Genomic DNA, 144,179 nt, shown 5'->3' with positions numbered 1-144,179 from the left:
TATACTTTTTTTTATAGTTTGATACTTTTAACATTAAGTAAAAAAATCGCACTTTTTCTGAATAATATTCCGACTTTTAGCATCAAATTGGTTAAAAAAAAGTCGAATTTTCAAATTCTTTAGTTCACTGCTAAAGTAAAATTCATGTAATATATTGTATATCTTAGGTAAATTATTTTGATGACTGATGAATAAAATTGTAAAGAACGATGAGGAAAAACAATTATTTCTCACAATACTGAAAGAAAACACAAATAATTAAATTCGAAAAGGATAAAACTTCTTTGAAAAAAACGCGCTAAGAAGCAGCAGAAATTTCAGAAAAAAGTATCAATACAAGAAACGAATGAAATAAAAATAAAAATATGACCACCGAAGCCGACGTCTTCAGGGGGTACCGGCTCGGCAGCCTTTACAAACAAAACCATTTCTAATTGAGGGAGAAGCAAATGCTTAAAATATCTCCCTCAGTACCCCGATGGTTTTGTATAGAGGTCCAGGAAAAACAAGATACATTCAAAATAATTAACAAATTAAGAAAAGAAGCTCAATCAAAATCATCAGAAAAATAAAAACTCACTAAGTCGCAGGTCAAGCATCAACTTCAAAAGCAAGTAGAAGAAAAGAAAACACTAAAAACTGAAAAACCAACGCCCCCTATTATAATGCGCAGAAGAAGTTTAAAATGAAATGGAAAAGGTCAGGAGAAAGAAATACGTAGACAAATTAATAGAATGCTTAACTGGGGCTGCTCAGTTAAGACTAGAATTGCGCCCTGTTAAAAGAAAAAATTATATAAAAACTTGAAAACCATCAATCATTTTTTTAATTAAAACATTACAAATATTAAAAGGAAAATCATTTTTACTCAAATTATTTAAAAAAAATTATCCACAGCTTCCCGAAAACTTTCAACATTATTGCAAATTTTCTTGATCCTAACTAATTGTGAAAAAACAAGATTGTTGAAAGTTTTCGGGAAGCTGTGGATAATTTTTAATTAAAATTTATCCACGTTATTGTACATATTGTACAATTATTAATTTTTTAATTAAAAAAATGATTGATGGTTTCTAAGTTTTTATATAATTTTTTCTTTTAACAGGGCGCAATTCTAGTCTTAACTGAGCAGCCCCAGTTAAGCATTCTATTAATTTGTCTACGTATTTCTTTCTCCTGACCTTTTCCATTTCATTTTAAACTTCTTCTGCGCATTGTAATAGGGGGCGTTGGTTTTTCAGTTTTTAGTGTTTTCTTTTCTTCTACTTGCTTTTGAAGTTGATGCTTGTCCTGTGACTTAGTGAGTTTTTATTTTTCTGATGATTTTGATTGAGCTTCTTTTCTTAATTTGTTAATTATTTTGAATGTATCTTGTTTTTCCTGGACCTCTATACAAAACCATCGGGGTACTTAGGGAGATATTTTAAGCATTTGCTTCTCCCTCAATTAGAAATAGTTTTGTTTTTAAAGGCTACCGAGGCCGGTATCCCCTGAAGACGTCGACTTCGGTGGTCATATTTTTATTTTTATTTCATTCGTTTCTTGTATTATTTCTCACAAGACTGTTCTCAGTTTCTATAATTACTTGAAAATTTTTTTGAATCTAAACGATAAAAATAGGATTCAAACGAGAAAAAAAATGAAATAATAAGAAAAAAGTTGTGATCGTCTTATTACGATCACTGGTTACCCATTGATCAAATGCTTTTTCTTTTCTGGATTGACTCCGTTAAACATTTCAAATCATGGGTTGCAAAAACTGTCTCCATGGATGTTTGTCGTCGGATTGACTTTTCATATTCTGCGTGTTTCACAAAATACTGTTCCTTCTTCAGTATTCATATTTATATTGAAATCACCGTCAAGACAGTGATTATACGTTAATAATAAAAAGAATATAAAAATACTTTATATTATTATGATGTAAATACATTAAAAATGCCTGCTATTGAAAATAAAAATAAAAGCAGCAATAGCAAGGCATGTTTACTATTACTCTCGAACACAGTTGAAAAGCGTGAACGCCATCAAATCCAAAACAAGACCCATTTTGCCAATGGGTAATAAAAATTGCATTAAATGAATTGACTTAATCAATAAATCAATTGCCCTGTTTTTCAGATTGCAACTAAGATAGTGTGAGATCTAAACATCAGAATATATCTGAGGAGTTTATAAGAAACGGAGCAATTTTGTGACAGAATAATCCATTTTAACAAGTTAATTTACTTTTTTAACAATCGTATCATTTGATAAATATCATTAACATCAGAGCAACCATAGCGTTTATTTCAGCTGTTTACTTTCCCAGAATTTTTTCCTGCTTCTAATATTCTTTCAATTTTATCAGAATGAAATATTAACAAGGTATTTTAGTTTTATCTTAAAGCAGTCAAGTGAACATTTAGTAGTAGCTAGCGCTGAAACAAAAAATTTTTTTTAGATTGTTTTGCGATTGCTACCTTTCCAAATTTTTTCCGTTGGCAACTGTATTCCCATGTTACGAACCTGTTTTTATTACAGTCAAACCTCGCTATAGTGAACACGGTTTATAGTGAACGAAATGTTCGCTCTCGTGCATTGCTACACTTATTTTTTGTGGATAGAGTAAACCAAAAAAAGAGAGGAAGTTGGATATTAGGAACTTTTTTCTGTCTTCGACTGATTTTCTTCATTTTTTTGCAATAAATTTGAAATTTCTGCTTCAAAATAAATACATATACCGATTTTTAAATTACCATCTCTAGCATGAAATGTAGCAATAAACATTTTTTCTTGTTTGCATTTTTTCTTGTTGTATTGAATAGCATTGTTGAATGGGTTCAGCATTCAAAGAAGTCGCCATCTTCCAATATCTGGACAAATGCTTCAAGTCAAAGCCGATAAATTTGCTAAGCGATTGGGTGAGACTAATTTTATGTGCTCCAGTGGCTGATTTGACAGATTTAAAAAGAGGAATAACATAAATTCAGGAAAAATTATCGGAGAGTCGGCAAGTGTATCCATATCTGATGTTAATGATTGCAGGTGCAGGTTAGCGGGGTTTGATTGTATTATCATTTATGTGTGGTCATCATGACGAGAGGCGTCTTCTTGGAATAACCTCACATGAATGATGAAAGGTTTCAAACGTTCTTTGTTTTCAACTATTAAACAAAAAAAAAAAATTTTTTTTTATGTCACCGGATTTTAATGAAAAGAAAAGGCCATAATCGGATTCATTATCATATAGTGACAATAATGGGATTCAAATTAAAAGAAAAAACATTTGAAATAAATAAAATCTCCCTTTTTTTTTATTGGATTTTCTTAACAGTGATCGAAATTCATTTGCCGTTAGGATTCAATTCATTTGATGATTGAGCCTCCACATCTGGCAGCAGACTTTTCCAGCCGGGCATTCTCCGTCCCTTGGGAAACAGCATCGATTGACTGGTCGACAAATTCTAGGTGCAAGGCAGAGGGGAGCATACACTCCTGAAATTCATTAGAAAGTATTCTTAATTCAAGAGTAAAATAGGATTTAGTTTTTGCAACTACAGTCCCTGGCCATATCATTAGAAGCACTCTCAGATTCTATGTAAAATCTTAATTATCAGGTGATGCTCTATACAGCTTTATTGTTTTTATGTGACTGTTTCCACTTGTTTACGTTACTGTATCAATGAGTTAATGAGACGATATATCATATAAATTTGACGATAGGATACATTAGACTATATATATATATATATATATATATACAGTCGGACTTCTATTTAACGAAGTCGATAAATCCCGATAATAAGTTCGTTATATGGAAAATTCGTTTAATAGAAAATCACCTTTTGAGATACTTAAACGGCGCAAAACAGGTTTTAAATTCATAAACACTAGACATGATTAAAATGGTAATTAATACACCTTTATCTAGTAAACTAGTATCTATCATTTATTCTCTCAGAAATCTTAACCATAAAAGAAATCTGCATGAAAAGCAAGAATAGAGTAAAACATTATCCAGTGTTACACTATCATGCTACATACATTTTCAACTAAAAAAAGCTAAATGTATGTATAAAATGATAGCTGCATTTATTATAGTAGAAATTTAAAACATACATTACCGCACGCGTTCATAAGTTTAATTGCTACTGATAAAAATCGTTAATTTTATCGAGTTTTCCTTTGAAATGCAAACAAAAGGGTAAAGGGATTTCACTGCTTTCTCTAAAAGTTAAGTGGCTTCGAATAACAATTCAAGGTCATTTCCCTCATAAAATGCGTTAACTAGTTTGAAATGTTCTGAAATATTTTGGGAAATAGGGAAAGCGGACCTCAAAGAAAAGTTCGTTAAATAGAAAATTCACTTCGCTATTTGGAAGTTATTTCACGCATAAATTTTCAAAATGTTCTTGGTTCCTCGAAAAAATTCGCAAAATAGAGAAATTCGGAAAATGGAAGTTCGTTAAATAGAAGTCCGACTGTATATGGAATATTTATTATATCAGGTATTATATTTGTATATTATAATAATTAGACCAAATTAATAGACGCACTGTAGTTTTTTAATAATGACTTGCTTTGCACAAGTTTATAGGCAATGCTTTTATATTTAAACATACATGTAATGGGTTCTTATTCGGAAGCTTTTTTATATGCTTCCTATTTGTATTTATTTTTAACGTATTGCATGACAATGTTAACCGATTGATACAGGAGCGTAAACAAGTGCAAACCGGTTTCATCCGAGTAAAAACGATACGGCTGTATAGTATCACCTGCAAATTATAATTTTACATAGAATCTTATAGTGAGTCTAATAATATGGATAGGGACTGTAGGTTAGCAGATGTAAGAAATGTTTCAATTCGCTGAGCCCTACACTTTTAACTGAAAAAAGAACTCTAGTTTGTCTACGATAAGAAATCCGCCCTCCACAAAGTCTGAGACCGTCTGCTGCTATGGAAACAAGAATGGCGCATTTCAGGGAGGGTAGCTTCTCTTCACTCTAATACAATAGACCGGAGAAAAAGATTACCTTTCCCTAGCCAACCCGAGCTAAAACTTGTGCCTAACATTCACCCCACACCCCTACTTTAAATAGTTATACCTCGTTACCATAGTCACCGCTCCGGGTTCAGACGGATGGCTGGGAGAGTTCTTACTTTCGACAAACTATGTAGATCAGTGATTCTCAACCACTGTGCCGCGGCACTTTTGTGTGCCGCCAAATTCTTAAAATGTGCCGCCAAATATTAGAAATGATACAATAAAAATTATAATGCTTTCTTTTATTACGAGTAAAGTAATAAAAGTGTACATATATATTAATAATACATCAAAGAAAAGTGTACATATATATAATATTATAAACATAATATTATTTATACTTTTATAATTTTTAATATATATATTTTTATAATTTTTCCGCGCTACAACCGCGCGAACCTCTGACAATATTAAAATAAGCAAAAATAAGAAGGAAGTGTTTAAATTGTCTTTGACACACAATGTTAAAAAATATTAAAATAAGTAGGAAATTTAATGACTATTAAAATAATTACCAAAGGCTAAAACAAGCTAAATATTAACTTTCCAACGGAAATAAAAGCTAATCATTAAAGTAAACGGTGCAGTTAATAGTTATAAAGCAAATTAACAAGGGATAACTAACAAAAAAATAAGCTAACAATTAATAATTAGAAAAAAACTAATTAACAAGAAATCACAAAAAAATAATAAATAATGTAAAAAACTAACAGTTAATAATTATAAAAAGCAAGCTAACAATTAATAACTGGCAAAAAAAAATAACTGTTACTAACTAATAAAAAATTTGTCGAAAGAAATAATTAATCCCTTAATAAAAGTGCTTTTGTAGTACATATTATTTTATTTCACATTCAAAATTATTATCACAGTCTATTTAACACAGTGTATTATAGGTAAGTAAACAACTTTTAAACTATTTTTTTTTTTCATTGTGTGCCGTCAAATTTCGAAATCGTTAAAAGTGTGCCGCCACATAAAAAAGGTTGATAATCACTGATGTAGATGGTTGACTGAATGTAAACAATAACAGGCTTCTTAAAACCGGAATAAATTTAGAAAACTTCCGGTGTATCTCTCCGCTTATGTTATACTTACGAGGTGATGTGTGAACAGGCCTAATATTCTAGGAAGTTTTATTATTGTGATTTGGGTTTAAATTTACGCGTAATTTTACCATTCATAAGAGTTTGCTGTAATTTATTTATTCTAACAGGTAGTGGGTCTAAAAAACAAAATTAATATCGAACCATAAATAAAGTGTAAGGTTAGCCATGTTTTGAATGTTAACCCTTATATGGCCATATTTGTGTAAAATAGCATCGTTTGTTATATTTTGATGATACAACCTTAAGCTTGCGGAGTTTTCATTTATTGTTTGTTTCGTTGAAAGTTAGATTTAAAGAACGTGTTATATTGAAAACACTAGAAGTATTAATAATATTGGATGGTACGTTTTTTCAAGCTTTGGTGTAAAAATCAGTCGGAAATAGTAACCCGGAAATCTTAAGACGAATTTTAACCCCTAGCGCCATCTGTGCTTAGATTTACACAGTTAACCATCCATAAACATACCAACAACAAAAATAATAATACATTTTTAAACATAAAGACTGGACAATATGCTTTTGAAGACAAAACAGTATAGAGAGCTGTGATGGCTCAGGGTGTTGAAAGCGATGAACTAGATCATTTCGTTGAAAACGATAATAAAATAAACAGTGATCTAGTTTCGATATAGCCACTGTTTAGTTTCAGTTTGTGTTCTTTGGTATAATGTTCTTCTTTGTTTTGCTTTGTTATGTTTAAAATAATAAAACGCTGTTAAGTTTAATAACGCTGTTTTTCTCTCTAAAATAGAGTTGTGTAACAGTTCTAGTTTCGTGTTTTATCTCAGGGGATATAGCGTTTCTCCTTCCAATGAGGTAAACCGGGTTCAAATCCCAGCGATGGCTATCGATACGAATTCCTCATTCGGCTTGCACCGACCACAGTGCTGACGTAAAATATCCTCAGTGGTAGACAGATTATGGGTTAGAGTCTCCTTGCTGTCAGGCTAACCATGGGAGGATCTCGTGATCTTCCTCACCATGTGACGCAAATACGGGTTAGTTCCATCAAGAAATCCTCCACGAGGGCAAATTTCTCCCAATATCCAGGAATTTCCTTGTCTTCTGGATTGGGTTCAAAATGACAAGGCTACGGAGTTGAACTAAACCCCAAAAAATTGGGTCGGTTATTAAAGCGGTTATTAAATATAAAAACCAGTACCGTAATTTCAGTTTAAGTGCCCTCAACTTGAAGCAAAATTACAATTTTAAACTATGTATACAATCTTGTCGTAAAGAAATATCTTGGTTTTAAAAAGAACAAAGAGCTTTATTTAACAAAAATAATATATGTATCTGTTTTAAAAAATCTCAAATTTGGCGAAACTTTTCCACCAAGATGAAGATCATTAAAATTTAAAATAAATTATTAATATTCATTTTTCGCAAATTTTAATACGCTTAGTGGTCGGAAGTAACGCACTACAAAACACTGACTGTAGCAGCTATATTTTTTTGTAGTGTCATGTGCTACTTTTTTTTAAAAAAAAGTACTGTAGTAAATAGTGGGATGAAAAAAATAGTAGTTTGTAGCGATTCCCGACAATTACTTTTAAAGCTAGTTTAGAAAAGAAACGTTGTTCTAACGCCACTAATTTTTCGAAATGGATGGATACACATTTTCGCAGGACCGTCAATGGATGCAATGAAAATGAACCTGTGGCTGCAGCTGAGCGTTAACAGAAATTACGTTGAGCAATTGGCGAAACATCGGTGACAGAATTGGCATGAATATCATTAACAATTTGAAGACTTACTCTTCTCACGATGACATGCACCTACAGAGTATCCCCTCCCACGTAAACCTTTACTTTAATGATCTGGTCGATGTACTGGCCAAGGAGGGCTTTAATAATCCCATAGATAGCAGTGGCCTTCTAACATACAATGTCTACGTAAAAGTAAAGGCCGACAATAACAGGATTCGGAGGATTCCACCTAGTCATGATTGGTATCAACAGAATAGTCCTGGAGCTAAAAAGTGATAGGAAACTGCAGACAGCTATCACAAGACTAATCAGTGGTCATACCCACGGACTAACATTTGTTCAGTGTCAAAACACTTTCCCTGTATGCCTAAAATGTAATGTGCACCAGGCTACACCTGACCATTTGCTGTCCTGTAGAGATGCTCTCCTGATCATTTGCTGTCCAGAGATGAATTTTATCTTGGAGGGTCCGGCGATGGTATAATGATTTTCTGTCAATGAACGGTCTTCTGGTCTAGCCTTGTTCTGTGCCAAGTGGAATAAGTAACAACAACAACGTTTTTAAAATCACGTGTAACTAATATTTAAACTAGCCATTACGAAAAATAGATAATGACTTTGGTCGTACTTTCACATGCTAACTCGTGAAACGTTCATGTTATTTAAATGGAATCAAAAGTATTGTAAATGTACTTAATTTCTCAGAGGAAATAAAAGAGTATCAAACAAATAAAAGATTGCTGGTATTTGATTTCTTAAATTAAATACTCGCTGACGAAAAAGGCATAAAGAGTTGAAGGTTAAATGCACAAATTCGAAAGAAATATTTTGGAACTACAAACTGTCTCGTGTAAACATGATATTTCTTAATTCTTCCCTGAATGTAAACCAATTTTTTTTTTTAATTCAAAAACATTTTGAACACAGATGTAAATTAAGTTCTCCAGAAAAGTTCATCTCCTTAAAGTAGTTACTACATTTAAAAATAAGTAGTTGTAATTAACTACATTTGTAAAAAAGTCGTTGTAGTTTGCAGTAAACTACAAATATATTGTAGTTTTTCCGATTGCTGGTTCAGACAATAAGATCGTTGAATTAAATTTTTCAATCTTGAACAATTTGACAACCAACGATCATTGGATTTGGCGTCAATATCTGTATAAAAAAAATGCCTTTGTTGTTTATGTAACTAAATATCAGGCGCGAAAACAGGTTTAAATAAAAAAGAATTGAATGCCTTTCAAACTCTCAAAGCTTCTGAATTATGGAATTTATTAATCTGGTTGAGATATCCTTTGAATCAGCGTGAGAAAATACAAATAAAATACATGCCTAGATAACAATTTCAGACACTTAAAGTTGTACAAGTACACATCTGTACTTTTTATGTATACAGGGTATCTGCTCACCTGGAAAGTCATGAATTTTGGTATTGAACAAAATTTGTCATGATTTTAACTATTTTTTCAAAAAAAAATCATGAAAAGTCATGGATTTAGGTCGTCCAAAAATCTAATTTTTAAAATGAAAATCCCCCTGCCCCCCAATTTTATGGTGTTCCGAATGTCTGAATTTGTAGCAAAATCCCCACTCACAGTCATATTATATTAAAATATAAAATGTTTTTATCACGTTCTTTAAAAATTATGGTGTTCTTTCAAAAAATGAAAGAAAAAACATCATTTCTGGAGCGAATAATTATCTTTTTAACTTCTGTGATTTCAGAATTTTTGTTATTTATTTTTATTTTATCAATTTAAATTATATTCGAAGCAAACTACTCATTGTCGAATTTTCTTTTATTCCTAAATGAGAACAGAAAAACCAGGAGTATTTCTTTCCTTTCCGATAAATAAGAAAAGTATCTTTAGAATATAATTCTACACAATAAAAGAAAGAAAACAATTATTTGCTTTTGTATTTTTTCAGCTTTTTTATTGCTTCAACTCTTTCTTTACTCTGTTTTTTATTAAGTTTAAAATCAATAAATATGTAAGATGTACATATATGTACAATAAATATGTATGTATGTACAACAGTTTCGGTTACACCCATCATTTCAATGAATGTTATTATAATGCTTTTTTAAATTTTCTGTTGTGTTTTTGTCGGAGAAAATAGTAACTTCGTTAAGTCATGAGAAATTCTTGGTGGATTTGAAAATCTAAAATGTAGCACATATCCTGTATATAAAACTATTATAGCTTTTAATGCTCCTATTAAGTTTGTTTTGGTTTCATTGACTTCAGCGCAAAAACTTTTATCTCTCAGTCCGCAAAAAAGTGGACATAAGGATGAAAATTTAAATTTTGTGGTTGAAATTTGCATATATACGTAAAAGAGTATATAGTTTTTAATGAAAAAGAGGAAAACTATTCTCATTAACTTTCTTATTTATTTAGTGGCATTTTGCTTGTCTCTAAAAGACTTCGCCAAAAATCTTAACGCTTTATTGGCATATAATTTGACAACCATTCAGATTTTTTGCCTGTAGAAACGTTTTCACTAATCTTCGTTTCAAAAGATTTTAATTTTACGCGTAATTACTGTCACACCCACAACAAATATTATCTATACAAAAATTACTTTGACTTTGTATTCAAAAGCAGTTTATTATACTGTTTAATATTTTAATAATTATAGTTATTAACAGTGCTTAGCCGGGATAGCCTGGTCGGTAGGGCGCTGGGCCCATGTCCGAGAGTTCAAACCCCGCTGGCCGAAGTAAAATTATGACTGATGCACGTTAAATCTGTCGAGTCGCAAAGTCCTCCATGTTCCCATAACAAATAAATACCTCTGGGGATACTGAATTGGAGATGGATGAATGTAATGATCTGTGCATGAATGAATGGATGTATGACTGCGCCCGCCCTTTAAACGGGCGTGACGTATGATGTGGCAGAAGTCGATTTCTTGGCCATTCCAAATGACGTCACTGGAAAACAAAAACAATCGCACCCCTCTGCCTTAACAGAAGAGAGAGATTAACAGTGCTTTAGTCGGAGGAGGAGTAGGGAAAAGCCGTTCCCCGAAATATTTAGTTCGCTGTCGTAAAAATATTTGAAAGAAATGTAAAATATTTGAAAAAAATTTCAAGCCAATTTATTTTCCTTCCCCCCCCCTCTCTCTTATTCATTTATTACTATTTTTACGAAGTGAAACAAAAATATCTGATCAGTTCTGGGGGAAAACAATTCTACTTTGACAGAAACGCAGTTTGTACTAATCATATTCGAAAGCGCAAGTGAGCTTTCAAATCTGAATGATGCAAGATTTGGGCTTAAAATTTTTGACGCAGCTCCAAAGCAAAGTAATCAAAGTAAATATTTACCAGCAATTAATGAGAACAATTCCTTTGTATAAAGTTGCTTTCAGTTAATTTAATGTGGTTTGTAAATTTTTGTATATTAAATGACAATATTTCTTTATAACTCTGTTTTACTAATTTTATAATATGGTAGGCAAGGAAATCAATCTAAGTACAAATAATTATGTTCAAGTAATAAAAAAAGGGCTAAGGGAGTTTTTTCTAATTTTAATTAAGACACTTTTAAAGTACGAAACATAAGTTATTACTGACGTGAACTTCTCTTACCGTTAAACTCTAACAAAACAAATCTGTATCTTTTTTTGTGTATATCCATGTATATGTTACCGTTAAAGTATATAATGCACTTATTTCATAGAATACCTAGTTATTCCATGAAATAAATGATCGTGTCCGTTAAAGTGTGTAATATGTTGTTAATTTGACACTTTAACTAGTCATTCTATGAGATAACTAGGTATTCTATAAATTAACTAATGAGAGACAGTTAAAGTGTAAAATAAACAATTTATCTAAAATGAAATAACTAGGTATTCTATGAATAAACTAATGATAGACAATTAAAATGAAAAAGAAAGCAATTTATCTAATTTACGCAGCGTATAAATTGTATTTATGGAAACGTACCATAAAATCATTTGTTACAACAAGGATTACTAAAATGACACTTGGAATTACAAAGAACATTATTTCTAAAACAAAAACATTTTTTGTTGACACACTGGGTTTTACACGAACATTTTTGAAATCTCTGACCAGTACCTAAACTTTGAGCTGTATCAACCGACCGGAGCGATATTTCTACACCCGGTACTTCTTCGATTTTAATTAATTTTTGTTCGCAAACACTGAACTGGAATCGGGAATATAATTGTTTTGTGCTGCCGTTTCTTGTGCCCAATTGGAAAAATCCTTCTTCAGTTATTTTTATGATGATTAATAATAATTGATTTGTAATAATAATAGAGATAATAACTATAATAGATTTGGCAACACCTTTTCCTCCGTCAACTTCAGGCACTGGGATACGGACGGTAAACCCCACAGAGGCTTCAGAATGAGATTTATCCGACATTTATTTAATCTTTTTCGCTTGAATTTCTAAACATTTTTTTGACTTTTCTCTTTCTCTTTGAACATTAAGTTCATTAAAACACAATTAGCAGATTTTCTGCTCAACTTCATCTTCTGAAACAAAATCTTCCGAACATGATATATGGACAGGCTCCATACATTTGAAGCAAACTATATCTTCACTGCATTCTTTTAAACAGACAACACATAATTTCGTAATGGGATTATTTAATACTGTTTGTTCTACTACTTTATTATTTTAGATAGATTTTTATTCTTTATTTAGATAGATACTTTATTATTTTAGATATAGATTATTTTATACTTTAACAGGCTACAGATCGTTATTCTATGAAATAACTAGTTAAACCATGAAATACAAGAGAGTTTTGCACTTTAACGGACATGATCAGTTATTTCATGGAATAACTAGGTATTCTATAAAATAACGGATTTCATACTTTAACGGTAACATATGTATTTTCTTCCCTCCAGCTGTCAAGGCAATATGTTTAACTAATAAGTAGTTCACAAATATTGTGAACTTCACAATACTTTTTAAGTGCTAATGAAGTATTGTGTACTCAGCAGTAATATTTAATAGAAATTTGTATACTTTATTATATAATTATTTTATCAATAATCTTTATGATGAATACACCAAAGATAAAAATAATGCAAATTGGCAAAAAACCCTTTAAAAAAACAATGCCTACTTTTTTTTATGTTTAAAACTGGCCTAGTAATTTAAACTGGTCGTTTTTCGGCTTTATAAAAATCAGTCAATTATAACATACTTCCTATTAATAGATGAGAGTTTCCCAAGTGTATATTTTTTTTCCAGGAGGGCCGGGATAACCTGGTTGATAAGGCACTGGGCCCATGCCCAAGAAGTCGTGGGTTCGATCCCCACCGGCCTAAGACTCCCCGTGTAGTAAATAGTGATTGATGCACCTTAAATCTGTCGAGTCACAAAGTCCTCCATGTTCCCATAACAAATCAATACCTCTGTCGGTACTGATCCAGGAGTTTCTTTGTCTTCTGGATTGTGTTCAAAATGACAAGGCTACGGAGTTGAACATTAGTAGTCGTAAACCCAAAATTGGGTCGACTGTTCAACAACCGCTGTTAAAAAAAATATTATTTTCACTGGTTATTGGGGTGGTTGTGGGGGTGACATTTATAAAAAGTCATACCCGTAACATCGTTTTAAATTGTAACCTAAGCAAATTAAAAAGCAAATTTTTGTTAAAAAAATAATATACTGGAAAACATGCAGATGGCAACAATAAAACTATACCTTTTGATTTAGGTGTGCGAAACTCAATTAAAACAAAATTAGCTTTATTTGAAAGTGTGACATTGTATACAGTTTGTTAAGTTGTTGCTTCAATGGGAAGTATTTTTTTCAATTGATATATGATTTAAAAAATAAATTAAAAGGTAAGTATTTTATTGAAATTGAAACAAACAAAATCGTTTATTAGCAATTTTTTTAAATTTATATGATTTTGTAATTTGGTGAAAAATTTTTAAAATAAATATAATTATAAGGGGCATATTTTTTTCTCTTTTAACTCAATTTAAATAAAAAGAAGGAATAAGAAAACAAGAACTATTGACATTGTTATTCCAGAATCTTAAGTTATTATATAATTACTTATAGTTTAAACTAAAGCAAAATTTAAAATAACTAGCTGAAATTCAAGATAAAAAATTTCAATACTAAATATTAATAATTTTTAAATATATATTATTTGACTTTTCTTACTATATATTAAAATTTTATTATGGTGTCACAATTTTCCACTGTTGTACGTGCATTTTTATTGACCGGAAAATCGCGTGGTAGGATCCAGATTTTTCTCATTCATTTTCATACTGTTTTGGCAGTCATCAGCATAAAATTAATAAAAGTCATTAAGGTATTGTTTTTCTATGAGTATTTTTCGATCCCTAATTTAAAGTTATTTTCTTGTACTGCTATTATTACACTTCTAATTCAAGAGCTTATAACTAAGAGAATTGTTTATTTTATTATTTTTATTATAATGTCATTCTACGCTACATTTTAAGATGAAGTTATTTAAAAGGGTGGTCTAATCTTATTAACCGTTTTGCAATTATTATTTTTGTGCGAATAACATTAATGTACTGTTATAAATTACAGTTAAAGTGATCTGTTCAATAATTTAGAACATAATCAGATCCATGAATAAGGAGATGCAAGCAAAAATAGTTTGGTAAGCGAAAATATTAAATTCGGTTCTGAATTTGAAGCAACGTGACATCACTCATCATATTCTGCATTAATTGTTTTTATAATTATTTATGAACTTTAAGTTTGTTTTAACTACAACTTTAATTCTTACTTTTTAGAATTGCATTTTAATGTTGTTCTATTACTTGATCTTTGAGTATTCGCATCTTAAATATTTGATGCCGCATTTAAACTAAACTAGTCATGTATAAATTGTAAATAAATGTAAATTATAATTATTAAATGTTTTTATTCTTCAAACCATTCATTACGCTTCAAACTCATCAAATTTGTTTGAACAATATAATGTTATAGCAATATAAAAGTTATTTTACAAAAATGATTAATAATAAAAAATAATGACTAATAAGAAAAATCCGATTTCAATAACTTAAAAATTAAAAAAGTTTCAAGCAATTTTCTAAATAGTTTTCGTACTTCTTAAAAAAATCTCAAGATGATTGTAGTTACGGCTTGAAGGTAACCCAGCTTCGGTACAGCTTATCTGGGAAGTAAAGGTGCCTATGCACGATGCTCACCATATTGCCTCAATCATACTTTTTGTCTCGCAATTGAGTTGTTGTTGTTGTAGTTCATTTACGTCGCACTAGAGCTGCACAATGGGCTATTGGCGACGGTCTGGGAAACATCCCCTTGCAATTGAGGAGCTTTGATTCTATAAGACTTCCCTGAGCCGCAACTGGCTGTTGCGGGAATGCTTTACGTTGATATTTTTTATTTTAAAAACTCCTTTTGATGCAGTTCTCGTATATTATCTAACATTATTGAGCATAATTTATTCGATCATTTTTCAAGACTTAATCAAAATATGATAAATAATTTCTAAATCTCTTCAGTAAGTTTTAAATATTGTATTGTAACTAATAAAATTTAAGGTTTTTGAACCAATAATTCAACGGAAAATTTTTTTTATGAACAGACATAAAAAGTGATTTATAATGTTGTTATTTAGAGAAATCCTAAAAATTAAAAATGTGTGAAACGCAAACTGTCGTCAAACAAATTAATTAAATAAAACGCTGAAAATAGAATTTAAAAAAAAAAAAGATAATAGCGAAAAGATACTAGCGAAAGAAAAAAAAATAAAGATAATCAGAAAATCATATTATATTTAATATTATCTAAAAATATATCTTCAACTTGGAAAAAAAAACTCATCGAAATATTTTAATCGTCTGATATTTTTGTTTTATGTCTTCGTAAACTTCGTTGAAAAAAAAATGGCGATTGATAGTTCAATCTCCAGTATTTATATCCTGTGACCGGTGGCGATAATAACGCATTGGAAATATTGTGTCATTTTAGAAACACACATTTGAAAAAAATCCGATTTGTGATGTGTTGTTGTTTAAAGATAGTAAAATCGAATGGAATGTTAGAAAAGAAAGAAAAAAAGGAGACACCTACCGGTAGCGGCAAGAAGGACCAGAATAATATTCAATAAGATGATCTTCATTTCTATCTGAAATATAAAAGTTGTTCAATAACTTCCCAACAGGTTCTCATTCAATGACTACGTGATTCGAAAGTTCAATTTTTGGGATCATCCATAAAATACATGAAGAGGGTCTCCAGGAACAAGCAGCATTCTGAATTAAAATAAATATTTTAAAGACAGTCCCTCACTCATTACAGTGACCTTTTCATGATAACGATCTGGGGTTAAATTAACAGTCGCTACCGGGGCTACTAAATATCAAACGGTGATTAAAATACAGTCTAACTCCGCTATAGTGAACACGGTATATAGTGAACTCCCGGATATAGTGAACGAAATGTTCGCTCCCGTGCCTTGCTACATACGTATGATGTTATTTTTTATGGATATAGTGAACCGAAACAAGAAAGGATGTTGGATATTAGGAACTTCTTTGTCTTCGACTGATTTATTTTCTTCATTTTTTTGGTAATAATTTTGAAATTTCTACTTCAAAATAAATACATATACCGATTTTTAAAGCCATCTATAGCATGAAATGTAGCAATAGGCATTTTCTTGTTTGCTTCTTTATTGAATAGCATTATTGTATTCATTGAGCATTCAAAAAAATCGCCATCTTCCAGTATCTGGACAAATGCTTCAAGTCAAAGTTGATGAATTTGCTAAGCGATTTGGTGAGACTAATTTTTTGTGCTCTAGTGGCTGGTTATAGACAGGTTTAAAAAGAGGAATAACACAGGAAAAATTATCGGAGAGTCGGCAAGTGTATCCATATTTGATGTTAAGGATTGCTCATCAGTAGAGCCCGGATTTTGATGACCTAAAAAATCTCAATGAATGCCCTTAAAAAGTGCAAAAAATGCCCTTAAAATGCGAAAATTGCGCTAAAAATGCCTTATGACATGACTTAAATAGAAGTAAAAATATTGAACCAAAACAATGTTTTACTCTTCAAAATTATTATGAGTCGTTTCAAAAAATATAAAGCAATGCAATACTTGTTCTACGTTCATTAAAGTTCGATAAATATGTTTTATATCCAAAAATAACAAAAAAAGGAAAATATATTGACTTCAAAACATTTTCATTTTGTATAGAAACTTAAATGAATATAACAACTTCCATCTCATAATATTACTAAATATCAGAATTACAGTGGATTATTAAATTTTTTTTTAATATTTTGAAATGTAAACGAGCGTTTCTTGTCTGAAAGCAAATTTTTATACCAGGACAAGCTTCTTTCAACGTCTACTGATGTTATTGGTGCGTACTTGAAAAGGACGGTCACACTTACTGACAATTCTTCTTCAATTTGAAAAGATGTTGCTTCACCTGTTAATATCCTAGAAATTTTCTTCATTGTTTGGAAGCCAGTGTAATAATAAAAAATAATGAAAATTGGAAAAATTTAACAAAAAATTTAAAAAATGCTTTAAAATGCAAAATACGCCCAAAAATTTTAAAGAAAATGCCCTATAAATCTCAAAAAATGCTCTAAAGGACAAAGAATGTCCAAAAATGCAAAAAAATGCAAATGTCATCAGAATTCGGGCGTTACTCATCAGTTAAAGATTACTAATTTTTTTTTTGTACGCAAGACGAAGAGTAATAAAAGATAAAAGTTAACAAATTTTTGTTACTACGTATTATTTTGCAGTCATTTTTGTATTTCATTTTATTGACCATTTATTTAAATGATGTCATGTAATAAAAGGGGAGAGTTTGGAGCCATTTGTTAAAATTGTTTGCGGAACTGATATAGTGAAGTCTCGCTTATAGTGAACAGAAATTTCACTATAGCTGGGTTTGACTGTATTAGGTGCCAGTTGCCACCCAATCACCACTTTTTCACCCAAAACGCAACCTATGCACATTTTATTAATATATTTTTTTTTTTGTAAATATGAAATTGTTATGAATATTTTATAATGTTCTAAAAAATACTTTATTTTACGATTCTTTCTGAAATTTTTTTTTTCATTTTAGTAATGAACCTTATAATGCTTTACATTAATAATGTAAACAGTTTTTTTGATCGTTAAAATTTTTCACTTTTCAATTTTTAAAACTTTTTTGTAAGGTGGCCTCGTATTTTTTTTTTTTTTTTTAACAGTTAAACATGCTACAATAGGCCACTAGTCAGTAGCAAATATATTTCGCCAAATGCGAAAATATACACGAAGAAATTTTTGAAATTTCAAAAACTTACAGTAATTCTAAAATTATGCTTAAGTATTACAGCACTAAGTAGTACATCCTTTTACAGCTCTATTTATATTAGTTCGTTTTAAAATGTATTAAACGAAAAGAAATGCTTAAATTTTTCTAAAAGATTTTTAGAATGAGTATTTAAATATTTTTTGTTAAAGGGGTTTATATGAAACTGCGTAAAATATTTTATGTTAATATATATTCATTCAAATTTGAGTCTTACCTTACAAGGGAAAAAATAAATTATGTTAATGTTTCAGTTTCCTATTTACCATTTTATAATAGATATTTTTAGACTGGCTGTAAAGTAATTAAATAAATATTTTTTTAAAGGAATGTTTAAAAAGTAATCTACAAACCAGTTTCTCTTCACACTTAGGCTGGTACAGATTATTAACTAGCTGAACACCGTTCTTCGTAAGAGGGGAAAAGAAAATAATCAATAATCAGTATAATCAATAATCAAAAAACACTACAAAATCGTGCTCAAGAATAAAAGACATATAACGACTCAATTAGTAAAGCAAAAAAAAATATTTTTTTTCCTTCATCATGTTTTGTCTTTCCCAGTGGCTTTATGTTATGCGATGAAGCAAAACCAGTTTTAGAAGTTTATTTTATCAAAACGGAGATTTACTGTATTTAGTATCCTTGAGCATGATGCTGTTGCTCGAAGTTTACTCATGATAGTCAGAATTATGACCATCCTAGAGCTGTTGTTGACTCACTGTCAGATCATAACCAGTGTTTTACCATTCTCTCTTATTCTTTAAACAGGTGATTGAACCCACACTCATGTTGTTAGATTTTAAGTGTTCATGCTCACCGTATTTTTTGTAAAATAATGTACTTATTACATGTCAGTTAGTAGATGGCAACGAGTTGAGTTTTGTGGCTACCATGGCGATAGTTTGGATTTTTTTTTCCAATGCCCATTTTTTCCCACTGTGTTAACATCCGTCAATTCAGGCATTTACAGGGCGATTTTGTTGACTCTCTTTCAGGGGCACCATATGAGGTGGGCCAACGTCGCTCCCACAGTGAGGACAGATAGTACAGAGAAGGAAAGAACATCCATGCCTTGCCCGGGATTCGAACCCAGAACCTTTCTGATGCAAGGCAGTTCCCAGCCCCCTACACTGGCCGGTCGGCAGCTTGGAATGTAAATAGTTTTTGTTTTTCGAGAGAGTGTAAGGCTTTTTTTGGAATGGCGATGCTTTGATTATTTTGTTGAGATAATAAATCTTCCTTTTTATAGTAGTAGTAGATTCGTAATAGTAGAAATTTCTCAATTATTTGATTCGAAGCTCTTTGAGTTTTATTTTAGGTCATTTTTAATTTTGTATTTTTTGACATATGTTGTATTGAATGTAGCCGACTTTATCAGATGATGTCTTCCTTACACACTGTAAAAATGATAGACAGTTTCTGCATTTGTGTTTGGTTTGTTCAACAACTTCTTTATAAGCAAGAATGCTTCTTCATAAAGCTTAGATACTAGTTCATTCTCAAAAACATTAAAAATAGAACTTTCTTAAGCATTAACAAGATGCAGAAGTTCCTGTCTGTCAGCAGTATCTAGCTCTAACCGATCTCTTTAATTGTTAAATAATTTTAATTTGGATGTTAGGCTCCTTGATTCTCTAAGCTAACTTTTCTGCTAACGCACAGCAAGATTACTGATTTGTGGAATGCAACACTTTCTTTCAGCTTGTAGCTGACAAAGTTATTATTATTATTATTATTTTCAACGCAACAGGCTTTATGAGTGTTCTGTAAAGAGTGAAAAAGAGGAGGCTTCTTATTATATATGTTCAAGGTAATTTTCTTCAGCCAAATCATTAATTCTGAGTTAATATTAAACTTTATCATAATCACCCCATTCTGGTAAAAAAATATAGTAATTATGACGGTACACTTTTTGATAATAATATCAAATATTTACAGAAAATAATAATCAAAAGAAGAAAGAAATGCCATGGGCTGAGTTATAAGTCGTTTTGCTTATTTAACACCCATTTGAAGGCTCTTGAGAAAAAAAATATATACATAAAACTTGATAAATCATACTTTTTTGAATTTTTAGTCTGGACAAATTTTTTGAATATGGCGCTGGTTGCAATTATCCCGTGGTCATAATTACCCCACTTGACCCTAATCAATTGTTAAAGGTTAGCTTTCCTGTGAGTAAAACCAACCTCACGTTAAGTCAATTTGACAGATTTTCATTTTAAAAAAAGAACTTTTTTTAGAGAGTTTTAGAACTTAGATTAATAATTATTTCAAGTTCTTCACCATTTCATAAACTCAAACTGTGATGATAATAGTTCTAATTCGGCTTATGCGCACCGTATTTTTTATAAAATAATTTACTTATTTTTTGCCACTTGGTAGATGGCAACGAGTAGAGTTTTGTGGTTGCCACAGTGATAGTTTGAGAATGTAAATAGTTTTTGTGTGAAAGTATCTTTTTTTTGGAATGGTGATGCTGTGATTTTGTTGTTAATAAATCTTCCCTTTTTTTCAAAATATATTAGAGTTTTCTTAATTATTCAATTTAAGGTCTTTTGCGTTTTATTTGAGGTCGTTTTTAATTTGTATTTTTTGACAAAAAAAAATTTCCAAGCATATTTTTTTAAAGAAAAATATTGTTTGAAGAGTTTAAAATAAAAATATGAAAGATATGCGTCTAAAAAAAAGCAAGAATTGAAAAAACTTTTTTTATATCTTTTTCAGTACAATGATTAATTATTATATCGTTTGGTTTTAAGAAGAAGAAATTTAAAATGATTTTGTTTTTATCGTTTTCACTTGACAACTGTTCAAATCAGTTTCACATTATTGGTGGTATTGCGAAGTTGTGTTGGATAATACGGTTTATCTACATACTTTGAAGATACAAAGAAACTTAAAATCATTTGCGGACATTTCTTTTTCAAAATTTTGGAGTATTCTTCTTTGATAAGCAAATATTCTAATTTTCAGCATATTTATCTGACAAGAACTTTTATTACCCGACCTATTATAGGTCATTTGCACTTTTACCAGCAAAATATAGACTATTCCGAGAAAAAATATTTTACTGAGAGAGCATCTGAAGCATCAAGGTAATTTCCTACATCAAGGTAATTTTTTTTATTAAATAAAGAATAATACAAAAATTATTTTAAGTTTATCGGAACTTCTAATTCCAGTTATGTTAAAAATTGGTTTTACCAACGTTAGCGAAGAACTGGAATGTGTTGAAGTATATGGTATTCATAATTTTAGGGTATTCATAATCACTATTTTATTGGCCTCGTAATATTCACCCTTAAATAATCCACTATTTTTAAGTGAATATTGGTGTGTGTTATTACCCATACAGCACAATTTATCTAGTAGATGTCCAGAATTTGTCCACATGATCCATAAGACGTCGTGCATCAAATACCGACATCTACTAGACGTTTTCTTATAGCTTATTTATGGATAATCCACAATGGCTTCGGTACAGGCATTTTATAGATGACTATGATAGGTGTTATGTGGAATAAAAAACTTAGGACAACAACTTTAAAATAACGTCATTTGGAATGTTTCTCGTAGTTGAAAATTGGGCGAATTAAATTGAAATTAATATCTTGATGAATAAACACATTTAATGAATACTATTTAAATTTATTTGCAATTCAACATAATGCGTTATAGTTTAATTTGGCATCAAATATTTACGAAGCGTATAGCACAAAAACAAAATGAAATTAACAAAAAGGAAAGCAATTCTAAAATTAATAACGAAAGTTGATGTTAAAAATTGCGAAATTTTTTTTAGGTTCGCATAAACAATGTTTACTTTTCACGTAAGTGCAAACGACTCGCGTTAGCTTAATTTTTTGTTCCCATAGCAGCGATTGTTTTTGGTGTTCATAAAAGTTTCAATGTATTTTTCGAGTTTAATGTGATAAAAGAGTAATTTACTATTATAGCTCATTTGAGAAGCCTCATTTAAGATAATTTAAACAGTGATGACAAGTTAATTAAACTTAAGCTTGTTGAACAAACAGCAAACTTATTGATTGACAATGAAATGAAAATCAGAGACAATCTTAATGCTAGCGAAGTTGATGAAGCAACATGCGAGGCTGAATTTGATACAACAATACAATTGATAAAACAATACAATTGATATACGATTGATATAACAATACGTTGTTACTTTATCCTAAAACTCCCAGCTTAAATGGAGATATCAGAAACTGATTATGTTTTTGGGGTTAATTTCAAAGAGTTGATAAAGATTCAAATTTGGATAATCATGATAAATTTTCTTATCTATCACAGTAAAAGAAATAATTGCTGAGGAGTTGGTTAAAAGTTTTTCTCTATGTGGAGGTAGCTTTGAAAAAACTATAAGGTCAACTAAGAAGTAGATTCGGAAAAAAGGAGCAATTGAATCAAGTTTTTGTGAGAGATCTATAGTTTGTCTACGTAATGAACTGTCCTAGCCATTCGTCTGGAGTAGAGGCGGTGACTATGGTTACGAGGTTTAACTATTTCAAGTGGAAGTGTTGGGTAATTATTTAAGATTGGTTTAAGCTTTGGCCGGCAAGAGAATGGGAATCGGGGGGGGGGTGAAGAGAGGTTCTTTCTTTGAAATGTGCTATTTCTCGTTTCCATAGCAGCAGACGTCCTCAGACTTCACAGAGAGTTCTTTCTGTAGACAGAGTATACTTTCTCTTGTCCTTCAAAAAGAGATTATGACTATGATATGTTAGAGATTAAATCACATGCGTTTAGGAGACCTTAGGTGTAACTAGACCACCTGAATCAGAGAGGCCGTTTTTACTCGTCAGCCATTTCGGAGCAAAATATTTTCTCCAATGCGAGAGAGCTACAAGATTTAGCAACTTATCGCCACAAATGATGCTTAACCTCAACAATGAAGAAAAGCGTGTTTGCGTACATTGATATACATTGTTTCTCGGAAACTTTTTTTATACTTGTACAAATTTATTTCAAACTTTATTATTACTGTTAGTTAAAATAAAAATATTATTCATTGCTAGATAGAAACAGTTTATACACATTTTTGGTTCTTTAATAAAATAAAATAAAACCAAGAAAATGGAGATTAATCGGTAAATTTAAAGTTGCATGCTTATCTAAAATTGATCCTCGATTTGGACAGCTTATTCCTTTTAGTCTTTTTGGAGGAATAGTTAAGGGATTTGTAATGTCATCAGACCTTTATTTTTTGTTTATATCTTTCCTACTTGCATTAAATTGAGATTCTTAAAAATGAACGTGGAAGAAAATTCAAAATACTTTGCTGTATTTTCATACTTAAATGAAACCACATTAAAAGATTCAGAGTTCAAATTTTGTTTGACGAACTCGAGTTTGCTCCAACGCTCAATTCAGGAGGGAATTTTGAGTTCAAAATTACGAGGATAACGAATTTATCACAAAGAAGGTCAAACATTTATAGACCTTCTTTCGATGAATGAAATTCCCATTCAGTTATTGAAAAGTTTAAAAACTTTTACTAGTGTTAGTTAATATAAATTATAATTTGTCTACCACTTTTTTAAAAATGTAATTGTTTTAATATGTTTCGTATACAAAACATCAGAAGGTGTGGTCCAATGCTACAAATGCCAAAAATTTGGACACACTCAGCGCAGTTGTACAGCCACCGTTCCCGCCTGCATGAAATGCGCTAAAGACCACTACACGTACGAAGCCATCCACAGTGCCAGCGACCTGCATCAACTGTAATGGTGAGCAGCCAGCCTGTTTTACGGGCTGCGGTGCAAGACCCAGGAGGCTCCCTAAAGAAAGGAAACCTAAGAAGGCCACAGACTCTGCTTCCAGATTCCTCAGACTGTTCCAAGAGATGAAAGAACTACTCAAAGATGAGGAGCTAGTTAAGATGCTTCGTTCCCTCCTGCCAGAGTCCAAGAATTAGTGCCTACTAGTCATCTCCTCCCATGTCTTCCACAGCGTTAGGCTAGTTAAACTTTGCAACCTGCGACGTTAATTGTAGAAGAATCAGCAGTCGTAGAAGGATCACTAGTTCTATTCAACGACTCTTTTTCCTGCTCCGCTCGCTATTAAAAACAAAATTATCCTTCTGAAAATATCGCCTCATGGAATAAGCTGTAGTAAGCAGCTGTATGCTTTCTAACTGGAAGTAGAGAGAGTCAAGAGCTCTAGATTGTTGGTTACATTTAAATTTAAAATGCCATCCATTCAGCCTAGGAAGTGTGTTCCCTATCCTACTAGGTCTCGTCGAGGTAAAATCCTGTGGAGAGAGCAGATATCGACAATGTCCACTTTTATCTATGAAAAGGTAACCCCACATAGAAACGAGTTAACACATACTTGTGAACTGAAATTGTATTCTTGTAGTGGTAGATACACTATAGTACTCCCCCACCAGAATTTTATCTGTAATAGACTTCGATAAATGAATATCACTAGTTGATTCATTGCTGTTTTGCGAGAAACCGGGAGAGCTGTATTAAGATCACCGTACTTTTGAGTGCTGATAGCGAGAGCTGTATCAAGTTCACGGTCGCTCCTGTGCTGCCATTAGCAGTCGAGTGTAAACAGGCTGACGTTGCGTATGATCGAGACTGAGTAACAACAGAGTGAGGTGGATATTGTAACAGTCACAAGTACCGAGTCAACTGTTCAATGGGAACCATCCATAAAAAGTAGGCGTGTTCAAACTGAAGAGGGAGTTTCTGGCAAGGCAGGCGCGTTCGCATCACGACCGGGTCACCAATGTGGGAATGGTAGCTATCGACAATGTCAACTTTCATCTATGAAAAGGTACCGCACCATAGAATCGATTCGTTCGTTGTAGTGGAACTGGGCGTCTGAGGCCTTACGGCCCTTTGCACCATAGAATCGAGTTAACATGTCTTATATGTTAGTGAATTGAAATTGTATGTTAGTAGTGGTAGATACACTATGGATCCCAATATTTTTTTTTAACCGAATAGGTACCAAGAAGAAATTGCTGCTGTGATATAAGGAGATTTAAGTAAATGATGTTTTTTCTAAGCAAGATTTTTCGTGGTATTTTCTAAAATTAGTAAATAAAATGACACCAATAGAATAAACAGTCGTTTTCCTTAGTTTCTACTAACACTGTTTCATAGAGTGCTCTGACCTAATTGATGGTATAATGAAGTAACACCAAATGGTACGCACACTGATGGAAACGAAAAGAGCCTTGAAAAGACCTTCTCAAGGTCAAGTCACTGTCATATGGCGCCTCTTGCTCTCACCTTGGCTGATTAATTTTCCAAAAATAATTAATGAAACTCGATTCCCAAAGTGACCTTTTCTCGAGAAAAGAAAATTATTCATAACGACGTTTCTGTAGCAAGAGAGCAATTTGAAGGACGTCCTTCCTAAAATTATGCATTCAATTTTTTCTCACAAATATCTGACAGCTAACATAAGAAACTAGTTTTAATAATCCCAATTAAACCACAATGTTAAAACTTTTAAAGAGTCCGAATTGCGTTTCAGTTTTAAAGGGAGAATGATTGATTGCAACATTCTGAAAGACAAATTCCACGAAAAGAGATTTTTGTTTTGAATTTTCATCGAACAATTAAGAAATTGCGTCACCCTGATAGAAATAATAACCCTAATTATAATCAACCGTATACGAAATCGTATAGTGTTGAGTTTCCGCTTCAACGAAGAAAATTTTTACTAACTTCTTGAAAATTGTTTTATTGAAATTTTTTCAAAAAAGTATTTACTCGAAAATGTTTGAAATGAGTTCAAATTGTTCAAAAATTATATTTAGATAAGAAACGAAACGTATTTTATGCTAATCTGATAGACTCTTCGATTTTATTGCTGCATCTATGTTATGCAACGCTAATAAACATTTAAGTTTATTAGGGTTGTATTTAAGAAAGCATTTTACGAATCCATACGTTTGAATAAGAGGATGGTTCTTCATTAACCACAATTTCCCTTACCAATTATTCTGAAGAAAAAAAAATTCAAAAAATCAACATATTTTTTTTTATTTTATTAATAAATACAAATAACTAAAACAAAACATAATGTACAAGTTTTAAGTTGAAATTTGAATTTTTCCTTCATGTGTCAGAAACCTTTAATTTAAAATCAGTTTACTATCCCTAGTTATTTCTGACAAATGAAAAAAGTTAAATATTAGTCTTTGTAGGATAGTTCTTAAAGCAAGGGACTACACAAAGTGGTACTTTTCAAACGTCAGTGAGGCCATTTTGTTTTACTCTTATCTCTATGTAAATTCAGCTACCATCGTATATACAATAACTCAAAATACGTGTTCAAAGTAATGCTCCATCAAATATCAAAGTTAGGAGAAATGCTTAAGTTATTTGTGTGTTCAAACATTGGTTAACTCATTCTAAAAATAATCTCTGTATCAATATTAGCAGAATTACTGTTACGGAGAGGATCTAGAATAATTAATTTTCTAGTTCTTGCGCATTGTAGCACTACACTATTACATTTCTAGTTCATTTTTATGCATAATCACGGTTAACATATTGAGCACCCTGAATTAACGAGCGGATTGCATTAACCTTACAAAAACATATTCAATCATACATATCCGTAGCATACGGATAAATTGACGGACAGTAACGGAAACTCTCGAAATTATTAAAAATGCAATATAACTCACCGTCACCACCAAATTTGGCTTATTTTTTCGGTAATTGTCTTGAAAATTTGGCCAGCGAAAATAAAGCGATATGTTTTTCAGATTGCCGTCATACCTGAAGTGTGTTTCTATTTTTCATTTATTTATTATTATTTTTTTCTATTTAATGGCGGGCACTTGGGTCTAGTTCCCTTTGGTCTCAGAAGTGACCGAATCGCTATTCTCTTATCCTTACCTAGTGGGCACCTGTAGCTAAGCCATGGCGGTGGAGTAGCGTCGCTCGCGTCTTACAACCACAAACCTGTTTATAGGGCGGTTTACATTCACACAATTGTTTGTTGTTGTAGTTGTTGTTTCTAATGTCACTTGACATAACAACAAGCCTGCTTGGTGAAACCGTGCGTTTCTTGTTTTTCAGTGGCGCCATCTATGGCCAAGAATTCGACTTCTGCCACGCCATACGTCGCACCCGTTTATAGGGCGGACCCATTCATACATCCATTCATTCATCCACAGATCGTAATTTTGACCTGAATCAGAGAGCGATCGATCACCAATCCAGTACCCCCAGCTGTATTGTTTTGTTATGGGAACAAGGAGGACTTTTGCGACTCGACAGATTTAACGTGCATGAGTCACTTTACTACGTGGTGAGTCATCGGCGGGGTTCGAACCCACGAATTCTCGGACATGGGCCCAGCCGACCAGGCTATCCCAGGACTACAATCACACAGAAGATGGAACATAGAACACAGAAAGAGAGAGAGATAGAAAGTTGCATTCATGCCTACGGTGTGATTCGAACCCACAACTACTCGCCCCGTAGTCTAGTACCACTAGACCAGTGATCGGCACTTTCAAAAGGCGCATTTTAGGGTATTTTTTAACGCATTTTTAACGCATTCAACCAACACTGCAGTCAACTAAAGCCGATTACACTATTAATTTTTTATTTTCTGCGATTTTGTAGTTTCTCGCAAGAACTGATATTTCCTAATCGTTTAAATTTCCGACCGTTAACCTCTTTTATAAAACCAATTTAAAAAAATAAACGTTTTCAACATTTTTAGAGGCTATGGGTACGTTTATTGTTCTGCTTTACAGAATTTTGTTAATCCAATCTACGCACAAATACACTTATTAGTTAAAGTAGGTCCGATAATTAACGTGGAGTTGAGGAAAATGAAAAATGGTCGTTAAATCCGGTGGCTTGCTAAGTCCGAATTCAATGTTAGTACAAAAAATTTTGTCATGAAAATTAATTTCTTTGAATTCCTTTAATTCCTGATAATTTTTTATTTATTTCTTGAGAAGTGCAATTATATTTATCCAACCTTTATTGTTTTGCTAAGTAGAATTTTGTTAATCCGATCTACAAATATAAGTCGCACAAATACACTTATTAGTTAAGGTAGGTCCGATAATTAACGTGGAGTTCTGGAAAATGAAAAATGCTCGTTAAATCCGGTCGCATGTTCAGTTCCAATTCAAGGTTAGTACAAAAAATTTTGGCATAACAAAATGAAATTTTTTTTGTTGAGTTTCCTTAAGTGAAGAAATTTTTTTATATATTTATCTAACGTTGGTTGTTTTGCTTTGCAGAATTTTGTCCTTTAATTTTTGTCGTTCATCACAATGTAATGCATAAAAGGTTCGATAGCTTTAAAATACTGTTTATGATTTTGTACACACTGGAACACTACAACACTAGATATTGATATTTATCGATATTTTAAGTTTAATTAGTTAATGATTTAAGTCGGGGTTTGTAGCGAAATGTATAAACCGGAAATACCTACATTAAATGTAGTATGAGTTCCCGAAAAATTCAGAATTCCGGAAATTTATTACTTTTGTATTATTATTATTTTAAAATACAACGTAGCGGTTTATCACCATTGTTTTACATTTAAAAATACAGTTTCTTGCAACAATTCGGACTATCAGTGAATTCAGCATGGTACATCAATAAGATAGAATGTAAAATTGTAATGAATTAAAAAAAATATTAATATCTAATTATTTAAAAATAAATTTTAATTATTTTAAAATACAGTGCAGTGGTTTATCACCATTGCTTTACATTTAAAAATACAGCTTTTCTGCTAAAATTCTGACTATCAGTGAATTCAGCATGGCACATCATTACGATAAAATGCAAAATTGCAGTGTTTTAAAATAAAAATAAATTATTAACATCTTAAAACAAGTTATAATTTTTCAACTTAATTGCATTCACAGGAGGGTTGCAAATGCACCCACTTAATTCCCTTTTGTGGGTATCAGCGAAAGGCTCGGATTATTTTAAATAAATGAAGCAGCGAGTGGGGGGGGATTAAGGGATTAAGGGGGGTTAAGGGGGGGATTTTAATGGGCCATTTATTTAGTGGGGGGGGGGCGCATTAAGTGGAACGATTGCCAGAGAGAGATTTATGAAGTATCGCTGTAATTGGGTGAAAGGCGCCAACTCTGCAATTATTGTGAACTCCAGTGTTAAACACACTTTTATATCGGAGGGCATCATGATGGGTGGGGAACAATAGAAAATATGTATCGAATTAATTCATCATCAAACGGTTTACAAGGGATGTGGCAGAAGTTTAGCAAAAAGAAAATAGCCAATCATATACAGTTTTAAAATGAAAATGCAAAATCACAAAAACTTGTAGAGTGTTATAAAGTATTAATTTTTTGAATTATATTATATATATATATATATATATATATATATATATATATATATATATATATATATATATATATATATATATATATATATATATATATATATATATATATATATATATATATATATTTGTCAAACACGTTTTTTTGTATTACACGTAAATAATTTTCTGATGTTTCTGAACGCTCCAAAGCCGCTTGTAGCACATACTTACATTTTAGTTTATGCGTTTTTCCATTAAGAGCGTCAGTTACATTATTTTCACATTGTAATTCCTTTTAAGCAAATAAATAATTAGTTTAAATGTCAACCACGTTTATTTCTTTATTACAATAAACGTTGTGTTTTGTTTCCATTTTTCTATTCTCTCATTGTAGACATACTACTTAAGTCTGGCCCACCCTTATAAAAACATCTGTACACGCTTATGAATATAAAGTACTTCGATACTACAATCAAACCCCGTTATAGTGAATATGGTTTATAGTGAACTCCCGAATAGAGTGAACGAAATGTTCGCTCCTGTGCCTTACTATACACCAGGGATGGGCAAACTTTTTTTGGTCGAGGGCCAAAAATTGAGAAAAAAAAAGTTTGGTGGACCAAGTGAAAACTACTAAAATAAAAATTCCAACTTCTAAAATAAAATAAAGTCCATTCATCATGGAACGCATGGCACTCTGAATCAACTTCGAGTTTTTTAGTTGCCATTTTGGATTGAAAAATTTCACAAATAACTCAAAATAGCTGTAGCCATTTTATACATTTAATAATTTCACCATTATTTGCAATGACGTTATAATGTGTGCTATCTTTCCATATACAGTAAATAATGTTAGAACTCGAGCAGGCAGAAAAATCCGCTCATTGGAGCTTAAAATGCGCAGTCTGCCACATTTGAAGTACAATTCACCTGTATTAGATTCCATATGTCTGCTCCTCGAGAAACACAAACACTCGTTTGAGCCAATCTACGGCTATTTTATAAAGAACTTCTACTTTCAACATTTTACCAGTTGAAGCTGTCTGTGGTAACTATTTCCATCAATTTATGTTTTGTAGAGCAAAAATAAAGAAAGTAAAAAGGCCATCAGTACTTTGATAAAAAAGAAGGAACAAAAATAGCTTTAAAACAAAGTAGACAAGTAAATGGATGTATAATGTATATTGCTTATATTCGCCACGGATCGGCTTGTTAAAATTCTATCCGCGGGACGGATAAAATCTTCGGGCGGGCCACAGTTGGCCCGCGGGCCGTAGTTTGCCCATCCCTGCTATACACACATAATGTTAATTTGTTTTTTGTGGATATAGCGAACCAAAAGAAGAGAGGAAATAGGTTATTATGAACTTTTTTCTGTCTTCGACTCATTTTTTCCCCCTTCATCTTTGGGTAATTTTGAAATTTCTACATATACCGATTTTTAAAAAACCATGTATGTGGAATGTGGCCACGAGTATTTTTTCTTGTTTGCGTCTTCTGTTTCAGTTTTCCATCCCTAAATAAAGGCTATCCCTAAATTTATTTTCTATTACTGCATATTGTTTTTTTATTCATTTTTGTATTTCTTTGAATAGGCCATTTATTTAAATAAAGTGAAATAAAAAGGAGCCGTTAGAAAAAAATTATTTAAAATTGTTTGCTGTACTGATATAGGAAACAATCCGGTCATAGTAAACCGAAATTTCGGTCCCTTCAAGGTTGACTGTATAATTATATGGATATTTTTTTTAAAGAATTCATCAGATATACAAAGCAGTTATCGTGGCGTATAATATATTTTGGGAATTTTAAAATGAAATTCGAAATAAACAAACAATTTTTTTTTTTTGCTGAATTTTTTATTTTATTTTATATTATGATAATTTCAAAACAAAAATAAAAGTTACGTATTTGGTGACTATACATTATATTTCCCTTCAGTGTCTTTTTTAATAGGAGAAAGGCTGAGAGATGATTTAAAAGTAAATATTAATGCAAGTAAATATTAATCCATTAGTTAATTGTAAAACATATAAGTAGATATATTTAATCAATGTTACAAACAATAAAAGTTATGTAAGGGTGGGGAAAAGATTGTTGTTATTTTAATGTCACAACATTCATCAGATAAAATAATTGCAATTTTAAAAACGAAATACATGATACTACTGGCCGGGATAGCCTCGTTGGTAGGGCACTGGGCCCATGTCCAAGTGGTCGTGGATTCGATCCTTGCCGGCCGAAGACTCCCCGTGTAGTAAATGGTGACTGATGCATGTTAAATCTGTCGAGTCGCAAGGTCCTCCATGTTCCCATAACAAATCAAAACCTCTGGGGGTACTGGATTGGAGATGGATCGCTCTCTGATTCAGGTCAAAATTACGATCTGTGGATGAATGAATGAATGTATGAATGGGTCCGCCCTATAAACGAGTGTGACGTATGGGTGTGGCAGAAGTCGAATTCTTGGCCATAGATAGCGCCACTGGAAAACAAGAACAATCGCACCCCCTCTGCCTTAATGGCATACGTCAACATCAACGGCATGATACTACTATGCGAGCAAGAATTTATTTCTTACAGAAACAAAAAGGAGAAGAAAAAAACTCTGGATAAAGTTCTGGAAAGAGCCGGTAAAACAAAGGCCAGAAACATAATGCTACCTCTCACAGCTTAATCTCTCCCCAGTTGTTGCTGCTTTCACTTCATACACATTGTAGTGCGTCTACCACTACAAAATTTCAGTTTCAATTCATTAGTATATAAGACCTCTATGGTGGGGTACCTTTTCATGGATGAAGGTTGACATGGTCCACTCCCAATACACATCAACATTCCTCAATCAGCATATAACGCGATTCATTCAAAAAGTAGACTGACACGTCCAGACGTGGTGTTTGAATTGCAATCAGGCTTGTCCTGTGAAGTACCACTATTTGCCGAACTATAGTTTAGAATATACTATTGAAAGCTCCTTCCTTCGTTCATCTCTAGAACATTCAGTTGATCACTATTCGGCAGAACAATGGAAATCGACACGTCACATTTGTTTCAGCAAAGATTTTGGGTAGTCCCCAGTCTTTATCACGGTGGCACGCAAACCGTTTTCAAAAATGTTTTCACTTTTGACCGGATGCTAATACCTTTTCGGGTGCAAAGATAAATCTCTATGTCTCTGCAAAAGAATTGCAATAATTTTCTGCCACCCTCCAGAACTCTTTGTATACTGTTATTGCTGCTTTCTGGGATCAGTTACTTCATATTCAAAGTAGGTCATATTTAATGTACTGTGTAATTCAACCTTTGACTCATACAAATCTAGTACGATATTAGGATTCACTACAGTCGCTGGCCATATTATTAGAAGCACTCTATGCAAAATTATAATTATCAGGTGATACTCTATACAGCTTTATTGTGTTTATGTCACTGTTTTACACTTGTTTACGTTAGTGTATCAATGGGTAAACATTGTAATGCAATACGTTAAAAATAAACACAAAGAGGGAGTATATGAAAAATCTCCTCTATAAAAGCCCATTACGTGTATGTTTCAATATAAGAGTATTGCCTATAAACAAGTGCAAATCACATCATTATTAAAAAAATTACAGTGCGTCTAATGATTTGATATAATTATTATAATATACTATAATATAATGCTATCGTCTAATGTATCCTGTCGTCAAATTTATATTATTTATCGTCTCATTTGACCCATTGATACACGAAAACGTAAACAAGTGCGAACAGCAGCGTAAAAACAGCAAAGCTGTAGAGCAGTGATTCTCAACCTTTTTTTTGCGGCGGCACACTTTTAACGATTACGAAATTTGACGGCACACAATGAAAAAAATTAGTTTAAAAGTTGTTTACTTACCTATAATAACACTGTGTTAAATAGTTTGTGACAATAATTTTGAATGTAAAATAAAATAATATGTACTACAAAAGCACGTTTATTAATGAATTAATTATTTCTTTCAACTAATTTTTTATTAGTTAGCGACAGTTTTTTATTTCTTTTGCTAGTTATTAATTGTTATCTTGTTTTCTATTGTTATTAACTGTTAGTTTTTTACATTAATTATTATTTTTTTCTGTGATTTCTTGTTAATTAGTTTAATTGCTAATTATAAATTGTTAGCTTATTTTTTGTCAGTTATCCTTTGTTAATATGTTTTTAGAATTATAAATTGCATAGCTTACTTTAATGATTAGCTTTTATTTCCGTTTGAAAGTTAATACTCAGCTTGCTTGCTCTTGTTAATTAATAATTTTAATAGTCATTAAGTTTTCTACTTATTTCAAAATTTTTTGTCAAAGACAATTTAAACTCTTCCTTCTTATTTTGAGATTGTCAGAGTTATTTTAAGATTGTCTTATTTTAAGACAGTCGACGACAAAGATGTTCACGTAGTTAAGGGGTGGAAAAATTCTAAAAATATATATATATAATAGTATTATATATACACTTTTCGTAAATTTAAACTTTACTCGCAATAAAAAAAAGCATTATAATTTTTAATGTATCATTTCTAATATTTGGCGGCACATTTTAAGAATTTGGCGGCACACAAAAGTGCCGCGGCACAGTGGTTGAGAATCACTGCTGTAGAGTATCACCTGATAATTAAGACAGTAATTATGTAAATTCGTAGAATCTTATAGTGCGTCTAATAATCCGGCCAGTGACTGTAAATAACCATATGCTCCACAATTTGCTTCTAACGTTGGCCCTACTCGAGTTATGAAATAATGTTCTAGAAAGAGGTGTCTGAAAAATAAAGTATCGTTCGTTCTTCAGAGTACATGATTAATATGTTGCATTTGATAGAAGAATTGGAAAGGAAGAAGAACGATATCAGTGTGTTTGTGTAGTGAGTGAAAGTGAATCTATTAATAATAAAATAAAATAAAGTGTGAAATTGAAGGAGGTCAACGACTTCCGAATGATGGAAGAGGATTCTTTCTTGTATAAAAGTAAAGAAGAATGATTCCATCTTTCCATTCAAGCTTCTCCAGTTGGTGAGTACCTCGTCTTTCTTTAATCGAGAACTTTATCTAATTAGGCTCTTTCTTTTTTTTTTTTTTGAACCTCGGGGAGGTCGTGCACTTTAAAATGCACACGCGTGTACACCGTCAGCACGGAAAAATAAATAATAATAAAAAATAAATGTTTTCCTTTTCATTAGTTATAGTTAATATGATTTATTTTTCACGGAACAACAAACAAACATTTCTCCGCAGAAATGTTTGTTTACAAAACGAGCGTGAAGTAATAAATATTTTTCTCGTGAGGAGTGTTTGTTCGATCGTTTTCTATCATTCATTCTGCGCTGAAATGATCGGGGAAAAAAACTGTGATTAGACAAAGTACTACGTAAAAAAAAGGTAATTTTTTTCAACGTTTTTTTCATTTTCAGCTTTTATTTCTCTTTGCGTTTCAGTCATTTTAATTAAAACTCGTGCGTATTTCGCAGATTATTTTCATTTTTATTTTTACTTGTCAATGTATCTCATGATATCTTTATTCGATGTAACACATGATGCTTTATGTAAATAATCCACTTATTATTTTTTATCCTCATCTATGTTCTCTTATTAACCCTATTTGCACTCATGATCTAAATAAAATAAATTATGTTTTTAATTCTAATTTCTATCGTTATATAATGAATCCCATGATAGAGAACCTCATTAACGCTATATACTTTCCAGCTAAACCTCCTCGACATCTTCAAAATGGACCTCATTTATCGAAATATAAATTCTCATATGACGTACATTTTTTTTCAATAATCGTCTCTTGTCCTTCTTTTCTGCTTAATTTAATAGGATCAAATTTTAAAACAATTTCCTCTACTTCAAAATTTCAAATTAGTACTACTGATCTACTCTAAGGCTATAATACAACGATATAATATAATATAGAACAACGCTATAATATAATATAGAACAAGGCTAAATATAATCATAGAGGACGCTGTACTTAGAGAGAAACCCTTCATGAAAATTCTTATTCACCACCATAACCAGAGTCTGACTAAGGCAGGGGCGTACGGGGCAGTCGGCCCGGACCCAACATCAGAGGGGGCTCCCAAATCGAATAGAAAGTTTAGTTTAGGTATCCTTCTTTAATGAACTTTTTTTTAAACAAAATATCAGTAAAGTGTAAAAACCGTCAGTTTTATTTTAGCTTCTTCATTAATCTATCTTAACACAAAAAGTCTATATTTCTTAAATCCATGGCTTTCTGCTGAGGAATTCAGCTAAATTTTCGCAATGACGATGGACACATTTGGCCAATGAAAAATCTGTATTTTTGTATATCGCAAAATGCAATCTGTTTACAAAAATACGGTCTTCTGATTGGCTTAATTGAGCTACCGTCATTGTGAAAATTTAGCTGAATTCCGCCCTTATACCAACAGGGATGTGAATTTTTTGCCGTAGATGACAAAGAAAACTGCCTTTGCATGATGGACATAAAATTATCAGAAAATCAATGAAATGGACAGAGCGATATTTCGTCTGACGATTGAAGGTGGGAGAGGGGCACTTTATAGCTATTATAGGTTCTAGTTAATTTTCTTGTTATATATGTATATAAATATCGCATCTCTATATTTTCTTGTTACGTACAAATACCTCCATAAAGTTCGGTTCTTCATTACTGAAGTAGTGAAGCAGGAGGGGGGCCCCAAAAAAAGTTTTTGCCCTGGCCCCAATTAGGCTAAGTCGAGCCCCTGACCATAACCAATTTGAAAAGTTTGGACGAAGGGAGTATAAAGGTATTTAGATTAAGCCACGAAGTTTCAGAATAAATGGAAATGCAAACTAATTATGGAGAAATTCTCCTATAAATTGTTTGCATCCTGATATCGTGAAAATATTTTTTCTACTTTTGAAATTTCATGGCTTACTCTAGGTATGTGACTGAATTCATTTTTATCTCTAAACTTTAAATTTTAGTACTCTACTAGAGATGAAAAACAGAATTTTGCAATGATAAGATTCTCTCGCGGTATAACTTAACTACGCTAGAGGAAGAAAAAAAATTCATCTTTTATAATGAACTAATAACCATTTTTTTAATAAAAATAACGGCAGGCACTGAATTTTCGTTCTTCGCTTTATGAGATGCCGGAAGTGTTGCTCATTTATCGTTACCCGGGGAGCAAAGTCACGGAGGCGAGCACCCACGCCACACTGCCACAGATACCCCCGTTCATAGAATGGGTTATAGTCACACATCAGTTAACAACACACAGAGAAACATCAATGCCCTGAGCGGAGGGCCGGAATAGCTTGGTTGGTAGGGCACTGGGCTCATGTCCAAGAGTTCGTGGGTTCGATCCCCGCAGGCCGAAGACAGTAGTAAATGGTGACTGATGCACGTTAAACCTGTCGGTGTCGCAAAGTCCCCCATGTTCCCATAACACACCTCTGGGGGGTACTGATCCGGGAGTTCTCTTGTCTTCTAGATTGGTTTAAAATGACAAGGCTACGGAGTTGAACATTTGTAGTCGTGAACCCAAAATTGGGTCGGCTGTACCGCGATGGATATAAAATAAATAATGCCCTGAGCGGGATTCGAACCTATAGCCATAGCCTTCGCTGTCAGGCACGCTAACCGCTAGGCCACCTGGCCCGCAACGATCCTTTTCTGTGAAAGAACATGCTTATAAATATGGTTGGGATGATTTTGGTACCTTGAACTGATTGCGAATTCCGTGCAAATTTCCTGCTGCCCTAACAAGGGAGTGAAATTGTACCATTTCGACGGAAAATCAAATTTAAGAAGAATTAATTTGTATTTTTTTTTAACAAGGAGCAAATTTCTTTAATATCATGATTCGCCTCGTTCCGAATCCTGCTCTCAGTAATTCTAACCAAATTAATTACGTAGAGTGAAAATATGAAAAATGATAACACCGGTCTTAAGCAATAACCTAAACCCTGTATAACTTGATGACTTCAAAAAATACAGAGTTTGAAAGCCTTTGTTTGCATAAAACTGGGTAGCAGTAAAGGTTAGCGAAGGGTCAAGAAGATTGGCCAATACTGGAAAACAATTTTCTCTTTAGCTTTGTGAGTCCTTTCTTTTTATCATTTCGTCCCACAGTTGACTAATTGTTGAGACACGGTTTCCAGCAAAACACCGACGTCAAGCATCACTGGCTACGGTCAGTGTGGGTGACCACTTGGATTAGTCTGCGTAGGGATCGAGGGTGTGCGGCATGGGTCCTCGTTAAACTGTTTTACCGTAAAGTGCTCGACTTCGCGTGCTAATTGTCGAGCTACCGAAGTGGAGGTGACATCCCCTCTGTAGTGGGTCAAAATGGTGATGGCATGTCTTCGGATTATCCTCAGGGATGTTTTTTCATCACCAATAGCCCATTGTGCAACTCTCGTGCGACGCAAATGAACTACAACAACAACATTTTATCATTTCTCATCGAGTTTGTTTGTAATGCCCAATTTATAAATTCGGTTATTTATAAACACAAAAGTTCAAATTCATTTTTCAATACTTTGAATATAATACCAGCAATTAGTCTTAGAAATCAACTTAATTTTAGATAATATGCTAAATCAATTTCTTTTTATGAACCAATCCCAAAAATACTTTACAATGTATAACGATTGGTATAGACTGTTAAGAGTACCCTATTTTTATTACAAATGAGCTTTGATTAAATTTTTCGCCCTAATTATAGTTCGATTTTTTACTATCAGTTTTACAAAAATAATTTATTTCAATAAAACAATACCTAACAAAAATAAATAACATTTCATAGAATGAGACATTTACTTTGTTAAAGATTAATAAATGGAATAAATTTTACTGAAATACGATTACTTTAGTAGAATGAGATAAGCTTTATGAAAATACTACGTAACTATTCAATTAAAGATTAAAGTGTTATTAAGAGGTATAAATTTAACCGAAATACGATTTCTTTATTAAAATGTGATTGGAATAAGCTTTATGAAACGATTACGATACTTTAACGATTACTCAATTAAAGTGTGATTGGAATAAATTTTTATAAAAAATCCGCAATTTTTACGATTATTTTAGTGAAATGTGATAGGAAAAAAATTTATTAAAAATCGGCTGTACCGAAAGTCGAAAGAGTGATATTAATAAATGTTATTAAACGGAAACTTTTATTTTTAATTAATTAAAATATTATTGAAATAAGCGTGATTAAAGCACGACTTTTACAACTATTTTATTAAAATGTGATTGGAGTAAGCTATATTAAAATACGCATTAATAATATTTTGAATAGCTATGTCTCCGAAAAAATTAGTCAATTGGTATTTATTTTAGAATTTTGATGTTTAAAACTGCAAAGTTCAAGAAGATGTAAAAATATTCTTATTTTATCAGTAAAAAAATTTCAGCTAATTATTAAATGAGTGGAAAATATTAAAATAAAGGAAACAGACAATAATAAGGAAAAAAAAACTAAATTGTGCGTATATGAATTTTATAAGTATACGCGAAATTGCTTTTTGTTCAAGCAATTACTAATCTTACAGAAAGCTAGAAAGGAAATACAAAAGGTTAAAATGAAATTTAATAAAACTTTAAAATTTATTTTCCCTAGAAATTTTTTTACACTCTTAAAAAACAAAAAAGTAGTATTTTTAAATTTTCATTTCTCAAAAACTATTTGACTGAGTCTGTTCTAGTTTTAGATTTTTTTTAAAAACAAATTACACATTTTTTTAAATTAATATAAACATTTGTAAACCTAACAATTCAACAAAAAAATTTTTTTTTCAAGATTATTATTAAACTACCTGATTACTCTCTCTTTTAAAACAGGGTAAAAGGAAAGTAAAGAATCAATAAATCAGTGCTGATAAACGATACGAAATAATGCATGAATCTGTAAGACATAAACCAATACGATCAATTAAAATAAAAAAATTCTATTTGCTTTTATTTATTAATACAGTCAAACGGCGTTATAAGTGAGAGAAACGAAGACAAACTCTTTATTTCATTCTTAAAGATTAAATGATTACAACAATGAATGATTATGAAAGATTTTTTTTTTAATGAAACATCTGTTATTGTATTGAATAAACAAAGTTCATCATTGTATGCAAAAAGTTTTTGACTCACTTAACACTAGAAAGACTGAAATTTAGTGTATACTTATATTGCCCAAAAGCAGTCAAAATGATTGGATTGTAAAATAATGTGTAGAGAAATTTGTTTAAAAATAATTTTGAATATTTTTTATACTATTATTTACAGTTCTATAACAAGTTATCAGTAAATATTTACAATAAAAAAACTATATGTTGTACAAAATTCTAAGAAATTGTGTCATTATATACATCATTGTTTTTCTAATTGAAATTAAAAAGCAGTCAAAATGACTTCCTTAGGCAATCTAGTGTTAAATAATGTCAAAGATAAAGCGAAACGTCCAAACGTTCGACCGCCCTCTTGACCAACCAATTGAATAAAAAATTTCTTAATAAAATTCTTTTTTAAAAAATCTTTTCCGGAAACGTAGCGGCCCTGTATGCATTTAAAGATGTTTGAAATTGAATGTTGTTGGTAGGGAAATCAGTGGCCAAATCTATAAATAAAATAAGAGCATGGATGAAAATATTTCCGATATAGAAGAGAGCAGCGGCGGCGGCAGAGATTCTGGTTGTTGCTATGCGACGGCCTAACTTTAATGTGCTAGTAGAATGAAGGAAGGCAGTTAATCATTGAGGTGACAGTAGGGCGCCAACGTAAGCATAAAACGATCTTCCAAATGAGGGGTTTGCACGCACTTTTTGATTAATGTGCCTCGATTGGAATCTTCGGCGCCTACTGCACTCTCAAAAAATTAAACTCTTCACCTTTCTCCCAACTCTGAAACATTTTTGACTCACCTCAATATCCATATATATATATATATATATATATATATATATATATACAGTCAAACCCGGTTATAGTGAACTCCTGGATATAGTGAACCAAAATAAGACAGGAAATTCGATATAAGGAAATTTTTTTCTTGTTTGCTTCTTCTATCTCAGTTTCCCATCCCTAAATTTTTTGTACGCAAGTCGATGAATAATAAAAAATAAAAGTTAACACATTTTTTGTGACTACACATTGTTTTTTTTAAATCATTTTTATATGTTTTTTTTATATGGGTCATTTATTTAGATAATGTGTCTAAAGAGGGAGCAGTTTGGAAAAATGAGTTGAAATTGTTTGCGGAACGGATATAGCGAACTCCTGGTTATAGTGAACCAAAATTTGTAGGTTCACTATAGCAGGGTTTCACTGTATATATATATATATATATATATATATATATATATATATATATATATATATATATATATATATATATATATATATATATATATATATATATATATATATATATATATATATATATATATATATATATATATGTATTAAATTATTAAATAATACTCCGCTGATTTATTCTGAACATTGGATTGCAAAAATGTGAAGAAAAAAATGAAATAAAATGAGCGAAAAGAATGCAGAGCGATGTAGACTTCTTTTGAAGTAAAATAGAGTCACTGGCCCAATTATTAGACGCCCTATAAGATTCCATGTAAAATCATTATCAGGTGATACTATACAGCTGTACTGTTTTTACTCGGATGAAACCGGTTTGCACTTGTTTACGTTCGTGTATCAATTGGTTAACATTTTAATGCAATACGTTAAAAATAAATACAAATAGGAAGTATATAAAAAATATCCTGAATAAAAACCCATTACATGTATGTTTAAATATAAAAGTATTGCATATAAACTCGTGCAAAACATGTCATTATTAAAAAACTACCATGTGTCTAATAATTGGATCTAATTATTATAATGTAGTAATATAATACCTGATATAACAAATATTCTATATTTATATAATATATCGTCTAATTTATCCTATCGTCGAATTTAACCACTTGATGCACGAACGTGAGCAAGTGCAAACCGGTTTCAGTCACGTAAAAACAATGAAGCTGTATAGTATCTCCTGATAATTAAGATTTTGCATAGATTCTTATAGTGCGTCTGATGCCTGGCACTGTAATGCATCGGCCTGGTGCTTTTAATTTACCCCTATCATCAGAAGAAAAAAGAAAAATAATAATAATTGTAAGCAATACATGGTTTTAAAACCTTCTTAAATTCAAATTTAAGATAGTAACATTTATGGTCTCTTCTAACAAAATATAAATATATTAAAATACTGATATTTCTACTTCATCGATTACTTGTACTATGATGCTAAACACTGATTTTGCTGGAAATGTATGTACAATTATACTTTGCTAGTGTATTTCCTCACATTTATGTAATGAAACATAATAGACGTCATGAAACAATAAGACTCAAGTAATAAGATATTTATTTGCCATAAAACTTTCCAAAAGGTTAATTGAATATAACCTTCTTCTGACCTTTCTTATCATTTTTCATCGCAATTAAAAATTCTAACCAACGTTAGTGAAACGAGTTTATTTTTACACAGACAATCGCTTTGTAAAAACATACGAGAGTAAAAATGTTATCCAATATATTGGGTCTCGGGACGTTATTAGTTCAATGATAATAGGAAATCAGACTTTTCTTAAATTTCAATTGCTCTTAATGGTTCTAAGAAATAAGCATTAAAATAGTGGGAAAAAAAAGTTTTTATTGTTAGCTTGTCTTGGAACTTTTAGACAGATGAATTTGTTCTTAAAAGTTTATCAGATTGGAACTAATATATTGAAAAAATCAGATTGGAAAAAATGTTATCCAATATATTGGGTCTCGGGACGTTATTAGTTCAATGATAATAGGAAATCAGACTTTTCTTAAATTTCAATTGCTCTTAATGGTTCTAAGAAATAAGCATTAAAATAGTGGGAAAAAAAAGTTTTTATTGTTAGCTTGTCTTGGAACTTTTAGACAGATGAATTTGTTCTTAAAAATTTATCAGATTGGAACTAATATATTGAAAAAATCAGATTGGAAAAAATGTTATCCAATATATTGGGTCTCGGGACGTTATTAGTTCAATGATAATAGGAAATCAGACCTTTCTTAAATTTCAATTGCTCTTAATGGTTCTAAGAAATAAGCATTAAAATAGTGGGAAAAAAAAAGTTTTTATTGTTAGCTTGTGTTGGAACTTTTAGACAGATGAATTTGTTCTTAAAAATTTATCAGATTGGAACTAATATATTGAAAAAATCAGATTGGAAAAAATGTTATCCAATATATTGGGTCTCGGGACGTTATTAGTTCAGTGATAATAGGAAATCAGACCTTTCTTAAATTTCAATTGCTCTTAATGGTTCTAAGAAATAAGCATTAAAATAGTGGGGAAAAAAAGTTTTTATTGTTAGCTTGTCTTGGAACTTTTAGACAGATGAATTTGTTCTTAAAAATTTATCAGATTGGAACTAATATGCTATTTTAAAATAATTCTTATCTATCTGCAATAGCTGTGAAATGTGCGTTGACAGTAGGTTTCTTTGAATTCTTAATGTGTTTTAAGTTATTCTATTTAAACAAATTCTATACAAACAAATAAAAAAATTTCCGTTTACCTTTCTCGCAATTGATTTAGATTTTCCAAAAAAAAATGGGATCTTTTCTAGTTTTCATACATAAATTCATGCCAAAATAGGAAAATAGAGCAGGATTTAAACTTTCTTTTACTCTCCAAAATATCCGAACCTCGCTGAACTCACCAAAAGACAATCATGCTTTGATAAATAATGCACTTTTTTTTTGTTGCTGTAAAAGCGCTTGAATAAGCATCATAAATAATACTCTTTTTTCTTCTTCCTCTTCTTTTGTCATCTTTAAAGAGGGAAGAAATATTATATATCAGTGCAATAGAGGACCTTTAAGATATTTTCTGATAATATTGAAATCTTGCTCAATCCTAAAATAAGTTTAATTTAATTCAATTATATTTTTTTACTATTTGTTTAAAATGTATGATAATTTTAAATGTTTAAAAAAGTCAGTGATGTGATAAGAGCTATTTGCCCGGTATTCTCTACACTGATGTGTTTTTAAGATCAAAGGCAATTAATTCTTCACATTATAATGGGACAGTACTGTGAATTTTTAGGTAATACAACCTATGTCTGGCATATATACACTACATTGTTCATATTTTTTTTAAGATTAAGGATAATTTTAAGGTTATGGGTTTAGGCATTCTCTAAAGATCTAAGGCACTAAGATCTAAGCCACTTCTCCACGTTATAACGTGTATTGTAAATTTTGGATAGCTTTAATCGACTAGAATTGGTAATCTCCAACTTAACCACTAAACATAGAGTAAGATTGGCTAAGATTCTATATTATTATAAAATAAAGAGATCTGTCGTTGTTGCTGGCACAGTCTAAATCAGCGGTTACCAACTGGCGGCCCCCGGGCCGCATCCGGCCCGCGAACTAAAGTATATTAGTTGTCATTTATTGGGGACAATTTTCGTAAAAAATCTAAATGGGTTTAAAATACTTTTCTTTCGTTAAAAAAACCTAATTTTTTCGCTTCTGTGAAATTCAACATACCAACGGTGCAAAAAAATTTCTTTCTCAGATTTTGGATCCAAGAAAATATTTATTCGAGAAAATATTTATTATTATTTGTAATTCAATACCTTTGTTTTGTACAACTAGATAAAAATCTGACAGTAATATTTAATGTTCCTTCAAACATTAAAGAGTTCTATATAAAATTTTGATAAAGTTGCGGCCCGCCATTTGACTGGTGTTTTTAATTGCGGCCCCCGCCCTCATGTAAGTTGGAAACCCCTGGTCTAAATTAAAAATGGGGACAGCTTTGTCAGTTAATTTGCATTTGATCAGAAGTGTATAGTATCAGACAGAGTGCAGACAACTTGCTACACTTTTCTGGATCAGAAATTATCAGTAGGTCGACGCGAATCTCTTAATTGTGTGAAATAGTTTTACTTTCAGAGGATGGTCAATTAGTTTATGATCGATTATATCAAGTCGAAGTACTTGAATGTATGATTGAGAAAAAAATAACTGTCGAAGATAAATAATAATTATAAAAAGGTAAGACAAACAAGAAAAGCATACTAATGATTAATTTTTTTTTGTTCTTTTTTATTTCGTTTTCTTACCTTTTTTTCTTTCTAGCAGCGCTTGAAACATAGCAGGCTATTTCTTATCTTTTTGTTTTGCGATTTGTTTCAAATGAAGAAATGTTGTCCAAATATTCAGTGTTTTTGAGTTACGAAATAATTTTTAAAAGTGTAATAATGTTAAAAAATTAGATTCAGTTTTGCGTTTGCAAATGAGTCTAAACTCTTCAATTGTTTAAATATTTGAGACCTTTTGATTCAACAGTTGACCCTTAAAACTAAAAACTTTAATGTTTTTTTTTGTTTTTTTTTTTTGGAAAATTTTTCATTATAAAACACAACTTTTGATTTGTATTGAATTTTGAATATTGGATTTTGAATTTGGGAACAAAATGTTTTTTTTCATTGTACCTTTTTAATTATTCTGAATAACTAATTTAGAAATCAAAATTAAAATTTACTATATCTCTGAATAAACAGGCACGTTTTCTATGTGCAGTCAAACCCCGCTATAGTGAACTCCCATATATAGTGAACGAAATGTTCGCTACCGTGCCTCGCTACACACGTATAATGTTATTTTTTGTGGATATAGTGGATCAAAACAAGAGAGGAAGTTGGATATTATGAACTTTTTTCTGTCTTCGACTGATTTATTTTCTTTATTTTTTTGTAATATTTTTGAAATTTCTTCTTCAAAATAAATACATATATCATGATTTTTAAAACCATTTACAGCATGGAATGTAGCAATAAGCATTTTTCTTGTTTTCTTCATTATTGAATAGCATTATTGAATGGGTTCAGCATTCAAAGAAGCCGCAATCTTTCAGTATCTGGACAAATGCTTCCAGCGAAAGCCTATGAATTAGCTAAGCGATTGTGTGAGATTACTTTTATGTGCTCGAATGGATGGTTAAATAGGTTTAAAAACCGGAATAACATAAATTCGGGAAAAATTATTTGAGAGTCTGGAGGTGTTTCCATATCTGATGTTGAGGATTGCGCATCAACTAAATATTACTAATATTTTTTTGTACGCAAGGCGTAAAAAGTAAAAGTTGACTCATTTTTGTATTTCCTTTTATTGGTCATTTATTTAAATAATGTCATATAATATAAGGAGGGGGGGGGGAGTTTGGATCCATTAGTTAAAATTGTTTGCGGAATGGATGTAGTGAAATCTCTGTTATAGTGAACCGAAATTTCGGTCCCTTGAATGTTCACTATAGCGGGGTTTGACTGTATTGGCCTTTTGTGAATGTCGGAATCGTTCGTAGTTTGGAAAAGCAATCGACATTTATGTAATTTATATTTGTTGCTTTTTTTATTTTATCTCCGAAATCAATTTCATAAAAAAATCTTTTCCTACTCCAAGATATCTTCTAAGACGATTAAATTATGTTGATTTAAAATATGCTAACTAATGGTTTCTAACACCCTCCATTTTTTTAAGATATATTTCTTCATCCATTCACTCGAGCCACTAGGACTGCGCGTTAAATCGATACATTGCGGAAATCGATGCAATCATCGCTGATCCGATGCTTGGATTGTAACAATTTTATATTTTATAACCGTTGTTGAACAGCCGACCCAATTTTTGGGTTTACGACTACCAATGTTCAACTCCGTAACCTTGTCATTTTGAACCAATCCAGAAGACAAGGAAACTCCTGAATCAGTAACCCCAGAGGTATTGATTTCTTATGGGAACATAGAGGACTTTGCGACTTGACAGATTTAACGTGTATCAGTCACCATTTACTACACGGGGAGTCTTTGGCCTGTCTGGGAACGAACCCACGAACTCTTGGACATGGTCCCAGTGCCCTACCAACCATGCTATCCCGGCTCCTTGTTTGGATAGGCAGTTTTGTGACGTTTCGGAAATTGTGATTTACTGAGATGTGTACGATATTTCCCGATGAATCGTTGGCATCGATGTTTACACGGGCGATGTTTAGCTTTGTTCCCAATAGTACATCGATGTCTGTAAGCTCGCGTGACGAGCGTCATCTTTCCCCCGTCTTTTTAACATCGTGACTCATCGTTTTGCAGACATGATTGTTCCGAATTTAATTGAGAATCGAAGTGTTGTTGAATCACTTATTAATGGAAGGGTTTTCTTTTCAGTGTGTGTGTGCAAATACTGTTAATTTTTTTTTTACTATCAATCCTGCCGTTTTCACGTGTTTTAACCGCTATTTTGCAGACACGGATCCGTCTTTAAAAATAAAAAATGCAACGATTATTATTTTTTCAAAAATTCAACTTACTAATTCTAAAACATTAATATACCGAAACATCACGATGCATCACAATATCGCGGTGTTTAGCGGGGCGATAGATTGCGATGCCAAAATTTTAACATTGCCAAATCCTAAGAGCTACTTACTGTTACATTGAAATCTCATGAACTTATCATTAGCTAACAAAACAGTCAGAATAAGTCAATTCACGTCTAAACTGTATAGAAGTGTCACCGTGAATGACAGAAATCTGGAGAATGTCGACTTTCACCGGTGAATGTCAACAATCACACTGTCGCTTCGGAGAATGTCCGAAATATTTGTTATATCCTATTCGATATTAATTTAATTTATTTATTGATATTACTATATTTATTCGATAGGTTAATATCTGCTGAAGATAGTTTCGGAGAAACATCCATATTTGGAGTACAGGTTAAATGCATACTGGACATTTGATCTTAACAAAAACATTGATGTAGGGCATATCGGGCAACTGCATAACGGGCAGTGGCGCTTAACTAGATCTAGTGTATATTTCGGATATTTACCAAATGTGCCTGTCAAATAGTAAACGGAAAAAGAGCATACAAAAAAAAAAAAAAACACCGATGAGAATCTGAAAAAAAATCTCTGGAAGAAAAGAAAAAGTACTGAAAAGAACCCGAAAAAAAGCGTTTGAGAAAAGCACTTGAAAAAAACAAACACCACTTTAACAATTATCTGAATTTAAGTCTAATTTAATTTTGATCGGCGGGTGTATTAAACCCGAATTTAAAGTAATTCAATATTTATTCTGAAAAAGAATTTTTCGGATCAAGTGCAAGGATTAATAGATAGTTCAAGGAAAGGAACATTTTTCATGCTATTTAACAAAATTTTTAGGACTCTTAAGCAGCTTCAGAGTTTTTTCTGAATTTCAATAATTGCACTCATTGTGTTGCGATCATGCTTTCAACGTTTTTTTCTTATTTCAAAAAAAAAAGAAAAAATCATTAAAATGAAACATTTCACAATTTCTGTCAATTTTCTTGACTTGTCACAAAATTTAATCTCCCGAGAAACTATTGTTAATTGATACATTATATGTAATAAGATTATTGAGTTTATTATGTAATTGTGAATGACGAAAGAAAACATCATTAAACTTTTCCTTACAACATGTGGACCACATGTGACGGTACAACATGGTATACCGTAAGCAAAGGGTTAAGTATATTATATACTTGTGCATGACGGTACGTATAGTTGTCATGAATACATTGAATACATATTCTATGGATCGTTTAAGGATCTTGGTAGACACGAATATCAATCGAATCTCAGATAGGTCTTTCTTAGCACTAAACATACCAACACTTAATGTATACCTATTTCCACCAAAACAGGTCAAATGATCGGACTTCATGTTTATTGATTGAATGAAGGAAATATGGATGTTAGGAAGGATATAAACTAAAAAAAAAAACTTTCTTATATTTAAACATAATTGTATATTGGCCATTTTTATGTATTACAAACACAAAGAATAAGAATTTTTATTTCATCGCTCAAAGCATTTTTTACATATACATTACATACATGTTTCCATTGTACGTTTTCCTCAAACATATTTCTTCTAATTATTGCTATTTCTATAATTCTTATCATTATTCCTATAATTATAAGAATATGTAAGAATTATAATTATTCTTATAATTAATTTTATTTCTTCTAAGACTTTGTGCTGTCTTGATAGTTTCGACATTTTTCTGGGTAAAAACTAACAGTTAGTTAGAAATGAAGTTCAAATGAAGTTCACGTTCAAATGTAAATTGAGCAGCAGAAATTTGCCATCGAACCAAATGCTTTTATGCACCTTGTTGTTGTCATCACTGTCGTCTCGTTTATACGAATCCATAAAAATCTAATCGATTGTACATCACGCCATGTTTTATTTGTCATACAAACATCACGAGTGTGGTGTGCCAACTTCATACTATAGAAATTAAAGGGCAGTAGTGGTCTATGAGCTTGTATCTTGAGGATGCGTTGGCCATTGTTATGCTGTAAAATATTTACATATGGATCATAATTGAGCGTTTTCATGAAAAGATAGAAGAATTAACTTTAATTGATTATGTCACATTTAGGCCGGTTGATAGTGGTTTAAATTTTTGAATCACCGTCACCAGAAAACATGACTTTTTTTAATGCTCCTGGGTTCCGGCCCTTTAACGCCTTTAGGGACACTGAGTTCGTGAAGTTTTAAGTTTGGACTTTTTAGAGTTCTGTTTTTTAAAGCTTTTATTATTGTGTTTATGGTTACTTTTTAGAGTTCTTTTTATGAAAGTTTTTATTATTGTGTTTATGGTTACTTTTTAGAGCTCTGCTTTTTAAAGTTTTTATTATTGTGTTCAAGGTTACTTTTTAGAGCTCTGCTTTTTAAAGGTTACTTTTTAGAGTTCTGCTTTTTAAAGTTATGATTACTTTTTAGAGAGTTCTGTTTTTTATAGCTTTTATTATTGTGTTTATGGTTACCTTTTAGAGTTCTGTTTTTTATAGCTTTTATTATTGTGTTTATGATTACTTTTTCGAGTTCTGTTTTTTAAAGTTTTTATTGTTATGTTTATGGCTACTTTTCAGAGTTTTTTTTTAAATTTTTGTTATTGTGTTTATGGGGTTATGTGTCCTTTGTTTTCTCACCGCTCGGCACTTGTGTTTTAAGTTAGATTTAACTGAGATTTTCATCTATAATTAAATTTGTTTTCCTTTTGTATATTTTCATTATTCATTTTCATACATTTGTTTATAGAATAGTTTTGCATTATCTCAGTGTTTCGGCTGCCGCATATATTGAGAGAGAGGTCAATCACACCTGTCATCAAATCTTGATTCGATCATGTGATGAAAATATCGATTACAAAGTAACAACTAATAATCCTTCATTTACACGAAAACATCTTAAGAGTGATATCAGAATACGTGAGAAATATTTGGAAATAAATATATAAATTATTTTTCCACCTTCTTTTTCTTTTATTTTCTTCCCTTTTTATTGCAAGCTTCCTCCAGATATGATAAGCCTTGCTTTTTTTAGGAAAGAAAATCTATACTTAAAAATATGAATTTCTTCCTTTTCGCAATGAGTCAATTAAATGTACAATGAAGGTAGTAGACGCCTACCTAATGTTGTGCGCCTCATCATCTGACTTTCAAAAAAATTAATAATTTTTTTTAAAAATAATTTAAAATGGATACCCAAAGGAGAAGATACGTTAAGGGTTTTTACTTTCCTTACAAGCTTTAAAAATAATAACGATCATTTTTTAATAGCATCATTTGAAAACACATTTTTTTCCAGATTATTCTGTCCAAAATTCAAGTCTATTCGATGAAAATTGAAGAAGCTATCCGTCATTAGAATTATTTATTTATGATAGTGTGAGTATAACATCGAACTTCAAATGTCATTATCTCGAAAACATGTTTTTAAAGTCGGTGATTAAGATTTTCCCAGCTTTCATACATCATGTTTTTTTTTATGTTCAGCTAGATTTTTTTTTGTACCTAATCGTAAAGCTTCCTTTTTTCGATTTAAATTCAATTTTTAATACAATCAAAGGTCAACAAAATTCACATAAATATTACAAGGTTACCAGTTTGTAAATAATTTTTTTCCTCTCTCAAATCAAAGCGAATAACTACCAGTTTATTATTATTATTATTTTAAAAATCTCGTTAGTTGTTTATGATATTGTAAATAATTCCATAAAAAAACTGTATTTAATTTTCTTTCTCACGAAACAAAATTTCTAATATTTTTTCTTAACTTTGCAGATGAAAACAACGCCTTCAGAGCAACTGGTTGAAGCATATACAGCAGAAAGAAATACAAGATAGCACTACTAATGTTCAACTCCGTAGCCTTGTCATTTTGAACCCTATCCGGAAGACAAGGAAACTCCTGGATCAGTACTCACCAGAGGTATTGATTTGCTATGGGAACAAGGAGGACTTTGCGACTCCGTCAGATCTCACGTGCAATAGTCACCATTTGCTACACGGGGAGTCTTTGGCCGGCGGGGATCAAACCCACGAAATGTTGGACATGGACCCAGTGCCCTACCAATCAGTCCACCCCGGCCTCTTGAACACCCACTTAGTCAAGCCACGTCTGTGTCGTGGTTGCCATCAAAAAGTCGTAAACTCGCTTCGCGGGTCGAGTGGCCACCTGCGGTGACCAAACTGCGTCTGTGCTAGCCTCGGTGTGTGAATGGAGCAGTTGATGGAAGAGAAATGGGACGAAATATTGCGATAGAGAGCATCATTGTCCACATACATCATGTTCATGTTTTCAACCGCCGAAAATAACGGACACAGGATAAACCGCGAGACACCATAACAACCAGGTGTCCGGACACTTTTAGCCAGATAGTGTGAATGTCTTTAAGAGTAATTTCCTGTATTTCACTGAGGAGTGTTAATAACCAGTAAAATGGCAATAATAAAAAAAAACGATTGTGAGAGATGACGGATTCTGTAATGTGTAGAAGGCATATTGTGAAATCATGGTAAGTATAAATATTGATATTTTATTCTCTTAAAATTAAAATACCATAGTGGAATTTATAACCACTTCCTGTAAGGGGATAACATTAATGTACAGTTCACATAAAAAAAGTCCCCCTGAATAACTTTTCTTTTAATGATGAGATCTTCACGTTCTAGAACTCAATGTTAATGGTTCGAAGGGATGGCCTCAAATATGCTAATTAATTAGTGCAGACGATATTGTAAATTAGGAGATTCTCGAGACAAAATCGTCTTTTCTGAGAATAAACATAGTTTTTTGCTGTTGATATTTTTGTCCTCCTCAATACAGAGAGTAGCCATCCATCTGGGAAATATTATCCCAATAGCTAGATCGAATAAATGAATTTTACAATGATGTGCAAATACTTTTCGATTCTCTTCAAAAGTTTTCGAGATAGGGCGAAATATGCAAAACGTGAAATTGACATTAAATGGACCGAACTTTGAACCGCTCTCCGAACCAAACTATTGGGATCCTATTTCAGACATTGTTGGACAGAAAGTCGTCAGAAAAGGGTATGTTCATTTGGAGAGAGCAGTATTTGTGTATAATTTCGTAATTTAATTAGCATATTTGTGATTAACCCTCAAACAATTAAGATTGAGTCCCAGAACGCGAAGATCCGATCGTTAGATCAAAAGTTACTCAGTTTAATTCTGTTTTTCCCCGCACTGATAGATTCTATTTTTATTTGCTTCTAAGTGTATTTTTAAATAATTAATTTAAAAAAAAAATTTTTTTTGATTTTTAAAACTTTTTATTATTATATTTTGTTAATTTGTGCTAATATTTACTTCTTTAAGTAAACGTTAGAAAATTGTTCTTACGGGAAGTTTCATTTCCAATGGAAGTTCTTGTAGGAAGTTGCATTTTAATTTTCCAACTTAAAGTTGTGATTGAAAAATGATACAAAATCTAATTCAAATCCAAATGTCACCAAAATATGTTTCTAATTAAAAAAAGTAGCATGAATAAAATTAGTCTAGGCTTCTAATTTATTCGTTTGGGGCCGTTCAAAAAGTACGTACATCCCGAAGGGGGGGGGAGGGGATTTGCTATTATGTACGGTTTTGTACGATGGGGAGGGGGGGAGGTATTATACAAAGTACGTACTTTATAAACATACACCAAATTTAAATTTGACTTTTTCCTACACCCTCCTTAAGTAAATATTTAATTTTATTTAAAACATAATTATTTTAATTTTTATGAAAAAGGGGGGTAGACTAATAAAATGTACGTACTCTAAGGGGGGGGGGAGTAAGACCTTATGTACGGTAATGTACGAAGAGGGGGGAGGGGTTTAAAATTTCTCCATTTTTATGTACGTACTTTTTGAACGGCCCCTTTAATATTTAACAGTGTGTGTAGTGTATCTATTACTATGCAAATACAATTACAATTCACTAGTATATAAGACATGTTAACTCGATTCTATGAAGGGTGCCTTTTCATAGATGAAAGTTGACATTGTTAATTACTCCTCGCCCTACATTGGTGACCCAGACGTGATGTGAACACTCCAGCCATGGCAGAAACGCCCACTACGATTTGAACACTCCTTCTTTGATAGATGGTTCCCATTGAACAGTTGACTTGTTGCTTGTGACTACGGCATTATCCACCTCCTCGTGCTGTTGCTATTCAGTCTCTATCACAAACAACGTACTCATTCGACTACTAAGGGCAACACAGGAGCAATCACGACTGTGAACTTATTACAGCTCTCCCGGCTTCTCACAAAACAGCAATGAATCAACTAGTGGTATCCGTGCATCAAATTCTATCACAGATAAAACTCTGGTGGGGGAGTACTGTAGTGTATTTACCACTACAAAAATACAATTCCCTGGTATATAAAACATATTAACTCGATTCGATGATGGGGTACCTTTTCATAGATGAAGGTTGACTTTATCGATAACTACGAGCCCCACAGTGTGATTCCTTGGTATGAGATTCAATTCCCTTAAAATCTTAAAAAACAACAATTTTACAATGTGCCGCTTTTTAATATTTTTATGCATTTAGTGCTATCTAGTTTTTTTTTAAGTTCAGTAATTGTTTTTAAAAAGTCTAGTGATAATCAAATAAAATAGTTTCGATCACAATCTATTGAAATTTGACGAAAATTGGTACGTTATATTTAAAATTAATCAGTAATGAAAAAAGGGATATTTCGTAAGAAATCGAACTTTTTTATTTAAAAATTATAAGAATAATAATCGTAGGTATATCAACACATTTTACCTAAAAATTTATACTTAGAACAAATCTGAATAAAAGTTTCCAAGCAATCTAAAAGTTGTTTGATGCTACGGAACAAAAAAATAATTTAAAATGATACTAAAAGTTTTCGACAGTTACAAAAAAAGTATACGGTATATTAAAAGAAAATTAATAAATAAGCAACTTTTATAGAAAATAATTGCAATTTATAAAAAAATTATATTGTGCATAAATTGAACTAAATAACTAATAACCACATTTATAAACTACATTAATACTTATCGATTTCAACATAAAAATCGTTGTTTATTACTTCATTCAATTAATTATTAACTATTCAAAGTTATTAATTTTTTTATTAAATTAAAAAAAGTTTTTTGGTGTTGCTTTTTAAAGTAGTAAATTTAAAACAAAATTCTGAAATTTTATAAAATTATTAAGGGGCATGAGGTTGGCTGACGTCATTGATCGAAAATGACGTCACTACATCATTGTGGAGTAGGGAGATGGTATGTATTGGCTTGGTATTGACGCCATTTTGGAAAATTGTTGAAAATTTTGCAATTTGATTTTCTTTTCTTCTATTTAGTAAATTTTTAACCTATTTTATTACAGTGTCAAAATATATAACTACATTAATTTTCAAATGTGTTTATTAGCCTTAATATTCGAAAAAGAAAATGAATTTCGGTAAAAGAAATAGCTGTTCAATTGAAAACAATAGAGCAACTTATTGAATTTTAACAAGACACTGATAGCAACAACAAAAAATAGTAGCAGCACTACCAGCAGAGTTGAGTTTTTGTAAAACCCGATAGGTAATTAATAAAAATACTGGGACTATGAACAGTATTTTGTTTTGTTTCTGTCACAAACGTTTATAATGTATAATGCATGTGACTAAATTAAACTGTGCAAAATAAAAATGCTACATACAATTCGCAATATTTTGTGCTAGTTTTTAGTAAAGTGATAGAAATGAAAACTTAATACTGATATTATGTAAATATTTACAAGAATGAAATGAGTCAAAGCCCACATGAAAATGGAATCTGTAGCCTAATTTAAGTTTCATTAGGACTCACACGTAATGATCTGTATTTTATTTTCTAACAGTCGTTGAACAGCTGATCCAATTTTTTTTGTTTTACGACTACTAATGTTCAATTCCATAACTTTGTAATTTTGAACTCAAACCAGAAGACAAGTGAACTAGGGGATCAAGTAGTGGGAGAAATTTGCCTTCATGGAGGACTTTCTGATGGAACTAACCCGCATTTGCGTTACATGAAGAGGAAAACCACACGAAAAACTCCTACGGTTGGGCTAACGGCAAGAAGACTCTAACCTAATATCTGTCCACGACTGAGGATATTTTACGTCAGCGCTGCGGTCGGTGCAAGTTGAATGCGGAATTCGTATCGACCAGCTATCGCTGGGATTCGAACCAGGTTCACATCATTGGAAAGCGAACGCTCCATCCCCTGAACCGTTATTTCGTCGTTGAACAGCTGACCCAATTTTTGGGTTTACGCCTACTGATGTTCAACTCCGTAGCCTTGTCAGTTTGAACCAAACCAGAAGGCAAGGAAATTCCTGGATCAATACCCCCAGAGGTATTGATTTGTTATTGGAACATGAAAGATTTAACAGGCATCAGTCACCATTTACTACACTGGGAGTCTTCGGCAAGCGGGGATCGAACCACGAACTCTTGGACATGGGCACAGCGCCCTACCAACCAGGTTATCCCGGCCCCACACGTAATAATTTCATTTTCGGTCAATAGCATGAGCCGGCCGCTTTGAAATTTAATCGCTCGTCATGCAACCACCATACTGATCCGCCATGTCTAAATTTTTGGAATGTCATTACGTGTCACAACTATAAACATTTATTTGGGCTTTTATGTGTCATTGTTTGTCTTAGTTGTCACAAAATATCTTGTTCAAAATCCCGACATTGAAAAGTACATTTTTTGTCAATTAAAAGACAAATTATTTTATTTAAATTTGTCATTTTATTGATCAACATTTTTTATATTTATTTATTTAAACTTATTCATATCTCTCTTTACAATCAATATATAATGACTTTAAATAAAACCATAGAATATTCATTTAGAAAGTTCTTTCAAATGGTTTAATGGAGCTCATACGATAGTTAATTATTGAATGCAATAATTTAAGTTATGAAATTGAACTCAAAAATGAATATTTATTTTTTTCAGTAAACACATTTTTTTGACCTTAAAAATATTGTGATAAATGGAATATAATTTTTATATTCATTGACTCAAGAATAAATCTTAAACAAAATATTAACTTTGAATTGAACCACTAAGAATAGAAACTTAAGTAATCCAAATAAGAATAAAAAACTTGCAAACCAAATGAGAAAATAACTGATTTCTGTTATTAACTAGGGTACCTAAAATCAAAGTATTTGTACACTCTGTACGAGAATATACATGATCTTCCAATTACAATGACCTAAATAACTGAAAACAATTACAATTACTTTCGAGATAGTAACGAAGCACTTTCTGTACATTGATAATTGTAAACTGTATCTAAGCCAAACATTATTTTTATTATATATTCTGATATTAATCAACATAAAAAAAAAGAGCTAACATTCGAATGTCTCGGTGAAAGATAATTTCATGACATAAATTCACTTTTTCCTTTCGATTTTTATTTTCTAAACATAACTGTAGGTAACTATTTAATTGAATTTTACTTGGTTACAAGAATAGAAGAGTTTTAAATGTTTGAGTTGTGAGAAAATAATGATTATTCATTTACAATGTCCACAATTTTGCTTTTACTTAAAGTCTGTGTTGATTGTGTGTGTGGCTGGTAAAGTACGTTGCACTTATAGAACCTAAGATACAACATGTGTGCATAATTTTGGTGTTTGACAACATATGTGTTTGACCTGATGCAACAAAGAGATCAAGATAAGAGATAAAGATAAGGAAATTGCAATCTTTAAAATACAGGATATGTTACATTTTACAAGATACAAATACCTCCTGTTTTTTGTACTTTGGGCAATAAATGGTTATTAAAAAAATGTTATTTTAAAATTGTTTGTTTTTAAAAAAAAATATAGTATAGTTTGTCTGAGGTAAGAACTCTCCCCGCTACAAAGTCTGAGGCCGCCTGTTACTATGGAAACAAGAATAGCTTATTTCAGGGAGGGTAGCTTCTCCATAGTTGTGGGGATATTAGTTATGGACAATGTCAACTTTCGTCTATAAAAAGATACCCCATCATAGAATCGAGTTGATATGTCTTATATATACTAGTGAATTGGAATTGTATTTTTGTAGTGGTAGATACGCAACAGTACACTCCCACCAGAATTTTATCTGTGATAGAATTCTATGAACGGGATAACACTAGTTGATTCATTACTGTTTTGGGAGGAACTGGGAGAGCTGTATTAATATCACCGTACTTTTGAGTGCTGATCGTGAGAGCTGTATTCAAAGTTCATGGTCAAAGGTCACCCTTGTGTAGCCATTAGCTGTCGAGTGTATACAGACCGATGATGTGTGTGATCGAGACTGTGTAGCAACGGCGCGAGGAGGTGGAAAATGTCGCAGTCCCAAGTAGCATATTAACTGTTCATTGTGAACCATCCATCGAAGTAGGCGCGTTCAAATCGAAGTGGGAGTTTCTGTCAAGGTTGACGTGTTCACATCACGTTCGAGGGTCACCAATGTGGGGATAGTAGTTATAGACAATGTCAACCTTTATCTATGAAAAGGTACCCCAACATAGAATCGAGTTAACATGTCATATATATTAGTGAATTGGAATTGTATTTTTGTAGTGGTAGATACACTACAGAGGGTAGCTTCTCTTTACTCTAGGGCTAACACAATAGACCGGAGAAAAAGATTATCGAACCAGACTCAAAACTTTTCCAAAAAAGTGATCCCGCATCTCTATTTGAAATAATTATATCTCGTTACCATAGTTACAGCCATGGGTTCAGAGGAATGACTAGGGGAGTTCTTACTTTAGACAAACTTCACAGAGGAAAACATTTGTGCATCTATGTGTTGTGTCCTTAGACTTCAAATTTGGCAAAAATTTTCGAAGTGAAAGATTAAGAAGGGAAGGGTATCCTGAAGTACAACAGGTTTCAACATAGATGCCAAAACTGTGAACTTGCCGGGATTTTGGCCGTATCGGCATACTGGCTTGTGGGGATTTTGGATGCCGGAATCGTTTGAAGAAACCTAAATTTTGTGTGTGTTTACCTCCTGACTGATTCTAATAGCTCTAGGATACCCCTGTAAGATTTTCTAAATGCATAATATATTTTTAAATAGCTTTTGCCACCAGAGGTCCTCGCAGTCTTTATTTCCACTTTCCGCTTTCTCTGATTTTTGTTTGTAGCTCAAATTATTACCTAATTTGTATATTTAAAGCCCCACACAAATTTTCGTTGCTCACGAAATTATTACCTAATTTGTATTTGTCAAGTATCAATTCTCTTTCGTCCCCAGTTTGAAAATAAGAAGTCCCGCAGTAGACTGTTAAGACACGGTTCCCAGCAGATCACCGAAGTTAAGCATCGCTGGCTACGGTCGGTGTGAGTAGGATCAGCCTGCGTAGGGACCGAGGGTGTGCGGTATGGGTCCTCGTTAAGCTGTTCTACCGTAAAGTGCTCGACTTCGCTTGCAGGTCGTCGGGCTACCGAAGCGGGGGTGCCATCACCTCTACAGAGGATCAAAATTGTGATGGCATGTCTCCGGATCATCTTCAGGGATGTTTCCAAGACCGTCGCAAATAGCCCATTGTGTAGCTCTAGGGCGACGTAAATGAACAACAACAACAAAATAAGAAACATGTTTGAATATTACTATTTTTATGAGTGAGAATAAGCAATTTTACCTAGTGCAATGACAGTGAAGATAGTTAAAGGATTCACCTGTTTTGGAAGACAAAAAATCAACTTTCCTTTCTTCACAGTTTAAAAAAAAAAAAAAAATAGGTGTCTAAGGGCGAGACGTTTTTACGCTACACTTTCGCATACGTGTTTATGTTCAAGGCGACGCCGTTATGTAACACTCTCTGTTCTTTCGATGAAAATATGGACGTGCTACATGAAAGGATTCTCTAATAATTCTGTACTTTCTCACCCATAGAGTGGTACGAATGGAATATCACACTATTCAGTCCAAAATTGTAACGAGCGCTACACGCGTGACTGAATGCAGTTCTTTAAAAGCACTTATTGTTTACTTTTTAAAAGTGAGTGCATCTTAGTTAAGGATATTCTTTTGATGAATTGAGTAACAATTCGCTACAATTTGTCACAATTGAGTAACTTTAATTCAAAAGCTACAATCAATTGAGTGAGTTTTTTTTTATCGAATGAAAAAAAATTTTAATAAATTTTAAATTTTTAAGTTTTACAAACTTTTTAAGAGTCCAGACTAAAATTGGAATAATTTTTGAAATATTATGAGAAAAATTTATCACAAATGGTAGTAAGTGACTCAAATTTTTCGCTTTCCGTTTTATTGATATTTTGTGTCATTTTGATAGCTTGCTTATAGAAAAAAAACTGAATCTAATAGTCATAAATAACTGTTATAGTTACATAACATATTATTTGCTAAACCTTGTTGTGACTAATAGAGATTGTACAAAACAGCCTTCAGAAGAGAGAACGGCGAAAACGATTGATTTAATTTGGTTTCGCTTGCATTTGGTTCCGTCATACTCAGAGTTTATTAAAGATAATTAATGACTAAAAAACTCGTCATTATGTTGTTATATCAAACCCATTGTTATATCAAACCCATAGTTGTTATTTCAAAGGCATCACTGGCTGCGGTCAGTAAGCGAGTGGGTGACCACTTTGATCAGCCTGCGTAGGGAGTGACGGTGCGAGGTATCAGTCATCGTTAAACTGTTCTACCGTAAAGTGCTCGAATCCGCTGGCCGGCCGTCTGGCTACCAAAGCAGGGGGGCCATCATCCTCTCTGCAGAGGATCAAAATTGCGAAGGCATGTCTTCGGATCATCCTTAGGGATCGTCGCCAATAGCCCATTGTGTCTTAACAGCCTACCCAGATCGTCGCCAATAGCCCATTGCGCAGCTCTAGCGTAAATAAAGTACCAACACACGTCATTGCAAAACGGCATTTAAAAAATGGTGTTGACATTCACTGAAACACACAAAAAAGAGACAGATATTCTTATTTAATTTACAAAACATCTTGTAAAATTTATCCACTAAAGTGGATCGCGTTAAACGTCAATATCGAGCAAATTTGCATCCTATTTAATATGATACAAAACTTAATCATATTTTCATCCCGCAAATTAAAATTCATATTAAATTGATACGTGATTCAATTAATACCATATTTAGGTTATTTAGGTTTTTATTATTACGGACCCTATTAATGCATGCAACCTTAACGTCGTACATAAATTATATGCAATAATAAGGTTGTAAACACCAGAGTTGAGGCTTTTGACGTCTTAATTTGGATTTAGAGGTTTGTCTTAACCCAGCAATCAAATACTGTTTTAAGCTGCCTAACAGCGCCTAAAAGTGTCGAAAAGTGTAGTGCATGGCCGAAAATCTTTATTTGAAAAATAAATAAAAAAAAACTTTACTTCTACTACACTTTTAAAACACTAAACTATTCACTTGTAACACATAAAAAGCAAGATACTTACTGCACCTTTAGTAATATTTAATTTTAAATATTCGTTCAATATTAGTTCAATTTTAAAATTTTATCAATAAAATATGAAATTGATTAGCAAATAAATACATTGCATAAACTGAAGTAATGTTAAAAATAAAACTTTGCACTTTCATAATAGTTTTCAATAATTAAAACCAAAGCAGTTTTGTTGTTTAATGATGTTAAATAATGTTTCTTAAACAAGATTGCCAGTTAAATACAAGCGTTATAATTTTACCGCTCCGTGTATATTGCAAATCAGTGTATATTGCAAATCAGTGTATATTGCAAATATTTATTATACCGAGTAAACTCGGGAGTGTCAGTACGTTTTGTTTTATCACGTTTTTACTCGGCCGGAAGAAGAAAAAAAATCTGCTGTGATTGGTGTTACAAGTTTTGCTGTTGCATTGTGGGACTGCTTTGTACAATTGTAATATACGATGGTTGCTGAATTTACATTTAAAAAAAAATGACGTGTCACTTCACTGTCGTTTAGAAAGTATTACTTTGTGTTGTTCCTTGTTTAAAAAATATACAATGACTAATATTTGAGTTTTTTCATTTTCCCGAGAAAACTCGAGATAGTAAACTGATTGTAAATTAATAATCTTGCACATAAAAAAAATTAAAATTTCAACTTAAAACTTGTGTATTATGTTTTGTTTTAGTTCATTGCATTTATTAGTGAAATAAAAAAATATGTTAAGTTTTTGCAATTTTTTTTCAAAAAAATTATTAAGGGAAGTGGTTAATAACCTTAAAGATTTTCTTTTCAACATTGTTCTCGTAAAAATACTATGTCCAGTTTCGGACACTTTGAAGCAGCAGGATTGAGACCAACTATTTTTAATTGAATTCTCTCTTAATAAGTGAATTTAAAAAAATGAACTCACTTTTCATATTAATTTAATTAATGCATTATCAATTTTGCATTGCAGTTAATTGCTAATCTCAGAATCTTTTTATGTTGCTTGAAAGAAACTTCTAAAAAATCTATCAAAGTCGATAGGTAGTTGACAAAAGGGTTTAGGCAGCTTGATAAACAAATGATTTTACCCTTATGATCAACATTCTGCAAGCACTGGCTACAACATATTGTGGTTTATATTAAAATTATTGCGGATGCATTAATTTTTTTCCACTTGCAATAATTTGGGTCTGATTTTTGAATTTGTCTCTTTTACAATAAGTTCAGTGGGGGCCGGGATAGTCTGGTTGGTGGGGTACTGGGCCCATGTCCAAGAGCTCGTGGGTTCGATCCCCGACCTCCAAAGACTCCCCGTGTAGTAAATGGTGACTGATGCACGTTAAATCTGTCGAGTCGCAAGGTCCTCCAAGCTGCCTTAAAAAAATCAATACCTCTGGTCAAGGAGTCTCCTTGTCTTCTGGATTGGTTCAAAATGACAAGGCTGCAGAGTTGAACATTAGTAGTCGTAAACCCAAAATTGGTTCGGTTGTTCAACGATGGATATAAAAAAAAAATAAGTTCAATGGGAGTCGCGATGGCTCAGGGGAAAGAGCGAATGCCTTCCAATGAGATGAACCGGGTTTGAATCCCGGCGATGGCTGGTGGTTAGAGTCCTTTTACCGTCAAGCTGACCTTGGAAGGTTCTCGTAGTCTTCCTCTCCATGTAACGCAAATTTTGGTTAGTTCCATCAAAAAGTCCTCCGCGAAGGCCAATTTCTTCCACTACTTGATCCAGGAGTTCCCTTGTCTTCTGGATTGGGTTCAAAATGACAAGACTACGCAGTTGAACATTAGTAGTCATAAACCCAAAAATTGGGTCGGTTGTTCAATGACGGTTATGAAATTTAAAAAAAAAAGTTATGTGGATTAAAGAAATTTAAGAATATTTTTCTTTCTCAATTATTTTAAGGGTAACTTTTGTTTAATCTGGTTTTGAATTTGTTTCTTTTACAGAGCTTTTAGTCTGATCTTAGTTTGAGTTGTTTCGTGTTTATTAGTCTTAGACACAAAATTTTGTTCTTTCCAAAAATTCATTGCAATTTTTTTTTATTTGCGAAATAGATAACAAAATATTGTAAATACTTTAATAAAAATTTGTATTGTTGTTGTTTTATTTACGTCGCACTAGAGCTGCACAATGGGCTATTGGCGACGGTCTGGGAAACATCCCTGAGGATAATTCGAAGACATGCCATCACAATTTTGATCCCCTGCGGAGGGGATGGCACCCCCGCTTCGGTAGCCCGACGACCTGCACGCGAAGTCGAGCACTTTACGGTAGAACAATTTAACGAGGACCAATACCGCACACACTCTGTCCCTACGCAGGCTGATCCAAGTGGTCACCCACCCGCACACTGACCGCAGACAGTGATGCTGGACTTCGGTGATCTGCTGGGAACCATGTCTTAGCGATCAGTCCACTGCGGGACCTCTATGGGTAAGAAAGTACAGAATTATTAGAGAATTCTTTCATTACAATCTATAAATGTTCTTAGCCTATTAATTATTAAAAATTAAAGGACAAAGTAATTAACTAAATAAATAGTTCTTTTCCCCGAAAAATGTATCTTGAAAGTTAGTTGCATATGTATAGATTGAAATGTATATAAAACTAACTTTTTACAAGCTGCATAATTTCAGTATTTTAAAATACAAAGTTAGCCTAAAATATTGTAGCATTTGGGTACTTCAAGAAGAAGAACATCACAATACGCGAAGCAAAAAGCTAAGTTTTCCCACATAAGTTAGAATGTTAATGAATGTGAAGTTGATTAAATATAGCGTCCTATCTAACATCGAATTTGTTGAAATATAATTATTTCTAGTCTACGTCTTTTTCTTTATTTAGATTTATTATTTGTTTATGTATTTTATTGTAACCGTGATATATTTTCGTTTTGTGTACCCGGCAACTTAGATGCATAATCAGTTTGTTTATGTTCTACAATTCTACAGGGCAGCATGCCTGTCTTTGTGTTAAGTAAGAAATATATCATGAAAGAATTGAAATCTTTGCGAAAAAAATCTTTGTGCAAGAATGTAGAACGTGTCACTTAAGAGAATTGATACTTGACAGGCTTGGCTTACTCGAAATTGAATCGAGAGAACAAGTTGCAAGCGTAAACAAATGTCACGTTTCAGGAACCAATCAGGATCGATATACCCACACTACGTCACTTGCACGAATCCCATTAAGAAAAGCAATTCCCATGGGTTTGCGAACTTAGGGGTCGGGATCCATAGGGTCATTAGTTTAGATATTTCGGCGCATTTCCTTTGCAATCCAAAAGTTGTTTAGAAATGACACATATTTAAAGGATCATACACTGTTAAAAATTTCAAGAAAAAAAATGGTTAAATAACAATTTATTTAATTACTTTTTAATCATATTCAAGCATACGTACATAAGATGGTATTCAAACTGTTACTTGTGAGAAAAACCGTTTATTCACTGCTTTCACCTAATAGGGTTAAACAATCAGAATTTTATCGCTTCATTCCAGATGCATACAGATTACTGTCAATTTCATGAACGGGGGTTCGAGTCCCATTATTGACACCACTCTTCCATTTCCTACAACCCACGAAGAATTTTCAGCACTCCCTAATTTGTGACTCTAGGAATACGATACTCTCAGTAACATCAGAAAGCTGCTAAACAATATCCAGTTAAGTTCCTTTTTTACGGTTTTGAAACCATGCTTTTCGTAAATGGTTAAATGAACCTTTTAGGCGTTATAATTATACCACTTGTAAACGGTCAACAAAACGTAAAAGTAAAAAATGTTCCTTACCGTAAACTTTATGGATAGGCTGTCAGTTAATTTACCATAATTTTAGAAAAAAATTCTAACAGTGTAACCAGAATTAGGGTTTCTTAAAGTAGCTGTGAAGAGCACACTGTCTCTACATGTCAAAAACTGTCTAAAAGTGCAAAAGAATCTGATCAATGAGCATTAAAGAGCCTAAAATTCTGAAAATAGTCGACTCACTCGAAACTCCAAATGTAGGCTCATTGCATATAAAAAAATCAATTATAATTTTACTAATAATTAATCTAAAATATTAACTAGAATGAGATTTGACATTCATTTCAGTAGTTGTAGAATTGTTGTAATATTTAGAACAAAAACAATTATTTCTTTTTCAAGCAGTGTTAATTTTCTTCTCTATATTTTTTTGCTTGTTATAGTTTTTATTCTTTCCTTAACAGTTTCAGTTTTTCACATAAAACTACAGAGCAAGGTTCCATTTTGGGCAGTTTAATAATTATTTTTTGCTGAAAGTATATAATTCAAAAACATGCACCCACAATTCATAGATAATTATTATCATCCATATTATTAAGAAATAGGCTGTCAATTTTATGTAGTTTATTACTAATTCTTCAATACTTCATTATTTTTTTAAATAGGCCGAAGAATTTTTTGCAAGATAATAAAAATATTATTTTACCATTGTTTCCAAAACCTTTGTCTTTCTTATTAGGTTCTACCATCAATAAAACTAATGCATTTCTAAATTTTAATTTCAGCAAACTCGTTGTGTATTTGTACCTGGTCTGGGGTATCAAACCATCTGTCGTTTAAATATTATTTCAATCTATTAAAAAGAATTATGATTTTAAGATGAAAAAAAAGGTTTGTACCCATATCAAAGAGTTTAGAAACTAAAACAACTGAATAAACGACTTTCAGATGAATAAAAAAGGTTTGTACCCATATCAAAGAGTTTAGAAACTAAAACAACTGAATAAACGACTTTCAGATGAATAAAAAAGGTTTGTACCCATATCAAAGAGTTTAGAAACTAAAACAACTGAATAAACGACTTTCAGATGAATAAAAAAAGGTTTGTACCCATATCAAAGAGTTTAGAAACTAAAACAACTGAATAAACGACTTTCAGATGAATAAAAAAGGTTTGTACCCATATCAAAGAGTTTAGAAACTAAAACAACTGAATAAACGACTTTCAGATGAATAAAAAAGGTTTGTACCCATATCAAAGAGTTTAGAAACTAAAACAACTGAATAAACGACTTTCAGATGAATAAAAAAGGTTTGTACCCATATCAAAGAGTTTAGAAACTAAAACAACTGAATAAACGACTTTCAGATGAATAAAAAAGGTTTGTACCCATATCAAAGAGTTTAGAAACTAAAACAACTGAATAAACGACTTTCAGATGAATAAAAAAGGTTTGTACCCATATCAAAGAGTTTAGAAACTAAAACAACTGAATAAACGACTTTCAGATGAATAAAAAAGGTTTGTACCCATATCAAAGAGTTTAGAAACTAAAACAACTGAATAAACGACTTTCAGATGAATAAAAAAGGTTTGTACCCATATCAAAGAGTTTAGAAACTAAAACAACTGAATAAACGACTTTCAGATGAATAAAAAAGGTTTGTACCCATATCAAAGAGTTTAGAAAACTAAAAGAACTGAATAAACGGCTTTCGGACGATAATTATAATTCCTTTTTGCTTTTTCATTTGAATTTTAAGAAAGCGTCTTTAAAATAGTATAAATGATCACTGCTTTTAAAGATATCTAGCATTGCTAGAAATTCTATTATTCTTTGTAAGAGCTACTTTATTCATTCTCCTAAATATTTAAAATTGAATTTCAAAAAAATAGAGAAAGAATATTATTTTTTAAACTACACTACCCTATCATAATGAAAGAAACGCTTTAAGTTTTTTGACTTTTTTCTAAATTTCTCTAGCAATACTCAAAGGATTATTTTATAACTTTATAGATGTTTAGTTTATGCTATTTTTCAGCAAAGGTTTAAAGCTTTCAGAGGTTTGGGAGACCGACACTAAATTACTAAAGAAAACAAATCTTTTTGAACACCCTATGCTAGAAAATCAAGCAATAAGTTTGTAACTTGTATCGATTACTTTAGTTGTTATTTTTAATAACCGCATAAATTTTAATGTCACCATAGTGTCACTTTTACTGCAAAATATAATTATTAGGAGCTTAAGGTGATTCTACCACTTGCTTATTACGAGAGCACTCATTTGAAATAAATGGCTTTGAAAGAAATTTGAAATAAAAGAACATTTTAATAACTTCTGATCAAATGGTCATATTTTAATTCTACTCTAACTCTTAAGGGTTTGAGAGCCTACTATTAAATAGGCTATTTAAATAGCGAGGGCAATATTTAAAGTTACGAAATCTAACAGGGGGGGGGGGGTACTTATTCTTAAACCAAACTTTTTCCACGGATTCGAATTCTTGTTCTTCAAAAGGTAGGGTGCTGTAATCAGCAAAATAGGGTCCCAATAGTTTGGTCAGGTAAGCATTCAGAAGTTTGAACCCCTTAATGTTATTTGTAATTTTTACGTATTTCTCCATCTCAAAGAAGTCATTTTTTTTTTAAATTTTGATTTCTCAAGAGCTATGGACCAATTCTCTTCCAAATTTTGTCACATTAAATTGATTAAAATGGTGTGGTGACTTTTTGAAGGAAGCGCTTGTGCATTTGCACTACGAGTATAAAGACGAAAACCTCTCACCATCAGCACAATTAACACCAATTCATGATCTGTTTGCAACAGTGGATACTTTGTGTCAAATCTGTGAATTATCGAAGAACATTACAAAAAAAATTTTTTTTCCGTATCCATACTTATTTTTGCACCCTATTTTCCGTTTCTTTTTGTTGTTGTCATGGGCAATAAAATATGTTTTTGACGTAGCTTGTTCCCAAATATCCTATACGGTCAAAAAAAAAAAAAAAAAAAAAATGGTATTACTCTGAAATTTTTTTTTCTTCCAATTTTTAGTTCATTTTCAAAAGAAATTGGTTAATACAAATATTGTTTCAAAAAATCTTTTTTTTTACTATATTGAAGGGGTAGGGGAGCTATTTTTAAGAAGTGAAATTTATAGAATGCCCCGGGAGTGATAATTTCGAAATTTTTATTCTATTCCCGTGAAAAGTTATTGAGAGATTTTCGCGGGAAAGCAATAAAGGCGAGAGAGAGGTGGGATTCGTAGGTGTAATCGCTAAGCAACGCGAGTGTCCTCTGCCAATCAGGGGATTTGTGGGCGTGTCTTTCTCTTACTAGTAACAAATTCCCTATAAAAACGGTAGAGTGTGTGTCCGCATTTCTCTAACAAACTTCATCACCCGTTACACCGCACCAGCTGATAAAAATAAAATAAAAAAATAATAATAATCTCTTCTTTTTTTTTCTTTCTTTCTTTTTTTATTGCTTCCCTCTCTCACCCTTATCAAAAATCTTCTCCCTTTTTTTTCTCCCCTCATTAAGAATCTGGTGTTCAAGATGAGTGCCTCCTTTTGGATTATTCAGTGGCTACTGTTGTTCTCCCACGTGTTGTTCTTCTTCAGTGGCGGCGTATCCGGCAACACACTGCAGCATGTGAGCAGCGATGAAGAGGCTGAGCAGCTGCTGTCCGAAGATTTCGCCAACTGCAGCCGGTGTGGGGATAAGCAGGAGCGGAAGGCGATTCGGCTCGAGGCCATTAAGAGCCAGATTCTGAGCCAGTTGGGGATGACGGAAGCTCCCAATGTCACTCTCAAGAATCTCCCCCACATACCGCCTTTAGACAACCTGTTGGATCACTACAGTATGCAGGCAGATTCACCGGCTGCCTTTGTACCCGGCCCGGAATATGGGGAGGATGAAGATTTCTACATTGCAGCCGAAAAAGTCCTCACTTTCTCCAAACCACGTGAGTAGATCCTTCCTTATTTCCATTCATTAAAATCCTAAACTTTTTATTGCTGGATATTCTGAGGAACAAAACATTTTATTCTGCGAAAAGATATTTTAAGAATTGCAGACGATTTCTTTTCATATTCGTTGCTCTGCTGAAAAAGAATTTTTTAGAACTGCAAGAGCTTTTCTTTCATAATGAATTCTCTGCTGAGCCAGAATATTATAAGAATCGCAGATGATTTCCTTTCATTTTCGATGCTCTGCTAAAAAAGAATTTTTTAGAACTGCAAGAGATTTTCTTCTATATTAAATTATCTGCTGAAAAAGGATATTTTAAGAATGACAGACGATTTCATGTGCATACTATTATTCATTTCTTGTGAGCTTTTAAAATACAACAAAACTGCCGGGTCTATGATAAGAGATAGCAAAGGTGACAATTGCACAAGGACCACATGTGATTAACAAAAACAAAGCATGTCTTAATTATTTATTAGGAATTCGGAAAACTTAAATTTTTGATGAGTTTAAAACATTAATTTTTATCATAATTATTATTTTTTTTAATTTTGGTAGGTTTTCTCTCTAAGATAAGATCTTTCTTTTTAAAGAAATGCAAAATTAATTTCCACCTCTCTTTCGCAAGGTCTTATTTATCAATGAATGCAGCAGAATGTATGTAAACAGATCAGCACTATTTTCGGACATTAAGCGAAAATTGCAGATAAAATAAAGGTTAGGCTATTACGACTTCCTAAAAATGACCTTATTAAAGTATTAAGTAACTTTTAAAATAAAATTTTTAGCTGTTAATTTAGTGACAAACACATAGTAGAACTTCAACAAAATAAAAAATATATCATGTAATTAAGCTTTATTTCTCTTTTTGTATCAAAATACCTTGTAATCAAAATGCTAATTATTTTTAGGGAATTATATACTTTTTAAAGTGGCACAATGAGGTTCAAACAGTTTTAGAGCAAAATGAATGCCAGTTGTTAAATAGAAAATAAGATAAAAATGATAAGAAATATTAAAAAATAATAAAATAATGCTCAAACCTGTATTTAAAATAGACTTGTCTTTTGAGACACCCTATAGTTCGTTTATTTAGAATATATTCAATTTCTATTAAAAAATGCAAAAAGAAAGGTCCTTGACATACATGTAAATGAGGCATCTACCGTATAAAAACGTAAAGCTCTGATGCTTTATAACACTATTTTTTTCCCTCTGAAATTCTTCTTTGTTTTTCTTTCTAAATAATTTATTTTTAGTTTTATTTTCTTAACGATTTTTATTCCTTTCCGCCTTTGATTGGACATAAAAAGGAATCAGTAAAAAATGCATTTTTTCTTTTTTATGTAGTTGTTCATGTTCGTTGCATTGGTCATTATTAACGTTTATCTTAAACATCATTCCAAAAATGTGCGGGAAATTTAGTATTATAATTACTTTTTATTTCAAAAATATTAATGAAAATAATAAAAGCTTTCTGAAAAAATAGTTTATGACACAATTTTAGAAATTACGTTTTTAAAACAGTATTTAGCTGCCTTTGGTTCGTCGTTCACCGACTCCTGTTACGAAATAACTGATAATGTCTGCGAAATTTTTACCGTCACCCCACCCAGTTCTTATAATCAATATTTTATGCTTTCTTTTTACATTTGCATCTTAAATTTGACTTCTTGGTGTCGCTTTCACAAATGTACACTAGAATTTTCAAGAAAATGATTTTCGAAAGCAAAGTTTGTTTTATCAGTTTTCTGAAATTATATTTCAGATTTATAGCGTTGACAATGGAAAGAAAATAGTTGCCACTTTACTCAAATTCTATTGTGGAGCGTTGATTTTTCAATTGCACAGCCGTACTAACAGAATGTAACTGAATTCAGGTGCACAGAAAAGAACAATGCGGGACATCTAAGTCGGAGTTGTGTATTCGATTGGTAAAATATTCGATTCCGATTTATTCTTCACAGCTCAATTCCGACGCCGAATTATACTGACGAATCATAAGATTATCATTAATTCAAAAAAAAAAATATAAATAAATAAAGCATGTCCAACTATAAAGCAAATTTAAAGGTCACTGCCGGTTACTAAATCTCTAAATATAAAAAATACCAATTTACAAAATTATCTGACAATCGCCATCCAATTGCTATTTTTTTTTAATTAAAATGCACCCCAATTGTATATTATTATTATTAATAATAATAATAAATAAGGCACATTATTCTGAAAATTGTTTTATTTCATGCTTGTGTTTTAAAATGTTTATTATTCATTTTAGAAATTAACCTAATAGCGTTTGCCACATTTCAAGAAATGCTTCATAAGAAGCTCCTTGTATAAATAATGCTAACAATTTTCTTCATTGTTTGAAAACTTAGGTTTTAGAATGGAGCCATTGTTTTTAATGATAGCGAAATTTAATAATTTTGCCTTTCAATTCTATGCATCGTTTGTTTATAAGTGCAATTAGATAGGGATAAATGAGATGAACCCCAACGACGGCCCCCATCCGGCTTTTACCGACAAAATGCTGACGTAAAATTTCCTCAGTGGTAGACAGATTATGGGTTAGAGTCACCTTGCCATCAGGTTAACCGTGAGAGGCTTTCGTGGTTTTCTTCTCCATGCAACGTAAATGCTGGTTAGTTCCAGAAAACAGTCCTCCACGAAGGCACTTCTCTAACAATACTTAATTCAGGAGCTCCCTTGTCTTCTGGATTGGGTTCAAAATTTCAAGGTTACGAAGTCGAACATAAGTAGCTGTAAATCAAAAAAAAAAACCTGGGTCGGCTGTTCAACGACGGTTATAAAATATAAAAAATTGAAAGTACAATTTATCTTATAACCTTACAATTGAGGAGATAAATTTTAACGGAAACATTTTTGCATAATACTGAAAAACCATTAGTATGAGAAAACGGCTGCAAACATTTTGTGTATCGTCTTAATCCAAGTAAATATTGTAGTGAATATTTAAAAAACTATTGTAAATGTCACATATGTGTATCCTTATTTATTTATTAATGCTGATTCTGTTCAATAGCTTAACATTCTTTTTCTATAAAACATGGGTTCAAGTGAGATAAATTAAGCATGTGATGAGAGTTATAATTTAAATCATTACAATAAGATTTATTTTGCTTGATATTAATGGGAACATGATAAAAAATATTTGCCTAAATAATCTCTTGGACATCAAAATCTTTTTTTATTCCCTTTAATATAGCTCTTAATAGCTTGTAGCAGTTTCTTAAGACTCCAAAATTTCTCCGACGCAGACCCCTCAGCCCCGAGTTCTAAAGAACTGATATAGGCGTGTTAGAATCCATAAATTGAGAGAAGTCTATTTCACTCCTAACTGCCCCCCCCCCTCAAAAAAAATTATTTTTAACCTTACCTTATAAATTTCAAAGGGATGTACAAAATTAGTATAAAAGTGATATTGTTGTGAAATGCATACTTCATTCGTTCAAATGCTTTTTTTAAAAAAAATTTTTTTTAAGCATTATGAAACTAATGATCACATGCGAGGTATTGCTTTAGAAGAGGGACAACATCATTGTGTTTTTTTTTTTTTCAATCATCATGTTATTCAATTAATTTTCAAGTTATTTATATATCTCACATAACTAATCAGAAAAAGATAAATACTGTAACATTATTTTTAAATATCTTGAAAATTATGATTACAAATTAAAATAACCCTTAACTAAAATTTGAATAAGAGTTAATTAATTTCTCGTATTATTAAGATAAATTTCATTTCAATGTGGTACGTCTGTAAGTTTAAACCATGTTCAAATTTAGTACTATTTCTAAATTCCCCCTTACATTGTCATCATTAATTCCTTCTTCATTAATATTAAAATAATTATAATTGAGATATATAGATTAAAATAAATTGAATGATTATAAATAACCAAATGTCTCTTCATAGTGTTCTTGTTTCATATTATAATTTTAAAAACTTTTTGTTAAGTCTAAGATAGGGCGCATTTATAAATCTTTCAGGGGGGTGCTCCTAAGTCTATGTACGCCAATGCCAGTGCGGCGTCTGTACTGTAAAATACGAGAAAGGTGTTGCCTATATGTGTATATTATGTGATATATATATTATTATTATTATTATTATAATTATTATTATTCAGCATTATTCAGTATCATCTGACATAATGCTCTTGTTCCCGGCATTTCAAAATTGTATTTAAAATTTACCATCATCAAGCAGTTTTCCCTCGAACTTATAAAATTATATATAGTCCGTAAAAAACCTATAAACCGCCGTAAAAAACACTATTTCCTCACTATCCATCATACAAATATGCAGTATAGATGTAGATTTAATAGACACTAAATGTACTCAATACTTTAGACCTATATAGAGTATATTTGATACCTATTAAAATTATTAATTGCATTTCGACTTTTATAAAAAATTCCATTTTTTGAAACACCTTTTAATTAAAAAAGTGCAAATCCGGCCTTTCATAAATTGTTCACTATTGTACTCGTCTAGTTTCACGATGAATGTTGCACTTTTAGTGCCAACGGTGTACTCGCAATCCGGTATATAGACAGGCATGCACACACAAATTCTTTATTTCGTCATATATATATATATATATATATATATATATATATATATATATATATATAGATTATACCAAAGCTCATTTGTAATTTTCTTGAAAAAGTTCTTATTAGTTTAAACAACCGGTGCATCACAACATTTATGATGCCTGCGTCATTTTGCCTCGGAGCATATTGGAGATGCTTATAATATTAATTAACGATGTAATTATATCAGCAATATTCATTCTATTGGTTATATTTGGTAATATTTTAAACTCGACTTAGTACTCAGAGACAAGAAAAACCCTGAATAGCTTTTGTCTTAAGTTAGGAGTTTCATGCACCAAAAACCAAACTTAATTATTTTTTTATGGATGTCACTTGGGTTTATTTTCCATTGACCTCAAAAATGTCAGAATTGCGACTCTCTTATCCTTACCCAGTGGTCACCTGTGACTAAGCCATGGCGGTGGAGTTTCCGAGCAAATTTAATGTGCGTTTCTTGTTTTTCAGTTTCGTGTTTCTTGTTTCTATGGCCAAGAATTCGACTTCTGCCACACCATACGTCACACCCGTTTATAATGCGGACCCATCCATACATCCATTCATTCATCCACAGATCGTAATTTTGACCTGAATCAGAGAACGATCGATCTCCAATCCAGTACCCCCAGAGGTATTCATTTGTTATGGGAACATGGAGGACTTTGAGACTTGACAGATTTAACGTGCCTCAGTCACCATTTACTACACGGGGAGTCTTCGGCTGGCGGGGTTCGAACCCACGAACTTTTGGTCATGGGTCCAGCGCCCTACCGACCAGGCTATCCCTGCCCTACAATCACACAGAAGAAGGGACATAGAACACAGAAAGAGAGAAAGAAACATTCATGCCCTGAGCTGGATTCGAACCCACAACTACTGGCCCTGTAGTCTAGTACAGTAACCACTAGACCAGTGATCGGCACTTTTAAAAGGCTGACCTCAAATATTTAATTAGAGTGCTGAAAATTTATTAAGTTACGGGATGAAACCCAACACTCTCTGAATAACCACATCATCTTTTTTTTCTCGACGGATTTAGATTTTTGACTATTAATATGAGAAGTGGAGGGGAACAGAAAGTTGGTAAATGGGGTCTAATTGGTTTAGTCAGGACAGCGATTGAAATACCCAAATGTGGAGTATATTTAAGAAATTTTCACTAGGTGGCACTATGGTTTTGAGCTAAACATGTTACACTTGTACATACCTGTCATATTTTCCTTTTTTTAGGTATAACTTCAAATCATTTTATTTTTTAATATTTCATATAAAGCAAATTTAATTTTTTTTCTGAGTAATTTCTTAGAAAATATGTAATGATAACTAATTGATGTCTCCTAAATTTCGCAATTCCCATATCCTCAAAAATTTTAAAAGAGATTATTTTCGTTTTAATAAAAATGAATAAGTTATAATTCAAAAATTACAGTCTGGGAAACTTATCATGGTTGAAATGTCCCTCTCAAAAGAAAACGTATTCCCAGCTTGCATTATTATTTCTATGTAATATAAAAACAAATTAATTAAGAAAGTAATTTATTGTTTAATATTTCTATATTAAGAAATGAATTAATGCCATTGTCGATGGACTTTATTTATCCATAAAATTTTTACTCTTTATTTCCATAGTTCAAAAACTAGGTGATGAAACAGTATGAAATTTTTACATATTTTTTGAGAAATGGTTAAAAAACTATCGAGTATGGAAATGTTATAGAAGGTCATAATTTTTTTTTTTTTTTTTGATTTACGTTAAATCAAAGCGGAAGGTTTCATTTATTCTGAGTTTATAAAATGTGTTATTCAGTGTTTAGCAAAAACTATCAACAACAAATTTTTTTTTAATGCCCGAAAAGGAACACTTTTTCGCACTATGTTTAAATTTCGAATTAGGTTTTTTATTAATTAAATGGTTTGCATTGATAGTTTGTTACATTTTTTTTTGATGTGAAGGAAAAACTAATGGCACAAAAATTATTATATTAGTTAGAGTATAGCAGTCACGTACTAGTTTGATTAAAGATTACAAAAATGAGTTTTTTTGAAAATTTCAAATTAGTTTCTGAAATATTAAGTTTTGAAGTAATTTCTCCATCTATTATACCGAACGTTGAAAAAAGAAGCATTTTTTCCATTCTTTGGTCTGATATAAAGGGCCAGATATTCTAGTTTCATTAAAAAATGGATAATTCTATTTAGGAGGCTCGATGTTAATATTTATTTAAATTTAAATACTACAGATTCCTAAAATTCCTCCCCAATTTATTCTATTACAATGACTTACTTTTCTTTTCAAGATGGCCTGTCTGACGCGGCAAGTTCTTACTCTATCGATTTTCTTGAAGTTTTATATTCATTTGCGAGGATTTATTTTTAAATTCATGTCTTTATGATTTTAATTTTCAAGCATACATTTGCTACTTAAGTTTTATTCTTCTTAAGAATCTAATCGTATTTAGTGTGATTCAAAAATTAAAAGAAAAAATTTAGCTTTAAAAAAAAGTTCGACTTGAATTTTCGTTTTTAAAATAAAATTTTTTGATTTTCTTTCAAGCTGCGTTTAATGATTTTAACTTAATAAATGTTGGGGAAAAATTAAAAAGAATTAAGGAAAAATAAATCTAAATAAGCATTTTTTCGATTTGAATGTTTTTTGGTTTCTAATCATACATATGCAAGCATAATTTTATTTTGAATTTTATAACACATGTATATTACTTTTTATTTGGGGTTGGGGATCAATAGCAATCAGGGCATATAAAATTAAAATAAGCTAACATTAATTTTAGGTTAACATTAGTTAATAAGTTAACATTCTGTATTTCAGTCTGAAGATTAACAATATGTCTTACAATGCTTAAATTTCTAATTAAGTTACACAATTGCGTTTTCTTACGAACTAATATCATCCCATTCTAGGTTCGACAGGTGAAAGTAGCTTACATTTGAAAGTAAGCTTACATTGAATTCCAAGCATAGGGGTGCGGTAGCGAGTAAAAGATGTAGCTTCTAGCGCAATAAAAACCATGAAAGATGCATAAAGTATAAAATCTCAAGACTGATGCAAATAGAGCGTGCGAAGCAATTTGAAATGACTTGCATCCTCAATTTTAGAGATTGGCGAGCGATAGTGAGCGTGGGCTGGTACTCCCTAAGTTATACACTTTACACTTAGGTATATAACTAAGATATACTAAGTTATATACCTAATTGTGAAGTTTCGCTATGAAGAAAGTTTAAGGAGTTTGTAATAACTATGTTTCGGTAAAAATTGAAGGAAAGGGAAATACACAAAAGTAGTGATTTGAATCTTAAAAAGATGAAAGCGATATAACAATACGGTTTATACTAAAGTAATATATTTTTATTAAGTTTACTAAATTAAAGAAGACAGAAAAAAAAAATTTCAGGATTAATTTCAGATAAAACTTAAAATCAAGTTTTTCTTAAGGCTTGTACCGTTGAGAGCAATATCTGGACCTGGGTGGCATTAGGCGGCAAAGATTATCAATATGTGGCACTATCTTTTCACCAGGTAGCACTAGTACCACCGATTTTGTTCGTTAAAATATGCACTACCTTGATGTCAATTTCACTTTTTGCATTTATGATATATCTCTAATATTAATTTGCAAAGTTCAAATATTTTTTCCACCCCTTAAAAAACTCGTTTAACAAAAATGATTTCATGGGAAAATTCTTTTTAATAATCATTTATTATTGTTTGTTATGTTATTTAATAATAGTTGAAACATTTTAAATTGTAAGTCAAAAATCCTTTTTGCATCATTTTTTTTTGAATAAAAGATATAGAATTGGAATGAAATGAAAAGTTTTTGAAAAATAAAAAACAGTGATGCTTTTTTTTAAAAAAATATGTATTAAAATATATATTATTATAGCTCAGATAATCACGGTATATATATTTTCATCTTGACTGCCTTACTCGTTGTCGTAAGGAAAGATTTTAAGTTTTCTTCCTTTTTTCTTCATGCTCCACTTTATAAAAAAAATTCCTTTGTCATTTTTAGGAAGTTTTACATTTTCAATTAGAAAGTTTTTATTTTATTTTATATGATCGATCATTAATTTGTGTGTTCGTTATCAAAACCTAACACTATTACACAAACTTCTCCCTTGAAGAACAAAAGGTGAGAAAAGCAAATATTTAGTCAATAAAATACATCTTGAGCGTCAAATTTTAAAAGATCATCACTATTAGAAGTTTGTGGTATATTCTTTTAATACAGAAATTAAAAGTTTTCACAGCGCCCATCCTACTTATGCTTCGAAGCACAACGAATAACAAAAATATGATTACCAGGATTTTTTTTTTCTTCAAAAATTTTAAACATCTAATGTACCCTATCAGAGAAAATAATTATAGGTCTTCCAAGGACCCACATTGTGCCCTATATGTTACTATGTATGTATATATATAATAGTCAGTTTATTAGCGTTTGAGGAAATTCGATGTCAATATTCTGTATTACAGCATGGTCCTATATCTCCCCTTTAACACTGACGCATAATATTTAAAATTGTATCACGTATTATATTACCGGGTACTAGTGTACCCCAATAGAGGAAATAATTACAGATTTATTAGGGGTACACAATGTGGTCCTATAGTTTACTATCAATGTATTCAATGTTCAATATATCAATGTATTGTATAGTTTACTATCAATGTATTGTATACAATAGCGTTAAAATGAGGAAATTCGAAGTCAATATTGAGTACTATTACATGGCCTTATATCTCACCTTAATATTGACCCATAATATTCAAACTGGAACATGTACTATATTAGCGGGCACTAGTGTACTCCACCGGAGGAAATAATTATAGGCTTATTTGGGGGTACACAATGTGGCACTTTAGGTTTACAATGTATGGATATATATAACAGTGTTTTTTGCGCCAATTAAAATTTGAAAGAGAAAAAAAAGTTAAATTCAGACAAAATTGGTTTTATGTCTCGCTTTATTCAAAAGGATTGAAGTCCAGAAAAGAGGCACGAGGCAGCATTTATTGTGAAGTCTTATGTCGTCATTGATGTGAAATGTCAGCTTAATTTTAATCGCATAAATCGTCTCTGCATTGACACAGCTTGAAAGAAATAAAATATGAGAGGTTTAAAATATCGCATAAACAAGATATGATGAAACAAATATACACGTTGAAGAATTATTTGAATACTGATTCTATGACAGGCGAGAAATAAATACGATACCTTTAGTTTTTTTTTTTTTTTTTTTGGTTTATCGTGATAGAAAAATCTTTAATCTCATAATCTCTTTCGGCAAATAATTATTTGAAATGCAACATAAAGATTATTCAAAAAGACAAAAATTGTATCATGATAATGATATTTGTTAAGAAAAAAAAATTGAAACTACATTTACAACAATATTTTGTTTCACATCTGTTTCCATACTTGTTTGCTTGTAATAAAAAATATTTATTAAAAGGAGTAATTCTTTTAGAAAATAATTTAGTATTAATTTTACAAAAAATGTATCAAAATCATGCTTTTTGTTTTAAAAAAAATTTAACTTCACGTACAGACCCTGGCTGAGTTATTAGACGTACTCTAAGATTCTATGTAAAATCTTAATTATCAGGTGATTACTCTACAGCTTTATTGTTTTTATATGGCTGAAACTGATTTGCACTTGTTTACGTTCGTGTATTAATTGATTAACATTGTAATGTAATACGTTAAAAAAATAATATATTAATGCAAATTGAAAGTTTATAAAAGATCTCCTAAATAAACACTCATTACATGCGTGTTTGAATATAAAAGTATTGCATATAAACTTGTGTAAAACAAACTATTAAAACACTAGGGGAGAGTGGGGTCAATTGTAACATTTTTACTTAATTATTTTTAACTAACAAAAAATCCAATATATTGTTAATATTAATTGACAGACGAGTAAAGTAGACTATCCACTACTAGAAAAAAAATAAATACCTTATTTTAAATGTTATTGTATTAGTTATTAACAATTTTTGACAGTCGCGCACTTGTTACAATTGTCCCCACTGACGGGGTCAATTGTAACAGTTCATAAATTCAACTAAAACATAGTTAATTATACATATTATCATAGCTGTGATATATTTTTTTATTGATCAAAATAGTAGTGATATTTTAGGAGTAAAAATAATAATGAGCAGAGACCTAAAGGGTTAAACTTTTAACTTTGAGGGGTTAAAATATTTAATTTATGCTGTGAAAGGTGACAAATAAAATAATGCGCATACAACGTAATATAAATGATATAGGAAACTATTGGTGTCTCTTAAAGAGTTAAGTAATGGTTTGTAAACATAAGATTATTTATTTTCAGCTGTTACATTCGTCCCTTTACTTATTGTTACAATCGTCCCCAAGACGCCATTTCAGCTTCATTTGTTTAAAACAATGCTAGTTAATTAACAATACTAATCTCTTTTTTTGAAACGTTAATTAAGGTGTCCACTTACATATTTGGTTAATAATTTTTATTTGTTTAAACAAAATTAGTTTGCTACAATATAATATTCTAATACCAAAAAAAGTACTTACGTATGGTGAAAATATCTTTTGTGATGTAACTCTTTCAAAAGTACATAAAAATGGTTACCAGCAGGAGTGTACATGTAGATTTATTAAATACACCTTGTGCGCCACCTAGGAACCAAATCTAGAACCCGACACTCGAAATTTTTGCTCTGTTACAATCGTACCCTGTTACAATTGACCCCACTCTCCCCTACAGTGCGTCTAATGATTTGGTCCAATATGCCATTATAATATTATTATACTAATATAATGCCTGATATTCTATACTTATATAATATATCGTCTAATTTATCCTATCGTCAAAATTATATTATATATTGTCTAATTTCACCTATTAATACGCGTACGTAAACAAGTGCAAGCAGTGTCGTAAAAACACTAAAGCTGTATAGAGTATCCCCTGATAATAAAAATTTTACATAGAATCTTAGAGTGGGTATAATAATTTGGCCATAAGGTGATCCTTATATATTGTTAACAATTAAAAAATTACTTGTCATTTAAAATCTTTTTATGTACCGTGTCAAACATTCTGTATTATAAAGTTTTTCTTCTTCAAGAGCAGGTTGCTTATTGTTCAATCCTGTCATTTTGTTACGATTAACATATTAATACAATGTTCTTACACAGAACTCTAATAATTAGACATTTTATAAACAAAATGTTTTTTAAGAAAAAAAATTGCATAGCAGTTCATGGAGGGAGAACAGTTTATGTTTAATGAAAGCTGAGTCGGAGAAAAAAAACTAATTTGCGCATGGACAGAAACCATTTTTCTTAAGCAAGGTCCATCTTCACTGTGTTATAACTCTCGGCGAGGAGGACTGATTCTCCATATTATTGATTTGTAAAATTTAATAACATTTAAAATGCAATTGTAAGCAATCCAATTGCAATTTTCGGGACAAAAAATATAAAAAATAAGCCTTTCTTTTCCCTTATCTTTAATGATGAATGACAAGCAACTATGGGAGTTGGTGAGCGAAGCAAACAGGGGGTGGAGCATAAAAAATTTTCATAAAAGAGTTACGATTCAATGAAAAAGATTTTATTAGATAGGCAATTCTTTTAGAAATAATTTATGTTTCACATTTAAGAGAAATGCATCAAAATTATATTTGTTAAAAAATATAACTACGTTTACATCAATATCTCGGGATGCGCAGCGATGGGTCAGGGATAAAGCTTTCGCCTTCCAATGAGATGAACCAGGTTTGAATCCCAGTCGATACGAATTCCGCATCCAGCTTGCACCGACCACAGTGCTGACTTGAAATATCCTTAGTGGTAGATTGATCAAGGTTTAGAGTCCCTTTGCCGTCATACTAATCGTGGGAGGATCTCGTGGTCTTCCTCTCCATGTTACGAAAATGCAGGTTTGCTCCATCAAAAAAGTCTTCCGCGAAGGCACATTTCTCCCAATAATCGATCCAAGAGTTCCCTTGTCTTCTGGATTGGGTTCAAAATGACAAGGCTACGGAGTTGAACATTAGTAGTCATAAACCTATGAAATTGGGTTGACTGTTCAACGACTGTTATAAAAAAAAAATATCTCGTGATAACAGTGCTGACGTAAAATATCTTCATTGTCAGGCGAATGATGGGTTAGAGTCCATTTGCCGTTAGGCTAACCATGGGAGGTTTTTGTGATTTCTCTCACCATGTAACGCAAATGAGGGATAGTTCCATCAAAAAAATCCTCCGAAGAGGCAAAATTTCTCCAAATATTTGATCCAGGAATTCCTTTGTCCTCTGTATCGGGTATAAATTACAAGTGAAAGGAGGTGAACATTGATAGTCGTAAACCAAAAATTGGCTTGATTGTTCAGCGACGATTATAAAATAACATAAAATATCTCGTGATGGCATTTTGCATCTCTTTTTTGTGCATTTTTATTTCAAATAAAACATAATGTTTGTTACATAAGCAATTCTTTTAGAAACGAATTGCATTTTAAATTTGCAAAAGTCCATCTTTCCATGACGGTTATCTCACGAACTTAACAGATTTTAATATTTTTAGTCAATATTGGTGTGGTAAAGATCTTATTTCAAAGAGGGTCTAAAAATTCGTCAATAAAGATGTGAACAAAATGGAGTACCATAAAGTTAAAAACTTTGTAATAACCTAGTTCATGATTTGTTTTACAAATTAAAATGTAATTAATGTATGTAATTAATATGTAACTATGTACTTTTGCAACAATTGGAGCAACGCAGTTAAAGTCCGTAAAAAAGAAGGATTTTCAAATAATTTTGCAACGATGGGGGATAACCTTACTGAATACATTTTTTAAAATCTTATCTGCATTTTTTAATCTTCATTTTATCACGTTAAAAATAGAAAAATTTAAACACTTACCACTTATGCCATAGAATGTTTATAACTTATTTTTAAAATTATGTATAACTTGTACTCAAGTTCGAAAAGAGAATAATCCGAATTTGATTCCGTTTTGATTTTTTTTAAACTATCTAAATTTAGTTTTCGTCGCCCATAGGTTTTTTTTCACAAAATAGCAGTATTTAGAGAAACAAAACTAAAAAGAAAAAATTCATGAACTATGTTACATTGTTGTGGATTACTCAAAACCAGACTAAAGAAAGGTCTTAATTAAGTCTAATTAATTCTATCTAATTAAAAATCCCTACGTGCAACGAAAACTATATTAATTGTAAACATTAAGTCAAAATTTGTAGTAAATCAGTTGGAAACAGTAAAGAGATGCAGCAAGTAAGAGACTTTAAAGTTAATTGTGTTTGTTTTATGATGCATAATACATAGAACTAAATAAAATTTTGCAACTATAACGTATCCACTCCAGGTCAATAAGATGCTCCATTATTTTCAGAAGTTTATTCCCTTTCTTCTCGATCTATCCGCATGTGAAGCCTAATATATATATAGAGTAGAGATTTTAATTTTGAGCATATTCTTTGAATTATTACAGCTGAATAAGTTGCAACTATTTATATTAAAACTACCATTAATTCCTTTTCTTAAATGTTAATTTAAACAAATTTTTTCAATAAAATAGTTAAAATGATTGTACTTCACTAAACAGTCTCGATAGGAGCTAGCAAATTCATTAATCAACTGTATAAGCACTAAATTTATTTGTTCATAACTGCGTCGCACGCCGCACTCGCCGTATTATGCTGCAACTCTTACATTTTTACAAAAATAGATTCTATAGTTTGGCTTCCTTATCTTAAAAGAATAAGCTATCGAAAATGCAATATTTTTTTTCCCACAAATTTTACTCTGTTGCTTCCTTTTTAGTGTGCCCTTAAAAAATTATTTAACTTTTAATAGTAATGCTTATTTCTTTTTTTAAAAAAATTGCGCTCGCATTAGGTTTCAATGGCAGCGATCTATATTATAAGTGAGTGTTAAGCTTTAAACGTATGAATAACATTGAATTTAGAATGTTCTATTAACATAACTATAAGTACTCTGAATGCTAGCGATATTTAATTGTCTTTTTTTCATCCTTTTACATATTTCTGTGATAGATTAAATTTGAAAACAAACACATTGTATTTGTTGAAATTATTATCGGAAGTCGCCGCCGCCATTTTCTTTCTTATATATATATATATATATATATATATATATATATATATATATATATATATATATATATATATATATATATATATATATATATATATATATATATATATATATATATATATATATGCATTTAACTGGCGGAACACTCATGTGTTTCTCCTAATCTATCCTCAGCATATATTCAAATATTGAATAAAAATAATAATGTCAACAAATAAATTAATATCAAATTGGATATAATAAATATTTCAGACATTCAATGAAGCTACTATGTGATTTATGACATTCACCGGTGAAAGTCGACATTCTCCTGATTTCGGTCATTCACGGCAACAGAGAAATTAAAAAAAAAAAAAAATTAAAAAATAACACACACTGGCAGTTATTAAATTAATTTTAAAATTTTTAGTGGAAATTGTTTTAGGCAATTATCGTAGCGTAGAGAGACTGTTATTTTTTTTGTAATCTTTATTGTTCAGGTTTTTTCATAGCCACCTTTTTATCCTAACGAAATGACTACAATAGTAATTCTTGTAACTAACTTAATTCTCCAATGCAAGTTTAATTTTATCGTATAATAATCATTACTACTTTTATCTTATTGAATGCTGTTACAATAGATTTTAATAAAATAAAAAGTGTTCTAAATATATTACACTATACAAATTTGAATCAATCTTATTTTACATTCGAAACAAGTTTCCTCAAGTTTAAAAAAAAGAAAAGGAAAAAAAAAAAAGAAATCGCGCATATAATCATTAACAAACTTTCTCGCTAATCAGAGAAAAATATTTCCAAACATAAAAATTTTATAATTATAACAAAGAAATTTTTTTTACACATTCGTCAATTTGAATTCGTATTCACCAAACAACATTTGTCTAATGATTAACATTGTACTTTTTTTTTTTAATAAAAATAATTATATAATAGGGGGGCTAAGCCCCTGTTCGCTACACCTAATCAACTCTTTGCAATCATTGGTGTTTTTTTAGCATGAAGCAGGTTTTTCTACGAAAGTTTAAATTATTCGCCAAAAATATATATTTTATAAAGAATTCTGTTTTCTCGCGCTTAAGACCTCACTTTCCCTTTTGGAAATTCATTTATTTCAATTAATTGTTTATTTTGAGTCAAATTTGATTGGTACATAGTATGAAAGATTCCGTATGATTCTATGATTTACACACGGCCGGTGTCCAGGGGCCCTGGAATAACTTCTATAAATTGTATTAAAATAAACTAAGAATAAATAACATTGTCTTACACATTTTTTAAAGTAAATTTATACTATTGCATAAAGTGTGTATTACGCTTTTCTTTCTACGAATAGTGGTTGACTATCATGCGAACACCGATAATTTGAATAGTTTTATCAATAGGTAAGGCAACCGATATCTATTCTTCTGCGCCATTTAGGTACTTAACTCTCACTTAATGCTCAATTTGCGTCTGCAAGATTCCATACGCACCTGTAAAATAAATAATTGTGAGCAAATTTTGTGTTAAATCATAGTGCCACTAAAAATACTTGACCATCACCAAATCTGTTCAGTGTTTAAAGTTTGTTGTTGTTAATGCGTATGCCTGTTCAGGCAGAGGGGTGCGATTGTTCTTGTTTTTCAGTGGCGCCATCTATGGCCAAGAATTCGACTTCTGCCACACCCATACGTCACACCCGTTTATAGGGCGGATAGGGCCATTCATAAATCCATTCATTCATCCACAAATCGTATTTTTGACCTTAATCAGGGAACCGATCCAGTACCCCCAGAGGTTTTGATTTGTTATGAAAACATGGAGGACTTTGCGACTCGACAGATTTATCGTGCATCAGTCACCATTTACTACACTGGGAGTCTTCGACCGGCGGGGTTCGAACCCACGAACTCTCGGACATGGACCCAGCGGCCTACCAACCAGGCTATCCCGGCCCTTAGAATGAGTAAAATAAAGTAATAATTGAAAGAGTTTAGAATGACACAACACTATGGATACAGCCAACACTGCTTATGGCTGATGTGCATTGAAAGATGCTTTAATAACTGCTAGTTTTGACGAAATATTTCATACCATTTGATATTTTTTACTTAATCTGTTATACTTTTATGTTGTTGTTTTTTTTTAAATTCAATTATTTTAATTAGCTTCCGTGGTTTTGAAAATTATTTTATTATTTAAGAGTTGCAACTGATTACAATCTCATTTTTCTTCTTTTTTTTAAATTATGCATAATTTTTAAAAATGCTTTATTTTATCAAATATTATATTATAATATTATATATTATTGAGTTTTTGGGGTAATCAAAATGTGTTAAAATTTTTGCATATCTTAAAAATGCTTTACTTCATGCATGTGAAGTTTTTTTTAAGTTTGATTTCAAACAATGTGACATGTTATAGAAGCCCAAACTATTTCTGTGAGCGAGGGGGGGGGGCTACTTGCTATTAAGATGGCCCTTAATCAAGCTGATACAACTTGTGCATGCATGGCATAGTGCAGGGATGGGCAAACTTTTTTGGTTGAAGGTCAAAAAATTGAGAAAAAAAAGTTTGGTGGGCTAAGTAAAAATAAATAATCTTCTTCTAAATAAATAATCTTCTAAAATTAAAAAAACGATGTACAAGTTTTAATTTAAGTATATGATGAGATGGATGAAATTGCGATTTCATTTTTAAAAGTTCCTTATATTGAGGCTCGAAGTGAAATGTACTTATTTTGAGGAATGAGGCTAAATTTTTGTCTGTTAGTCTACTTCCAAAGTGATTTTTTCTAAGATTCATAGTTGAAAACACTTGTTCACCTATATAAGATGAAGCAAACATAGCACTGAGTTTCTGGGCATGTTCTTGCTTTTGGTAATGATTTGTAAAACTGCAACTTTATTCAATTCACCTATATTAGACTTGTAGTCTGCTCCCCGAGAAATACAAACGCTCGTTGGCGATAATCTACGGCTATTCTATAAAGAACTTCTGTTTTCAACATTTTACCAATTGAAGCTGCCTGTGCTATTTCCATCAATTTATGTTTTGTAGAACAAAAATAGAGAAAGTAGAAAGGTCGTCAGTACTTTGTTAAAAATGTGTTTCTTTTATTAAAATTTTGTATTAAAATTGTAAAATTATAAAAAAATTTTTTATCTAAGAGATCATTTAGCAATAAGGCAAAAAGTTAATTCCCAGTATTTCTTAATTATAGTAATTTTAAACAATTATTTTGTAATAACACTTTAATTGCATATGTTGATCTCACTTCATTACAATGTACTGTATAAAAATAAATGTAACTCCCCAAAAACTAAATATTTACAGAGTACATTTTTTAAAACGGTAAGATCAATATGCTTGTCATTAAATGTCTTGTAATTAACAGAGATGATCGTGGATTTTTCGCTAACCGCGATCCGAAGTTTCTGGAAATCATGGATCACATTTATAAATAAAAATTCTTGTATAATTAATTTAAAAATATTCGAACTAGAATTTATAATTGGCATCTCTTTCATGTGTAAATATTTTTTCCGGTAGAATAATAAATGTGATTAGAGATAAAATTAAACTTATACGTAATTATTCATTTAAATTATGCCGCATATAATTTCTTTATAATTCCATATTTTGAAAATATCAATGATTTAAATTTATAAAGACAGTAATTTTTTTGAAATGTGTGATTAATGATTTTACTCACGAAATTTTCAGGATTTTTGAGTTGGGCTCACAATCACCCCTGAATTAAGTAATATCATAGAAATATAGTAAAGGCACACTCCTTTTAATTCTTAGAACTTAATTTAAAATATGATGGACTAGATTGTTATTTTCACATTTTAAGATAAATAGCTTAACTACCAGAATAAGCTAAATATAAATAGTATAATAGTTAAAAAATGGTTGAAGGTCACTTTCAAGAAATCTATGTTAAATACCTCTGCAATCAAAATAGAGCAAAATAAGAAAGCAGTTAAATAAGAGATAAAAATGTATGGGCAAATTCCAGTTGAATTAATCATGTTTAACACAGGATGACAGCCAAAGATTTCCGAATTTTCTTTACTAATTAATGTTCTCGTATGATTTTTCTGCCTAATTGTATCACCAAATATGAGAAACGGATTTATCTTTCCATGTTTTATTTAAAAGTTTGCAAAAATGGCGCTGAAACGTTGAATCGACACTATATCCAATTGATGGTGGGAAGTAAAAAAAAGCTGTTTGCTAATTTATTTAAATGAAAATTCTGTGTGTATATATATATATATATATATATATATATATATATATATATATATATATATATATATATATATATATATATATATATATATATATATATATATATGTTGAATTCCATGCCAACTGAAACCAGAAGTGAATTTTTAAAGTTTAGACAATATCCTTGTATATCATTTTAAAGGAAATTTGTTGTAATTTATGAATTCAAAAGTTATTTTTTGGAGTTATGCATGATTACAGTAAAATTTATCATAAATAGAGAGAATTCATGATTTTGACTTATTCTACCAAAAAAACTGTCTATTTTAAAGAAGAATAAGTTATTAAAAATAGTACGATTTTACCTATAGTTTGATTTATATTGTAAAATAAATTGTTCCTGAGTCTAATTATGGTGTGATTACAGTCAAAAAAAATTTTTTCCTCACTTTTTAAGTCAAAAATTATCTCAAATATATACTGTCCCCTCTCTTACAATTATTCTTTTAAGTTTATTTTATTCATTACACAAAAAACTTTTCAACTTAATATTTGGTTTTTACAATAAAATCTATTAGTACAATCATGTAATGTTATATTTTTGAAGAAAAAAAATTTAAAATTTTAAAGTTTCTCATATAACAGAGGGGATGTTACACAGAGGGCAAAACTAAATGTTCCCTCAATTACACAAAATTGACCATTAAAAAGGAACTCTAGGAATGTAAATAAGTACTAATGCATCTTGATTCAACAAGTTTAAACCAGCTCCTCAATTATTAGAGCACATTTTTTATACAAAGCTGTGCCGTTTTTATTTAATAGCATGTTTAGTTTATAGTTAAAAGTTTTTTAAGTGAGTAATCAATATGGGGAAAACAGCAGCAGAAAGAATGAGAGAATATAGAACTAAAATATTCCACAAAAAAAAGATATTTGTAAGGAGAAAGATAAAGAATGTAAAACGAAACTTTATGATAACAGAAGTATTTTGAAAAAAGAAGAAAACTTAAAAGAGAATTAGATAAATTGAAAAAAACGAAGACCAAGGAGAGAAAAAAAGCATTGATACAAACAATAGAATTTCAGGAAGGATATTTATAATATTCATTAGGCAATGGGGAAAGATATTAAAAATATCTTAAAAGCATTACCTGTATCTCCAAAAAAAACGTTGTACTGTTCTATGCATACTATGTGACCTTACTACCAAAACAAAAGAAATAGCCTAGTAACAAAGTTTCTGATGAAACAACAACAAAAAAAACTTGTTATAAATTTCTACTCATCTGATAAACTTTCTTACCAGACTTCAGGTGGAGCTGAGTGCATGATTGTCAAAGAAAATGGACAGAAAGTCCCCAAAGCCACATATGGACCATGTTGGAAGCATATCAAGTATCAAAGCAAATGCATCCAAACATAAAAATTGGCAATTTTGCTGTACTACGATCTATCTATATTTTATGCGTAGGTAAAGCCCCACATAAAATGCTATTCACGAAAATGTGAATTTTTCTATTAAAATCACAGTTGTTTGCCTAATAATTACGTAGAGTTACTAAATATAGCGACAAACGCTCAATTGACTTTTTATTTTATAACCGTCGTTGAACAGCCGACCCAAATTTAAGTTTACGGATACCAATGCTCAACTCCGTAGCCTTATAATTTTAAACCCAATCCAAAAAACAAGGAAACTCCTCAATCGGTACCCTCTGAGGTATTAATTTGTTTTGGGAGCTTGGAGGACTTTGGGACCCGACATATTTAATGTACACCAATCACCTTTTATAACACTGGGATTCTTTTAATGTTGCTATAGATGGTTTTGCAAGTGTAAAAAGTTATAGGAAAGAATTGGGTATTTAATTTTGTTGCCCAAATAACTGAAATTGAAAAAGAAACAAACAATACACAAAGAAGAAACAATTTTTTTTCAAAAAAGAAAAAAAAGAAAAACAAGATCTGGTAAAATAAAACTTTCAAATATGTGTTTCAAAGTTGTGGCAAGGGCTTCAATTATAGCAGTGCTGCCAACTCCAACTTTAAATAACCGAAGAGTCACTTTTAACAGTGATATTTCCCTTTTAACTTTTTGTCAAATTTGTAAGACGTCTCCTCTGTTGCATTCCATGTCCTCTCTGTTACGATGCATTATTTGGATTTAAAAAAAGGGGGTTCGAATTTTATAAGTCTTATAATAATTTATTTTACCTTAAAATGTGTTAATTCAAAAAAAGAAAGAAAAAAAAAGAAAAAACAAGTTGTGATCATTCGCGATCACAACTTGGCGAGAATCAAGGGGCACCCTCAAATATAGTCAACCCGAGTTAGGCTCTGCCACGCGTGCTTCGAATACGGAGATTAATCTCCGGCTAATGCCCTATAGTAATGTGTTAAATAATATTGCTTCCTTGCTTTATATAAGTTTATAATATTGTTTGTATTAAAATTGCTTTACATAAGTTAATAATGCTGATAACAAGGACCTCTGACGTATTACAATCCTATCATATTCCCTCTATGTGATGTTGGTGCAGAAAAATTGCCAGCTAATCTGCAACCTTAATTTTGTTCGCGAAGCAGTTATCGGGGGTTGGCGAGCAGTAGAGAGCAGTATTATATATATATATATATATATATATATATATATATATATATATATATATATATATATATATATATATATATATATATATATATATAGCATAATAAATACAAAAAACACGAAGAAAATTAAGAAAATCAGTAAGCTTTATTTATTGCGCATATATATATTGATATCTATTTCTAATTACGCGTTGTATATATTACAGATATGTCAACGGATGTTTGTGTTTCAAAATAGAATCTTGAGTTTGAATTTCCTGCTATTAAGTGCAACATTTTAATTTTTTCAGTAATTTAAAAAAAATTCAAATAAAATACAGTCGAACTCGTTTATAACGAGCACAAAGGGACCGTAACATGTACTCGTTAAATCCGAGTGCTCGTAATAAACGGGTCCTTAAGACAGGCTTACTACCAGAAGAGGGGTGGGGGTTTGGGAGGTCAAATTATTGAGTTTACATAAAATTTAATTAATACTTACTTTAATTAATTTAATTAAATACTTTTCTTAATTTAATGATAACTATCCCCCCCAACCAGCAAAAAATTTCTAGTTGCGCTACAGTCTTAAAGGAAAGAAGCAATAAACGGAAAGAAAAATAAAGGAAAAAGATTCTTACCAAAATATTTATTTTTTTCATTAATCTACATATTTAAAATAGTAGTTCGTTAGCTTACTTTGAAGTTTCAGTTCGCGTTTTTTTTATTTATTTCGAGCGCATTTCTTATCATTTTGAAAAAAAGATTGCAAGACAGAAAAATATTGCTCTCTAAAACCGGGTCTTGCTCGTTAAAAGCGACTTCTGTTCCATAGACTTAACATTGATCCAACCAAATATTCTCGTTTCCCTCGGTAAATCCGAGTTCTCGTTAAATCCGAGCTCGTTATAAACGAGTTCGACTGTAATCAAAACTTAAGTTCCTTTTTTGCATACCTGACCTAGTTTTAGGCTTTTACTTAAGCAAAAAAAAAATATATTTTTCCGCATTAAAATTTTAGGTGTTGCGACGCTGCAGCAATTAAAATAAAGAAGAACGTAACGCTTTTAAAATAGTTATTTAATGCGGTATTATTCACCTGGAAGAAACCCAGAGATATTTATAAAAATGTATGAATTAAAATAATTGAAATATATTTAAAGTTTGACGAATTAAAGTAAAATGTTTGTGTCTCACTGTTGAATGTTTAGCTGTCACTGATCCAAAAAAGAGAGGTTAAATGGTTACATTATTATGATGCCGTAAGAATAAATTATTATAATATTATAACCGTCGTTGAACAGCCGACCCAATTTTTGGGTTTACGACAACTAGTGTTCAACTCCGTAGCCTTGTCATTTTGAACACAGAAGACAAGGGAACTGCCGGACCAAGTATTGGGAAAAATGTGCCTTCGTGAAGGACTTTTTGAGGGAACTAACCCGCTTTTGTGTTACATGAAGAGGAAAACCATGAAAACCTTTCACAATTAGCCTGGAGGCAAAGGGAACTCTATAACCCATGATCCGACAACCACTGAGGATATTTTAGGTTAACATAGTGCAAGCCGTATGCGGAATTCGTATCGACCAGCCATAGCGGGGATTCGAAATCGGTGCACCTCAATCGAAGGCTCTATCCCCTGATCCATCACGGCTCATAAGAATGAATCTTTTGCCTTAATATAATTAATTGCCAAGGAAATGAATCAACCACTTTTCAAGATTGATATAATGTGCGAAATGGGCCACGCCAATAAATGTTAGTAGAAATATAATGTCTTAAGTATACATAAAAAGCTGAATTTGATATTTTTCTAGGTTTACATTACAATTCAGCAATATGTAAATTTACTTTTTCAAGTAATCATTTATGAAACTAGCATACAACACAGAATTTCAGTGATCTGCGGTTTTTTTTTTGCAATTCTCCTTGGTGAAACATTTTCTAACGATGCCTAAGTTTAAAAAAAACTTATTTTTCTTTTTACTTTTTGTTTATTATTTTACTTTATTTATTTATTTATTTTAATATTCAGGGCCTCATCTTAGAGGAATAGATATTTGTTCCTCGTACACTTTTTTAAAAGCATTGTAACCTAGAAAAATCGACCCTAAGGAAGTTTAATATTAAATGAATTCTTTGTTTTGGAGAGAGATCTGGGGCTCGATATTTGTGTATATACACGAAAGCATGATAACATTCAATCGAACATTTAACTCTTTGTTTCTATTTCATGCTGTCCTAATCGATTTGCCTTTTAAAATGATAACACATAGCTACCGCATTTTGACAGTTTGCTGTAGATAAAGAGAAAGCTTGAAAAAATATAACGTTCGAAATTTAAGCAAATGTTTAAGGAGAACTAGCATAATCTTATTAGTAATTCACTGCGGTTGGGGTCTTAGGGAGCTGCACCCCTTTAAAATCATTGTTTGTTTTAAAAACTAACTATTTATCAAATCATAATTTTGAATATAATTTTATTCCTAAAATGTTTTTCACGTTAAATAAACACAGTCTTACACAAGAATTGAGATATTTATATTTCAAATAAAAAAAATTTTTTGATATTTAAATTTTATTTATTTTCTGTTTTTTTTTTTTATACTTGGGTCTAAAATTTAGGAGAACTACAGCAATAGTATGAAATATTATTTTTGCATATTACGACAAAAAAGACGTATTTTATTTAAAAAAATATTCAAAAATTAAAAAGTCGAAAATCGTAATAAGGAAAAGTTTTTAATTCTAATTAAAAACCCTAATTTCGTTGTGTTTGCGACGTTGCTCTTAGAGCTAATTTTTTTCATGAATTTTAACAAAAATATTAATCTAACGCCTGGTGAAAAATATGTTAAATATTTTAATTACTCTACATGTTGTAGCCTAATTCAGAAGGGGACTTTCGGATCGTCAGCTTGCTACTCTAAAAACAAAAGGCTTTTTTGAATTTCATTTAATTCCTAAAGCTTGTGGCAATAAAAGATATAAAACTTGCCCCATTATTGACAAAAAACATATAATTCAAAATAACTATATAGCTGTCATAAAGGAAACGAAGGAAATAAAAATATGACCACCGAAGCCGACGTCTTCAGAACGTCTTGTGAAATCGATGTTTGACCTGGTTAAGTGAGTTTTTATTTTCTGCTGATTTTGTTTGACTTTCTTTTCTAAATTGGTTATTTGTATTTCATGTTTTTTCCTGGACTTCTATGCAAAACCATCGGGGTACTGAGGGCATTTGCTTCTCTCTCAATTAGAAAGGGTTTTGTTTTATGGCTACCGGGGCAGGTACCCCCTGAAGACGTGGGCTTCGGTAGTCATATTTTTATTTCCTTCGTTTCCTTTATTTGCTACTTTTTTTGAAATTTCTGCTGCTTTTTAGCGCGTTTTTTTTCAAAGAAGTTTTATCTATTTAGAATTTTAAAAAAATTTGTTTTCTTTTAGTATATAGCTGTAAAACTGTTTGTAAAACTAATAATGGTATTTATATGTTAACCTGTGGTTTTTGTAATACGAAATATGTTGGACAAACTAGTAATTTTCTTAATATTTGAACTAATCAACATTGTTCAGATATAAACAGCAATAAAATTATCACTAACCTAGAATTTAGAATCTTTTTAGAGAACATCACCTAGAATGACCTGAAATCCTTTTAGAGTACATAATTTAATTTTTTATTTAAGTAAGATTCAGTATTAAGTAATTAGTAAAATTAATATTTCAGATATAGTAGAGGATATTAATTTAAAATTACAAAAAGAAAATTATTACATTCGTTTATACAAGACAATTTTGCCATATGGACTAAACGATACATAATACATAACGATATACACGATACATAATTAAAAGCTCTAAATATACCTTCCAACATGCACAGATTAACTTTAATAACCATTCAACATACTCACTTTTTCACATTAAAGATAAGCGTACAAATGGAGGTAAACTGGAATCAGGATGCAAAAAAAGAAAAAACACTCTTAATAGTGACAAATTTTATTTCTAATAAAGAAAAGATTTTAATTCATGTTTATTAATATAATGTTATGTTCAATAGTGTTAATAATGTTTGGATATAAATATTACGATATTAAACCAATGAAAGATTTTGTTTTCTCCCTTTAATGATATGTATTAGCTTCAAGATCTTATTAACAACTTTTCTTTTACCAATTTACACATCAAAATTCTTTGTATCGATCTTGTAAAAGCTAAAACGTGTAATATTTTAACAAATAAAAAAAATTAGATAACTTATATTTTGTTTTTAACTTTCCAAAACCCTATTTTTGATATGTTTAAATTCCATAACATTTTTGAAAATTTAAAAAAATTGCTTCCATTAAAATATTTTAAAATAATTAAAAGCTATATAAATATAATGAAATACTTGATGGAACTAATTTTAAAATTTGGTGAAAATTAATATATCCGATTATGAATGTCTCTGTGAAGAAGGGAAATATTTTGAATTTACTGATAAACATTATAAAAACATATTATTACTGGTAATTTAAATATTATAGAAAACTAAGAACTAAGAAATTAAAGGACACTAAATATTGACCCATTTACCATAAATCAATTAATGAAATTCTAAAATACTTTCTTAATAATATCAATAATTGTGATTAAAAACATCAAATAAATTCTCTTTACCTTTAGATATGTTAGATAAGAGAATTGAAATAGCCTGTTTATTAATGTTTTACAAACTTTTTTTTAATGATAAGGAAAATTTAAATAACAGTAACAATTCAACACATATTTTCCAAATTGATAGATCAATTAAGCAACTACCAAAAAAAATTTAATTACCCCTATAGATAAATAATTATACAATTTTTCTTTAAAAAATTTTATGTTAAACTTTTAAATGAGTTAAAAAATGGTAAAAATTTTAATCTTTGTAATTTAAATAATACCATTATCCTTAAAAAGTTTTTAGCTTTATATAAGAGGTTAAAAATTAAAATTAGCACTATACAATTTCCTTACTTAATAATCAGTCTAAAATTTCATGAAAGTCCTATTATATTTAGAACAATCCCTTGTAGGTCTAATTCTTACCTAACTAAACCTGAAATCATTTCTCTAACTACTAAATAAAATTTTGACAATATTATAAAATAAGGTTTTTTTTGGATTATCACTTAATAATCAACCTATTTTAGAATTTAATAAGCAAAATAAAAATAATTTAATTGCGATTTTTGATTTACAAGATCTCTTTAATAGCATTCCCCATTCTAAACTAAACAATGGCCTTTTGAATTATTACTATGATAATAAAAATATCCTTCATTGCGATTTTGATTATTGGGAAATTCAAATTAATTTTTTTATTTTTAATAATTATTTTGACATTGGAAAACATAATCACATTGATGGAATACCACAAAGATCTAATCATTCATTATAATAGCTAACTTATTTTTTCACTATTATGAAAAAATTATACTCTTAATATTGAATTTGTTTTTAAATTTATTGATGATTTAATTATCTTTAATTTTCCAAAGTATACAATTTTGTTAAATAATATTTATCAAGAGGCATTAAACTTGCTTCCTAATGTTAATTTAATTTTTTGAGTTTAAGTATTAAAAAAGACGAAAATATCTACATTGTTGATTCATACGATACAAAAATGATATTAAATCTAATATAAGCAAACTAATTACATGGAATTTTAATGTTTCTAAAAAATATTATTTAAATACAATTTTTAATCAATTGAATAGGATTAAAAGAATTTGTAGCAATGTTTATTTATCGAAAAAACCAGTATCTGTTCTCTTCGAAAATTTGATTAAATAAAAACAATGAATTTCCAACTTACGTAATTATTATCTATAAAATCGTTGAGTTAATTGTATGTTATAATTAAAAATTTCTTTGTTAGCAAAATTTAGATTTTTACAACATGCAAATCCGATTAGGGCAAATTAGTGACTAAAAAGATATTTAATAAGAAATTTTTTAACACTAAAAAAAGTTTTTATTACTTTTTTTTATTAAATCATAATAGTTTTTCTGAAATCATCAAAAATTTTATAATTAAAATTCAACATTATTAATATTAGAATTTTATAACTAAGATTCAACTTTACTAATTTTACTCTATTTTATAAACGTCGATGAATAGCCGCTCCAATTTCAGGTTTATGACTTCGAATGTTCATTTTCGTAGTCTTGTAATTTTGAACCTAATCCGGAAGACAAGGGAACTCCGGGATCAAATATTTGGAGAAATTTACCCTCGTGGAGGACTTTTTTTATGGAACTAACCTGCATTTGCGTTACATGGAGAATTAAACCAAGAAAACCTCCCACTATTAGCCTGACAGCAAGGGAACCCATAATCCGTCTACCACTGAGGATATTTTACTTCAGCACTGTGGTCGGTGCAAAACGGATGCGGAATTCTTGTCCACCAGCCGATGCTGGGTTTTGCCGAACCAGTTTAACCTCACTGGAAGGAGAATGCTCTATCCACTGAGTCATTACGACTCTAACCTTATTAATTAAAGACTTTGAATTATCCTGTATAATATTACTACCTCACACAAATCAAGATTTGTACCAATCCAAGGTCCAAATCAAACGCTCATCTGTATTTCAATAAGAACGCACCATAAAATGACCCCCATCATCTTCTATTTTTATATTTTGTAATCAAGCAAACTTATTGCGAAAATATTTCAAATGATTTTTGAAAAATGCCGGTAAGTGTAAGTACATTTGAATTCGCTTCTCGCTTTATATACCACATTTTGTGTTTTATTCTGTATCCTCTTGAATTTTATTTTCTATTTTGCTTGATTATTTTTTTATTTTTTATTTCAGTTTTAATTTTTTTGGTGCTAGTCACACTATTGTATTGATATATTTTTCTTTGGCTATATGGATACAATATTCGAAAGCGCTCTTTTTTTTTGTTTTGTTGATATAATCGTGTGAACTGGGGACGAGATTATATCTTTTCCTAATTCCGGCTTTTTATTTATCTTTTTGTTAAATTTCAAATGTTTGAATTATTTTTCTCTTCTCCTTTAAAATATCCATGCTTTTTCTTGTTTTCTTTTTGTTTTTAACTTATTTATGAGTTCTATGTACTTACTGCTTATGTGTGTGTTGGAGATAAAACTTATCGTTATTTTTCTTAATTTTCTTTGTTAATCTCTCTTTTCTTTTATTCTTTTTGTCTTAATTGTGTATATATATATATATATATATATATATATATATATATATATATATATATATATATATATATATATATATATATATATATATATATACTTCACTTTTTTTGTAATAATTTTGAAACTTTTACTTCATAAAATACATATACCGATTTTTAAAACCATCTATAGCATGGAATGTAGCAACAAGCATTTTTTCTCGTTTGCTCCATTATTGAACAGCATTATTGAATTGATTCAGCATTCAAAGAAGCCGTAATCTTCCAGTATCTGGACAAATGTTTCAAGTCAAAGCCGATGAGATTGGGAGAGACTACTTTTACGCGCTCGAATGGCTTGTTAGAGAGGTTTAAAAAGCGGAATAACATAAATTCAGGAAAAATTATCCGAGATTCGGGAAGTGTTTCCATATCTGACGATGAGGATTGCTCATCGGATAGAGATGACTAATTTTTTTCGTACGCAAGACGAAGAGTAATAAAAAAAAATAAAAGTTAGCACATTTTTTCTTTACTATGTAATACATTTCAGTCATTTTTGTATTTCATTTTATTGACTATTTACTTAAATAGTGAGTAAAAAAAGGGGGGGGGTAGTTTTGAAACCATTAGTTAAAATTTTTGACGATATAGTGAAGTTCATTGAAGTAGTTCATCAATTTCGGTTCATTAAAGGCTTACTATAGCGGGGTTTGACTGTACTATGTTTCCCACCCTCTGTTTAACATCCCATCTGCTTTTAGATATTAACAAATGTAGAGTGAACTTCTTAAGGAACACGATTTGTGCGCCGATCCTTGTATAAATGATGCAAATACCAGATCTAAAAGTTATTTTAAAGAGAGCAGTAAAATCCCTTTTTGTTTGCATTGCAAACGAAGAACTCAGTACAAATTAACGAATTTTATCAGTAGCAATTAAACTTAACGCATGTGGTAATGCATGTTTAAAATTACTTTTATAATAAATGCAGCTAAAATTATATGCATAAATTTAGCTTTTTTTTTAGTTGAAAATGTATGTAGCGTGATAGTGTAACACTGGATAAAGTTTTGCTCTATTCTTGTTTTCCATGCAGATTTCCTTTATGGTTTAAGATTTATAAAATAAATAGTTGATACTAGTTTACAGGATAAAAGTGCATCCATTGCTATTTTAATGATGCCTAGTGTTTATGCATTTAAAACCTGTTTTGTGTCGTTTAAGTATTTTAAAAGGTGATTTTCTATTTAATGAATTTTCCCTATAACGAACTTATTATCGGGATTTAGCGACTCCGCTAAATAGAGGTCAGACTGTATTATATTCTGGAGGTGTGATTCATTGATGCTTAGGAATTCCGTTGCAAAAAGCAACACCCCTCGCCCTTGACTTAGGTGTTTCACTAGGAACCGAGTCTCTAGGAACTTAGTTTGTGCAGGCGAGCAGTTGAAAGTTTGGATTTTAAAATATTTATCTATCTATTATAATATTTATATCATAATATTTATTATAATATTATATTATAATATTTTTCTATATGTTAATATTTCGTCATATCTCCAGAACTCATGAATCGATTCAAAAAATGCTAATCTCAATAATACACAACTATAAGACTTCTTCACGCAAAAATTATTCCATGCAAAAAAATTATGTTTTATAATTATTTATTACTTACTTTATTAAGGGTAGAAAAATATTTGAATTGTACACTACTTAACCTACGTAATTCTTAGTGATAAAAAATCTAAAATTAAACGAAGCGGTCGAATTGTTCTCGAAAAATATAAAGTTAAAAATGAGACTTTTTGAAACGACGAAATATGCAAAAAACGAAATTAAATTTAAGGGGGGGCCCATAGTTTCAATCGGTTGCTTTTCTGTTTAAACTATTTGAGAGACCAGATACGATTTACCTTCTTATTTTGAAGGTCAAGAATACAAATCCCCGTATATAAAGGCCTTTAAACCATTTAAATATGTCATAATGTGGGAAAATTCGATATACATACATACATACATATATATACAGTGAAACCTGCCAAGTTGACCACCCTTGTAAGTTGGGCATCTGCATAAGTTGGCCTCAATTATCAAGAACGGAATTTTTCCTATACAATATAAAGAAGCAAAACCTTTGTAATTTGACCACCTGCCTATTTTGTATGTTGACCACTGAAGTAAGTCAATTTTATCTAGGAGTATTATGAAATTCTATTCTAAAACCCTCATAAGTTGACCAGAAAAAAAAATTTCAGAAAATTTTCTGTCATTTTGGCAATGTATGTTAAAATTTCACTTGTTTGGTGACACTTTTGTGAGTTGACCATCAGGGGAAACTGTAAGGGGTCAGCTTTTGACCATTTCTTTCATCCGTTCATTGAAAACAGGTGTGTTAGTTGAAAAGTTGCTCTTCCAGTTGCAATAGTGAGCATTTGAATAAATGAATGCTCTGAAATATGCTTTGATCCTTTACTTATGGTCTTTGATCTTTAAGTGTAGTAAATAAATTTTAAAGTGTTCAAATAATTTTATTTTGTTAAAGTTTTTAAATTACTTGTTTTCGTGGTCTGATATTTTAAGAAATTGCATTTATTAAACACTTCACATGCATAACTAACGAAATAATTTTTTTTTTAAAAATTAGTTAAATATTAGAATTATACTCGTATGTATCAAATTGAAGTTCATTCAGGTTTAAACACATTTCTTAAGATATTCATTTGCATATTTTCAGAATAAAATTTTTAAGTCAAGTAAAAAAAAAAATTAATATATAGCAACATGATATAGGAAACGAAAAAGTAAACAATGACCCACCCCCTCTATAAGTTGACCACTAAAACAATGAACCACAAGTGGTCAACTTACACAAGTTTTACTGTATATATATATATATATATATATATATATATATATATATATATATATATATATATATATATATATATATATATATATATATATATATATATATATATATATATATATATATATATATATACTGGGAGGCTTCGCCCCCTGCTCGCTGGCGCTCGACAACCCCCGGAACTGCTTTCGCAGTTCAATTCGGATTGCTTCGCAATCCGATGTTCGCTTTGCTCGCTCATTGGATACGTTCTTAACGTCTAGCTTTTGTATACTTTTTTGAACACTGAAGTTCCGAAAACTTTTCACTGTAAAAAGTTCTAAACCTGTGCATTTCAACATTAATTTGAAATTGCAAACAGTTCACATATTTTTCGTAACCACACTATTCTAAATTTCAGTTGTTGAGAAAAGTAACTGCTGTAAGTTTTGTTTTAAAGAGTTTCCCACAAGAGGGCTAAAAGCATGTGTTGTAAAACAATATGAAATAGTACTGAACGCCGGATGTAAAGCATCGGCTTCGATGAAGATAATTTTGTGAGAATTTTTTTGATAATTCGATGAGAATTCACCCGATTAGCTATTTGATGCTCACTACGTGCTCTTGCTCGCCGAAGCCTTTCAATTAAAACGTATTAGCGTTTTATATAATATAGATTAGCCATATGATGCTCACTACGTGCTCTTGCGCGCCGAAGCATATCAATTAAAAATGAAAACTGTTGCCAACGCGAGAAAAGAAATATCATCGGTTTTATTGATACATACGTACGTATTAGCGTTTTATATAATATATATATATATATATATATATATATATATATATATATATACAGTCGAAACCAGCTATAGTGAACACGGTTTATAGTGAACTCCTGGATCCGGTTTATAGAGAACTTTTTTTTTTCATTGTACCATTTTAATTATTCTGAATAACTAATTTAGAAATCAAAAATAAAAATTTACTATATCTCTGAATAAACAGGCACGTTTTTTATGTGCATTCAAACCCCGCTATAGTGAAACCCCATATATAATGAACGAAATGTTCGCTCCTGTGCCTTGCTACACTGCTTGCTATTTTTTGCGGATGTAGTGAACCAAAAAAAGGAAGAAAGTTGGATATTATGAATTTTTTTTCTCTCTTCGACAGATTTTCTTCATTTTTTTGTAATAATTTTGAAATTTCTACTTGAAAATAAATACATATGCCGATTTTTAAAACCATCTATAGCATGGAATGTAGCAAGAAGCATTTTTTCTTATTTGCTTCATTATTGAATAGCATTGCTGAATGGGTTCAGCATTCAAAGTAGCCGCCATATTCCAGCATCTGGGCAAATACTTCAAGTCAAAACCGATGAAATTTCTAAGCGATTAGGTTAGACTACTTTTACGTGCTCGAATGGATGGTAAGACAGGTTTAGAAAGCAGAGTCACATAAATTCTGGAAAAATTATCGGAAGTCAGGAAGTATATATGTATATATCTATATATTATGAATTTTGCTTACTACACACCTGTAGTTCAATATACCCACATACAATACGTAATAAATGCAATTTCTTATACTAACTTTAAATTTATTGAAAAATTAGTACGAATTATGCGCTTTAACCTACGTTCTTAGAAGCATCCACGCATTTGTTTTCTGATTAGTTGATTATTTAGGTGATAAGTTCTATTTGGCCTGATAATTAAATCCCACACTTTAAAAAAAAAACGAAAAACGTGAAATCAATCCTACGAATCGGATACACTTGATAAATGATGCAATTTGATTGGAGTAAGATGATAGCAGGCCCTAATCTGACATCGAACTCTCTCCGCACATCTATGCGTTGACCTCTCCCGGGAGAAGATTAAAAAAGGGGTATATATATATTCGATTGTAAAGTTGAAAGGAGGGAAAGCAAAATTTTTACATCAAGGTATTCGCCCTGAGATTTATCTAATCACCCCCTCTAGGAAATGGCCATTATTTCTGCCTGCCTTTGCTAATAAATAGGCTTTCACCATTATAAATGGAATTATATATATGAATTTTAATTTTTTTCCATTCCTTGATGCTTGAAAAAGAGTGGAAAAAAAACATTTTAGAGGAGTTATGACCTTTAGCAGTATTCAAAGAACATCGTAGTAACTTTTATCGCTCACTGTGACGTCGCCCCTATCAGAATGTCATAAGTAACGCCTGGATTTTTTTTTTTGACATTTGCGTCCCCCCCCCCCTTACATTTACCCTTTTTTTTGTTCTTTTAGGCACTTTTTCCGGGGATTATAGGATATTCTTTAGATAATTTCCAAATTTTTGTGGTATTTGATTCTAGTTGTCATTCTTATAGAAGAATTTTCAGAAATATTTTTATGCTTTTTATTCCAACTTTCAATGTTTACTGCAACGCTCCCAAATATTGAACGAAGCTTTTTCCAGTTAAGAAAAATTATTTTCGGTAAAGAGACGTTATTTTACTTTTGAAAATCTATGTAATAAAAATCCATGAGAATTACTATTTTTTTTTAAATTAATTAATTTATTTTTAAAAATAGAAGTTACATTAAAATAATCAGTGTTACTGTGAATGATCGAAATAGGTGGTTGTTGACTTCCCCCGCTGAACTATTTAGCGGGGGTACGCATTCTTATGCGAAATATCTTGCAACAAACGAAAATTTCAAAAACTTTTATTTAAAAGCAAAGCTAGCCATGAAAATTAACGATTACGTATTTTTCTATTGGCTATTTTTTGCGGAGTAAACAGTTAATAGTGTCCAGAGTGTCAACAGCCAGTTGTGATTTTTGACTTTTGTGCAATTTTTTTACAGTACAAAATACATTCATTTTTTATTAGTGGTACACACCGTTACGAAAAATTTAGAAAGGGTACACAAAAGTCATAAGTTTGGGAAACACTGCCCTACATCATTGTTTTTCTTTTTCATCGCCACTGCCCGGTATACATTTGCCCGGTATGCCTTACATCAATGATAAGGAAAAGTGCCACTGTCCAGTATGCATTTAACCGGTACTCCGAACTCTGATGTTTCTTTTAATCTATCCCAGCAGATATCAAAATATCGAATAAATAAAATTTTATCAACGAATAAATTAATATCAAATCGGATATAATAAAAAAATTGGACATTCACCAAATTGTTGACTTGATATCTGCCATTTACGGTATTATATTAGGCCGGCATAGCGTGGTTGGTAGGCCACTGGGCCCATGTCCAAGAGGTCATATTTTCGATCTCTGCCGGCCGAAGACTCCCCGTGCAGTAAATGGTGACAGATGCACGTTAAATCTGTCGAGTCTCAAAGTCCTCCATGTTCAAATAACATATCAATACCTCTAGAGGTACTGAATTGGAGATGGATCGTTCCCTGATTCAAGTCAAAATTATGATCTGTGGATGAATGAATGGGTATATGAATGGGTCCGCCCTATAAACGGGTGTGACGTATGGATGTGGAAGAAGTCGAATTCTTGGCACTAGATGGCGCCATTGGAAAACGAGAACAATCGCACCTCTTCTGCCTAAATGGCATTCGTCAACAACAACAACGGTATTATATTAATGTATTTTTCTTTTATTCCATTTCGTTCCTTTCTTATTTTAGAAGTTAATTCCCATTTCAAAATTTTTATTTATGAGGATTTTTGCAGGTCATCAAAATATAGGCTATGAGTGATGGTCAAATACATCAATGACTTTTTCTGGTATAAATCAAAGAAATAAAATGAAAAAGCCAGTTTAAGATAAATAAGATATATTTAAATTAGGTCGAGTTAGATAGTTTAAGAAACATTGATATTCAAATTTAAAGATCTACATAAGTTGGAAAATTTCAAAAAATCTCTCTATTTTTCATTTTTTTTTCTTATTTTCTTTTCTGTCTAGTAGTGCTACGCGCAGGAGAATATTTTTTTCAAATTTTTAGTCAATCAAAGTAAAACTCTAGAAAAAAAAACCTTAAAAAAAGTTTTTTAAATTTTTTTTTTTAAAGGTACGTTGACTTTATTTTTCAAAAACTTATAGAGAGATCATTATGAAATGTTGTATACTTATTCAAAATAGAATTGGCTAGACATAGAACGAATGCATTTTTTTCTTTGACTCCAACTTATTTTTAAAAAGCATAAAAAAGTATTTTTAATTCTGAGTTTTAACCTTAAATCGAATATTTTTAAACAAAACTTTTTGCAAAAATACTTTTTTTTTGAAAAATTTGTAGTTCAACATATCGTTAATTTTATCAAGAAGAATTGTGAAAACTTTCAACGAGATCGGTGCATTAGTTTATGAGAAATCATGATCTCGGCGAAGATATTCTTTTCTAAGGGGTCGCCAAATATTAACTCTCAAAGGTTTAATTTCCAAAATTAATTAAGTTTAATAAAACGTTGTTTTTTCATTTGCTTAACATATGAATAAAAATATTTTTTTTTAATATTAAAAAAACCTAATTTGTTTTGATTTCTTTTTCTTTAATACCTCCGTCGACGGTATTTGATATAATTACGTTTATAATACAGATCATATTTTCAAACATACAGTCCCTGGCCAAATTATTACACCCACTATAAGATTTTATGTAAAATTTTAATTATCAGGTGATCCTCTGCAGTGTTTCTCAACGAGGGCGATAACGCCCCCCTGGGGGCGTTGGGAGCATGCTGAGGGGCGGTGGACTTGTTTTGGGCGGTAGGGGGCGATGAGCATGTTATGTTATTCGAATTTAATTTTAATACTCCCAAATAAAATTATTAAATTAAGAATCATTTAGTATATAAAATTAATCTGAATTTAATGATAAAGAAAACAAAGATTAAATTAATATAATAAATTTAGATTATCTGATACAACATTAGTACCAGCAGTAAAACGAACTTATGCAATACATATTCTCCGATCCGAATCAGCACAGCGCATAGGCAATTACTGTAAATATCTCTGTTCAAGTTTGTATTTTCTCTAATCATGGTAATATTATTGTAAAGCTTCCACAACGACTGCTTATATTCAAAATGTTTTTAACTCATTGTTGTAATTTCATGATGAATGGGATAGGGGCCGCTGCGCTTCCCAGGTGCCCAGTTGTTTTTTAATAAAGTAAGTAAGTAAGCACAGCGCAGCGCATGAGTCAGTAGTTGTTGCCTCTGACTCATTCCAGCCATTTGGTGAGAATTAAAGTGCATGCGCTTTTTGTAAAAATGTTCGAGTTGACCCGTGTTTCTTATGATGGTTTAGTTTGCTTCCTAGCAGTTTTTTACCCAGTTTCGATTCGATTTCATTGTTTATTTGGCCAGGTACGTTTGTGAATTAGTTCTTAATCGTAAATTATTTATTAATTTGAAAAAACAGTTGATTTTCTTTTATTCGTATTTTGCTGCCACCAACAATGTCGGTTAACATAAAGAAGTGTATTCAATACAGTGTCACGTACTTGAAGTTTAGATTTGTTTAATCGCCCTCGAACTCTCAACTACCCATGAATTTATTTTATATCAAAGTTTAATATAATGAGACAATGGAGCCTTCTCGTTAGCAAAAGCGTTTGCAAAATATTCGTCCTCACAAACAAAATAAAGATTTGTCATTTTTCACGAATATCAAAGACAAGTTTCTGAAGGCACCTTTGGCCTCAGGCTTACTGACAACCTAATCACAAAAATGCGATGATGGTTTGATAAGTTCTTATAATATATCAAAATTAATTGCTAAATCTGGGAAATGTCATACCATCGGCAAAAAATTAATACTGCCGGCTGTTAAGGAAGTTTTAGGAACAGTTTTACACTATCCAGCCTCATCCGATTTAATCAAAAATATCCCTTTCAATAGTGGGTCGATATGGTGGGTTTTTCGCCGTTTTGAAGAGGGTGGTACCAGATATTTTAGCAGTTCACTGCGTGATTCACAGACAGTGTTTAATAATAAAAAACCTCAGCGACCGTTTGCATTAGTCATTGCAATATGTCATATCTGCTGCAAACAAAATTCGCAGTAATGTTCTCGATGATTGATTACTCAGACAGCTGTTTAAGAAAAACTATGAAGAATATCGCTTGCTACTACACCGTGATTCGCTGGCTTTCCAAAGGAGCCTTGTCTCAATAGGTTCTTGAATCTTTTCGACTCTGTGCTTGAGTTCCTCGAAGACAGAATGTAGGTCTGAGAGACAGATTGCTAGAATTTAAAATAGACGTTGGTGGATTTACTTGCAAAATTAAATGGTGTTAATTTGCAACTTCAAGGTGACAAACTCAATTTGATCCCTACGAAATCAGTTATTTCTACATTTCAAAAAAAATTATTTTTTGGTTGCAGAAATTTGGTTGGAATGAGTTCAACCAATTTCAAATCTTATCGTATCTTGAAAAGAATGGCGAAATTTCCTCTGATGATACACAAGAATTGCCTCTACTCTAGACTGCCAAAATTCATTCTTATTTTCAAAATTATTTTCAATTTCCTTCCCTTTCTCCTATTTCGTCTAACGTGGATTCAGTGCTGTTATGGATCAAGTCACAAAGAAGAGAAATAGACACGAAATCATGCAACGAGGGGACTTGCGTCTTCACCTCAGCAAAAATATTGAGCCGAACGTTAAGAAATTGGCCATGAACCATCAAGTACAATCATTCCACTGACATAGTAACTTGATTGTTTCGTTGATACTACTTTTATTTTTGGGTGTTTTTTCAATTATCTAATTAAGAACAGGTGACTCTTTTTAAGTATAGTTTTCTTTGTTGTACTATTTTTTTTCATTACCGTATTTATTTTTATTATGACAAATAGACTGTGATTACCTGCCTGGAGAAAATTATCGAGTTAACGTACACATAAAATTTTTTAAAAAAAACAAGCAAATTTAACGTTTAAAAAATTGCCTAAAAATTCATCTTATAATTCAGCACACCCCCTCCGTCCTCATGCTCTAAATAACTGGATTATCACAAAGGGGGCCGTTGATATGTTTTTTGCTTATTAAGGGGGCGGCAACGTTAAAAAGGTTGAGAATCTATGGACTAGACCATCCAGTCCCCTCCACCTCATAGCTTACATACCTTGAACTTTTTGCAAGGCAAAAGGCCCAGAACAAACAAAAGTGGCTGCTTCCACCTATTCACTACTGGTATAAAGCAAAAAGACCAGGACTCTCTCTATCTCTTCCTGGTGACAGGCAAACCAACACCTGCTTATCCCGACTGGCCAGTGGACACCTGAAAAGTCTCACATTTTCTGCAAATCAAAAGATCTTTCCTCTTTGCCCTAAATGCCAACAAAACCAGGCATCACCTGAGCACATCTTGAACTGTTTAGGGCTGGACTGGAACGACATTCATTCCTCTCCCATTCTGGTTTCGGATTTTCTTAATATCAACGGATTCATTGATCTGGTCTGACCCCTTTAGACCAGATGGGAATTAGCAACAACAACAACAAGATCGAAGGTATGTGAGCAGTCATAAAAAGGGACTTTAGAAAAAATTGTCACCGCCAGTCCGGTACCACAGACGCCTTTTTCGATTTGTATTTCACCGAAATTATGTGGCTATGGAGGTACACACGATAAATGTCTATTCTATTCATGATAAATTTAGACAGTATCTAACTGCTATTAGAGAATTCTGTGCACCTAAATCTGAGGATATTCAAGCTTAATGAAGAAGTGAGTTGTTTTTCCCCTTTTCTTTCTGTGCTTACTCCATTAATTTTTGTTTCGATTCAAAATGCATTTTATTGGGTTAAATAATTTTGCTTATATTGGGTTCATTGCAGTTTCATAAAGTTTTGGCCGATGTTTTGTTGAAATTTTCCAACGTTTTATTGAAATTACATTATGTTTTGGCAGACATTTCTGTTACCACGGTGTTCCACGCAAACAGGAATGATGCCAAACATAAGTCGCCAATTTCGACAAGGGGCACCCTCAAGTATATTTAGATAAGCGATAATGTGGCCAGGGACTGTTATTAAAATATAAAAAGTATAATTAAGTTTTCCAATTAATAATGTTTTGCCCCGAATGCACTGAAAAGGCAACAAAAAAAATAATTACGAGCATACATCGTTCTTAACTTTTTTTAAAAAAGTTTTTAAAAAAATCGTAGTTGTAGTATGTATTTGTAATTTACTCTTTTAAATTTTAGATATTTGGCACCACTCAAAACTAAAAGAATAAGATTTTGAATTATGTATATTTTGTCAGGTTTCAGTTTTTTATGGGTTTGCCTCAATCCGTGTTTCCACCAAGTTCGGTACTAAATTTTTAAAAATTATTGGATAGAGTAATTAAAATATATTAAAATAGACCACATTTCATTCAAATAAGTAAAAAAAATAGTGCGTGGAGTCCCTCGGCGCGGAAGAAGTTAAACTTCGCAATCTGCGACGCTAATTGTTGAAGAATCAGCAGTCGTAGAAGGATCACTAGTTCTATTCAACAACTCTTTTTCCTGCTCCGCTCGCTTCCATGGTCTGTAATCACGGTAATATTGTGCATTTTTCCCTCGTGGACCTCTTGAACCAGTGGAAGTGCTTGTGGTTGCCTCATCGTATCTCCCTGGAAAATGTATTTGTATTAATAATGTATGTAAATGCGTCATAATGTAATTTCAGAGGAGAAAACCTAACAATCAATTGATATTCACAAGAGACGTACCTTGACATAACCTTCAATCAGTCGCATTGTCCGTGGGATTATTTTCACTCATTTTTTACAATTGTTATCCACTAAATTTAAAAATAATAAATTCTACCCTATTAAATTATATGTGTATCAAAACAAACTAAAAAAATATTTATAGAAAAGCAATACTTTTATGACTTTTATTATTTTTATGCTAGTGAGAACCAAAACAATATGGAAATGAATGAGGGAAAACTGGATCCTACCACGTGATTTCCCGGCCAATAAAAATGTAGCGTTAAACGTTTAACGCAACCTTGTTGGAAGTCGCATAAGAAGTATAACTTCAATATTTATAGAAAAACAATACTTTTATGACTTTTATTATTTTTATGCTAGTGAGAACCAAAACAATATGGAAATGAATGAGGGAAAACTGGATCCTACCACGTGATTTCCCGGCCAATAAAAATGTAGCGTTAAACGTTTAACGCAAGCTTGTTGGAAGTCGCATAAGAAGTATAACTTAAAAAAAAACCTGTGTTCTTTTCAATCCTTATTATTGAATCCTTATCATGAAACTTATGGCAACATCTCATTCCAAATTATAAAAATATTGAAAAGAAGATATTCTCTCAAACTGTATCTAGAATTATCAGAACATCTCATTCCAAATTATAAAAATATTCAAAAAAAAGATATTCTGTCAAACTGTATTCAGAATTATCAGAACATCTCATTCCAAATTATAAAAATATTCAAAAAAAGATATTCTGCCAAACTGTATCCGGAATTTTCAGAACATCTCATTCCAAATTATAAAAATATTCAAAAAAAAGATATTCTGTCAAACTGTATTCAGAATTATCAGAACATCTCATTCCAAATTATAAAAATATTCAAAAAAAGATATTCTGCCAAACTGTATCCGGAATTTTCAGAGCATCTCATTCCAAATTATAAAAATATTCAAAAAAAAGATATTCTGTCAAACTGTATTCAAAATTATCAGAACATCTCATTCCAAATTATAAAAATATTCAAAAAAAGATATTTTGTCAAACTGTATCCAGAATTATCAGAAAATTAAAATTAATCAGGAAATAAATTTTGTATTGAAAAATGCTGTAAATTCTGAAACAAATTCAAACAAGTTAAAGAAAAACATATTGAAAGAGTCATGTAAAAAATATATCGTCTTATGAATTATAAAAAAAGCAACTACCTACTAACTGCAATTATAAACTAATGATACTACTCTAATATTTAAATTTTTTTCAGTGAAACCGATACGTTCGACTTTTAACATTTAAAAAAAAGCATTAAAATATTTCTAAGATATCACTTAGATGATGAGCATAAAATTATTTTGTTTAAATATTTTTAATTTATCTGAAAAAATAATTCTTCCTTATTAAACGTAAATTCATTTTGCTAAATAACCTGTATACAATTTAATATTTTAACTTTTTTTACTTCGCAATGCACTTTACGTTTTTCGTTGCAGGTTTACAAAAATAACAGCATTTTAGCCTTTTTACTGGATTTAAAAGACGTATTTTCCAAAAAATATTTTTAATGTTGTTTTCTTTTTAGTTTTGTGTTAGGTATTTTTTTTATGTAAAAAAGTTGTAGAAATTTCTAATGTTGATAAAACGGTGATGAATTTTACTTCTGCCATTTAGGAAATAATTATAACTTGCGTTAGCATCAGGCACGGAACTCCAACTGAAATTTCTGATTCTATCTCGCACTCATTCATGTTTTAAATCGTTTGCCCTTCTTGGGGCACCCCGGTTTCATCTTATTCCATTTACATAATGATAAACCTTATTCGAATAGAAAAAATAATGTTTATAGTTGACAAAATAAACGGTCTGAATAAGTTAGGACACAATGATTGGATTACACTCTTCACTTATGCATTGATGTTAGTTAATTGAAGCTGTCTGTCAATTAAATCAGAGAAAAGAACGATCCTTCTCTTAAAGAAAGTTCTATCGGGGAATCCTGATTTCTCTTGCATGCGAACGAGAAATTTCCGGTTTATAGTTGAAAAAATATAGATACAGTCAAACCCCGCTATAGTCAACCCTCGATTGACCGAAATTTCAGTTCACCATAACTGGAAGTTCACTATATCCATTCTGCAAACAATTTTAACAAAGTTCATAATATCCAAATACCCATTAGGTGCCCTTCACTCCGTAATCTTGACGAAAAACGTCAAGATTACCGAGGGGAGGAATAAACCGTATCCAAGGGAAAAAAAGATATCCGATTACGTTGGATTAGAGCTAAATAATACATTATTTAATTATATAAATAAAAAATTTATTAAACAAAGTTTGCTTTCTTCCTGAAAAATTAACAATTGTAAATATAAGGTCTAATGTTTGGGCATATATTTTCTGGACTAACGAGTGGATAACTTCAGTATGTATTTTGTATTCTGAAGGCACGTAAAAATTTTGAGATCTTCTGAGTTCTGAAAGAGAAAAAAGCAACGCTGGGTTAGCTAAAGACTAAATCAAAGTGATTATGCTTCCTCATATCAAATGAAAATAGAAAAAGGCCTGGACGCTGGAATGGCACCCAAGTAAATCAAAGTGATAATGTTTCCTCATATCAAATGAAAATATAAAGGCCTGGACGCTGGGATGGCACCCAAGTAAATCAAAGTGATTAGGCTTCCTCATATCAAATGAAAATAGAAAAAGGCCTGGACGCTGGGATGGCACCCAAGTAAATCAAAGTGATAATGCTTCCTCATATCAAATGAAAATAGAAAAAGGCCTGGACGCTGGGATGGCACCCAAGTAAATCAAAGTGATTAGGCTTCCTCATATCAAATGAAAATAGAAAAAGGCCTGAACGCTGGGATGGCACCCAAGTAAATCAAAATGATTAGGCTTCTTCATATCAAATGAATATAGAAAAAGATCTGAACGCTGGGATGGTTCCCAAGTAAATCAAAGTAATCATGCTTCCTCATATCAAATGAAAATAGAAAAAGCCAGCCTTAGTTTAAAAAAATCCGCTGATTTTCCTTGACCAAAACGCCGACTGTAAGGGGGCCTGACTTTCTGTTTCGACTCTTCAAAAGCACATATGAGGTCGGGCCCGCTCAAAAATGAAATATAATTTAAACAATAATTAATATCAAGTCAGAAAAAAAATTTTCTAAGCAAAATGTTTCCGATTTTAGTTTCTTGTGTGTGTGTGTCGGTTTTGTTAAATTTGCAAAGAATAAGAACGAAAATATTTTGCAGTGTAAATAGCGGGGGGGGGGGGAGTAGTGTGGTAATCAGCTAAGGAATAGTATCGTTTTCAAATATTATGTGAATCAGCTGATTCATCTAAGAAAACTCTCAGGCCATAAAAGTATTGTTGCTTCTATGTGACACGAAATGCATTCAGAAATTGGGATACCAGCAAGTGACGTAGAGTGGGTATCTCGATCCTGATTGGTTGTTTAAAAGTGCCATTTGTTTATGTCGTTAATAACTGTTCTTTCCCTTCTATTTCGAGTAAGCCAAGCCCGTCAAGTATCATTTCTCTTAAGTGACACATTCTAAATTCCTTCACAAAGATTCTTTCTCAGATTCTTTCTTAACACAAAGAGAGGTACGAAACCATGGGGAATATAAACAAACTAATTATGCATGGAAGTTGCCAGATACACAAAACAAAAATACATCACTGTTGCAATAAAATGCATAAACAAATAATAAATCTAAGTTAAGTAAAAGCATTATATTTCAATGAATTCGATGTGCGATGGCTCTTTATTTAATTAACTTATCTTTAATTAGCATTCTAACTTATGTAGAGAAACGTAGCTCAACATTAATGCGCCATTTTGCTGTTAAGGATTAGCTGGCTCTGACGTCATAAGGTCGCATGTGTGGGTATGGGAGGTCTTCTTCTTCTTGAAGTGCAAGTACCCAATTGCGTATGGTTTGCATGAATTATTTTGATGCAATAATAATTTATTTTTTTTAATCTTAAAAATTTTCCGCGTTTCTTAATTCCAATTAAAATTTAGTTAATGTATTTAAACAAATGATCAAAATAAATGGAAGTGTAACGAGACATACATGAATTGAAAGTGAATAATATGTTACCGTGAACCGGGGCGAGTCTACCCATTTTAGTTTTATTGAATTTTCACTATTTTAAATTGCAAATAAATTTTTTTTTACCGACGGAGGACTTAGTTCAGACTCTAAGGAAGATGGCGCTGTAGTAGTTTGATCTGTTTTTATTTATTTGGTGTCTTTTTAAACGTCCTGTTCAAACGTCTTTTGAGAGATTTGTATTGCAAATCAGCAAACTTTTAGTTGGTGCTCCGTAAGTATATTATTATTATTACTATTTTCACTTTGGTTAAGTGATAAACTTATCTAAGACTAAGATTACATTAATTTTATATGAAAAAAAACAAAAAGAATGTAAGTTTTGCTGTTGTAAACAAAAAGCCAGAATTCGCGGGGCGAGTCTAGTCATTCGTATTTAGTTTTAATAAAGCATAATAATATAATTTAGAACTTTGTTCATATTAAAATTAAGTCATTTTAAATGAATTTGAGTATATTATTTTAATTCTGCATTGATAAATTTATCATTAATAAGAAAATTTATAGGTTAAATATAAATGTAAATATAAAATATGTTTAATTTACCTATTTTTTCAAATTTTATATTACAAAATTAACTTTTTTTATTTAATGCAAGTTAAATAAATTATTATTTATAAATTATTATTACCTCCCAAAAGAATGGGAAAAGGATTTTTCATGATTCCCAATGTTTGAATTTCGATTTTGTTAATAATATTTAATTATTATTATTTATTAATTATTTAATTGTAAATTTATATTATTTTAATTTATTTTTATCAACAATAATCAGAAAATTTTTTTTTTTTATAATGTTAATGATTATAAAAACAAAACTGTGATCAAAATGATGATCGATCAAATACTCAATTTGTGTTATTTTATGAATAAAAAACTGGAATATGTAATAAAGTTATGAATTTTACTTCATAAATATCCTATATATAATAAAATAACAATTTAATAGTAAAATTTGATTATTTACAATGTTAACATTCATTTTAGTAGAATGGGTAGACTCGCCCCATACGAGAGATTTGTCAGTTCTATAAAAATATACAGTAACAGCGTAACTGTTAATATTTTCCAAAATCGATTTCACAGCTTTAAAGAGGGATAAATAGCGATTCCGAAACACCTATTAAAAGCCTTTTTTCTTTAATATTTACAAAAGTTTGACCACTTGAAAGTTGACAAACAGAAAAAATGGGTAGACTCGCTCCGGTTTACGGTACTACAGAATATTTAAAAGTTTAATGGTTTGAACAAATTTTCCTTTCGGAACCATTAGAAACTTTTTTCGAAACTATTGGAAACTTTTTTCGGAACCCTAACTCATTTATAGAATTCAGCTCCTTTTCCGTTATTTTGATTTTTGACTGATTTTTTTTGAATAACCATCTTCGTAATATTGGAGCTCACTTACTTGTACTCAAATGTCAGGATTTCCCAAAGGGTATTCCGCAGAAAGCTAGGGTTCCCTTAAAAAAATTGAAGGGAGTTCCGAGAGGAAAACGAAAGTATGAAATGCAGAAATTTTCTGACAATTAGGGTGATTAGAATGAGCATGAGAAGGCTAAGAGACGGCAGAATGTTTACGATGAAGATAAACTATCAAAAAGAAATTGAAAATCAATCATGTATCAACGTGTTCCTTGTCTATATAAAACTGTTTCCTTCTATACGTTAAAGCGAATACCTTAAATATTTAAGCGTCAAACACTTTTCAACTTTGAGCTGATTTACAAAACAAATTGAGAGGAATAGAAAATAAATTTTCTATTTGTAAACCTTTAAATGTTATGCAAACAAATAATAAATAAATTATGAAAATCATAAATGCATGTGGTGGTATATACAAGCGATACCAACATTTTAGAAAGGAGAAAAAATGAGTTATTTTCCAGATGTGTGCCCTTTTTTTCACTGATACTGAGTAATTTAATTATTAAAAAATATCACTGAAAGTTTTTTTCTTTCCATTTTTGAAGTATTAAAAGTTTTCCACGAAGTTAATCTTCATCGGAATTCATAATTGCGAAATTAAAAAAAAAAAGTAAATTGTTATTATTCAACGCGAACTTTAATTCTTTCGTAGTAATTATATGTTTATGTAGAACAAATTCATTTAAACGTTAAATGTTTTTACAGTGATTTTTTCTATCAACATCGCTAAGTAAACAATTAATCACTTTTATTTCATTCATCAGAAACGACCTCATTTAAATATTTTTTTTCGAATTAATTCTTTTATATTTTTCACGAAGCCAGGAAATTAGCTACTCCAATGTTTGCGCAATTTTTTCCAATCATTTTTTTTTCCTTTTGAAGACGGGATTCTAGTTGGTCTAATGTTTAGATGATTTTTTACGATTTACTAAATGAAAGAGGGAAGCAAAAAATCTAGTGTTAAAGAATGACGTAGTTAAACAAGACAATTTTTAAAAATGAATCGTAGATGTGGGTTTAAAGATTTTTCTTTTCTAGCATTCTGTGCATTTTTCATTAGCATAAGAGGGGCTGTTTTTTAAGACGTGTGATTAGAAATCTTATTTTTTTTATTTTTTATTTATCTCTCAATGGTTGTTTTGAAAAAAAATCATTGATAAACTTTTCTTAAATAAATTATTGAGTAAAAAGGATATCTTAAATTAATATGAATACAATAAAGAATATGAATATCAAAATTTCAGATTTATTTTGACTATTAGTTTCAAAATTTACAGTTTTTTAAAAAAAAAAAAAAACATAGAATATTAAAAATTACAGTTTAAAGCAGTGGTTCCTGAACTTTTTTGTCTCGTAGACCCCTTGACATGTTTTTTTCGGTTTTGGGTAGACCCCCTGCTCACCTGATAATGATTTTTTGCAAATTCACTAATTATCAAATGTACTTTTGATAGCTGGTATAGTGCTACGCTCTGTGAACGGTTTACATTTCTAACTGTTGTGAAGTGTAGTGTGAAAAATTTAAAAAAAAACTCATGTTAATTTCATACATTTAACTAACTAATTAAATTACTAATTTAATTAAATTAACATGTAAATGGAATAAAAAAGGGCACTATTAAACCCCTAATTCTCTACTAACATTATAATTGCGGAAATAAGTTTGTACCCAAAACCGTACTAGTGTATTGTCGGTCTATTTATTACATTTTTACGTAAAAACTAAGCAACAAATTTCTGTGATCTTGTGAGCAGATAAAGTTGGAGGTCTAACTAGCTAAAGAGTTGACATAGGCTAGGCTACAATTTACATCGGAAAAATACTTTTTTGTTACATAATAAAACCTTACACGCAGAGAAAATAAAAACGTACTCGGGCGGAGCTGCAGGCAACTGCTAGTTTATAATGATTCAGTTTCATACATCAGAAAATAATCCTAATAACTTAAATTTTAATAAAATTTCTACTTCATAGATACTTTTAAAAATTATGTAGAATGTAGATCGATGCATGTCTGTAGTATAATGTAAGTAAATAGGTACTATCAATGTATGTTGATTATTCCATTCATGAAATGCCAAAATTAAAAGTCACGACCTGCTTATATGAGATCCACTATCGGTGACCGACATTTTCCTTTCATGGACCCACAATTTTTTTTCACTCGACATCCCTTGCAGGTTGTCGTCGACCCCTGGAGGTCGATATAGACCACTTTGGGAATCACTGGTTTAAAGGAACAACTATAGTGTAATTGTAGCACTTTTTCTAACATTTCTAAGAGAAGGATGGAAAGAAAAAGAAACCTAGATAATCATTTTGAAGCAAACACCAGGGAATCTAGTAATTAATTTATATCGTTACATTTAGCCAGAAATAACTAAAATATGTTTCTAGTACCACAAAAGTTTCTCTGAGTGTTGTATTTGAAAATAAATATTATAAAAATTTTGATATTTTGAGATAGTTTTTAGGTTGAAATGCACATATTGAGTTATATATATATATATATATATATATATATATATATATATATATATATATATATATATATATATATATATATATATATATCACGGCGAAAGACCGAAATCGGTGGTTGTTGACTTTCACCGGTGTATGTCGACAATCACAGATTTGCTTTGGTGAATGTCCGAAATATTTATTACATTCGATTTGATATGAATTTATTCGAGGATATAATTACATTTATACGATATTTTAACCCTACACTGATGTTTTTTAAGGTTAAGTGCCACTGTCCGTCATACATTTGCCCGGCATACCCTACACTGATGTTTTTTTAAGGTTAAATGCCACTGCCCGGTATATATTTGCCCCATACTCCAAACACTGATGTTTCTTCTAATCTATCGACAGTAAGTATTAAAATGTAGAATAAATATAAATATATCAAATAAATATAATAATATTAACGAATAAATTAATATAAAATTGGATATAACAAATATTTCGGACATTCACCAAAGCGACTATGTGATTGTTGACATTCACCGGTGAGAGTCAGAAATAAGGGTATTTAGTAAATATTTCGGACATACACCAAGCGACTACGTGAATGTTGACATTCACCCGTGAATGTCGACATTCTCCAGATTTCGGTGTTTCACCGTAACATATATATATATATATAGCATTTCTTTGAGGGGAAGAAATTTTTTGCACACTTTTAAATAATTAAATAATAATTTAAGAATTCATAAATGCGGCAAAAATAAAAACCTTACTGGCAAACATAATATTTCAATAGCGGCAAACTTGTTCAAATGGCATTAAATGAAGAAAGAACATCAATGGTTTTGAAAGCTTTTAAAAATCAAGGAGAGAACATTGTATGCCACTCTTATTGAAGCGAATCTTTAATAGGGTATTTTAAATATTTCAAGAAATCCTGGAAAATTTTCAGTTTCTTTTCTAAATATTTTGTTGAAAAGCACTGTGAAATTCATGAATGTATCACCGTAACAAAATAAATGAAGCGCTTTAATTCCCATTAGATTATCGAGATGGAGCACAAGTCCGAAGAATTACATAATCTTTGGGCTATAGAAAATGTTTTTAAATTTTTAGTTCGTCGAGTATCTTAAGCAAAAGCAAATCAATTTCTAAGACTTGAGAAAAAGTACAAAAAGAAAGGAAAATTAGTTTTGTTAATTATATATCGAATGGAATTATTGTATTTATAGTCTCTAGCAAGGTAATACGATTTAAGTTACAATTTAAATATTTACTTTATCTATTTTAAAGCTAAAAGAAAAATAAAATAAAATTATTTACTCAAATAGCCATGGCTCCTGAATTCCTTGACGGAAACTTCTGATGATTTTTTACATTATTGTTATTTTTGTCAAAAAATATTCCTAACTGAAAACCAGATATTGTTCGATCTAAAGTGTGATAAAATAATTTACGGTAAACCATCGGCAAAAGTAATTTTTTGTTATTTAAAATTGAAAAAAAAATTTTTAAGGCTATAATTTTGAGGTGCCAAGCACAGCAATGTAAAAGAAGGGAACTGAGAGTTTTTGAAAATTCATGAAATTACTTATAAATGGATCAAAAGTTAAAACGGCTGAAAAAAATAGTTAAGAATCGTTCAAATTATGAAAGAATTGTTTACCTTTCAAAATATATAAGAATTGTTGTAATCTAAACTGCATTAAAATGTTTAAAAAAAACTTTTGGTCTAAAAACGCAAAATGCATTATTAATACATTGATTTCTATTGAGCTCGTTCAGATGGATACTTAAAGGACTGTACTATATAAAACATTCATAAGTGTTTGGTCACTAAACCAATGAAAATAGTTTTCACGCATTATATATATTTTTGAATTATTTTTGTAATGAATATTTTTGTAATTATAGTTAGAAAACGTTAACAAAATAAATTTTTAAAGAAAATATATTATTTACATGAATATTTAAGATAGATTTACGAAATTTTATGCAATTATTGCCATAATAACCCAGAATAAATGTTACAAGTTACAAGCTTATTGCTATATTGTTTATAGTGGAGAGCTCAGAAACGCTTTTTTTCAGTTTGTAATTTTTTGTCAGTTACTCAAACCTGTAAAAACTTTAAACTTCCTTGATGTGAGTCTCATGATCTAAACACTTCTAGATGAAGTTATAAAATGATTCCTTACGTATTTCTTGAATAATATAAGACAAATGTGTTCGTGTAGAAGTTTTTACTTATTTTCGTCCAAAAAATTTTAAAAAATAAAATATAATGTAAGAAGAAATAATAGTCATTAATGCAGATATTTTCTACATTTTTGATAAAAGATAAATATCTACATTATTGATTTTATATTGATATGATGAAAGGAATGATTTTAAATTTAATGTAAATAAACTAGTTACATGAAATTCTAATTTTTTCTAAAAATATTTATTTAAATACTATTTTTAAAATAGTATTTCAATAAATAATATTAAAAGACTTAGTAGTAATGTTTATCCAAAACCTCTTCCAAAAGTTACTAAAAAAAATGACTATCCAACTAATGAAATTAAATTCTATCTAAACTCATTGAGTTAGTTGTATGTTATAATTATTTCAATTAATGTTAATAATTTCTCTAAAAATTATCAAATTTAAAAGGTTATGAAATAATAAATAATTGTTCCCAATAATTGAAATTCAATCTTTTATTAATTATAAACTTTGAATTATCCTGTGTAATATAATAGCCTTGCTCAAATATAGTTTCAGGCTAATCCAAGGTAGCTGAAAAATCACTAGCGGCTCTGTACTTTAGTAGGAACGCGCCGTAAAATACATCCCACTAACCTCTATTTGCACTTTTATTTTCATATTTTATAATCTGGCAAACTAGTTTCAAAATTATTTTAAAATCAATTGGGCAAGAAGCCAGTAAATAAAAGGACGTTTGAATTTGCTACTAAAATATGTAACGCTTTATATGTGACATCATTTTGTGTTCCATTTCGTATTTTTCTTGAATTTATATTTTTATTTTGTAATTTTTGTTTTATTTTATACTTTTTGCTTAATATGCTTTACATTCATTTAAAAAAATTTTGTGCTCCTCACACTATTGTATTGATATATTTTGCTCCGTTTTTATTAATACAATATTAGAAAGTACTTTTTTTGCAGATATAATTGTGAGAAATAGCGACTGGGATTATATGATTCCTCATTTTGATTTTAATTATATATATATATATATATATATATATATATATATATATATATATATATATATATATATATATATATATATATATATATATATATATATATATATATATATATATATATATATATATATATATATATATATATATATATATATATATATATATATATATATATATATATATATATAGGCTACAACTTCATGTTGCAGTTAGCGTGCGAGTGCACTTAATAAATGATGATGCTATTAATGATTTATTTTTAGAGTTGAAAGTTAAATTAGAAAAAAAAAACTACACATCTCAAACGAACAAGCCTCTACTCATCTTTTAGAGCTAATTAATTTTTATGTAAAATGAAATTAAATTTAATATAAAAATTTTTAAAAAAGTTAAGTGCAAACTTGCACAAAAACATAATTGTTTGTTTATTTAATATATTTATATCATTCATAATTGGTAAATTTGTTTTTACACTGATAATTATATGAGTGAGGGTCATTTTTATTGACACTAAATTTCATACATCGATAAGGTTTTGTGAGGCCAGCAGAAGTGGCATTTCCGCACCAAGAAAATGACACTGACTAAAATTAAAATCGTTTCCGAAAAATCATATACCTTCGATTACAATTTCTTTGCCTCGATAACAAATCTATGGTGCAACCTCTATTTAAGACCATTTTACTGTGGAACAGAGAGCTCCTGGAAACTATATATATGCTATTGCTCGAATATGCTATTGCTTTAGATATGCTATTGCTTTAGATATGCTATTGCTTTAGATATATATGGGTGATTCTTTGGAAACATGACAATTCGGACCAAAAAATTTCTTCAAATTTAAAGTCTTCAAAATAATCTAAAATTTTTTTTTATACTTCTTTAGTTACACTTATAACATCTTACAGGTAGCAGTGTAGTTTATTGACATTTGCTCGAGAAAAAAAAATAAAATAGAAATTCGCCAAATCTTGAATGCCAGGAAAATAACATATTAGCTTAGAATTTTAAAAAATAGTCATTTTAAGTTAATAGTAAGTAACTCAACTTAGACCTTTATGTTAGATGGACCATAAATTGCTTAAATTAATTCTTTTTATCCACTGTAGAAAGAATCAAAAAAAAATTTGTTGGTGATATGCTAACAGCAATGCTATTTATTAAAATTTTAAAAAAAATATTTTAGTAGTATAGTATTAGATTTTGGAGCAAGAGACTGAAAATTGTCATATTTTGTGAGAATCACCCATATATATATGCTATTGCTCGAAAAAAAAAGCAGGCTCCTTCACAAATAATCAGTATGACAACGTATCATAGCACCGTTTATGCTTCTAATTTCTTCAGCCATTTTAGAAAAGATCAAAAATAAATCTAAATGATCACTTCGTAACGAAGTTTTTATTTCGATAAAAGTACAAAATTATTCTAAATAAATACATAACTTATAACTAACTAATTAACAGTGCTTAAATTATTACTTTACACAACCACACAAAAGAATAGAGAAAAACCCAAGTTTATAGTGCCACATGAAATATATATCATCATCATCATAGTTGGCCAGACTGCCCAATGTGAGCCAATGCCTTCCTCTGAAGATTTCTCCATGACAACTTCTGATTCACCTTTGATCTCCAGTTCTTTTTTTAATTGCGAGAAAATCAGACTTCACTGAGTCACCCCATCTCAACGGCGGCCTTTCTTGTTCCAGTGGGTCTAAAAAGCAGTATCGTTTTTATTGTATTGTCATCACTCATTCGAATCACGTGGGCTATCCAATTCGTTCTATTTATTTTTATGTATTTAATAATATCAGGTCGTTTAAAATACTTGTGCAGTTCAAAGTTAAATCTCCAGTTATTGTTTTCATTTACACCACCAAGTATACTCCGCAAAATCTTTCTCTCAAATGTTACGATACAATTTTCCTCCTGCTTTGTCATTGTCCAAGCCTCAGAAGTGTATGTCAAGACTGGCCGGACAAGAGTTTTCTGGATTAAGAACTTAGTTCTTCTAGAAAGAAACCTAGATCAAGTGAACGGAAACATTTTTTAACACAATAATCAATAATAAAATTCGTTTATTCAAAGAAAATTCCATGAATATATATATATATATATAAAAACAAATTTTATTATTGATTATTGTGTTCAAAAATGTTTCCGTTCACTTTGAAAGTACTCGATATGCAAAAAGGGAAAGGAGTACAAACTTCTGATCCCTCTCCTGACTAATTTCTTCTGATTTGATCACTCTCTCGAAATCAAATGTTTTGAGGATCAAAAAATTCAAATTTTGAAGAAGAAAAAAAGTTTTGAGTCTGATTTCGTGACTTAAACTACCGTCTTATTTGCTTAATTAGCGTATATGAGGTTAGACTCTCATATCAAGTACGTGAATGAGTCCCTATTACGTGAAAATCCGTTCATTCGATCAGAAGTTATTCAAGGTGTTCAATTTTTTTTGTTAATTTTGTGCACTGTACATAACATCGTTTAAAGAGATTCTCTGAGTGATTTTACTTTTATTTTGTTAATTTCAGAATATCGTTGTTTGCCCATTTTTCCTTCTATGAGCATTATAATTTAAATCAATGTACTAGTTTTAATGGTTGCTAAATAAGGGACGTTTAAATGAAAAATAACTGAACGTGTCATGTTGAATAAATATTTGTTTTTATCCCTAGATCTTCATTTTTAACTGGTTTGTTACCATGCTATTTTTCATTCTTCGTTTTTCATATATTTTAAGAGTTTTTGATGAAATAATAACTGTTGTGTCTACATATTGTGAGTAATACCAAATATAATTTTCCCATATGAATTTAAGTTTCAAAGATTTAGTTTCAATGAGAGAAGGTTAACTTCAAGAGTCTATTGAGTTAGTACTTTTGTTTTGTGTCTTTTTTGAAGGTAATGTCCATTTCCTGTTGCAGTACCTGCAGTTCCTATTGGAGAAGTGGGTGACCAGCAACTTTTCTTTCATCTGCCGCTCAGCTTGAAACATGCTCAAATACAATCAGCTCAGCTATGGATCTATCTGAGACAGACTCGCCACCACCCTCTACCCCTCAACATCACACTCTATCAGATGGAGAACAACTCTGAACTCATACAGGTGATTTTTTTAAGCACACAATTTTATAACTGTCTTTGAATAGCCACCCAATTTTTCGGGTTTACGACTACTAATGTTTAACTCCGTAGCCTTGCAATTTTAACTTCCAATCCAAGGTAACTTCCTGGATCAAGTTTTGGGAGAAATTTGCCTTCGTGGAATACTTTTTGATAGAACTAGTCCGCATTTGCGTTACATGAGCAAAACCTCCCACGGTTACCCCAAAGGCAAGGGGATTCTAACTCATGATTTGTCTACCACTGAGGATATTTTACGTTAGCATTGTGGTCTGTGCGAACTGGGTGTGGAATCCGTATCGATCAGCCATCGTTGGGATTCGAGACCGGTTCACTTCCAGTACAGAAGACAAGCGAACTGCTGAATCAAGTATTGGGCGAAATGTGTCTTCGTGGAGGTTATTTTGATGGAACTAACCAGCATTTGCGTTACATGGAGAGAAAAACCTCCCATGGTTAGTCTGACTCTAATTCACGATCCGTCTACCACACAGGATGTTTTGCGTCAGTACCGTGGTCGTTGCAAACCGGATGCGGAATTCGTATCGGCCAGTCATCGCTGGGATTCGAACCCTGTTCACCTGATTGGAAGGCGAACGCTCTATCCCCTGAGCCATCACGTCTTATTTTGAAGTGATATCGTCATTGTCAGCTTGTGTTCATCGAATGTCGTTTCCACATTGATTCTTTTTCATTCAAATATTACTTTCAAAAACGATGTTCCGGTGCTATAAACACATCTATGAAAATAGATCTATAGTCAATTATTACATCTATAGGATTTGCCTGATGTATGAAATGTAACTTACTACCGTGTAATACATAGAATGAAAAAATAAACACCTTAATGCGTTTTAATCTAGTGGTCAGATTTTCAATTAACTAAGATGTATTCTTAACAATTCGAGAGGCTTGCCTTTTAATAGGGTAATTAATCTGTATGGTCGATATTTCAAGTGGCAAAATCAGACACCAAAAAATAATAATTGTTAAACGTTTCATAAGTTTATTTTGAAATGTATGAAAATGAGGTCATGCCATAAAATTACATTCGTAAGAAAGAAACAACTGTTTTAGTTTTAAACCCTTAATTGAGAAAGCAATCAAAATCAAAAAAGTGATAATAGCAGAGCAAAATAAGGAAAATCAATATTGCAGGTAAAATATTTTTGTGTTAAGGATACAAAAATATTTTATGGTAAAACAATACCTTTATGACTTCATAACCAAAAAGAATGGATGGATGTAGGAAAACTATATTCCACCATGTGAATTTCCGGCCTATAGAAATACAATGAAAACTGTATTATACCATTATGTTTTTATGTTATATGAAGATATGTAATAATATCATGTTGTTGCGGGTATCTTCAATAATTACTTACTGATAAATACTTTGAAAATTAACTTTGAAAATTTATTTTATTTGCTTAATGGAACCTTTAAAGTTTAGAAAAAATAGTGTTCGGTCGATTCGATGTTAAACCTAAATAGGGTGCAAATTTATGGCAACCTTATTAAGGTGTTTGATTTGAAACATATACTCGTTAAAGTTGAAAAAGAGAATTTTATGTTGTTGTTGACATATGTCTGTTTAGGCAGAGGGGGTGCGATTGTTCTTGTTTTCTAGTGGCGCCATCTATGGCCAATAATTCGACTCCTGCCACACCATACGTCGCAACCGTTTATAGGGCGGAGCCATTCATTCATCCACAGATCGTAATTTTGTCCGGAATCAGAGAACGATCGATCTCCAATCCAGTACCCCCAGAGGTATTGATTCGTTATGGGATCATGGAGGACTTTGCGACTCGACAGATTTAACGTGCATCAGTCACTTTACTACACGGGGAGTCTTCGGTCGGCGGGGTTAGAACCCACGAACTCTCGGACATGGGCCCAGCGCCCTACCGACCAGGCTATGCCGGTACAGAGAATTTTATATTATTATATTATAGCCTTTGTAGAACAATTGACGTGATTTTGGGTTTACGACCACCAAAGTTAAACTCCATAGCCTTGTCATTTTAATCTCAATCTAAAAGATATGAGAACTCATGGGTCAAGTAGTGGGAAAAATTTGCTTTGGAAAATTTTGGGGGGAAATTTTTGATGGAACTAACCCACATTTGCGAAAACCTCCCACTGTAAGCCTAACGGCAAGAGGACTCTAACCCATGATCCGTCTACCACTGAGGATATTTTATATCAGCATTGTGGTCGGTGCGAGACGGGTGCGGTGAACCCGGTTCAACTCATTGGTATGCGAGCCACCACGGATAAGTGTAAAATGAAAATGAAGAAGGACAATAATGTGGCCCAACTTAGTTCTAAGAAGAACTCGACAAATTCAAGCGACAGTAAAGTTCAGCACTCTACAAAACTACTAACAGCCAAGTTTCTAAGTATCTCGTATTATAAATTGAAAATAAAATGAATTTTTTTTACCTAAGTTCAACTTTATCTTTAAAAACAGCTCAGTGTTGAACCTTAACCCTTTGCTTACGGTATACCATGTTGCACCATCATTCTATGTAAAATAATAATTATCAGGTGATACTATACATCTGCATTGTTTTTACTCAGATGAAACCGGTTTGCATTTGTTTCATCTCCTGCATCAATGGGTTAACATTGTAACGCAATACGTTAAAAATAAATACAAATAGGAAGTGTATAAACGATCTCCAGAATAAAAACCCATGACACGTATGTTTAAATATAAAAGTATTGCAAATATACTCGTGCAAATCATGTCATTATTAAAAAATTACAATGCGTCTCATATTTTTGTCTAATTATTATAATATACCAATATAATACCTGATATAATAAATATTCTATATTCATATAATATATAGTCTAATGTATCCTATTGTCAAATTTATATTATGTTATCGTCTCATTTACACCTATTGATACACTTAGCGTAAACAAGTGCAAAAAGTCGAATAAAAACAATAAAGCTGTATAGAGTATCACCTGATAATTAAGATTTTACATAAAATCTTAGAGCAGCACGCCTAATAATTTGGCCAGGGACTGTATATGAACACAAAGAACTATCTGAAGTTTCTTTTTTTATTTTCATCGATGACTTCTTTTTGTCCAAGAAGTGAGGAGGTTTTTACCAAACATTTTCTTTTGTGAACTGCTTTTTCAAGCTTATTGAGAAATAAATAAGAATAATATTTTTTTTTCCACATTTAATTGGTGTTTTTAAAAAGGGAGTGGTGCTGCTTTGCTGCCACAGTAGAAAGAGAAAAAAAGAAGTTCTAATGACCTCTCTCGTCGTCTGTTTAATGATTTACCCTTTTCAGACGATATTTATTTTTAGAAAACAAATTGAGTCGTTCGGTCAATATTTTTCTTTTTAAATTTCCGTTGCATTCTGGGAGTGACGACCTTTTCTGAATGAGAAACCTCTTTCAGAAATCATTCTCGTATGGAAAAAGAAAATGAAATTTGAAATGCATCATTTCTCCTAACTGAATTATTCCTTGCGAATACAAACTACCTTCATCTGCATGTTTCGCATTTACAGTTCATTTATTTTTCCAACACTGTGAAGTGCGCAAGAGAAAAGAAAAACTTGGACAACTTAATAACTAGTTATAATGATCAAATTTTCGTGTTCTAGAACTCAATAGTTCGAGAGCCCTAACCTTAAATATTCTAATTAATTAAAGCAGAATATATTTTAAGATACGAAAGACGCAAAAATGAGCTTTCCATGAATAAGCAAAACCATTTTTAGACAGATTCGGATTTTTGTTCTCAAAATATTAGTTTTTGTTTTCTATAAAGAATTTACTATTTTTAAATTAACTACATAAGAAGCCAACAAAATCCATTTAATCATGTCCTTATCCACAATATGCTTATTTTTAAATCGTAGTATAGTTACTTATTGATTTAAAAAAAAAAGAAACTCTCTAGTACACGTTTCATTTGCATTAGTCAACTTTCTCCTGTTCTATTTCTGTATGATATACCTTTCAATCGCAAAGTATCCATTTTATTTTATTAAAAATTGGGGGTCCATGAAAGGAAAATGTCGGTCAACGATAGTGGATCTCATATAAGCAGGTCGTGACTTTTAATTTTGGCATTTCATGAATGGAATAATCAACATACATTGATAGTACCTATTTACTTACTACCTTATAATATAAAGAAATGTATTTATCTACTACATTCTACATAATTTATAAAAGTAGCTATGAAGTAGAAATTTTATTAAAATTTAAGTTATTAGGATTATTTTCTGATACATGAAACTGAATTATTGTAAACTAGCCTGCAGCTCCGCACGGAATGTTTTTATTTTCCCTGCGTGTAAGGTTTTATTATGTAACAAAAAAGTATTTTTCAGAGGTAAATTGTAGCCTAGCCTATGTCAACTCTTTAGCTAGTTAGACCTCCAACTTTATCCGCGCACAAGATCACAGAGATTTGTTGCTTAGTTTTTACGTAAAAATGTAATAAATCGATCGACAGTACACTAGTACGGTTTTGTGTACAAACCTATTTCCGCAATTATAATATTAGTAGCGAAGTAGGGGTTTTATAGTGCACTATTTTATTCCATTTACATATTAATTAAATTAAATTAGTATGTTTCATAAAGTTGTGACAGTTGTAGGCATTCAATATAATTTGAACTTGTAAAAACTTGCACATAATGCACGTATACTTATCCCGTATTATGGAATATTGCGAGAGAGTTTTTAATTGCTTTTCCATCTTCATACCTAGTTGAGAGGTTTTTCATCACAGTTGCCAATATCCTCACAAAAAGAAGAAAGAAAGAAAAGAAACAGACTGGACATCATTAACTGAGGAGATTAAACCTAACTAAATTGATGCCAAATGTTAATAATTTATTATTAATGCATCAGGTTTATCCCTCCCACTAAAAGCATTTATTTATTGCTCAGTTATTTTATATAACAGATACTAAATTTTAATTAGGTTCCTTTTAATTTTAATTTATTTAATAAATGTATAAAATCGGCATGTGTTTCTTAAGTTTTTAGCACTGTATCAGCTGTCAAAAATACATTTGAAGTTGATGAGTTTACAAAAATTCAATATCAGGTTGGCCGAAGGCTATATCAGGTAGGCTACCCAAAACCGAAAACTTGGCAAGGGGTCTACGAGACAAAAAGTTTTGGAACCACTGTATTAGACGATATATAATATAAATGAGACGATATATTATATAAATATAGAATGTTTATTATATCAGGTAATATATTATAATAATTAGACCAAATTAATAGACATATATATAAGATATATGTCTATTAATATTATATTATATTTTTATTTCATATTAATATTATATTTTTATTTCAAGCCGTTGTCACAAGCATAGTCTTTCCTTCAAAATCTTCAAAGGGAAACTTTTCCACAGAATATTGTCTTCAGTTCAGTTTCTATACCATACAAATACAAATTTTACCCCTAATTTATAAAATACAAATTTTTATTTTAAAAAAAAAGGAAATCCACTCATAATTTTGACTTCAATTTTTTTTTTTTTTTTAATGTGCTGCTTTTTGTACGAAATTGAAAGTAATGAAGAATAGAAATATGATACGACCCTAACTAAACTTTAAAAAAAAAAACGTGTTTTGTTAAAAATTCACGCTGTATGAAGCTTTAATTGAATGACTTGCCTATAAGTGAGATAGTTTAAGGTATTTAATTGAAACTAAATTTCTCAATTAAAAAAAAGGTTAATTTTTGGAAGAATGTATGAACCAAACAATAGATTTTTCTACCAAAAGTGTGTTCAAACAATCTGGCTTTTGTGTTTGTATGAAAGTTTGTGAATTAAAAGCCTTTTATTTCCCGTGTGAACATTCAAATTATTGCCGTCTTAAGAGGAAGCATACCGCGGGAAGAACGCTTCATGGCAAATTCTGTTTTCTTTTAAGTCATTCAAAATGTTTAGTGTAGAAAAAAAGCGAGTTCGAGCAAACCAAAAATAAACCATGAAGTGTCAAATACAAAAATATATCAAAATGCTAACAAATTGGGTACTTGCACTTCAAGAAGAAGAAGACCTCCCATATCCACACATGTGACCAATGACGCCAACTAATCTTTATCAGCAAAATGGCGTATTATTAAAGTGGGGCTAAGTTTCTATACATAAGTTAAAACGGTTATTAACGTAAAGTTAAATAAATATAGAGCCGTATCACACATCAAATGAGTTAAAATATAATTCCCCCCCTTTTACTCAACTTATATTTATTATATGTTTGTGTATTTTTTTGTAACCGTGATATATTTTTGTTTTGTGTACCTGGCAACTTCGACGCATCATTAGTTTGTTTATGTTCCACATGGCTTCGTGCATGTCTTTGTGTTAAGTCTCTGTGTAAATATAGAGTGAAAAAATGGAAATCTTTGAGAAAAAATCTTTGTGAAAGAATATAGAATGTGTCACTTAAGAGAATTGGTACTTGACGGGCTTGGCTTTCTCGAAATGGAATGGAAAGAACAGTTGGTAACTTAAGCAAATGCCTCAACCCATCAGGATCGAGATACCTCACCCTACGTCACTTGCAGGTATCCCATAGACAATAAATATGCCCAGAAAGCATCTAACCTTGTTTCGGAATTTTCTTTTTATTGTCACCAAAATGTTTGTACTAAAAACCTTTTTTCTAATAAAGCAAAAATATTGCAGTTCCAAACCTTTCATTCTAAAAGGATTAAAAAATATTTTTCTAAAGCTTTTTTTTAAAAAGGATTGTCACTTAGGGGTCCATCATGCCACTTTAGCTGACGTCACACTAGAGATAGGATCAAATTGTATTGTAGATTAAAGTTTCATGACAAGGTGGATTTTAGCCTGAGCATACAAAGACTTTGCGAAAAGAAACCTTACAATGACCTAGATTTAAGATTATTTTCACCTTGAGACTAGCTTAGACAGGTATATCTCATTAAGACAAGAGGGAAGAAATTCTGCAATTATTTGCTTGCATTCATTGAAATCATTTCTCAGCATGCATAAACTTCTTAGTTTTCCTGAACTCACCTTTTCGATATTTCAAATGACTGGTGGAGGGGAAAATAAATTGTCATAAAGAGAGAAAATAAATTGTCGTAAAAAGTATATAGCATCCACTTAAATTAAAAAGAAATTTATAGAATGAATTTTAAGCTTCTGATTATACTCTGGTCCAAAGGCTTACGGATGTTGAAACAGATGGGAAAATACTAATTTCATCGATTTCAGTTTATTATTTGGTGAGTAGGTTGGCAATTCGTCAAGAGTCTTTCTACTTTTTTCTAGACGTTTTTTCATCAAAATGTCATTCAGGCATTATACTTAGAGTCATTCAGGTCATTTTCTTGAAATGTCTTTTTATGGCGAAGGAACTCATTAAGCTTTGGAGGGGGGGTAAAAGGTTTCTGGATGGTAATGCATCTTTTTTTTAGTATTCTCACACCCTCTACCCCCAAAAATATTCTGTGAATGTGAGATTTCTATTGATTGCATGATGGGATACTCATTCCAACATATTCCCTCTTTAAAGAGAAGGATAACACAGAATATTTTCGTTCAACTTTACTTCTATCTTATTTTAAGAACCACTTTCAGTGTCCCTTAAATAAATTAAAAATTATACACATTAATACTTCTATTGGCAATTGAAATGAGCCACAGCTGGAGTTGAGCAAAACACTTTACCTATGGCAACACTTCACTAATAGCGTGTGGAGAGTCATAGCAGAAGGAAGTACGTTCATTTCTGTCTTGATTTTCAAATGGATTAAAAACTTTTTAAGTTTGGAAACTATATGGAATTGAAAACTGCATTAAGCATATTTCTAAAAGAAAGCGTCGTAGGAATTGTAAAAAAAAATCATTATTGCTAGTTAAATACGGAAAATATTAAGAAAAGTTAAAATATCATTGTACTTTCCTATACAACTGAAAAGAGGAGGAGAGGGAAGGGGATTTGGTCAAGACATGGAACCGATCTTCACCCCACGTGGCTTGTTCGAGCGTTGCGATCACAAATTGAAAGGGACTGGAGACAACTGAATTATCCCTTAAAAAGTGTTCCTTCCCAGAAAGTACAACTGTATATCAGTATTTTATTTTTATTATTTCGAAACAGGATCTCTCCCCGTATGTAAATGAAATTAATTTGAAATTCATCCGTTGAATCTTCATGCATTGATTTGTCTCGAAATTAAAAGGGTTTTTTTTTTCAGTTGAAGCGCAAGACTTTTGACCGGAAGAGCAAGCATGGACACTGGATAGTTTTCGATGTAAAGAAAGTCATCAACCACTGGTCAAAGCATCAAGTAGCTGATGTCGGATTCCTCCTTCATGCGACGGGGCTCGACATGGCTGACTTAATGAGAGTTTCCGATGAGAGCGGAGCTCAGACAGGAAAGGTAAATTTAAAAACACCACTTTCTAGATCCCCTATTTATGCTTTGAAGAGTATTTTATTTCCTAGAAAAATTTTTTAACTACCTTTTGTAATGTGGTTTTTGAGACCAGTCGCTCTTTAACGTACTTTTTTTTATACAGACAATTTGTTAGTTAGGAAACAACATAAGCAATCATTATTTTATATCCATCGTTGAACAGCCGACCCAATATTGAGTTTACCACTACTAATGTTCAACTCCGTACACTTGTCATTTTAAAGCAATCCAGAAGACAATTAGACTCCTCGAACAGTACCCCCAGAGATATTGATTTGTTATGAGAACATGAAGGAATTTGCAACTCGACAGATTTAACATGCATCCGCCACCATTTTCTACACAGGGAGTCTTCGGCCGGCTGGAATCGAAGCAATCATTATTATCAAAATAATACTTTTTGTGTGACAATAGAAAAAACGACAATGTGTGCTCCATGAACAATGCATAGAGCTAATATGCTGATGGTTATAATATGCTTCAGTAATGAATAAATGATTTAGTATGCTAATGATTACTACACATGGTACATTTCTTGACAGATGCATGAGTGATCAGTCCAACTTTACACTTTTCATCATCTTCAAGAGCTGAGTCGTTCTTTTCACGGACAGTGCATCCAATTTCTTCAATCTCCGGGTAAAAATTATACGATTGGATATCCTCTAATAAACGCTCATAGGCACCAATCACAAATCAGAATGCCGCTCACAAGTTGCTTAGATACTGTTCACTTAATAGGCAAAAAAAAAATGCTCGAACTATCATCCATTTTTAGACTAAACAATTTCAATGCAACTATTTCATTTTCGCCCGATGCAGAAGCAATTTGAATGACACTTTCCGACTTTCCAATTCAATCGAATCTTCGCGTATCACTAAAATTTGAACTGTCTGTCCCTTTCTTGGGCTCCATTGGTTGTTATTGCTATTATCGTTATAGTCTGTGTAACTCGATCCAGCGTATGGGCTTTCAGAGCCTGGGTCGCTTATATCAATTCTTATCTAATTAAGTTATTCTCAATTTCCCATGCAATTAGTTGAGTAATTTTAGATGGCATACCGGCTAGTACTAGACAATTAAATTTTTCAATGCTAATTCTCTTGGTTTGGAGCTCAAACAAAGTTTAAAAAAAAACAATGTTTCTGTTACTGTAAAAGCCCCGAAGTCTGATAAATCCTAGTTTTTATCAATACAACTTGGCTCGATAAAATTCCGAAGTATGCTTTAATATTTCGGATTTCACCAAGTCTTTGTGGTAAAACTTAGGAGTTACCAATGCCTTCGGGTAAAAGCAAGAAACAAATTTTTTTTAAAGTTATTGAAATTTTTTTCGTGAGTAAGGGAGAGGCATTGGTTCAGCTTTATCACTTTGGATATTATTTGTAAAATGGCATAAATGCTGAATTGTTTATCTTTATCATAAATTTTTTGTAACTCTTTGAAAAATAACTGTAACATAGTTCCATCAACATAGTCATCCTGCCTTATTTTGATCACTTTTACGTTTTATATTTTCAGCTATAAGTTAAATGTATTTAAACTTTTTTAGGTCACACTGCATACATTACCCAGGCAGCATGTAAACCTTACGGCAACCTAGTGTCGGAACTTTCTTTTTTTTTGTCATGAAAATGTTTGTACTAAAAACCTTTTTTCAGTAACGCAGAAATATTGCAGTTTCAAACCTTTCATCCTAAAAGGATTTAAAAATTACTTAATAAAAGCTTTTTTTAAAAAGTATCGTCACTTAGGTTCAAATTGCGATGCAAATTAACAAACAACCGGTGCCGGATGTTTCTGTTGCTCGTGCATTTTCCTCTGTCAGTCCGTGCCATCATGTGCCAGTTCGCAAATCGCTGCATTCTCCTCTGCAGGAACGATGACAATTTGAATGACTGTCGCCAATGCAGGTCTGTCTCATCCAATGCTCTTGTGAACCTAGCGGGGTACTAAGATATAGATATATATATATTTGCAATGCGCAGCAACTGTTGAATACTTGCGAGGGACACGACAACAAGTAAGTACAAAATGTCATGCATTTTTTAAAAAAATGCTTCAACGTCGAACCATTATATCTCAACCATTTTAAACAATTGCTAACCAATAAATCGTTACGAATGAAGTATGTCTAGTCACTTAATCAAGCGTAAGTCACAAAAAGTGTTCAAGTTCCACCAATGCGCTTTCGTTTCTCGAATTGACTGTCTCTCCATTTGCACACGCATTAGTGAGCGATCAAAAAATTTCGAACATTTACCGATCCGGGCGTGTGAAATGTGTTTAGCAATACGGTTTATCAATGCTGTACAGTATTCTGAAGCATTGTAAAAACTGCGGCGTGCAATTCAAAACAATAGTCAGAGAATACTCAGTATCCTTCTGCTGGTGTCTTTTAAAGATTTAGATTTATTCAACAATTCGGTTGGGAGCAGTTCTATCACCCGCCGTACAGACACAACATCGCACTCTCAGACTATCACTTGTTTTTGAATAGGAAACATGATTTTAAAGTGTGGCACTTTGATAACAATGACAATGCAAAAAAAATGGTGCTCAGTTGTGACTCATTTTACTGGCGGCATCTTCATTTGGACAAGTTCGTTCCTTGCTATGAAAAATATCTAAGTAATGGTTGTGGAAAAATAGTTTACGAAATCCTCTTGCGTGTAAAAAGAAACCTTGTTCTGAATAAAAAAGAATTATATAAGTTCTTCCGAAACGGTACTTACTTTCCGGACATGCCTCGTACACTAAATTGAATTTCTTAATGGTGATTATTTTAATTTCTGTATTTAGATCTCTACTTATTATTACACTGTTGTTAAACGAAGCAATAACGCAAAGTTTTTTTTTTCTTTTGCAGAAGCAACCCTTCATAGAAACTAAAATAGAAAAGCAGCGTACGCGCCGATTGAAACGAATGATCGGCCTGAACTGCGAAGAGAACGCTGACGAGGTGAGATGCTGCCGATATCCCCTGACGGTTGATTTCGAAGAGTTCGGTTGGGACTGGATCATCGCGCCCAAGAGATACGAAGCCAACTACTGCAGTGGAGAGTGCCCGTACGTCTTTCTGCAGAAATATCCTCACACGCATTTGGTACAGCAGGCCAATCCGCAGGGGTCGGCCGGACCCTGTTGTGCACCCAGAAAGATGTCCTCCATCTCCATGCTCTACTTTGACTCTGACTTTAACATCATATACGGAATGCTTCCAGGGATGGTGGTCGATAGATGCGGATGCTCTTAGTCTTCGTCGTCTGACTTGTCATTGTGGTACTTAGAAAGTTGCATCCAAATTATTTATTTGAACGAGAAGGATTTATAAATGTAATTAAATTTTTACTTAAAAAATCTCTTTTATTGGAAGAAGTATCTTGGATAATGCACCATCAAAACAAATCCATAAAATAGGATACTTTTCATCCTCAAGAGGATACTTCAAGTATACTCTTTATGAATATCCGTATAAGGAAAGTTTTTTTTTTGTCTCATAAAATTTCAGATCATTTAAAAAAAATATTATTTATTAATATTGCAAAAATTAAGTAATATACGCCATGCAAAATAATTAAGAACCCAAACCGATCGATGATTTTGGAATGTATCAATTCTACGGAAAGGAAGAGAAATTCCGTAACAGATGGATACCAGAAGTGTTGTACGCAAAATTTGTGATATTATTTATGCCTTCATCACTGCCAGGCGTACAAAAATGAATTGTTGCTGCTGCCACAACTCAAATGAAAAGGGAAAAAAAAGAGAATCTTTTTTATGAATCTCCAATTACTATTTTCGTTCAATGCATTAAAAGTGATCCATACAGCCATTTAACTGACCTGTGATTGTACTACAATATATTTTTCGCAACTCGTCTAGTCTGTTCAGGCTCCTCGCTATTCGAGCCTAATTTTATTTATTTATTTAAAAAAAATGTCTGAAGTCGACCGCAAATGTAGGTTTTGCAAAAGTATCGGCAAGTTCCTAAGTGGACACAGAATGCCACCCTATATATAGATTTTTTTTTTAATTTTTTGGAATACACCATTTTGAATTTTTATAAAATTAGTAATTGAGTGTGTTCATTAGGCTTAAATTATTCACAAATATCTTTACTGTTGTGATGCATCATCACGGCTTTTTATCTGAAACATAGACAGTCGGACCTCTTTTTAACGAAGTCGCTAAATACCGATGAAAAGTTCGTCATAGGGAAAATTCGTTAAATAGAAAATCACCTTTTAAAATACTTAAGCGACACAAAACAGGTTTTAAATTCATAAACACCAGGCATAATTAAAATAGTAATGGATACACATTTATCGTGTAAACTAGTATCTACTATTTATTTTATAAATCTTAAACCATAAAAAAAATCTGCAGGGAAAACAAGAATAGAGAAAAACATTATCCAGTGTTACTCTATCATGCTACATACATTTTCAACAGAAATAAAGATAAATTTATGCATAAAATTATAGATTATATGTTACAAAAGTAATCTTAAACATACATTACATTCTTAAGTTTGATTGCTGCTGATAAAATCCGTTAGTTTTTCGTTTGAAATGCAAACAAAATGGGAAAGGGATTTTACTGCTTTGTCTAAATGTTAAGTGGCTTCGAAAATCATCTCTCCCATGAAACGTGTTAACAAGTTTGAAATGTGATGAAATATTTTGGGAAATAGGGAAAGGGCATCTCAAAGAAAAGTTCGTCAAGTAGAAAATTCACTTCGCTAATTTTACGAAGAAATTTCCAAAATGTTGGTGGTCCCTAGAAAAAAAATCGCAAAATGGAAGTTCGTTGAATAGAAGTCCGACTGTAATTACTTTTTATCAGCTGAATGAAGAAAGAGCTTTTCCTTATCAGAATTATTTTTTACCCATTTGATGTGCAGTGATTAGAAAAAATTATCTTCAAAATTTTGAGATGTGAACTAGCCTACATTACCGAATTATCACAGCTTGCTATGAGATATATATATATATATGATTACTTTTTATTAGCCGAATGAGGACAGAGCTTTTCCTTACCCGTTCCAAATAGTTTTTTTTTTTTTTGCCCATTTGAAATGCAAAATGAAAACTCAATTAAAACCTTGAGAAATGAATACGCTTAAATTTCCGAATTATATACATGTATGTAAGTGTTTGTGTGTGTGTGTTACTGTGGTGATATTTAATGAACAAACTGTTCAGATGGTGTATCCATGTAAAACAAATAATAAGGTCAGCATGAATTTATTATTTTTTTGCTATGAAAGTTTATTTATTTTTTTGTCCATATTTGTTTTGTTTTATAATCGTTGTTACGTCATTTATAAACTGATATTGTTTGAAACTGTCCCTACACAGGGTCCAGTTTGAAAAATCAAGAATCAGTTGAAATTATTTTCACAAAAAAATATATTCAAATTATTATGTAAATAATTGTTTGCAATTCATGTTTGCAGATTAGTATTATACATATTTTTTATTTTTAAACAATTTAAACTTGTTCAGTTACTGCGGCTACCGACAGAAAAAGGATTTTACTTCTGCCATGTTAAACAGGCGGGGAATTTCATAAACACAATTTCCTCATTTAGTTTAATTGAATAACATTTTTGGTTTCATTTAATTCGGTGAAATACGTTCCATTGTACTCGATTTTCAAAATTTTAAATTCCAATTTTATAAATACTTTTAAAACTTTTTCTAAGTAGAATTTTTAAAATATGCTTACAACCTTGAAATTCGAAATTTTATCATTAAATAAAAATAAAAAAATGCTTTAATGAATTTTATTTTTCTATGAATAGTCTTTCATTGTCTCATTTTACTAATTTAAATTAATAAGATGAAACAAATACTAAGTTAATGAATAAGTAAAGAAATTTCTTTCAGACAAATCACCGTAAAACAGCGGTACCAAATTTTTTTTTGTCTCAGGAACTTTAAATGATCGACCCTCTTTTAGCGGAATCCTGAGAAGTAATGAAAAAATTTCATCAACAATTGTGAACATATTAATTAACAAAAGACCATTAATTATTCTCAAAATAAATGACTGTAATATTATTAGTTATTTTAAAAATATTAAGTGAATGAATGAAGATTTTTTTTTTCATCATATCGTTTATCAATATTAGTCTAAAAATTGGGTTTTATTTCAGACAGTTGAATTCGCAGATCTGGTTTTTATAGTTTAGTTCTTAATTTGTTTTTATTGCATGCATAAACTAAAAAAAATGGAAGACATGGTTTATATTAAAATAAAAACGAAAAAGGAGAAAAAAAAACAACGAGAATGATTATTAGAGTAACATATTCTTCATTCAGTTTTTTTTATTTTTTAATCGATGCAAAATAGAATTTTTGTCAAAAACATATATACTTTTCCTAATTCCTATGTTATATTGTTATTAGAATTACATTGTTTTGAAATTTCTTTCTTCTCAAATATTTCAATTTAACAATGTCATAAAAATGGCTAAAATGTTAAATAAATAATGGATTACTAATTGGAAGGGATCATTTTACCCCATTTTCATAATAAGTTTACAGGGCACTAGTGAGAGATAGGCAACCTGACACTCATGAATAACTGTTATAAACTCTCTACAGTTATAAATATAGCAGGTTATTCGCTATATTGTGCTGCGGAACCATAAGGTTCCGCTGAAGAGTCAAAAAGGGTTCTGATAATTGGGACTTTTTATTAACCTATTACGATTTTTGAAGTTGCTTCTAAAGCCCAGACACTTTTTTAAGGCAAGGTGGTATAAATTATTTTAAAATATAGCTTTGCTTCCAGTTTAAGATACTTGAAGTGTGTGTTTTTTCTTCTTCCAAGTGCAAGAGTTTTGAAAAATACCCTTTAAGGATTTGACTAAAAAACAGAATTTTAAATGTTCGTAGCAATTTATCATCATTAATTATTATTTTGAAATATATACAATGAAGGCTGACATTAAAGAACACATTGCTTTACTTTTGAATTCGTGAAAAGGGATCAGTTTATATAACGTCCAGCTACTTTAAGGAAATATTAGATATTGTGTTTATTTTTTAAAGCGCCATAGTTACTTTTCTAAAATTACACTATCAATAATAATTAGTTCTATAAATTATCTATAAAATGCTTTAATACCAACTACAACTATTATTGATACTGCCAACAACTAAGGATTGTATGTACTATTTCATTTTAATACTTAAAGTGGTTATGAATCTTGTAAATTCCTTTTTAATTCTTGGATTTTGAAATATGATTTAATATTATTCTAATGTGATCTACAATGCACTTCAATTAGCCCCTTGGGAAATATTTCCTCGGAAAGAATAAAAGTTGTCAGGTCTGCTTCATATAACCTTAATTAATGGATTATGTTGAAATTATTACTTATTCTGAAATTTATCCATAAATTGGAAATATTTCGATCATTCAAAACAATTCATTATTAAAAATATATATTATGGACTGTGATTACTGAACACCGTTTTCTACAATAAAGGAATAGTGTTTCCTCTCGTGTCTAAAAGAAATTGTTCAGAATCTAATAAACGCTTTTGATTGGTCTTGTTTATTAAGATTATACGATACGAAAGAGTAAATTCTGAACAACTACGTTAACTTTGTATCAAGCCAAATAGTTTTTTTTCCAACGTAATCTTGATATCATGTTTTTGAATCTCTTGAAATAATTCATGCTGACCCCCCTCCTTGCACTTGTGTGAATACTATTTATGATCGTGTTCATAAAATGATTGGAGAGATGAGAGGTGGTGTAAAATTGTAAAGCTATAGGTTAGTATACGCACAAGTAATTTGTTCATTGGCATTGTAAAATTTTCATAGGAGCTTGTTGTGTTGATCGCTTATTCAAAAAGTGATAATAAATTTTTAGTTTTATAATCTTTGGTCTCATTTATTCAAAACATACTCACACCAAACATGAAAGACACATTTTTTTATCAACGCCTAGCAACCACATGAAATGTTTATATTAAATACACTATGTAACTATTCATATTTTGATGTTAATGTTCACTATATATATATATATATATATATATATATATATATATATATATATATATATATATATATATAAAGAGTCCAGATTGTGCATAATTTTCTTTTATTGAGTTGCGATGGTGAAATAGCAGTTTAACCCCTCTCCAAAGCGGGAGAGGGGGAACAGATATCCCGTCTAAGCTGACGGATTTTATTTTAGCAAGATAAACAACAAAAAGCCACGCAAAATCTTGCGCTCTGCGTTTTATAGGATGATTAAAATGAGTAAAAAGGCTCCAGTCATATATCTTTTTTGTATTCTACGCCTCATCAAATTTATTTATTACTCAAAGCAAATCGTTTAATCTTTCCTTATATGGAAGTGAAAGATCTTAAAATAACTTTTCTTTTGAAGTATTAATCTAATTATTATTCATTGGCATGTTTTTAGCCTTGAAGTCCCAAAATAGAATTTCTACCCTTATCTTTTACTAAAGATATTTTATGAAAAGGAATGAAGTTTTAATGCTTTTATTAATACAAAAGTATTTAATTTTTGTATTACATATGCACTTCATATTATTATGAAGGAGAGAAAAAAAATGCAGATATGCACGGGATTTATCTTTGTAATAAAAAAAAATAAGCACTTTTATCACACTTCGAAGGAGGGAAAAAAAAAATCTTTTTCCTATAAAGGAATTTTCCATAGGAGCAAAAGCTCCTCTAATTTTTCGAATAAAAAACGCGCACATATAACAAACGCGCACATACTTCTTCTGTTTTGATTTCACAACTTTTTTTTTTTTTATCACTCGGTGCCGACTCACTATACTATTTTTCTTTCATTTTTTTCACAACATCATGATTAGGCCTTTCGCACACTTGATTAGGACTTTTTAAAACACTAATCGCACACTTCATTGTTTCTGAGGGCACTAACAGGTATTGTAGACACAAACGTTTTCATGGCTGTCACAGTCTTTCAACATTCAGGCAAAAGCGAACGGTCTGTCTCCAGTAGGTACCGGAACTGGTATCGTAAAATCACCGATGAAGCAATTTTTCTCCCAGGTGGGTGAGGAATCCTTCAGGACGGCGTTAGGCGATCTCTTCCGGTTGGGAAGTCTTTTCATTTTCCCCCCACAATCGAGAATTTTTAATCTCAGGAGTCCAATGAATTTTTTTCTTTTCAAAACAAAGGGGGTGAAAAAGGGAGTTCCAAGGCACTGAAGTAGCAGTCAGTTTTGGCCTAGTTCACAATATTAGTATTGCACAAAAATTTTCCTTTTAAGGGGTTTCCTGCACAAAGCAACATCCCTGCCGTCTTATAATATGCGGTGTATCCACACCGATATTTTTTTAGTTAAATGCGTGAAAGCAGCATGATTGAAGAGTCCAGATTGTGCATAATTTTCTTTTATTGAGTTGCGATGGTGAAATAGCAGTTTAACCCCTCTCCAAAGCGGGAGAGGGGGAACAGATATCCCGTCTAAGCTGACGGATTTTATTTTAGCAAGATAAACAACAAAAAGCCACGCAAAATCTTGCGCTCTGCGTTTTATAGGATGATTAAAAAGAGTAAAAAGGCTCCAGTCATATATCTTTTTTGTATTCTTACGCCTCATCAAATTTATTTATTACTCAAAGCAAATCGTTTAATCTTTCCTTATATGGTCGTGAAAGATCTTAAAATAACTTCTCTTTTGAAGTATTAATCTAATTATTATTCATTGGCATGTTTTTAGCCTTGAAGTCCCAAAATAGAATTTCTACCCTTATCTTTTACTAAAGATATTTTATGAAAAGGAATGAAGTTTTAATGCTTTTATTAATACAAAAGTATTTAATTTTTGTATTACACACACATATATATATATATATATATATATATATATATATATATATATATATATATATATATATATGCACGTGACTGATGCCCGTTAAATCAGTCGAGTCGCAAAGTCCTCCATGTTCCCATAACAAATCAATACGTCTGGGGGTACTGGATTGGAGATCGATCGTTCTCTGATTTAGGTCAAAATTACGATCTGTGAATGAATGGGTGTGGCAGAAGTCGAATTCTTGGCCATAGATGGCGCCACTGGAAAACAAGAACAATCGCCTCCTCTGCCTAAAAAGGCATACGAAAACAACGACAATATATATATATATATATATATATATATATATATATATATATATATATATATATATATATATCATAATAAATAAGTACAAAAAGAAAAAAAAACGAAGAAAATTAAGAAAAGCAATCAATTTTATTTACTTCGCATAAGCTGCAAGTAAATAGAACTCATAAAATAATTTAAATCACGGAAAAAATTACAGAACAATGAAAAAAGGAAAATGAAAAATAATAGTAATAAAAATAATAACGTAATAAAAATCTATTACTATTATTATTTTTCCTTTTCTCATTGTTCCGTAATATTTTCCATGTTTTCTCTACATTTTGAACTTGTTTTATGAGTTCCATTTACTTAAACTTTTTTTTTACTTCAAAATTTTAAAAATCCTAATAATTTTAAGAAGACAAAATTATGATACGTGAATTTTACAGTTTGGTAATCACTTTTGACGCACTTTTTTTTAGTCCATTTCATAGTTAATTCAAGTGACTTTTTTGGTAGTCGGATTTCCAATTGTTTCATAAAATCCCGATCTTTTTTATGTACGATATTAAAACGAAAGCTGAGACGAAACATATTAAATTATTTTTCTTAATCTTAAATGCCAGTATTTATCTATATAATTTATGTCAGTATTATATAATTTATGCACGTTTGGGGCATTTATCCGCTGTCGATGCTTAGTTTACTTATCGGTTATGAGTATCATATGTGTTGGGGACTGCTTTTTCGAGTTGTCACCCACACAAACATTAATACCCATGACTAATAAGTACAGTTTTTTATATCATGATGCTTTAAAAAAATATATATATATCCCGATATTTTCACAATTAATCAAATTTCTATTATTTTGGCATCTGTCAATATTTTTCTACTCAAATGAAATTAAAAAGCATTCGAAATAAAGTCGAATTCAATAATTATCGCTTTGTATAATACTCACGATACTGTCCTATTCGATGGACATCTGTTTACATTGTCGGTGATCTGAGTAAATCATAATCATGGCGTTGTCCTACCGAACTTGGCTCTGTTGTCCTTATGACCGTTAAGCATTGATTTTTTTTTCTATTACAAATTTTTCGATAATGTTAATTTTCCTATATCGAACGTACCTCAACATTGAATCAAGTTAGCAAGTCTTGTATACACTCAGAGTTGGCCAAAAATGTAATCGATAACATTTTTTTGATTACAATAACAATTACTTGTAATCATGATTACAGGGTAACATAATTTTGGTTACAGCTGTAATCGTGATTACAACAAATAATTACAGTAATCAATTACTTGTAATCGTGATTACAACCTTGATAACAGCTGTAATCATGATTACATAGTCGATTACAGTAGTCAATTACTTGTAATCGTGATTACAATAATTGATCATAGGAATCAATTACCTGTAATCGTGATTACAATAATTGATCACAGTAATCAATTGCTTGTAATCTTGATTACAATTCATCAAAATTTTGATTGCAACTGTAATCATGTAATTGCGATTACAAGTAATCACAACAAAAGCGATTACGAGTAATTATGATTACAAGTAATCAAAATATATGGTTACATGTAATCATGATTAGAAGTAATTGTGACTACTTGTAATCAAACTTTACGATTACAAGTTATTACGATTGTATACTGTATGCAAATTCATTATGCAAGTATGTATGGGTTTTATGTACATAGAATGCATAAAAAGTATTTTGAAAAAAAAGAAAATGCTGTTTCCACGACAGTACGCGATTTTAATCTGTGGCAATGGTTCCCATCAATGAAAATTCGTCTTTTCGTTGGAATTACGCGATGCCAGAAAAGGGGAATTGCTTTTAACGAAGAAAATTTGCTAGCTGTAGAAAAAGACAAAATCGGTGTTTTCGTTCTTAGCGGACACAGACTAACTTTTGCTTTCATGTATAGAGTGAAAATATTAAACTATAAATAAATGTAATAAAATAGATAATGTGAGTTTATAGTTTTATTCTAATATAAATGGAGATAAAAGTTTTCGTTTATAAAAGGTTTAGAGAATAGTAATTCTTCACAAATATGACATTTCAAGGGTCAGCGAAACGTAAAAGATGGATTGGTGGTCAGATCTTGAAGGCTTCTTTTTATTATGAAGGGATAAACTCTGTTCTTAAGAGGAAGCCATAACACGAAAGAAAGTTTTCATTGCAAATTATTTCTCCTACATTACTTATTTAAAACTTTAAAAAGAGGAGAGAAATTCGAGAAAACCTAGAGTTTGTCATCAATTGCGGGAGAAAATACTTCAAAATATTAAAATGCAAACAAATTATTCGAAGAGAATTTCTCCGAATCCTAAATTATCACCTCATAATTTATTTTCATTTGCATATTTTAAAAGTTTTCTTCTCAGTCTTTGCAACTTAATGCCCTGCTCTAGGTTTGTCTGCTTTTTCTGCACTTTAAATTAGTAATGGAAGGAGAATTCGTGTCCTCTTAATAATAACGGTCATCTTACAAAAATGTTCAGCTTGACAGGCTCAACTGTATTTTGTAGTAAAATGTTTATGGCAGAAGCCTTTAAAGAAAATTGATTAGATATTTACAGAAATTTTTGTGAATTTCTTCATTGTCTTAAGTTGGACGTCACGCCGTCCTCCGGTATTACATAAGATTACCTCTCATATATAAGAGTGTCGTAAGTTACGAAAGTGTCAAAA

General features: G+C 31.1%; 1 protein-coding gene and 1 long non-coding RNA gene across 2 annotated transcripts; one reads left to right on the top strand and one right to left on the bottom strand.

Annotated features, from left to right (window-relative positions):
- Positions 1-3,212: 3,212 nt before the first annotated feature.
- Positions 3,213-18,621, bottom strand: LOC122271103 (uncharacterized). The gene is made up of 3 exons (XR_006226165.3): positions 18,550-18,621; positions 15,943-15,997; positions 3,213-3,477 (listed from the first exon to the last, which is right to left on the bottom strand). It is a non-coding gene; the product is annotated as an uncharacterized LOC122271103 (long non-coding RNA).
- A 48,913-nt stretch (positions 18,622-67,534) lies between these two features.
- Positions 67,535-139,222, top strand: myo (growth/differentiation factor myoglianin). The gene is made up of 4 exons (XM_016071860.4): positions 67,535-68,139; positions 122,649-122,830; positions 131,095-131,280; positions 134,187-139,222. Exons 1-4 carry the CDS (start codon positions 67,731-67,733, stop codon positions 134,571-134,573), a joined length of 1,164 nt encoding a protein of 387 aa, XP_015927346.1. The 5' UTR covers positions 67,535-67,730; the 3' UTR covers positions 134,574-139,222.
- Positions 139,223-144,179: the final 4,957 nt, after the last annotated feature.

The sequence above is a fragment of the Parasteatoda tepidariorum genome, chromosome 10, assembly GCF_982258835.1.
Source record: "Parasteatoda tepidariorum strain Cologne lab strain chromosome 10, Ptep-v5.0, whole genome shotgun sequence".
Classification (NCBI taxonomy): domain Eukaryota; kingdom Metazoa; phylum Arthropoda; class Arachnida; order Araneae; family Theridiidae; genus Parasteatoda; species Parasteatoda tepidariorum.
This window is presented reverse-complemented; position numbering and strand designations above follow the sequence as displayed.

Excerpts from the sequence above, each read along its gene's own strand:
- myo (XM_016071860.4), top strand. The coding sequence starts at position 67,731 with ATGAGTGCCTCCTTTTGGATTATTCAGTGGCTACTGTTGTTCTCCCAC. Across the intron at positions 68,140-122,648 it reads CCTCACTTTCTCCAAACCAC|TACCTGCAGTTCCTATTGGA; the intron begins GTGAGTAGATCC and ends TTCCTGTTGCAG. Across the intron at positions 131,281-134,186 it reads GCGGAGCTCAGACAGGAAAG|AAGCAACCCTTCATAGAAAC; the intron begins GTAAATTTAAAA and ends TTTCTTTTGCAG.